The 144,179-nt window shown below is 46.9% G+C and overlaps 1 protein-coding gene across 2 annotated transcripts; it reads right to left on the reverse strand.

The window, feature by feature from the left end:
- Positions 1–10,945: 10,945 nt before the first annotated feature.
- On the reverse strand, positions 10,946–112,725 carry GLRA2 (glycine receptor alpha 2). 2 transcript variants are annotated; one of them, XM_054390967.1, is made up of 9 exons: positions 112,658–112,725; positions 110,499–110,632; positions 97,245–97,312; positions 90,304–90,527; positions 70,352–70,434; positions 69,019–69,156; positions 66,826–67,040; positions 33,398–33,547; positions 10,946–11,224 (listed from the first exon to the last, which is right to left on the reverse strand). In XM_054390967.1, exons 1-9 carry the CDS (start codon positions 112,723–112,725, stop codon positions 10,946–10,948), a joined length of 1,359 nt encoding a protein of 452 aa, XP_054246942.1. The 2 variants fall into 2 exon arrangements, with proteins under 2 accessions (XP_054246942.1, XP_054246952.1); XM_054390977.1 differs by lacking the exon at positions 97,245–97,312 and adding an exon at positions 97,409–97,476.
- Between the last annotated feature and the right edge of the window lie 31,454 nt (positions 112,726–144,179).

The following is a 144,179-nucleotide window of genomic DNA, read 5'->3' on the forward strand; positions in this document are numbered from 1 at the left end:
CACAGCTTTGCTGGGGCTTTGCTGAGCTGCTTCCAGCTTAGAGATGAGGGAGGGAAAATGTGTAGGGGGAAAAAAAGTTTCTTTCCCTCAAGCATTTTATTTGCCCATTTTTTTTCCTTCTCTGCTTCATGATGATGTTATTATAAATGATGTTTCTTTGTTCCCACTGAGAAACATTCCATACAGAGAGCAGTGCCTGGCCTGGAAGGTGTAAGCTCCTGAGACAAACAGCACAGCTTTTAACAGAGCAACCAGTGCAGGACCCCTGCACACTGCTCTTTATATTAATATCATTACAGTCACAAGAAAAAGAGAGGGGGGAAAAATTGGGATAATTTGGCCAAACTCTTCTTTGTGCAGCTTCTCTGATGTTTGTGGAGGCACAGGAGGAGAAGGTCTGACCTCCCCTGCTGGTAGTCTGAATGCACTGGAGCAGAAGCAGAGGATTTACCCCAGCTGAGCAGTGCTATGCAGAGACTGCTCTGGGGCTTGGCAACTTCTTTTGCCCTTATTTGTTAGTAAATTTCTCTGTACAGAAGACTGAAGGACACCTGTGGCTGAATTTCTGAAATGCTGGGTTGCTGCTGAATGGTGCAGGGAAAAGGCCAAGAGAAAGGAAATAAATCCTTTTACAGGACTGATAGCCACTCCTGAGGGAGCTGACCTCAGCCAGCAGACTGTGAAGCTGATAGTTAACCAGGAACAGGAAGGTCCATCATTTGATAATGAGCTGCCTGCAAACCCATCTGATGAATACAGGCTGGCAGACAAAATCTCCTGGCATGGCACATCCACCTGCAGGGCACACTGCAGATGGCACGACAGAGCCTGACCATCTGACTCAGCCAGGAGATGGTGATGGCAGAGGGAGGTGCTCCAGACGGTTCCTCACTCTTCAGGTGCTGCAGGAGCAGAGAATTCCTCCCTCCTGAACAGAAAGCTGCCTGGCAGGAGCCCCACAGTGCCATGAGGTGCCCCAGGAAGCCACGAGGTTGACTCTCCACCTGGTCTTGTGATTCCTGCCTCCTCATCCTCACTCTGAAATGCATGGTCTGCTGATTTATTTCTGCTGCTTTCCCCTCCAGGTGTCACTGCAGGGCAGACTGAGGGCCATGCACAAGGCCAGCTGTGGGGTTGATTCCTTAGGGTACTTATTTGCCTTTCTCCGAAATGCAGGCAGAGCTGCAGACCTCTGGGGACTCAGTGCCTGGTGTGAAGGCAGTGAGACATCTCCAGGGCATGGGAGGCTCCTCGGAGGCACTCCTCTTCACTTTGCCAGCTTTTTTCTGTGCAGTTCACCTGGGAAGAGTTGTGAGTGGCTGAGGCACTGCAGTCAGCTCACTGCAAAGCAGCTCTCCTGCTAGAGAGATGCTGATCTGAGGCACCCCATGGCCTTCCTGTCCCCTGCACTATGGCTGCTCCCTGCACTGCTGCCCTACTCGTGTCCCACTGGCAATCCTTTCTGGGACCCTTCAGCTCTGTGTGCAAGCCTGGAAGCCATGAGGGTGTCAGCACTGCCTGAGCCTAGCTCAGGTGGTCAATGACTTCAGGACAAGGCAGGCTTACTGGAAGTCCTTGCTGCTTTGTTGAACAGGAGTTGGACTCGTTCTGCTGGTGGTGCCTTTGGTAGAAGCCTTCAGTAGACTGTGGGAGTTCAAATCAGTCATTCCACTGGCAGTAGGGGAGTAAAGCTTTCTACTGCTAAGCCTTCTACACTTTCCATCACCTCAGCCACCTTGCCTAGCCTGTGATGCCTCGGGCTGAGGGCAGGATACAGCTCAGCTTCCAGCCAGCAGACACGGACAGTACCACAGCTGAAAGCTGCCTGTCTTTCCACCAGGGAGACGAAGGGATTCATGTTGGGTGGTTTGGTGGTTTCTTCCCTCAGAACCTGGTTTCCATGTCTCTTGTTGGGCATTTGAAGCCATCACACTTGGGTACAGCTGGGCAGTAGACTCAGGAGTGGTGGTTCATAAGCTCTGCTTTCAGGACACCCAGGTGACCAGAAAGGATACATCCAGGGTATGAGCTGGGCAGTTTCTTGTGCTGTGACTCAGATCCTGCAAGATCACTTCTCCTGCTGAAGTGCAAATTGCAGGGTGGCTGAGGGGGGTGACTGCTTGGTTAAAGCATCCTCTGTAGAGTTTTTAGTGTTGCCTACAGGCATGGAAGTGAATGGGGACTCTGCTAGCACCAAGCTGGCACCTGCTCAGCTCCCTGTCCTGAGTGTAATGCACCAAGCCGTCAGTTACAGGTAGGTGTCTGTGGCGCAGTGCTTGCAGAAATGAGCTCCTCAGGCTTAGCAGATACTCTGGAGGAGCTGAGGGCCTTTCTTAGCCAGGAGTGCTTCATGCATGTGAAGCTCAAACGTGTCTCGATGGAGGGAGGCAGCTCCCACTGGTGGTTCTCATTCCATTCTTGCCTTCTTGAGAGGCTGTCTCCAGGCTTTGGTGATTTTTTTGCCCTGTACCATTTGCTTAGCCATGTATTTGGTCAAACATCCCCAAGAAGGGAAGTAAGGACACAGTGAGGGTCAGTAAGAGGAATCTGGCTTCTGCCTCTCCCTTTCCCTAGCTACATTTTGCCTTGTGCCCTTCATCTGTCTCTCGTGCCACTTCCCTGTAGCTGGCAATGACAGCTTGTTAAGGTTGCTGCTTCTGTTGACATCGGCAGCAGAACATCAGAGCTGCCTCCCAGAAAACAGCTGGGGGCAGTGTGGGCAGAATGTGAATGAAGGCAGACCTGGCTGCCAGGGGGGATGTGCAGTTAGGGGCCATAAGCTGAGCATCAGACCTTGTGATGCAGCCCTGCTTGGTCTTTGAGGCCAGCTCTGCAACCTAACTCCAGTCACTGGCTGCACTAGCAGGGCACACCAGATTTTGCAGCCACCATGGTCTCCCGAGGTGCAAGCCTTAAGGCAGAGCCTTTCTGCACACCAGTCCTTTGTACTGATGCAAACACAGAGCATTGTCATGACTGGAAGCAGACCCCCAGTGCAGAAACGTGCCACGAGCTGCAGAGAGTGCAGGGGCTCAGGAGAGTTTGCATCACAGGGCCAAGAACAGCCTGACGCAAGAGTGGCAAACACCATTTACCTGTCCCTGACTGTGACTGGGACACATCAGCTGTGGACACTTGACTTTCTCCAGGCACAGCTAAGTGTCATACTTCAGCAAGGTACAAACCCAAAGCATCCTAGCTCCTCAGAACTCAGACTTCCCCTGGAGAGAAGGTGTAGCTAAAGGCAGAGCAGTGAGTTCCCAGTCCCATTCAGCTCCCCAGCGTTCCTGAGGCTGCACAGGCTCCGAGCACACAGCAGTGCCCTTGGCTGGGCTGTGCAATCACAGAATCATATAATCATGGAATCATAGAATCAGTCAGGGTTGGAAGGGATCACAAGGATCATCTAGTTCCAACCCCCCCTGCCATGGGCAGGGACACCTTATACTACATCAGGCTGGCCTCAAACACCTCCAGAGATGGGGCCCCAACCACCTCCCTGGGCAACCCATTCCAGGCTCTCACCACTCTCATGGTGAAGAACTTCTTCCTCACATCCAGCCTGAATCTCCCCACTTCCAGCTTTATTCTGTTCCCCCTAGTCCTATCACTACCTGATAGCCTAAAAAGTCCCTCCCCAGCTTTCTTGTAGGCCCCCTTCAGATACTTCAGATGCCTCTGCCCAGTCTGCCCTGCCTGCTGAGGGCAGGCTCCCAGCTCATGGCACAGTGCAGAGCAGAAGGCTTTTGCCCAAGTCCATTCCCATTACAGTTCAGGCTGCAGTGATGTTTGTAGCTGATGGCAGCTCTCAGTAAGTCACCACTCACACATTCTATGTACATCACATTAGTGCTACCTAATTGTGTTTAGTTATTGATTGAAGCCTGCTCTGCCTCTGCAAAATGGACTCACCCACACTGAGTCTGGCCAGATCCACGGAGGTTTATGTGGATCCAAGTGGTAGAGGAGAGAATTCAGCCTCCTAGATCAGTGATGGAAATGTATTCTGTCACAGTGGCTCCAAAGAAGAAGCCCACAGTGTCTGTTTGTCCTTCTAGCCATTCCCCACAGGACAGAAGTGCCAAAGAGTTTCTGGATCCTTCCTGATATGGCTTCTTATCAAAATCCTACCCAGAATGATGCTGTTTGAATGAAGAGGAGGGGAGATTAGGTACTGAGCTGAAATGAATGCGGATATCCACAAACCACACTCTCCTGACTGCGTAGTTACTCCCCCAGAGGCTGCTTTACTCTTTCTGCACCCTCTGATAAGAACTCCAGCGGAAGGAGAGGAGGAGGCTTCTCAGGAGTCTTTCAGGGGAGGACCACTCCTGGAAGCACCTCCAGCAGCCTCAAAGCTGTGAAGTAGAGGACAGAGTCCCAGGCCCTGGCACAAGAAGAGGATTGCGTTCTAAACTATGATGACTCAAATTATTCCTGCATGTTGCCCAAGAAGGAGGCATCACCCTGAGACTTTATACACCTGGGAACCAAAGAGGCCCCTGGGAGGTGAGTCCTGACTCAGCTGTTCCCCTCCATCGAGTTTCCCATGAGATAATTTTGCCAGACCAGCAGGTTAAAATGTTTTAAATCAGAGGTTTTTCCTGTTCCCTGTTTGGACTACCAAAACATGAATTGGTTTCTCTCGCATCGATGCCAGAGTACTCTTGAAGGCACTAATCAAACAAAACCCTTTTGCTGATACATTCCTGAAGGGTAGCACTGGGGTTTTAGGGGGATTTGAAAGATTCTGTGAGGAACTGAGAAACAACCTCAGGCTAGCCTCTGGTCTGTGTTTTCCAATAGTGGAGCCTCAGTGCAGAAGCCACCCTGGGATGCTTTCCTTCCATGACAGATCTTCAGCTCACTTTCTGTCAGGAAAATTGGATTCTGAAGGCTTCTCTTTCCCAAACAGCTTTGGTATTCTCACAGTCTTCCCTCCAGCAGAAGCTGTTTGCTTTCCACTTGTTTGCACTGCTGAGCAATTAATGGGTTGAGAAGTAATGGGGAGCCAGCGAGGAGTCCATCTGCAGTGCCTGCTCAGCTTGCCCAACCTTTGCCAGGCTCAGCACAGGCAGGAGATTGGGAGTCTGAAGGTCAGTCAGGAGCATTAGATTGGGAGAAAGGCTCAGGCTGTGGAGGCAAGTTGCTGCCAAAGAGAGGATGGTGTCTAGGGCTGTGTTTGGGGCTGTGCAGCCCTGTGCAGAGCAGGAAGCTGAGGTCTAGCTGGGGCTTTTCAGGGCTGTGCATCCGAGAGCCTTTCCCTCTTCAGACTCTCACTTCACTCCCGGTCTGCAGGAAGGAGATTCCTGTGAGGAGAAACCTGTGGCATCTCTGCTGGGACTGCCCTGCAAACAGAAAGGCAGCAGATGCCATTGTCCCACTTGGTTGGTGATGGGGCAGATGTCCCTGCTCAGCAGGCAGCTGGGGCTACCTCCCCTGGAGCTGTCAGCCAGGAGGAAACAGCTTGCAGCCCATGTGACACTTCAGCAGAAGCAGCAAACATTACATTAATGTTTGTAGGGACCCAGTGACCTGGCACTGTGGTGTTGGCAGCCCTGCATGAGCTGCCCCAGCATCTGCCAGCTCTGTGGCCAAGGCAGCTGGGAGCCCTTGGGGACACCTGGCCCTTGCCTCTGGTGACTGCATGGCAGGGGACAAAGGGAGGGGTGTCCTGTGGCTGAGCCACCTCTGTGCCCACCTTGAGGGGGAAAACCAGAACTGACATAACAAGCAGCATCCACAAGATCAGGCCTGCCCTGGCCCAGGGAAGCATGGAGCAAAAGAGGAAGATGTTGGTGCTACTCATTGTGCACTCATGGCATAGACTGGGGCGGAGAGGAGCAAAAGAGGAGGATGTTGATGCTACTCATTGTGCACTCATGGCATGGACTGGGGCAGAGAGGAGCAAAAGAGGAGGATGTTGATGCTACTCATTGTGCACTCATGGCATGGACTGGGGCAGAGAGGAGCAAAAGAGCCAGGGGAAGGCTATGGGCAAGGAAGGGCTGCCTGGGGCAGCCCCTGTTGCATTGCTCCACAGGTGGCTGCTGAGGAGACCTCATCCATGCTCAGCCATTCCACAGCTGTGCTCATGCTGCCAGGAGCTTTGTCTCTGCCTGGAAGCAAGCTCTCACTCACCCTGTGCACAGAACCCAGGTCTTCCCCAGGCTAACACTCGTTGGTGCTGGTGGGGAAAGGAGAGCCCCAAAGCACTTGGAACATGCCAGATGTGAGGAGCATGAAGAATCCTGGCTGCAGAACCCATGAGCTTCTGCTAGGGAACAAGGGTGCTGAGACTGGAACAGGCTGCCCAGGGAGGCTGTGGATGCCTCCTCCCTGCAGGTGTTCAAGGCCAGGCTGGATGAGGAGCAGCTGAGTCTAATTGAGAGGTGTCCCTGGGCATGGTGGGGAGGTTGGAGATGAGCTCTGAGGTCCTTCCCAGCCTGAGCCATTCTGTGGTTCTACAACTGGGAAAAACTCCAGGTAAAAGAAGTAATATTCAAGGCTGAGATTTCCATAGCACTTAGTGGTTTTGAATGCCTCACTTCCTGGGTATTCCACCAGAGAAGGCTTTGGAGGCCTTATGCTCAGAGAATAATTGCTTGGCATTTCCTGCAATGATGTCTCCTTTAACATATTCCAAGTGGTGCATGAAGAGAGACAGCAACTGAAAAATCACAAGGCCAGGATGTTCTTTCCTGACTTAAAACAGTCAGACAAAACATATTGCTGTGCTGAGACACAGCTCCTCAAGGACTCTGAGCACTCTTCTCCTTCCTCTGAAAGAGATATTAATCATAGCATGTCTGGAATCTCAGGGTGCACTTCAGCTGTGTCACCAAAGAGAGGATTCATATCTGATATTGAGGGAGCAGGTGAGACATGAAATGATACTGCTTTAATCTTTAATGAGATTCCTGGGTTTAGCATTTAGCTCATCTGCTCAGTGACACAGAAGAGCTAATAATACACTGGGGTTGAGGGATTCCTTCACCACAGGCAGCCCCATTTTCTGAGGCTGCAGGAGGCTGCTTAGATGCTCCAATGGTGCATGAATATAATAATAATAATAGAGATACCCTGTGTCCTTGGAGCCCAGCGAGCAGAGCTGCAAAGTTATCATTAAAAGACCTTGATTTTCCATGATTTCAACCCTGACGGGTTGTTGGGTTTTTGGCTGGGGTTTGATTTGGTGTGGTTTTGCTGGGGTTTGGTTTTTTTTCTCTCAGGGGGTGGTGATGACCCTCTTAAAAGAGAGGACCATTAGAGCACTGTCCAGCAGATGCAGTCAGACTTCCACAGAGCAGAGCTGCCCTCCAGTACCCATTAGTGCTGGGCAGCACTGGAGCTCAGGCAGAGCTGGGCCCTTTCCCAGCTGCCCTCATCACAGCAATGCCTCTCTGTGAGTGGCTAGTGTTGGGAACCTGCCTGGTGATTTCCATTCAAAGGAGCAGGTGGTGACAGTGTGGGGTCGCCTTGACCCTTTGGGGCTGAATTCCCTCCCTTCCTGTTAGTCTAAGGAGCGTGGGCTCTGCTCTCAGCCCCACCACTGCCCTGTTCTATGGCTGCTCCTAGGACACTTCCCATCCCTGGGGCTCCCCTTTCCCTGGTCCCTTTGACAGATCCTGCTTAGGAGCCCCATGCTGGCCGTGGTGGGCTCTCACCTCAGGCCAGGCTTGCAGGGCAGCCCAAGATGGTGTCCCTGCTGGCCAGCTCATTCCCACACCTCCCCACTTCCAACACCACTGAGCTCCTCTCTTGCTTCAGCCCTTGTGCTCCTCAAATCCCTTACCCTCCCCTTCTGGCACCTGGGTCAGGAAAGAACAGGCAGTGCCCAGGCTGCTGTGGGGACACCACCAGCAGATTGGGGTTGGTTTCTATTGCTTGTATTAGCAAAGCTCTCTTCTCTTTGTGGGATGGGATAGGCTAAAAACCTGAAACCAACTCCAGCACCCACAACACAGTCACCTTCTGGGTGTGCTGTGAGTCCAGCCTCTGAGCCCCAGGGGACCTTCTGCTGAGCGTGTCCCAGGCCTGGTCTCTTGGGGGTGAGGAAGGGCATCCTTGCACAGGTTGTCCTTCTCCCACTCCAGGCTCTGGTGTTGCAGCCTCTGCTTGGGAGCCACGGGGAGCTGTGTAATGACTGAAAGCTGCTTTGCCTTTGCAAAAGGCTTGCTGTGCTCTTTGCTTCTTTGTGGGAAGCAAAGAGGAGTCACAGCAGAGAAAAGGGAATTCTTCAGGAGCCAAGGGATGAAGATGACATTTCCGGACACGTTCAGTCACAGGCCTGACCTCATCATGTCAAAGGCAGAGCTCGGTATCGCCTTAGGGAAAGCAAATGGATGGCACAGCCAAGGGCAGGTGGGAACCTGTCAGTCCTTCGTTTGCTCTGTGCAAATGCATTTTCCCCAGGTGATGCTAAGGAGCGTTTTTTTCCCCCTGTGGACCCCCAGGGGTCTGGCCATGTATTTCCAGGCATTAGGAAGAGATGTGTCCAGCTGCCACCCTCCTGGTGTGGCACACAGCATCAGCCATCCCCAGCAGCAGGCAGTGCTGAAGGTCTTGCAGCGAGCTGGCAAACCTCTTTCTGCATCAGCTAGAGAGCTGTTCAGATGACCAGAGAGAGTTGTTGGTGCTTGGTGCCAGTAAGCTCCTAGCTTTAGCACAAGTGCAATGTACCAACTCCCCAGAATTCTCTGCTTTTTCATTAAGCTTACCTCCCAGGGCTCCTTCCCAGCAAAGCTGTGAGTCTGGTGTGCTTGCTCCTGCCTGTGTGCCTTTCCCAGAGGCAGCTTTCCTCATCACTACCTGAGATGCTTATGTGGACTTGAGCTGCTGTTCTTCCTCAGAGGACACTAAAGAGACCCAATCCACTCTGAGTGTGTGCCCTGCCAGAGTATCTCCAGTGCTTCACACTGGAAACTTACCCTACCCTGGGGCCTGATCTAGGAGCTGCTGGAGTCAGTGAAGCACCTTCCTTTCCCTCCTGGTTTCAGTGAGGACTGCACTGCAGCTGGGAGCAAATCAGTCAGGTGGGTTTGCAGTGCCTGGCAGGCCTTACCTGCTTGCACGCATCATCTGTGCCCAACATTCGGGCAGATCGCTCTGAGGCTCAGCACTCATCGCTGTGCAGCTACAAACTCTGTCTTCAAAAGGAGAGGCACCTCTGAGGACTCTGCTCACAGATTACTCACCTGTTTACACACAGGGCAAGAACAGAGCAATCTTCTCATGGATGCTGCCTTCATACCTCAGATGCAGTCAGCAGAATGTTCTAGCAAACTGTGTGGTCAGTGCTAACAGCCAAGCACTGCAGCTGAACTTGCGGTGCAGCTGCTGGGGGCACCTGAGCCTCACTGCAAGAAGGGAGGTGCTGAAGCCCTAAGGAAATCAGGCTGGGCACAGCCCAGGAGAAACTCAGGAGTGCTGCTGGCCATGCACCATGCTGGAGGTGGGGAGCAGCCTGCCCCTCCCCAGGCCTGGCTCCACAGAGGTCAGTGTTCTGCAGATGCTGCTGCCATGCCCTAGCCACCTTCCCAGCACAGTCCTTGGCACACCCCTGGGGGCTGCAACAGCCCCACTGCTGCAGGACAGCCAGCTGAATGTGCTGTGCCAGGCCTGGGCAGCAGGAGGCTGCTTCTGAACTCCTCTGTGCTGGGGAAGGGCTGGGCCCTGGCAGGAGCAGTCTGGCTGCTGTCAAAGAAGGGAAGAGTGAGGAACTGATAGTACCACATTTAGCTTTATTGAAATTGAACAAATACCTTTTGTTTCTTAATAAACCCTTTTACAGCTAGTTTAAAATGTCAACAGTTGGTTCCTCTTATGGTACAGGTTGTCTTCTTCTGTGTAAGCAAAAATACCATCTGCTGGTTTCTTTTTTTATTTCTTTTGTTGTTTCATTTTCTACTTTAAAACACGTAGCAAGGATCTGAACAACACAGACCTGGCACCAAAAGGTGGCAGGGTCTGGAAATCACAGTACAGTTTAAAACTCTGAGGGTAATGAAGGACATTTCAGATGACAGCCACTTTGAGTCAAGACAGAAACCAGAGGTCTGCCAAGGAGTGATGCTTGCCTACAGGGCTATCGACTGCAGCTACCATGGTGGCGGAACAGAAACTCGACACGAAACGGAGCTACACCTGGAGCGAACAGGTCCTTGCCAAGCAGTGAGGTGTGGGGCAGCATGGCAGGGAAGGTACAGTTTGGCACCTGGAGCTGCATGAAGAACCAGCAGAGACCAAAGGCAGTGAGTGCACTGCCTCCCAACAAAAGGCGAGCAGGAGCCTCACTGCCTGTGGGGTGACAGCTAGCAAAGAAATCACAGAGCACACGAGCCCAGCCCCGGAGGCACAGGGCTGGGCAAGCAGGGCAATAGCCAATGCACAATAGCCACCAGGAGAGCAAAGTAGAAATTGACTTTTTTTTTTTTTCTTTTTCCCCTCTCCCCTGTCAGTAGAAATAATTTACAACCCACAGAAGGACTCCCTGGTGAAACCACTAACTACAGAGATGGTGATGGAATGCAGCTCGGCAGACTTGTTTGAGATAGAAAGGCAACAGTATCCTGAAAGGTTTGGTCCTCTTGCAGCTCACTGCACTGCAGCCACCCCAGTCTCTTGCGGATGCCTCAGGAGCGATGTTTGGATTCTGATTCCCTTCTGCTTTGAGAGGTGAGATCCTGGTGACAAAGCTGGGTACAGTTTGGCCCCACCTGGAGATGCCTGACCGCTGCTGAACCTGGAAGAACAGAACTGAGAGCACAGAGTGGGACCCTCCTTGGCTGGCCTCACGCTTCCCACACAATCTGAACTTCTTTTCCTCTCACTTTCTCCTTGGTGCCCTGGGTGTGGGGGGAAAGAAAGCCTCGGTCCAAAGGACAGACAGACACTTCCCTGGGTGTGTCCCTCGGGCTCAGCAGTCCTGGTGGCCCCCAGCTGCCTATTTCTTGTGGATGTCCTCGTGGCGAATGATTTTGTAGGTGATCCAGTAGAAGATGTTGAAGATGAGGAAGGCGAGGGGGAAGGCGGCACGGGAGATGGTGTCGATCCTTTTGGCACGGTCAACAAACTTCTTCTTGATGGACTCTGCGTCCTTTGGCGCTGCTGGGGGCGGGTTGGGGGCAGCAGCCTTGACTGCTGTGCCGTCTTTCACTTGGAGGCAGTGCCCCATGCCATAGCCACTGAAGTTGAATCGGCTGTCACGAGCAACTTCGTCCTCCTGGGGGTGAGAAACACAAGTCATACCCACAGCCCCCTGGCTATGGAGCAGGCTGTGCACACGAGCAGCTGAGCTGCTCCTCTCCACATCACCTGAGAAAACCGCCTGGTTATGTCAGGAGACCAAGTCCAGGTCTCCAAGGCAAGCAAGTGACTAAAACTCACCGGCAGAAGAGAACCTGACATGGAAATGAGGTGACTGCAGCGTGGGTGAGCCTGAGTTTTAACTTCTCTAGCCATGACTCAGCTTAGTTCCCTAAGCAGCAAGCTGCAGCCCCACAGGGAAGAGACCTGACTCCACACATTTCCCCTTGCTCTCCCTGGGTTGGTGGTTGGGAGGTCATGTTGACAGCAGGGAGTCTGCTCCAGCCAGGCTGAACTGATGACCCAGGGACCCCAGCTCCTGGCCATGGGTATCCACTGCTCAACCTCACCTTAGCCTCACCCCTCTGATCTACAACACACAGGTGGTCAGAGCCCCCTGCTCACAGCAGTGCTCTGACAGCCAACACTCCAAAGAGCAGAGAGGCTTTAGTGGCAGGCAGGAGTTCAGTGCCACAGAGTAAGCTACCACAGCCCCATGCTCAGCCAGACTCTCTGGGCTGAGTGGGCAGTGCTGATCTGTGGGGAGGTGAGTACCACCCCACAACACTGTGTGAGGAGAGGTTTGTGGCTGTGCCAGCACATGTTCCCTGCTGCCTTTGCTCTCTGGTGACACAGTACCACACAAGTTCAGCTGCTGGCAGCCTTCCACCAGGGATTCAAACCCAACAAACAAGCAGCTCTACTCTTTTCCATCCCAGAAGAGGTGAACTGTAGGGACAGTAGCTTTCCCTAGTTACAGACCTTCTCCTCAACCAACAAGTGCTTCACTGCTGACTTGAAATGACAGTTTCTTGGGCTCCCAAGGAGTCCACTCACTCACAGGGAACACTCCCTCCTCTCACTGGAGAACCAGGGGCTGCATGAAACAAAGCCATCAGAGCAGGAGGGTGTTGAGGAAGGAAGCATCAGCTGAGCTGGCGGTGGGGAGGGAGGGACATTTCACAGTACCACAGTACATTAGGGTTTGGAAGGGACCTCCAGACCAAGCCTCCTGCAGAGCAGGAGCACCCAGGGTACTCTGCACAGGAAAGCATCTAGGGGGGTTTGGAAAGTCTCCACAGAAGGAGATTCCACAACCACTCTGGGCAGCCTGCTCCAGGGCTCTGCCACTCTCACTGTAAAGAAGTTTCTCCTCATGTTGAAGTGAAATCTTCTCTGTTCAAGCTTGAACCCATTGTCTACTGCACACCACCCAAAAGAGCTTGGCCCCCTCCACTTAACACCCACCCCTCAGCTATTGATCGACATTGATCAGATCCCTCTCAGCCTTCTCTTCTCCACACTAAACATTCCCAGGGCTCTCAGTCACTCTTCATAGGGAGATGCTCAAGTCCCCAGATCATCCTCGTGGCTCTCCCTTGGAGTCTCTCCAGGAGGTCTCTGTCTCTCTTGAACTGGGGAGCCCCAAACTGGACACAGGATTGCAGGGGTGGTCTCACCATTGACCCTGTTCATGATGTAACTCACTGTGTTCTTCACAGAAGGACCTCTTTCAATAATTGCATTTCTCTCTCTGCCCAGCTCCAGCACTGGGCTTGAAGGTATCACCAGAGCTGCTCTCCTTGCCTTGGAGGTGACACACCAGTGAGCAACCAGCAGTGTGATCTTTGGCTACTGATAGTCACTCTGACTGCTGATGACAGGAGGACAGGCAGGGCACAATGCTTCTGAGCCCCAGCACTCCAGCTGGGAACTGCTTCACAGCAGTCACACACAGACAGTCTCCCCCTGTGCTGTTTGGCAACTCAGTCACTGGTCAAAGAGTCCAAGTGACTCTGCAAACCTCTCTGCCATTATTTTAATCAGATACAGATGAAACTTACTCATTTTAAACAGACAGGATCTGCCCTTCTTCACTCCCAGCCCATTTGCCTTTTTACCAATTTAAAAACCCAACATCAAAGTCTGGAAGATGCAGGAGTGGCAGAATGCACTGCCACTGAGGTCTCTGGCCTGATCCTTCTGCAGTCCTGCAGAGACTGGAGCCATAACTCAGTCTGTCCTTGATAAGCACACAGGGGAAATGGTCACAGAGCAGAAAGAGAAACAGGAAATAAATAAACCGCAAGATGGAAGTGGTCCTCTGCTGGCTGCCTCTCAGCTGTTCACACTCCTGAGTCTTTTAGAGGAATGATCCTTCGAAAACTATGGACAGTCCCTGAGATCTGGGCAAGTGCTTCCTACAGACACTTTTCCTGCAGCTTAATGTGGGTTAGCTTATGGCACCCTAATGAGCACACTCAGGTGTTGGCTTTGAGCAATTTTCATCAAATAGGAATTATTTTTTGTCCTCGATTTTTAATTCCCCTGTCTGAATTCAGGCTGGTTGTGTGCTCTACAGAGCAATGGCTTTCGCTTCTCTTGGCCTGGCTTTGCAGCATGCAAATCAGGGAGGTTATATTTCTGACCTGGTTTTCCTGCTTCATCATCCTCCTTTGTAAAGCTTTTATCTCTGCTCCATCAAGTCTAGGATGTGATTCACAGCACCAACCTCACACCAAAGCAATTAGGGTTGGCCAAAAACGTGCCTTGCCTGCATAGTTTCTGTACAAGGCATTCTGAAGTGCCTGGTCCTGACCACTTCTAAATGCTCACTGCCAGCCTTGACTCAGCCTTCACGATAAGGAACACGAGAGGGAGGCTACAGAGTGTGTTTAATTTACTCTCTGATGTGATTTGTTCATTTGATTTTGCTACTCTTTTCCCAACATATGGTAGGCAAAGGGTTTAAGAGACTATCTGGTTTAATTACATTTCAAGGACAGAGGAGATTAAATTTGGGTGTAAGATGGAGCATGTCAGCATTGGTGAGCATAGAGTTAGAAACCCGTTGCAAGTTCAGACTTCCATTTAAAAAAATGGGATGAGCAGGAATGAGACACCAGACTAGAGCTGGAGACCTAATTGCTGAACTATCTTTATGATGTGGGGACAGCTCCCATCCAACAGCACTCCCCCTAATTCACAGAATCACAGAAAGTTAGGGGCTGAAAGGGACCTTGAAACCCCCCTGCCTGGGCAGCATCACCCAGAGCAAGTCATGATGGAGCTTTGCCAAGACAGTTGTGCTCCTGTGGTTTCAGTTCCCAAGGGTCACTGAACATGTGGGTGAAGGTTGTTCAACTGAGAAGCACATCTGGACTTGCAAATCCCCTTTAGCTCCCCACTAAAGGCTCTGCCAAAGCTCTATGAAGAGCTGACGAGAGGGAAGGTCCTTTCATAGAGGAACTGTTTAAAAGGCAGCACTGAAGGTCAGGAGTCAGAGCTCCACTCAGTAACTGAAGGAGTGGGGGAATCCCCACGAATCTGGGTGAGAATCAGTAGCAAGGGAGAGGTTTATAAGGGAGCTGGGGAAAGGCAGGCAGGTGAAAGGGACAAGCCTAAGCCAGGCTTTCCAGAAGGATTTCTAATCCCTGAGTGAGCAGGTAACAAAATGGCAGCAAATTAAACCCAGGCTTGATAAGTACAAGGTAAAGCACTTTGCAAAAGATAACCCTAATTACACACAGACAGTAATGGCTTCAGAATGAGTTCTTTCCCAGGTGGGAGCCTGGGGAAATTACCATGCAGCTGATTCCGACAGTATTAGTCTCCTGCTCAGCAGCAGGCAGGCAGCTGGCAAATGAAACAGAAAATGTCACTCTGCCCACCTTATCTGCTCCCAGGGGGACCAGACTTGGAGCACAAGGAGCACTCCTGGTCTCTCAGACTCAGTAAAGAGATAGCAGAACTAGATACAGTTCAGAGAGGAGCAGCAAGGGTGATGACAAATTTTTCTGCATGAGGAAAAACAAAGTAGATGAGATGTGCTCATCTCAGAAAAGCTGAGCTCGGAGAGGACATCACAGAGATCATTAAACTGGGACTAAGACTACTAAATGGAAGGAAGAGTGAGTGGTGACCCTTCAGTGCTGGATGATCTTTGAGGTCTCTTCCAACCAGATATATTCTGTGAAAGTTGGTAGGTTCTGTTTTGAGGGAGTTCTGTGGTGGTTTGGGTGTTTCTCAGTGCAGGAAAGGCTAGACCATAATAACACCATGAAGGAGAAAGGAGAATTTCTTTGTTTAAGGGAGTGACATCTTGCTGTGTGTAAGGCATTGTGTGAGAACATTGCAGATTCACAGAGCCATCTGCAAGTGCATCCTTGGTTGCTTGTTTCCAGAAGGCAGCAGAGTCCATCTGGGTTTGTCTCAGAGCTATTGAACATAATTTGTCTCAGGATCCACACCTGGCCACTGCTGGAGAAAAGGCCCTGGAACAGGGGACACTCCTCACTGCATAGGGCATGTCCTATGGAATCACAGAATGGATCTGGCTGGAAGAGAGCTCCAAGCTCATGCAGTCCAACCCTCAACCCAGCACTGAAGGGCCAGCACTAAATCATGTCCCTAAGCACCAGGCCCACACCTCAGGTCTCCCACCTCCTGCTAACACGCTGGGACCTGGAGCCAGTGTTGCAGGTTCCTGCATTTCTCTGGTTTTCAGTACCCTGAGCATCCTGGTGTTCTCTCCACGTGGTCTGCTTGAGGTTGAATCTTGCTAATCCAGAAAGAAAAGACTCTTACACAGCAAACCTCTGTCTTCTGGTTTCTTAGATGGAGATCCAAAGGAAGATCAGAAAAAAAAGGCTCTTACACAGCAAACCTCTGTCTTCTGGTTTCTTAGATGGAGATCCAAAGGAAGATGGAGGAAGCTTTGGTTGCATTGGGCAATAAGTAGGTCACTAACAAACTTCTTTGGTTTGTTCCTCCCGGAAGAGCTCTGGGGCTAAGCTTGCTTCCATCAGGTCCCATTCCCAGTCCTTCTAAATTCAGGCTTCAGGCTTGTCACTTTCTCACCTCAATCCTACCCAAACTATGGATCAAACCCTTCCCAGAATTTGGTCTAAATATCATTTTTCCTAAATATTCACCAAGATGTTTTCCTGAAAAGAGAAGTCGTCTCTCCCCAGATCTACTGCAGATGCTTCTCCACCAGGCCCCCCATCCTGCCTGGCAGGGAGCTGTTCTCCTTTCCTGCCTCTCTTCACACTGATGTTTCTGATTTCCCTCTCACTTGGCCACTCAAGCCTTACCAAGTCTGTGCAAAGCAGACCTTGGATTATAAATAGCAGCCACATCTTAGTTCATGGAAGAGACATCGGTCACTGTTGTCTCTGGAAAGGGCTTCCAACAGACTCATTTCGGTTTGCTTCAGAAAGCTGTGTGTGATAATGTTTCCTGTCTCCACCAAACAGCAGAGGAGTCTCTGGAGCAGGAGCCATTTGCTGCCTCGCTCTGTGAGAACAGCAATGAGCTGCTGTTAATGCCATAATGAAGCGGCAGTTCCTGTGCCTGCACCCTCTCCCTGCAGCCACTGAGCATTAGCCAACTGAAAGAGGAACATAATTTAAACATGGAGTGAAGCAAAAGCATCCTCCTGCCTTGAGAGAGCTTTAAATTGAACCTACACTTCCCAAAGATTCCCTCAAGAGTGAAGAGCATGCAGCCAGTGAAGGTGACCAAGCTGTTACCAAATCCTCTGCTTTTCCTGTTCCTCTCGGTCTTGCAGCCACAGGTAACAGAAATGTCTTCCTAAACCCCATGGCTGATATAGAGCACAATTAATATTGCAGCTGTGGGGAAGGGAGGGAGAAGCAGGGGAGCTGCTGCTTTGCAGAGCATCATAGATGTTACAGCAGAGACTTGCAGCTCCTCAGTAACTGCAGCTCTGCTCCTGACACAGTGTCTCCCCTTCCCCTCGTCTTCCAGTGGTGCCTGGGAGCACCAGACACAGTGATCTGTGCATGGCTTGTGAGCATCGCTTGCCTGCATATGAAACTCTCTCAGGACACTGAAGTCTGGAGACCTGATTGCTCCTGGGGAACTCTCTTGCCAGGCTCTGTGATGAAAGCAGAGGTGTGCCAGTTCAGCAGCAGCAATGGCGCATGAGGCTGCTTTGCACCAGACATGTGCATGGCCTAGGGCTGAAGGGTGAACTGCCCTGACCAGAAATCTCTCAGACACAGGGCAGCTAACTGCTGGCTGTCTACAAGCAGGGCTGAGCAAACTGCAAAGCTGGTGCTCAGCTATGGGATTGTGGCTGCCAGGACATGCAGTGGTGGTTGACTGGCACATCAGAGCACAATAAGGCAAAGCAAGACTCTGCTAGGATCTGAGACCCTCAAACAGATCAAACATATCACACCCTTCCCCCTTCCTCTCACCTCTGCAGAACATCTGCCCCAGGAGAGATGAGACAGAGCATAAGAGACTCTCTCTGCACCTCCTCACAGTACTGTTCAAGCCCCAACCTCAGACCTGAGCACTCCGCTGCCCTGAGATCTGCTGCATGGCCAAGGCTGCCCAGCAGGTCCTGTCCCAGGATAAGGGTGCAGGGTGTCCCTGGATGTGTGGCACAGGGGCACCTCAGCTCAGAGCCTCCTGGTCAGGGATTTGGCTAGCTGAGGATCCATCTCCCCAGGGCTTTTCCCATCAGGTTCTCTGGCACTTCTCTCCAAGAGGGAGAAGAGTTTTTGTTGCACCTTTGGGAAATACCTAACTGGCCTCTGCCTCAGCTGTGACAGAAGACTTTGTGGAGCACCCTCACCCCTGCCTGTGGCACCTCAGAGTGCCTCATTTGCCATTAGGGCAACATCAGAAAATAACCAAAAGGCAAATACTGCACCTGTGCATGCAGGGCCCAGGACGGTCATTCGCTCTTTGATTGGTGCAGATCACCCTCTAGAAAACGTTATTGCTCCTGATTTTTGCAGGCTCAGGTTCTGATTCCCTCAGCTCCTCCAGTGTTTGGGCCACCCTGCAGCAGGCCTGAGACAGCAGACACCACCTGTGCCAGGGCTGGGGATGAAGCACTGGGACCTGTTGTGTCTGTGCCCCCTGCTGAGCACTGGCTGTCTCCCACTTGCTGCTGGCAAGGAGGAGGGGAAGGAAGAAGTTTCTTTTGCTCTCAGGGGGTCTTCTCCTTCAAGCTATTTGCTACAGCAAGCACCCAGAGCAAACCCCACCAAATGCAGATGGATACCACCAGAGCTTTCTCAAACATTAACGCATTTAATTTATGCAAATACTGCACAAAATGAATTAAATATTGCAAATTATATTAATAATTTAACTTCTGCAGCTAAAAATAGCCCAGAATATTTGAATAATCTTAAAGTGCTCCCATGCAAATTTGATGTGTGTTGTGCATGGCTGTAGCTCCCCAGGAGACAGCCCAGCTACTAACTCAATGCTTTCCTCTCCCACTTAGCTGTTCTCAGTACCAGACTTCAAATGAACAATGTTTTGAAGGTGGTTTTCCTTCCTTGTCTTCCATGACACAAATCATCCTTTCTCTGCCTGTCACTTAGTCCTGGGTCTGGCCAAGATCTCAGCCTGGGTTTGCCAGGCTGCTTTTGCAGGGCTCTGAAGCCTGACTGGGCCACACCAAGAATTTACCAGCTACCTGCACTCCAGGCTCGTGTCTGAAATTAAACTGTTGCCCCTTAGAAGCAGCTTGGCTGTTGGAGTGTGTCAGAAATTGTCCAAACAGGCCTCTGCACCTTCCTTTACACTGGCTACTCTGGAGGTTGCTCTATGAGACTGCTAGCACTGATTAGCAGCAAAAGCAGCATTCACCACGGTGTGAGCAGCCACAGCACTGGATGCTAGAGGAGCTTGAGACTGCAACCTGTTCACAGATTTGGGGCAGGGGGGGTCTCATCAGGTAAGGAACAAATCCACAAATCCTACAAGGTCACTGAAAGTGTGGATAGAAAGGATAATGGAGCAGTATTTAATTCCAAACTAAATCTGGTTCCCTTTCCAGAGGGTTTGACACTGCACTGCACACCATAAGCACAGCCCCTGCCTGCACCACCCCTGGAGGGGATGTGTACCTCTGGGCACCTCTTACATTCAGCCATCCAATGCCTCTCCTGTTCCCTAAAGGCATTTGGTAATGGGAAGTGAGAATTCCTGGGTTCCAGAGCCAGGTTAGGGGCTCTCTCCAGAGCATTTATCAAACTCCAGCTGAAGGGACACAGCTCTGAGCAGCAGAGATGCAGAGCATATGGGCAAGGTTCATTAAACCTGCCCAATCCTTTCTGCCCATGAACAGACCCTTTGGTGGGGTGCTGGCACCTCTCCAGAAGGACCATCTGCCCAGGCCAGTAGCTAAGCAACAGATTGCCTGGTGGTGGAGTTTTATTACTCAGCCACAGTGATTAAAGGACAAGCTGAGGCCACAGATTGACCAGCACCTGTAAGACAAGTCAGCCCTGAGAGACAGATGCAGGCAGCTGAACCAGGGAGTGTGGCTGCAGCAGTGAGGAGGTGCTCTTGGAAGAGGAGCTCAGACGCTTCTTGGAACTCTGGTTTTGCTCAAGAGTATCAAGGAGAAGGAGAGCAGAAATGTTTGACCATCCAGAGGAGAGAGTGCCAGAACAGCACCAAGATAAAGGGTTGCTATGCCAGCAGCCTTCCTGGGCTGTGTGTTATGTGTTTCATCCTCTCTGTGCCCTGGAGGAATTCTAAATCAGTGTTTGCAGTGCTGGAGCTCCAGAGAAGTCTGTCCTTGAGTATACTGAAGAGGTCAGAACTCACTTTGAGTGTCTATAACCACTTGACCTTCAGGTCCTTCTTTTGGGGGTGGGGGGCTAACACCTGGGGAGAGATTGTGTGCAGGTAATATGACAATGAGCTGGAGAATGAAGCAGTACAGGAGCTCTCCAAGACACAGGGAGACCTGTCAGGGCAGGTTTCTGCTTTACTGGGCACCCAATAGCCTCATGAGTAGCAGACAGGAGGCCTCTGCCAGGCTCAGACAAGGTGATGGCTTTGGGGGCTGCCCAATAGGATATCCCACACAGTGCATTTGGAGTGAGTGGGAATCACTCTGCTCTGCTTGTCCTCTGTGATGGAAACAGGAATGGGGGCTTGAAGCCACTGTTGTGAAACACTGGCAAAATGATGAAGGAAATGGCATTCAACAACTGCTCCTCAGAGTCACAGAATGGTGAGAGTGGAAGCAACCTCTGGAGATCATCCAGTCCAAGCCCCCTGGTAATGCAGCTGTGCCTAGAGCAAGCTGCACAGGGAGGCTGAGAAGGGCTCCAGAGGAGACTGCACAGCCTCTCCGGGCAGCCTGTTGCTTCCCTGGCTCCTCTTCTCTCTTTTTTTGACTCCTCCTCTGTTGTTCCCCACCACATATTCTTCCTCACTAATTCCCAGCTCAGCTCTTCCCTGCTTGCTCTGTGCTGCTTTCACCCTCACTGATTTTTAAATGCATGACCTCCACCTTCTGCTTGCAAAACTCAGTTCCTTCCTCAACCTCTCTCTGTTCTTTGTGGATGAAAGAGAAGACAAACCACAAAAGCAGAGCCCAGCTCTGAGCAGAGAGGGGTCAGTCAGACTTTTAAGGATCAACAGGAAATAGCTGATTTGATGTATTTGTTTTTGTAAAAATAAAACCCTTCCCCTTTTGGATCTCCACAGAGCTCCTCCTTGCTCAGAGATTCCAGCACCACAAAGCACTCAGAGCTGTCCTGCTGCTCCTCTCCTGCCCTATGAGGAGAGGCTGAGGGAGCTGGGACTGTTTAGCCTGGAGAAGAGGAGGCTCAGGGGTGACCTCGTTGCTGTCTACAACTACCTGAAGGGAGGTTGTAGCCAGGAGGGGGTTGCTCTCTTCTCCCAGGCAACCAGCACCAGAACAAGAGGACACGGTCTCAAGCTGCGCCAGGGGAGGTTTAGGCTGGAGGTGAGGAGAAAGTTCTTCACAGAGAGAGTGGTTGGCCATTGGAATGGGCTGCCCAAGGAGGTGGTGGAATCACCATCCCTGGAGGTGTTCAAGAGGCAATTGGACGTGGCACTTGGTGCCATGGTTTAGATAGTCATGAGGTTTAGGGTGACAGGTTGGACTCGATGATCTTTGAGGTCTCTTCCAGCCTTCTTGATTCTATTCTATTCTATTCCTCTACTCTGCTGCTCCTGACACACAACCAGGCCCCACTGCTGTCACTGACAGCTGCAGAGCCCATGGGCAGTCTGCTAGCCCATCAGCACCATCCTGCTAGCCTATCAGCACCATCCTGCTAGCCCATCAGTACCCTCTGTCATTATTCTGACTGCCCAGAACATGGAACACAAAACATTGGGAGGCTTTGGAGAGCGACCCCAAGGAGCGCTGCAAAGCCAGCAGGAGGCTCTTTGCTTTTGCTCCGAGTTCAAAGCTGGGCAGGAAGAGCTCCTGTCAGCACGTGGTGCTCTGCTCTGCTGCACACCAAGGAGTGCAGGAGGATGTTCAGACAGCAGCAGAGGAAAGCTTTGGCAGGCTCTGGAATGCTCCTCTGGCAGGTCCAGTCACAGCAGGACCATCTGCTTGTTCTTACTTGTGCTAAATTTAAACCACTCTGCCCATTTCTGTGTTAGTTCAGATACCACCTGGAGGAAACTGTGCTGAACAGATAAGCAATGTTTGGGCTTTGTGACTTATCTTTAGCAAACAGTTAGCAAATGCTTCCCCAGCTGCTCTCAGCTCTGTTCTTAGAGCAAGGAGTTCAGAAATCAAGAGCATTGATCATGTTATCTTTGCATCCCTGCAGGAATGGCCCTGGCTTGCAGTTCTAATGCTGTTGCCCTCAGTCTTGGCCCATTCAGACCTGGAATTCTGACAGACTGCAAGGTGACCAGATGCTCACAGAGTCCGGGACATCCTCAACTAGATCAGGTTGCTCAGAGCCCCATCCAGTCCCACCCTGCACGTTTCCAGGGATGAGACCTCTACCACCCCTCTGATCAACCTGTTCCAGTGTTTCACTGCCCTCGTGGTAAAAAATTTCTTCCCAACATCTCCTGTGAATCTATCTGCCCTTGGGTTAAATTCAGAACCTCTTGTCCTATCACCACAGGTCCTACTTAGAAGTTTGTCCTCATCCTTCTTATCAGCCCCCTTTAAGTATTGAAAGGCCACAGTTGGATATGCCTGGAGCAACTCCAACGCCCTTCAGCCTTTCCTCACAGAAGAGGTGTTCCAAGCCTCTCCTGTTCACCTGCTTGCAAAGCTCTCTGGCTTGCCTGGAGCCTGGACCCCAGTACAGCACAAGAAACCTGGTGTTGTTACAGGAGTCCAGACAGGTGATGTCTGTTGGTCTCCCCTTGTCCACTGAGGTAGTTACACCATCACAGAAAGCCAGCAGGCTGGTCAGGCAGGGCTTGCACTTGGTGAAGTCAAGCTGGCTGCCTCCGATCCCCTCCCTGGCCTCTGTGTGTTCCAGTAGAGCTTCCAGGAGGATCTGGTCCATGATCTCCCCAGGCACAGAGGTGATGCTGGCAGGTTCGTTCCCAGGTCCTCTTTTTCACCCTTTCTAACAACAGGGACAATGTTTCCCTTCTTCCAGTCCCCAGGAACTGCACCTGACTGCCAGGACTTGAGTGGCTTGGCAACTCCATCAACCAATTCCCTCAGGACTCTGGCATGCATCTCATCAGGTCTCATAGATTTATGCATGCTGAGGTTCTTCAGGTGGTCCTGAACTTGATCTTCCCTTACAGTGGGAGCGACTTTACCCCCCTGTTCCTCACCTAGTGAGGGGGACAGAGCCAGATTGCCAGTGAAAACTGAAGTAAAAAGGATACTGAGTCCCTCAGCCTCCTCTTGCCTGCTGACACCAGCTCACCATTCTCACTCCTCAGAGGGCTGCACTTCCTTTAACTCTCCTCTGCTGCTGATGTCCCTGCAGAACCCTTCTTCTTACTTTGGACATCCCCTGCCAGGCTCAGCTCCAGCTGTACCTTGGCCTTCCTGAAAAAAGCAGGCAGTGACCCTGTGCCCCTGCCAGGCTACCTGTCCCTGCTTCCACTGCCTCTGCAGTTCCCTCTTGCTCTCTGTTTTCACCAGCAGGTCTCTACTCAGCCATGCTGTGCTCTTCCCTTCCTTGCCTGATTTCCTACACCTGGACAGGGAGAGCTCTTGTGCTCCAAGGAGAATGTCCTTAAAGATCTGCCAGCTCTGCTCTGCTGCCCTGTCCCTGAGGACCCTTTCCCATGGGGTCCTACTGACTGACTCCCTAAGGAGCTGGGAGTTTGCCTTCCTAAAGTGTAGAGCCCTGACTCTGCTCCTTGCCTGTCCCATGTCCCATAGGTCATATGAGCTCCATGGCTGGATGGTTTCCTGAGGATCCTGGAGCTCCTTTGCAGCATTTCTGCCTGGCAGTGTGCTGAAGGCTGAAGGGCTGAGTTCTCCCTTCTCTGGGTCTGAGGGGAGCAGGAATTTCAAAGCACAAGCCCACTGAGCCCTCACCTGAGGGGACAGCTCTGGAGGGGGCACTCTGAACGTGTCTGGCACTGTAAATAGATGGATTCCTGCAAGGAACATCAGTGCAAAGGATTGGGCATTTGGTTTGGGGTGATGAAGAGAACCTGGATCACCTGCCCAAGGTGTGACAATTCCAATGACATCTTCATCCCAGCTCACAGCAAAGAACTAAGCCAGGCTCCGTGACTGCCCATACTGCTGCTCTGCCTATCTGACATGATAATTTATAGCACTAGTCACTAAATTGACTCATGGACTGCTCCATTTTCTACTCAGCAGAGCCCTCTCTAACAGCTATATATAACCAGGGAGGGAAAAAAAAGAGAGACAGATCTCTCAGATCATTAGGAGATGAAGCTGTGTTCATTTTTCCTCCTGCTTCAAAGGTTAGGACTGCTGTGATCTTTGTGCCTTGGCAGATGATAGATGGCTGCTGCCTGTCTGCCTTGTCAGCTCCTCACACACAAGCCCAGCACTCACTCCCCACATGCTCCCCTCAGAGGGGCATCCTGCATGGAAGTCACTGTGCTGCTGCCTGCCAGTTTGTGAGGTCCTTGCTTGCCAAACCACAGCTCGCACTGCAGCCACCCACCTGAGGCCTTGCAGCAAACACACAACTCCTGACTGCAGTTCCAGTCCTGCATGCTTTTCTCTTACAGAAAGGAAATCACTGTGCCTCTTAATCCACAGCTCTGCCCCTCTGCTGCTGGTTCCCAAGTGCCTGATTGCTGAGCTAATGGCTCAGGCACGTTGTCTTTAGACTGCATCATGCATTCATGGGCTTTACATCACTGTCAAAGTAAGGACTGGATTAATCCAGGCTCCTCATCTTCGTGTCCAAAAACAGCCTCCTCAGTCCAGCCCCAAGTTAAAATTAGGAGTAAGCTTTAGAGAGGGCTGTAGGGTGGAGGGCAGCTCTCAGTGCTAAGCAAGGATGGAAGCACAGGCAGCTCAGCAGGAGGTTGGATCAGTTACCACATACAAACCTGTGCAGCTGTGTTTGAGCAGCACATCTGTAGCTGGGAGCTGTGCTGCTGCAGGCAGGAGGAGCATCAAAGAGCCTGAGGACACAAAGGGCCTATCACTGTTCCCTTACAGAAGGGTAAATAACTGTTCAGAGACTTCTTGACTGACCTCTGTGCCAGGAGTGTGTGCAAGTCAAGGAGAACTGCAGGGCATAAATCAGAAATACTCAGCTGCAGGTCAGCATATCCACAAAGAGCTATCCTTCATCTCAGGGTCTCCCAGAAGAACAATCCCTCACAGGTCTTCCTTAACCTCATTCCTGACACACTGGGCACGTTACAGCAGGGACTGTTTGAGAGCACCGATTAATATTGCCAGCAACTGTAAATAGCCCAGAGTACTGCTGCTGCCAGCTCTGTCAGCTGGCTCTCAAGGGCTCTCCCGGTCCTGTTCCTTGCCATCCCATGTTCATAGCCTGAAGTGCTGAGCTGCCATCAGCAGCCATCAGCAGCCATCAGCAGCCATCAGCAGCCATCAGCAGCCATCAGCAGCCATCAGCAGCCATCAGCAGCCATCAGCAGCCATCAGCAGCCATCAGCAGCCATCAGCAGCCATCAGCAGCCATCAGCAGCCATCAGCAGCCATCAGCAGCCATCAGCCCAGACAGCTTTCTGTGTCTTCTGGTGCTTTAACCATGCAAGGAGGCTAAAGACTAAGCCTCTTTGCTATGAAGCTTTGCAAGCTGCCAGCACAGAAGATCCCCAGATTCACATGAATTTGGTGCCACTTCCTAACACATCTTCACTGGGATATGGAAGGCAGGAGGAGAGGCCTTGTGGGAGAAGAAAGGTCAGATTTCATGTTTAATATCCCACCACAGTGTGCTGATTATCCCTCCAGCCCTTCGGGATTGCTGGTACCTGCCCCAGCCTAAGGCAGCTCCCAGCTCGCTCCAGGGGTAAGGTCTGGTACTGTCCCTAAAACAACTTCCATCTCTCCTGGCAAGAATAAAACCTCCCTACAGGGGAACTGGATTCTTGTTTCGTAGCTGAAGGAGGGGAAGGTTTGTGGGATTCGGGAGAGTCAGGCTGGGCAGCAGGGATTGCACAGCAATGACATAGAAAAGGGAGACTTGGAGAACACTCCCTGGGATGCCACATGCAACAAAACTATCTGGTGGCCTCATGTGGGGTACAAAACACTCAGGGAAGAACAGGGTCCCACACAGTGCCTGATGACAAAACCACCTCCTGCCATGGTATCAGCCTTGACATTCAATCCCAGCCACGCAGATGCCCATGAGATGACTTGCCAAAGGGAAGAGCAGCAACAGCACAAAGGAGGGAGACCAAATCAGTCTCTCTGCATCAAAAAAGCACAATTCATGTACAGGATTTTTACAAGAAAATAACACAACAGAAGTCACAAGAGAGAGTGAACAAATATCAAAGAGCAAACAAGAGGCAGACAACAAGCAGACATCTCCAGTACCTAGGAGCAATAGAAGAGGAGCTCTGGAGCATCTTCAAAGCCTTGTCAGCATTTGGGGAAAAAACATCTTTTGTGCCAGCTTGACAAAAAAAGAGTTATTTACAAACAGGGAACATTTTCTGTGCCTGCAAAAACCTTCCCTCTTTGGGCTTTTGATTGCTCTTTCTTCAGACTCCTGTTTGATCCCTATGAGGAGTGCAGTTTCTGCTGGCACCCTGTGAACAGCCAGCACAGGTAGCAGCGAGGGCAGGGTAATGAAAGGCCAAGGCAGCAGCAAAGGCACAGAAGAGACTCCACCCTAGCTCATGACAGACAAATGTGGGACATCTCCAAAATAAGGAACATACCAGCAGTGCTCAGAGCTGCTGTGAAGGTAGAGATGTGAGAGGGCAGCACTGATTTAGTGCTTCACGACTTCGAATGTGTTTGTGTCATGCAGCAAGTTACCTTCTTTTCCCCCATTGTTTTTGCTTCCTTGCTCACATGAGCTGAGGACCACCAGCAGGCTCTCGAGCACCATCTGAGGGATCTGAAGTGGCAAGAGGAAGCTGGGCTGTGCTGAGGCTATTTGTGTCTACTCTTACCTGTGTAACTGTACAAACATGACTAGCTCAGGTCAGGAAAGCAAACAAGCACAACTAACTCTCCTCCTTGCTCTTTCAGCCCTGCTCTCCTAGCAGGCACAGTCACTGAGCTCAGCACTGCTTTGGCCATGACAAATGCTGAGTGAGCACTGTGAGCAGGCACTGCACCTTGCCAAGGCAGTACTCCTCCTGCTGCTGTCACCTAACACAGAGCTGGGCTTGCTTCTGTTTCTTGATTAACCTTGCAAAAGGTCTTTCTAAACTTCTAACACACTTCTCACTCCAGAGTGCGCTCCTGGCAGCGCCAGTTGTCAGATGTGCTCCCGGTCCTTCAAGTGCTAAGGGATTAATCTGAACAACTAGCAGCAAGTGTAAGGGAAGTGCTTCAATATCTCCTAAAGCATCACCTTGTTCTGGCTGCTCTTTCCATGAACAGTAAAGGCTACTCATCACAAGCACACCACCTGTGGAGCTGCCAAGTCCTGGAGCGCAGGAGGATGCATGAAGGATGCATGGCTGTCACCAAGAGCTTCCTGCACCAGGAAGGGCCATGGCCTAGCATGGGACAGCTTTTTCTGGAGCTTTATCCTCTCCAGATGGAGCTTCCCACAGTGAGGAGATGCAGTGGCTGCTGAGCAGCAGCCCCGTGGGTTTCAAAGCTCCATGGCTATTTAACTGCCAAGTTTGGACAACAGCCAGAAGAAATGTTCCTCCCCAGTCCCTTTTTCTTCTGACTGTAATGCAGCAGGGTTAGCTTACACAGGGGGCAAGTCCATTGTGCCAGAGATGTGAACCTGAAGAGCCTAACCCAGTATTTTACTTGCCTTGCAAGAATTTCTTGAGAGCCTGTGATAAAGATCTGTTGTTTCTGACAAGGATCCAACTTCCTGGGGTCTGTGACCAGAAATTTGGCCATAGATAGCTAGGTTAAGATGAAAGCAAATGCTACATGAGGAACACGTTGACTAGGCTGAGAAGTCAAACCCCAACACTCAGAGTATGTGGAGTTTTGAGGTGTTTATTACTTCACTGCAACTATCCCAAAGACCACCTCATGTGGTAGCAAAGAAACTCTCCCTCCCCAGCTATCCATCCACTCCTAGTTGGCCAATTATGTATAAACCAGATTAGTGTTAACACACAAAAAAACCAAACCCAAACTCAAAAAGGCAGAAAATCAGTTTGCAGGAGAAATCCCCAAGTACAGACACCCATGTCACAGGGAACAGCAGCTGGCACCTGCAGTGGGTCAAGTGCCATAAACACATCTAGTCATTGAATCAGACTGAAAGGATCAGACTCTGCCTGATCAGCTTGCCACAAGCCATGGCTGTTGACTTGGGCAGGAATGACTGAACGTTATTTACCCTCTGGAAAAAAAACAGATAGAGGAAGTAATGACTTCAGCAGCACTGCATGAGAGCAGCCCAAGAGCTGGGTGTCACTGGAGCCTTGATGCTGCTCAGAGCTGGGAACAGCACGAGGCTCCCGCAGCCCAGCACAGCCAATTTGCTTTTGCACAATGTCATTTGGACAACATCATTACAGAATGTTTCACAATTAATTACCTGCAAACAGCAGCTTCTATCCCCTGTGGAGAGCAGGATTAATTGGGTCAGCTGTAAATATGCATTTCATGGCTGCTGTTGTTGAACAATTGTCCATCTCACCAATGTGCCAGGTAATGTCATACCACTGGTGTCCCACGCTCTGCAGGGTACACACAGCTGCCAGGCAGGTAGCAATACAGGGACAGAGCAGAGCTGCTGTGCCCAGCCTGTGTTATGCCTGGCTGGAGCTGCTCAGCCCTTTCATTCTCCTGCAGAAACACTAATTTCTATTTACTCAGGTTGAAACACTCTGCACTGGAAAATGAAGCTTGAGACAGAACTCAGAGCTGGTAGCAAGTGTCATGATGACAACCCTGGCAACGTGGAGTCAGAAACTGCTCTCCCAGGCCTCTCCTTGGCACTGCTTTTAACAGTGTCTGAAACAGAGCCCCTTCTTGGTACTGCCTTTAACACTGTCCTAAACTCAGCCCCTCTCCTTGGCACTGCCTTTAACACTGTCCTAAACTCAGCCCCTGTTCTTGGCACTGCCTTTAACACTGTCCTAAACTGAGCCCCTCTCCTTGGTACTGCCTTTAACACTACCTGTCCCAAACTGAGCCCCTGTCCTTGGTCTCAGTGGTACCCATCCCAGATGTCACATAAAAAGCCATCTCTGGGATGATGCTATGCACAGCAGTGTGCTGTGACTCATTTTGACAGCTGATAATCACTGTTTTCAATGAGGGATGATTGAAGCTATGTAAACAGAGTTCTGCTTCCCTGGAAACTCATCATGCTCAACAACAAGCATCTCTTGTTTGATTTCTTGACTATCACATATCATGTTTTCAGAATAAGTTCTTTTCTTCCAGGCGATTTGACACTGTGCAAATTCAGATTTGAACACAATGAAACTCTGCTGCATCCTCAGCACCACCAGACTCATGGCTCCTGCAGACTGTACTCCCTTTCTGCATCAAGCAGCACCATGAGCTACACTAAGCACGTAACTAGTGTGTCCACTAAGTGTTTCCAGCAGATCCAGGAAGGTTCTCCTCCCCCTCTACTCTGCCCTGCTGAGATCCCACCCGGAATACTGCATCCAGTTCTGGGCTCCCCAGTTCAAGAGGGACAGGGATCTGCTGGAGAGAATCCAACAGAGGGCCACAAGGATGCTGAAGGGACTGGAGCATGTGCCTTATGAGAGCCCTGGGGCTGTTTAGTCTGGAGAGGAGAAGGCTGAGAGGGATCTGATCAATGTCTATCAATAGATGAGGGCTGGGGGTCACGAGAGAGGGGACAGGGACAGGCTCTGCTCAGTTGCATTCTGTGACAGGACAAGGGGCAATGGATGGAAACTACAGCACAGGAGGCTCCACCTCAACATGAAGAGGAACTTCTTCACTGTGAGGGTCCTAGAGCACTGGAACAGGCTTCCCAGAGAGGTTGTGGAGTCTCCTTCTCTGGAGCCTTTCCATCCCCATCTGGATGTGTTCCTGTGTGACCTGTGCTGGATTCTATGGTCCTGCTCAGGCAGGGGGTTGGACTGGAAGATCTCCAGAGGTCCTTTCCAACCCCTCACATCCTGTGAGCCTGTGATCCAACCTTTGGCTTTAGAGATCTGTTGGTCTCTGAAAGTGCCTTTGTGCTTCTATGCAATGCTCTGAAGACTGCAGCACTAAGAAGAACAAAAGCCAGCAGAAGCAAAATGAAAGTGTCAGGGGTAAAGGCTCACAGAGCTGGGAACAGGATTTTCCTTGATCTGGGTCTCTAGCTGCTACAGGCAGGCATCCTGCTCAGGTGTGACTTGGTGCCTACTGTTTCTCTCCCCACATTAGCAAGGAGTGATGCAGTGTGTATATATACATATATATCAATAGTCAATCACTCCTCTTTACACTGTCACCTCTTGGGTATGCCATTCACAATAACCTCTTGATTCAGTGAGCAATACCCCAGCAGGTCCAGCTCCTTGCTTGTGAGGCTTTTCATGGCACCACAGGCTGTGCTGCACATACACATTCTTCCCTTAGGCAGAAAGGCACCGAGCTGCAGCTATGGTAACACTGCTCCAGAAACCTCTGACTTCCTATTTCTCTTCTGATGCACTTCTGTGGTGGGAATTGTCCATGGGAAATCAGGACTAGTGCAGCTCCAGCTCTTAGGGGTTCACAGCATGGCCCCAGCTGCATGCTGCCCTGGCTGTGTGTGCAGCATCCAAATGCCTTATAGATGCTAACCAGGCCTTACACAAACCTTGGCTGGGTTACCAGCCCCCTGAGACTGACCAGACACAGCTCTGAGCACTTGCTTGGGCTGGTTTTGTAGTGCTATGGCTTCAGTTTCCCAGTGGCCCTGCAGTAAGCCTGGTCACATCCTCTAGAGAGACTGAGTGTTGTGTTTAATGTTCAATTTGGCACAGCAGAGAGTATCCTGAGTGAAGGTCCTCTTCTACTGCTTGATCTGATAGCTCTGCAAGTGAACAGTTCCTTGCACTGCAAACCCTCTATCTTAGTTTTGCTGTGTAACATGAACTGTGGGGGGTTTGCTTTGCTCTTGGAAGCTGCCAGTTCCCTTACAGTGCACACAGTCCACTGAAATCAATCTGTGCACTCACAGGGTTCTACAGAGCTTGCTCAAAGCCAGGGGCCCATTACAGCTCAGAGGCTGCTCAAGCAATGTTTTGGTTCTGGGAAATCAGATCCTGAAAGATTTAAATCTTGAAGTGAATACATTTCATTTCTTAGCCACCAGTACCAAGCACAGAGAGCACAGTGAGCTAATTCCTCTCTCCATCACTGATTCTATTGCCTCCACAACTCACCCATAATCTGGATTTATCAGCTGCTATCACATTGCCTCTGATCTCCTATACATTACACCATGTAAAAGATTTCAGCCTCTTGGCTCTTCTCCAAGCAAACAGAAGCAAACCAATGAAATACATTTTTCCATTCACAGTTATTCATACACCACTAAGCAGGGCTCAGGGCATCACAAGAGGAACACTACAGGTTGATGGCTCAGGAATCAGTACCAGACCAGGGAAAATGCATTGCGTTGTGCATACCAAATGGTGTTGGAACGCACTGGTCTGAAAGATGGCACAAGGGGGATTTACTGCCTCGAGGCATTTCCCTCTGCTGCTATCCCCCCATCACCCTGTGTTTGTACAGGACCATGCACTTTCCTTGGGAGGTTTGGAACGGAGGTAGCACAGGCCAGCAGGGGCAAAGGCACAGGGAGAGGTGGCAGGAGGGTACAACATGAAACTGCTGCTCATGCTGGGGACAGGGCTGTGTGCTCGGTGAGGAGAGTCAGCAAAGAGAGCACAGGAGGCTGCCGGTGATGCCATCAAAGCAATCCATTTGCTGCTCTCTGGCATCACTGCAGCAAAGGCCTCTGCTGCTTTCTCTCTGACTCAGCGTTACCCTGGGGCCGGGGCAGCCGCTCTGGTTCCCTGTGCCGTACGCCGAGGGCTCCGTGCTCCGCAAGCCGTTCAGGCGCCGCACCGGCTCCGCGCTCCCACTGCCCAGGGGCACAGCCTGTGCCTGTCCCGGAGCGCCAGGCAGGCAGCACACAACACAGAGAGAAGAGTGCCTGGTTAGAGAGGGCCACCACACCAAGCGGCAGGACAGAATCCCCAGACAGCCCCAGGGCAGAGGGGCAGAAAACCCCCTCCCGAGGAGATAGCCTCAGTAGCTTTGTTCCCTGCTTTGGAATCCATGCCCTCAGCCTCACAGGGCACACTGAAGCAATCCTGTGCAAACAGGAGTCACTGACTCCAGCAGAGCATTCCCTCCTGCTTAGGGAAGGCAAAGAACCCATGCAGCAGCTGGCTTAGGACAAATACAGATCTTCTGGTGAGCTGTTTTAAAATAACTTTTTTAATGGCCACCAGAATGAGCAGGTGACTAAAACCACTTCTATGGGCCAAAACCTCATTAATTTTCAGTGATGTTGTTGATGACCAATGGCCCAGTGGGGGCTGTTTGTCTATTTTTTCATCTCTAAAGAAGGTATTGGAATCTAAACTGAAACTGCAGACCCCATACAGCAGCTTCTGCTGCTGCCATGCTGCCCTTGGAAACACAAACTTCCAGCAGCAGCGTGTCTGGAATGTGTTCCTGCAGACAACCAAAAGCATTTCCCTCCCTCTCCTGTAATCTAATCTTAATGGGAATCTTGATTCACCTGACAATGATATCAAAGCAGGGAGCACACTGGATTGCCTCTCAGAGCAGCCATCAAGTATTACATTGGCTACAGAGCACTTACTAGACAAACCTGACAGAGCACAAATGCCCTCTGCTATTGCTGTCATCCCTCTGGCAAAGAGAATCATTATTTGTGGCTAGAGGCACTCGTGCAGCTCAAGCAAATATTTACTTCACCTAAAAAACACAAACCCCTCACTCTTTCTACCACTCCTGAAAGCCAGAGATATAGGGAAAGAAGGAGTAAGACTCTATAGTGGTGGAAATGATCATAACTTCAATGTAATGGCTTTTCCTGTCTATTTCCTATGGGAACATGAACAGGCTTCCCAAAGACATTTCTAGGCAAATATCCACGTTCAAACCAGGTCTCTCCGATAGGCCAGTTGCTGGTACCAAACGCTGTGATAATGATACTTGCCAACAGGCCATTTGTTCCAAAACTGGAGTTGGTATCAGCAACAGCTGTCAAGAATCTAGAGAGGAAATCCTCCCAATCCTTCTCTTTTTCAAAATGCATCTCTCCTGGCTTGAGCTGTGCAGGTGCTCAAAACCCAGGGCAGACCTGCCAAGCACTGCCATGGGCTGCTCTAAGGCACCTCCCCTTTTAGCAGCACCAGTTAGGGCAGCACAAGAAGAGACAGGCATGTGCTGATGCCAGCAAATAGGGCTGATGCCATACTGTTCCTCTCTGTGCCAGTGCTTCCAGCAGTTCCTCACCCACTGGTGGGTGCCACACAGGATTTGTAAAGGTAGAGCTGCCTCAGGCACTGCCAGCAGAGAGCAAAATCAATGACTCATCTATGGACATTTACTGGTGACTGCTTCTCAGCTCTTTATCCAGGAGTGAATCACTCTAAAGGAAACCTTAGACTGAGACTCTTGCAAGAAAGGTACTGCAGCTGCACAGCAGCAGGCTGCCAGGGAAGACTCAGACTTGGACACCCCATCAAAGAGCAGCTGTACCTTGTTCTGTCTTCGCTGCCTCCTCCGAAGCCTCAGGAACTCCTTGTGCTGCCGCGACACGAAGTTGACTGCTGCATACTCCAGCAATGCAGCAAAGACAAAGAGAAGGCACACAGCCATCCAGATGTCAATAGCTTTCACATAGGAGACCTGGGTAGAAACAGGGCACAGCTTCAGAAGCTGAAGAGGATGACGTGAAACAAGAAACAGATTTCTGCACAGCGGGAGTCACATCTGGTCCCTGGGGTGGGAGTCTCCTGGGGATTATTTGGTCACTGGCCTATAGCAAATAAACCAGCCAGCTCTGAGGGGAATGGGGGAACAAAGAGTGCACAAAGCGTGAACCTGCAGGAAAAGAATCAGCATTGGTTTAACAAAGCACAAGAGCCCTGAAGATCACAATTACAGCTCATCAGGCAGGATACAGATACAGGCTGTAGTGCAATACCTGATGGAAAGTTTGGAGTTATCACCTCTTCCACCTTTGGGGAGCCAGTTACCATGGTGATTAGCTATCTGTGACTGGAATAAACTCAAGGTACTCTATCCCATGGCTGGATATGACTTCACTAAATGTTTGAGCCTAGCTGCTCAGCCTTTGTCCAACAACTCTGTAAGAAAAGTCAATCTTCATAGATACTGTTTATTACAAATAGCCAAACACCATCTGCCTCTGTTCTAGCAGAGCCTGTTCTGGTTTGAACTGACTGCTCCACAATCAAATCAGATCTATTACAGCACTACAATGTCACAGGGGTTTATCACATCACCCACAGTGGGCTAGGCAGTAGCAAACGAATGAGCTCCACACTATGCACATCAAAGGTGCATTGTCCTTCATAGCTGCATTTGGGCTCTGCCTTTCTTTGTAGTCTTGCAGTTATTAAGCAGAGATCTTATGATTAGGCAACAGGAGGTTGTCTCTTGGTTATCAGCTCCTACATCCAGGGTGGAATTAGAATGATCTGACTTTTACTGCCTACACCATACATGGGAGCCAGCTGCCTAAGCTGTGATATAAATATTTGTGCTTACTTTGATATAAATCTTTCCATTTCAAGCTGAAAGAGGAGAGATTTAGACTAGATATGAGGAAGAAATTAATTACTGTGAGCATGGTGAGACACTGGAACAGGTTGCCCAGAGAAGGTGTGTATGGCTCCTTCCTGGACATGTCCAAGGCCAAGTTGGGTGGGGGTTGAGCAATGTAGCTTTAGTTGAAGGTGTTCCTGTCCATGGCAGGATGTTGAAACTAAAGGATCTTTGAGGTCCCTTCCAACCCAAACCATTCTTTGAGTCTATGAAATCAAGGAATGAAGAAAACCAGGCATTTCTAGGATGCAATGCATTTGGACTGTTCTAGAGGTCTTCTCCAGGATGAGATTGGTAAGAACCAAGCAGTGCTGCTTCAGCTGCATGTCTGTAAAGAGCTCGGAGTCACTGCCAAAGCACAGACACCGATGCCTACAGGAAAGCATCACACACCACCACATCAGGTACCTAGCCTCCTCTTGCTGATCCAGCAGAGCACAAGGCTCCAGCACCAGCCCAACCAGTTCTCTGGAGAGGTCTCAGGTACCCAGGGTCACCTCAGCTGGAACCACCATAGCACTGATTCCAGATAAACCAAATGGATGACAACGCACAGGCTGAGGTGGAAGAGGATTGGGCAGGCTGCAGTGGCACTGTGGATCTGTGCTTTTCAATCAGACACCAAGCAGGTGTCCCACACCTTAAACACTGTACAAGTTACATCTCTGCTGAGCAGCTGTGAGCCCCCAACAGCGCTCCAGAAACCCTGTGCCACAGGCTGAGCCGCAGCAGGACCCAGCTCACAGCAATCTGTGCAAAGTTCAGCTGAGCTCACATTTTTTGTCACCTTCCCTGAAGGGACAACTTCTTTTCCTTTACAAATGCCTTTAGGAGATGTGTTAGACACACACAAACAGCTGTGCTGCACTGCCAGAGACAGCACAATGCAGAGAGCTAAAGCCACCAGCATCAGCACTTCTGACTGTGCCAGTCCTGTCCTAGTGAGGTTATAGCAGGGAGGACACAAATTACCAAAGGAAGCCCTGAGTTGGCCTTGCTGCTTCTTGCACAGTGCTGCCATGAATGGTATCCACACAAGTGCTGAGCCAGCTGGGTTATTTTAACTGCAGCCTGCTGGCCTGGGCTCAGAGGATGCCAATGCCATTGGCAGTAGCTAGCTTGGCTTATTGTTCAGCCACTGACATAGTGTGGCACAGCTTTCAATGAGGAAACAGAGAGCAACTGCTTCCAACAACACACAGACAACTAGAGAGGTCCTGCCATGAGTCAAGCTGTCCCCTTGGTTTTCAAATCACTCCACAGAATTCCATCTGTGTACTCCCAGCATGTACAGAGTGATGGCTCCTAAACCCCAATCCACCTTCTGAAGCCAGACCTATTTTCCAGCCACCCCTGTGCATGGAAAATGACCTGGATCTGTTACACCAAGCTTAGGAGGGCCTCACGTTTCTAAAGGAGCCCTGAAGGGAGTGCCCAGGTCGCATACCTGCTCTTTGGTTTCTCATGCATGTACCAGGCACAGGTGCAAGTCTTCAGCAGCAGAATAGGAAGTGGCTCTCTGTGGCGTGCCCTGAGCACAGGCAGGGGCAAGAGGCCTCACCCCGGAGCAGTCCCTGGGGCTGGATCTCACAGGGAAGCAGCAAGCATTAGGTCTGCACGTGCCAGACACCTGCTCTCCCGATGCTGTAGCTCCACTGCAGTGACTCCCCTGCCAAGGAAATGCCTTTTTCTAGGAGCTTCTCAGCCATTCCTCACTTATCTCCACAGGCAGCTCTCTGCTCAGCAAGCTCCAGTGTGCATCTCATTCCTAGGACCTTATTTTCCCTTTGCACTATACAAGAAGCCTTTCCTATCTGATTTTCAGCTAATACTGCTGAGTGACACACCCATGGTAGCTGGGGTCTGCCAAAATAAGCAACTCATGATACCACAGGACACCCACTGCTTGGGACCTGGGTGGATCTCCCACCAAACTCAAGCCCACACCTTCATTGGCAGGGCAGAAGGCAAGTTCTGCAGTAGTGCCACTAATTCAGAGCTGGCACTGTCAAGCCATCAAGCACAAAAGGAAAAAATAGTGATGATTGTTTTTGTCAAAGGTATTTGAGAGGAAGCCTGCAGCCCTGGCAGCATGCTGGCTCCACTCCCCTTGCAGTACTTCCAGAAGTGGGTATCTGGAAGTTGTTTAACCTTACCCTGTTCAGAAAGCATGAGAAGATTTTCTTATCCTTTTCTTCTTCAAACAACTGCTCCATTTTTTACCTCACATTGCAGAGCTTCCTCCCTGGTGTTGTTTGGAGGAAGGGGATTTAATGGCTCCCACCCATGAAAAGATGACTGATAATAATTATCCAGAGAGGTTGTAAATGCCTTAGGGACAGCTAATGAGGGAACTTTTTCGGAGTGAGAGCTCTCTGCACCAAGCCCCAAGTATGATAACGCTAAGCATAGCAAACATGACAGAGCAACTTTTTTCCCTGCAAAATGCTCCTGATTTGTGATTTGGCCCATCCCCATTATGTAGATTAAAGACCATTCTGCTCTGTACAGCACTGCTGCAGCATCAGTGACCCCCAGGGAAGCTCCTGGCAAAGCTAGTCCAAAGAGGATTCCACTGTCCATGAAGCCTGGCAGTTCTTTCCCAGTTCTTTTTCTTTCAGCACTGTGTCTCTCTCACAGCTTCTCAGCCAGGTGTCACCAGCAGAACCAGAGAGGCTCTTGTGGCAAGAAGCTGCGGGAAAACGCGGCCATGGGTCCTGCAGCTGAGCAGTTGTCCTGTGAGCTCTACTTCTACTGCAGCACCAGCCTTAAGAGGCTGTGCAACTGCCTCAACTCTGATCCTGCCAAGGAGGTGTGAAGTGGAAGTGAAGGCACCTCCATTCTCTCTTGGAATTCTGCAGTGCAAAAATAACTTCAATATGCAGAGCAGGGTGCTCAGTCCCTGTTACAAACCATGCACTCACTTATTTTGGTTGCTAGCCCTCATAGAAAATAACTTTGACTTGTGATGTGAAGCCCAAATACTCTGCCCTTTGCACAGTGCACACATCTGAGACTTCCTCAAATAGGAACGCTTTAAGCTGGTGGGAAGTGCAACAGCTGGACATTAAATCCTCCTGTGCATTAAAAGAATCTTTTGGGGAAGAAAGTCTCAGGGAATTTTTCGGATTGGATACATGGAAATAGATAATTTAAGGTCAGAACTGAAACAGGAGTTATGCAAAACTGCCTCCCAGTAGAAGCCATTTCTGTTGCATTGAATTTCAGTATTCAAAGAAAAAAAAACCAAAAACAAACATTTCCATGGAATTCTGTTATCACAAAAATGACTGGATTTTGTGTCTTCAAATTTTGGATTCACAAATGAATGGATAGCTCTTTCCTGTTTATCCAGCTGATGCTGCAAGCACCACTCCTGCTTTCATCACATTTTCCAGGCAGAGAGGTTTCTGGATGAAGAACTTGCTGCCAGCTGCTATGACAAAGTTTAAAGTATTTTCCTTTTGTCTCACTCTGGATCTTTGTTTTCCTTCAAGTGTTTCACTCCCATCAAATGCTGTAATTCTAAAACAAATTCACATCAGAAAATTACTTTCCCAGTCCTAACCCTGTCTTTTGATATTACTCTCTTGTTGCAGCACTTCACAGTTGATTATCCTTCACACCATGCAATTTTAGAGGGTCACAGCCACCTGTCTGGGTAAGGTCAGCAGGACTTTGCATCTTAGAGGACACGACGGCACAAACCAGAAACTGTTTAAGATTCCATCATGTGCAAAATTAATGCCTGGTAAAGGACTCTTCATGGAGTGTTCAGGAGAGGGCAAGCAAAGAACAGCTCTGGGACCATCTGTGCAGAGGGGACTGCTTCTGCAGGGGAGGAAATTAGAATGAAGGGTTTGTGTGTGGTAAAGGTTTGCCCCTCCAAGGCTTTAGTGTCCTGTTCTTTCCATACTGCTCTTTGCAATGGAAAAGGCTAAGGTCAGAGCTACTCTAACAGTGTGGGGCAGAGTTTGGCAGGAGCAGGTTCATCAGACAAGCCCTGTGGAAGCTGCAGGTGTCCTTCACCAGCTCACTCACTGCACTGCTAGACAAACTGGGAAGGCAACCATCCTGGCTGGTAACCTTTCCTCTCCAGGTGTCATGGGGTGAAAATCAAGTCCTAGATGTCACACTTGGGAACAAAGCTACTACCCTTAGAGTGAAACTCCTGTCCTGAAATCACAGAATCCTAGAATGGCTCAGGTTGGAAGGGATCTCAGAGCTCAGCTCCTCCAACCTCCCCACCATGCCCACGGACACCTCTCAACTAGACTCAGCTGCTCAGGGCCTCATCCAGCCTGGCCTTGAATACCCTTAGGGAGGAGGCAGCCACAGCCTCCCTGGGCAGCCTGTGCCAGAGATAACTGATTTGATTTGATTTGATTGTTGGATGAATAAAAAATGTCAGCATTTGGTGACAGTGAAACAGTTTTGTCCCAGTTATTTTAATAAAACAACTCTATTTTTTTTTAATTGGCAGAATACATTGTTAAAGTCTTTTTCCTTTTTCAGGAACATCTCCTTCAGCTTCCCTTTTTAAATGGGATGTGAGCCACTTTCAAGAACAAAACAAGAAATAGTGAATTTAAAAACACCAAAACAAACTCTCCCACCCTCCCTCCATTACTTAGACTCCATCTGAAAGTCTCCACCTCACTCAGCAGGGACTCAGAAGTTGCTCCAGTCACTTGGAATTGCTTTTTTCAGTGAATAAAGTATTCAGCCCAAGTCTGTGCTCTATTTCTCTCCCTGGTTCTGCCAAGCCAAGCCAGGAGACATTAAAGCTCCCACCCACTGCTAAGGCAGAACTGACCACTGCCTGCACTCCAGCCAGGCAAAATGTGGATGTCATTTATGAGTTGGTGTTATTTTTTCCTTCAAAGATGAAGAAAACCTTTCTGCAAGTCCTTGAAGATGATCCTGTAAGTTAATGCAGTTACAAAGATACTCTGAGATGGACCACTGGGCCAGGAGCAGAGAATGTGCTCACAGCTGGGCAGCAACAGTCACTAACAAAACTGAGAGCTGGGTTTGGTGTGGCTGCCAGTCCCAGGTGCTGCAGATACAGCAGAGGCTGCTGAGTGCTGACTGCCAGTTCAGTGCTACCCCCAGTGAAGAGTGTCAGCAAGATGCTCCCCACCTTCAGAGTGGGCCTGGCCCCCAAGAGAAAGCAGGTATCATCCCATACCTCTGCAGGACATGGCTAGCACATGAGCCAGACAATGCAGGACTGAGCTGTGGTGCCTCCTGCAGGTGTGACTGAAGGAGCACAGAGCACTTTGCCAACCTGCTGCCTGGCTCATTACACACAAAGCAGCTTGTGCCCAGCCCAAGGAAGGCCAGAGTGGCAAACAGTCCCCTTCAACAGGGGCTGTGTCTGCCCTTGCTTTGTGATCCTTCCTCTCAAGCAGAACATTTCCACCTTTGGCAGCAGGAGGACTGGCTATTGGGTAGCTGAAGCCTTGGCTTCCCTTCCCAAGGGCATCTGGAGCACTGTCACGTTCCTCACGTGTCCCTTTGTGCAGTCACTTGGTGTGGCTGCCTCACAGCTCCCATTCCTGAGAGTTCATTCTTTCTGTGCAGGAAAGTTTAGCAGGATCTACATTTCCACTTCAGGAGCCCCGACCTCCTTGCAAACAGTGTGGTGGTTTTGTCAGATACGTTCCTTACCCAAGGGAGCAGTAGCTTAAGGCAGCTCTCCTGACAAGCAGGCTGCAGTTGGGGAAACAAAGGCTTGGGCTTTGGACACAAAGATGATGGTGCTGGTGCCCACCTTGGGCTTAGTTGTGCACTGAGCATGCAGGGACAGGCGGAGCCTTGCTGCTGGGCATGAAGTAGAACCACCTGGAAGGGTAACAAGAGTCAGCAGCCCACCCCTGCGTCAGACAGGCTGAGTGCTGTGCCACTTCTCACCAAGGTGACAATGAAGTGGAAATGTCTCCAGGCCAGGAGTTCAAGTCTAACTCAGGCCACTGCAGAGACAGCTAACAAGGCAGCACAGATGGGAAATGATGAATTGTCTGGAAAAATGAGATTCTGCTGACCCTCCCCAAGAATGCTGCATTCATGCCTCATAGAAAAGGGCAAAGTAGAGCAAGGAATGAGCAGATTGGCATCAGAGTGTGTAAAATCTGGGCACAGAGGTGGACCAAATAATAAAGGGAGCAGTTATTTCTGTCTGCTGCTTTTCAGGGCCTTGTGGAAATGGATTTTGGAGAGAATCTAAACTACCAAAAAGAGAGAGGGACAACAATGCAAATTCCTTTGCTCATCATTAGTTAGCATCCACCAGGGCACTGCTGGCTTTTCCCATTACCCTGATCCTGCAAAACACACTGGGCAAGAATTGGTCGGAGGACACCAGCTCTCCCAGCAGCTCAGCCACATGCTTAGCACCACGTGGGTTTCTTCATTCTCCAGCCTGAGTACCTCTCTCTGCCTGTTTGACCTAACTGGCCCACAAAACCAGGCTCTGCCATAGTGTTGCAGGCAGCTAACCCCAGCTCAGCGTGACAGCCAAGGGTGGTACAGCTTGGTCAGATCTCAGACAAGACAGTAAGACACAGTCTGCACTTGAGCTGTCTCAGAGAGAGACCTGCATCATCAAGCATCAGCTTCTCCCCATTAGTATTCTGCACAGCCCTGGTCTTTCCCTTGGTCCCACTTTGCTTTGTCTTCTCTCTTCAAGAAATTTGTCTTGAATAACAACTCACAACCACTGGACTAAGTCTTCTTCTTTTTCCCTTCAAACCCAGCCAGGTCACTGATTAAAATGTCTACAGGCAAAGGTAAAAAGATCTTCTGCCCCCACAAAAAATTAGGGCTCTCTGTGTGCATGGACTCCCCACAGGCAACTCCAGTACCAGCCCCCCCCTCCCAATTAATCCTTTGGGTCTGGCTTGTGAATAAAGGCAGGCAGGAAAGCAAGCTCATGTTGCAGAATAAAACAAATACATTTCCTGGGTATGGACCAGAAAAAGCAATCAACGGATTGGTGGAGTCATGGCTCTCAGTTCATGAAGGTGACAAACAAGGATCAATGTCCCTGCTGCAAGGGAGCAGCTTCCCATTGTTAAGTAATTGAAAGGCATTTATCCCACGGAAACACCTCCAGGAGAAGCTGAGAGCAGTGCAAATGGAGAGCTACCTGTGGCTGCCTTAGGACTCAGGCAACACACAGCCAGGTAGCCTTTGTAGCTGGACAGCAGTGCAAGGCTCAGGTCTGACTTACAAGGGAAGTTTCTGGCTCTTCCTTCCAGATTTCACTTCCAGGTGATATCAACAGGCATTCCCTCAACAGTAAATCAAATTAGATGCCCACTTGACTGCTAGAACTGAAGGGGCAAATTCTTCAGGGGATGAGAGCCTGGATAGAAAACAGTCACCAAGGAAAAAAAACTGAGGAAGAACAAAGACGAGCCACAAAGCTGTGATTGCTAGGAAGAACTGCTGGCAGGGTTTTGAAGCAGTGTCATTAAACCCATATAGAGAGGGAAATGCTGGTGCTTACCAAAGGGACACCTGGAGTTAAGATTCCTTGGAGAGAAGAAGCCAGTGTGGTATCCACCTGAATGCAGCCTGTGCCCTCTGCCAAATGCCAGCTGCTCTGCTCTGACTACGAGCTTTGGAAGTGTTTGTTCCTCCAGACAAAGCATTAACTCAGCTTCAGAAAAACCTTTCCATTTCCTCAGCCACCTCAGGAGCAGTGGAACCTGCATCCAGCTCAGCCACAGCCCTGCCAGGAGCACTTATTGCCTCTGCCACCTGATTAGGAACAGCTGCACCAAATTGCATTCTTTGACCTTCGAGGAGCCACCTGACTCAGTGTCTGGCTGGTAACAAGTCAGGGGCTGGTTTCTGCAGCAGTGGGAACAGCTCTCTCATGCAAGCAGGGAAGGATCACAGAGCTGGCAAAGAGCAGTGCAGTTCCTGTGATCAATACCAAGATGGTTTGCACCTCTTTGCACATTTCCAGGTATCATTTTCCCATTGGGTAGCATGAAAGATGTGATACAGCTCAGGTGACTGCAGAAGATTCTACAACATCCTCTCTGTGCTGTATCTCCTACTCTAGTTACAGCTAAGTGAACCATTAGGAGTGATCCAACTCACTGAACCAAACAACAAACACTCAGACTAGAGAAAGGATGCCCAGGGCTATTTGCCTTTCTCCTCTCACTCTTGGTCTCTGCTGTTTGTGGAGAGAGTTGGGTTTCTAACCTTCCCTAGGGTTATACTCCTGAATTCCAGATTCCTTGGCATTTCTAGCTGTGTAATTTGGTGGGAAAAGGCATCTGCTTATTTTTGTGACTGCCAGTCTCTCTGGATTAGAGATGGCTAATACAAACTAATCCTCTGGCCAGGGAAAGTTGCCCTACCAATACCAAATATAACATGAGCCTAAACAACTGAGATTGGGCTGGTTCCTTACATTGCTCAGTACCTCCACATGCTCCTTTCTTCACTAGGACTTGAGCAGTTGCTATTCCTAAGCCATTTCATATTCTTAAAGATTTTTTTGGATCTGTATTCTGAATTGCTACTCTCCCTGATTAAATTGTAAGGGAAAAGAAAAAAAACCCACAACCTACCTTTATTTGAGGATAATTGGAGCAGTACGTAACTTACAACAATGGTGAAACAAATAATCCCTACGTGCAGGCCAGCAAATCCTTTGCTTTCTGTCTTTGGTGGAAAAAAATAAAAGGGATTTTAAAAAAAAACAAACAAAAAATATTGAAATGTCTCTAAAAAAAAACCCCTGAAGCTGACATCAAAGAAAACATAGGCTCAGGAGGGATAAGATGGTCCACTCCCAGTTGTAAGTGTGAATGAGTCATGTTTGATGTACAGTAAGGCACTTAAGGAAAGGCAGAATTGAAAGGGGATGCACAATGGGAATAATGGAACATGGCAAAGGTGAAAATGTACATAGCAGGAAACTGCTGGTCTGAATAGTAATGAGCAGAAGAAAGAAAAAGGGATAAAGAAGGCAGGTTGAAGGAAAGAAAAGGAATTCAAGTAAAGGGGAAGGAACAGCAGCATTTAGCAGGATTCATGCAATGTCTATTATTTGTATTTAAATTTCACTGACTCATTCCCATATTCTAAGGCCTCAGAGCTGCCACGGTGACACCAAGGTACCTGTCACACCCCCAGCATCGCTCAGGCCCTTGGGCTCAGGATCTGCAGTCAATGCAGCATGTGGTGAACCACAGCCTGCATGCCCAGACCACTGCTGTGGGGAAGGTCACCTGGCTTAGGATGCTACAGAAGGCCAGGGGCTTCCTTGTTCCCAGGGACTCTTCCAACCAAGGACCCACCTGAGCCACTCTGCAGGTCCCACTAACCAGCTCCAGACCATCAGCCTGCACCTCCTCCTTGGAAAGAAATGGCTGGGACCAGCGGCTCAGATTCTGCTGTGGGAGCAGACCCACACAGGAGGTTTGCAGCTCGTGGCAAGCTCCTCCTTGCCTGCATTTCCTCTTCATATTCTTCCCTTACCTCTCTTTTCTAAGCTCAGGTAGCACTTCCTCTTCAAGATCTGCCTGTCCTTTCCAGCCAGAGGTGTCTGACTATTTAACAGTTGTTAATTAGTTGTTAATTAACTGAACGATGTTTTCATTCCACTTGTGGAAGACCAGCCATGGGACAAGCAGGAGAAGGCAGCACAGGAACACAGCACTGTGAGCTCCCTTTTGTGTTCCTCTGGAATTTCCAGGGAGGACTCACCAGGCTACTCCAGCACAGCAGGCACAATGTCCCCTCATGCTCATTTCCTGCTGCAGACTCTGATCATTTGCAGTAGCTTACTGGTAGTCTGCTGCTGGCACAGGACACTACTCTCAGCAATTCAAAAGAAAAAATAATCTGTTGATTTATAGTAAAATTTGGCCTCCCAAATTCTGGGACTTTGCTTCCAAGCAGAGTCTTGTGATGAGGTTTTGTTTGCAGCTATTGTGTGTTTCACAGAATTTCATTTCCACCTGGGCTGTAAATCCAAGCACTTTCTACATGACTGCAACATTAAATTGTCTTCAAGATTCTCCTGTGAAGAGTTTTTCTCAGAACAATGCCACCACACAAAAGTGTGGAATCCAGCATAAATACATAGAAAAGCAACAGCTAAGCACATCACCATTCTCCCTGAAGAGTGCTTGTGCAGAAGCTTCTGGCCATGCAGTCTTGTGTTTGGGGCACATCCACATTCCCTGTGCAGCTTAGTGCTGGACTTTCACAACAGAAACCCTTCCTGAGGGTTGCTTGAATGCTTTGCCCAAAGCCCAATACCTGCTTGTATAAACTGCTCTTTCTTCTTCACCCATGGCCTGGTGCCAGAGGGGGAGCATTCGTCCTGTACTGGCTGCAGCTGCAGGTAAACCACCCAGAGACTGCTCAAGGAAGAGGAATAGAGCTGCCCACAATTTTGCCAGCAGCCTTTCCTGTGCAGGGTGGTCTCCACAGAGGACCTGCTGAGCTCTTGGGCAGCTCATTGCGTTCACATCTGAGGGCTGTTGTTTCTGAGGTACTCCTCACCATGTCTCCAGGGAGGCTGCAGGTCAGTGTTCCTGGGGCACTGCTGGGGCAATGCAGTGGGTGCACCAACACTGACTTTGCAGTGCTACAATAAAGCCTCACAAACCCATCCCTCAGGACAAGGTCCTCCTTTTCCAAGGCAGGCAAGTTCTCATGTCTGCAGTGGTGGCCTCTGAAGTCACTTGCTGCATTACACCATGTTCTTTCTTCCACCTCAACTGATGCAGTGCTCCCCTCTTGGCCTTTCTTAACAACCCAGTTCTCCTAAGCATTTACTCTTTTCTTTTCCATCCTGTGGCTGTAGAAAGGAACAAGGCAGTGTTTAATTCCTATCTTTGATCACAGATACACAGAAGATCCGAGTGCTTCAGACACTTTGCCCCTGTTCAGCTGCTGCTTTACTCTGGAGATAACAAGTTCACCAGGTCCTTCGTTGTTTAACTTCAATATTTTCTGGGCAGCTGCATTCTGCTCATGCCCAGAACATCTTCTTCCATGTAGTGGGAAGCCAGCCTGGGTCCAAATGTGACTCAGGAGAACACGCAGGGACTGTGCACAGGAGTTTACGCAGAGTCCTCCAAGCACACACTGACAGCCTCAGGTGCTTAACAAGGACACCTTGGTAGCTGCAGGGTAATTAAAACAACCTCCCTTTGGAAGCTTTGTGCTACTGGCAATTGCCAAGGAAGGGGGAAATGCACCTTAAATCATTTCCTAAGCCTGAGAGCAAGTCTTCTACCTCCCACAGTATTTACACCAGGTGATGAGCAGGGATGGAAAGGGAAAGGGCTTCAAGGCTGAAAAGTGAGCTGTTGTGCTGCACAGAAAGGCAAGCAAGAGTCATGCACTTTGTAGCAAGGAAAAGGAGACAAGGAGCTGTGCCTTAAGTGCTTCTGGTGTACTGTCAGGGAGCAGCTGGAGCCTTACCTGGCAGGTAAGTTGTTCACTCTCTGTCCAGTTCAAAGTAACAGTGCTGCTGCTGTCAGAGGAACAGTCCTCAGCCATGAGAAGATTAGGGGAAGGATTCAGATCATCAGAACAGAGAGGCAGCTCCAAGGTAGGCCATCCCATCTGCTCTGATTGGTGACAGGGATGGACTCTCTAAGCATCAAACTCCATCCACTGAGGAGGGAATGAAGGTAAAGGACACCTGCTACCCAAATCAGCCTGGAAACAGAGTTTGGCATGAAGGGAGGAAGAAAGGGAAGCTGGAAACACAGAGAGGAAGAATCCAATGAAATTAATTTGGTTCTGACACTACAGAGCCCTAGGGCTCCTTGGCTCCTGTCCTCTTGCTTGCTGTGATTTTGTCTCCTAACTGGTAGAGGAGGTCTGCGTTTTCTATTGGTTTGTCTATTTATCTTCAAGGCTTAACAGATTAAAACAGTTTGGAAAAGCCTTTCACTGTTGCCATTTGTTTCCAATACTGTCTAAGCACCAATTTCCCTCTGGCAGCTACACAGAGTTTAGGCTTTCGGGGAGTTTGGTTGGTGTTTTCCTGTGCCGTGGATGTGACTCCTGCAGAAGCCTTGTCACAGCCAAAGAGCCAGGACAGCCTCCTCTAATGATCTGTGCATGCTTATGATGTGCAGGGGTTATTAAAGGTGTTTTCTCAATCAGGTGTTACCAGCTTAGCAAGCCAAAGTGTCCCAGTGGCTCTTAGTGCCAGGATGCTGAACAGAGCAGGGGCACCTGCTGATCTCAGTGATTCCATTGACTTTGTCTCTGGCATGGAACCTCCCTGCTCTCTAATCCTGGCTTTACATAGCCTAACAATCAAAATGACATTGTTCAAATGGCAAATGTTTGCTGAAACAGAAAGCTGGAGCACTGGTCTGCGCTTGAGGGAGTGGCCAGGCTTTAGTTTGGTGCCAGTCCAGAACCTAAGGCCTTGAGAATGCTCTCCTGCTTTAGAAGCATTGCACTGCAGGCCCCCAGCACAACCAGTTACAGTGATTTCAAGGGTAGAACCTAATCAATTTTGCACAAGATGGAAGTCAGTCCCTTATTGCTAATTTCCCTGCAATGTACAAATAGTGATAATAAATCAGTAAAAAAAAAAATTAAAAGAAAGAAGAAATAACACAAAAACAAACAGCATTACTCAGACTTCTTTGTTCTGCTGGAGTAGTCTACATTTCAAAGCCACCTCCCCCACACGCACTCATATGTAACATTTGGAAATACAATACTTCCTCAGCTGCTGTGCTCATTGTCACATCATTTATTCCTACATATGGAGCATTCTGCTACAGAAAGCAAAACTGCATCAGTAGTTTTCTGCTCAAATGACTCATCCTGGGTACCCAAACAAAGACCTGAAAGACAATAAAACAGAGGCACAAGCAAAGGGAAAGGGATAAAGACAGAGGCAGACAAATGTCAAATATTATTCCATTGCTTGAGCCTCATGCAGTGTGTCAAGAACTGGCCTCATATTTCTCCTTGGTGTGATGGTAGCAGACACAGCACACTGCAATCAGCATCCCACCCATCACCCTTGCAGTCAGCTACATTAGGTTTGGTTTTGTTTGTTTCAGAACCCACTCTAGGAAGGCTTTGCTTAATCAGCTACAGAGGTCATAGCCCCTGTGACAGCCTTTGCTGGAGACTCTGGAGAGGCAGAGGCTTGCCCTGCTGGTTGCACACCGTGACTGCTGCAGAGATCAGGTTCACTTCAGAAAGCTCCAATGGAGCATTGGCTTCTGAAGTGCAGTGGCAGCTGAACACTGGCTCAGTTTTTCAGGAGTGATATGCAAAGGCTCCTTTGAAACAAGAACACTGGCAGATGTGGTAGGGAAAATGGAAATACTGCCAGGTCCCTGGGGGCCTCAGCCAGGCCTAGTTGCCCTTACCAGTCTCATCTGAGCCTCCAGTCAAGCTTCCTCTGTCCATGGGACCAGGAGTATCCTAGTTTGGGCTGTGCCCAGGCAGGTCTCCTGCATGGACCTTGGCCCAGTGTTTCAGTAAGCCCTACCAGCACCCTAGTGTCCCCAGCATGAGAAGGACAAAGAGCTGCTGGAGAGAGTCCGGAGAAGGCCACTAAGATGATCCAAGGGCTGGAGCAGCTCTGCTGTGAGCACAGGCTGAGGGAGCTGGGGGTGTGCAGCCTGGAGAGGAGAAGGCTCCAGGGGGACCTCAGAGCTGCCTGCCAGGACCTGAAGGGATCCTGTGAGCCTAAGAGAAAACACTCATGTGAAAAAATACCTTGACTGCAACTTTGAAGGATGTAATGTAGCTTCTGTACTTGACCTGTCATTTCCTGTCCAACAGCTGGCTGCAGTTCACTTCTGGTCCATGTCACTGCCATTTCTGGGCTTACCTTCATTCACAAATGATGGCAGAACCTCCACTCTTCATTCCTGCCCTTAGGTAAAGGCATGATCCCCACAATGTGTGGGCAGGGACTGTAATCAGCTGATTACATTGCAAAGTGCAAGCTAACCCTCACATCCCTCCTTTGGTCCCTCCCAGACAAGCAAACCCACACAATGCTCCGTTGGCATCTGAGGAAGCTGGGTGCTATGGTAACCTGCCATGTGAAGCACCCTTAGGAAGCCTCCTTATCTGCAGCAGATGGGAACCAACTGAAGTCTCCCTCAAAACATGAACTGAAACCTTGAGCCAGTGTCCAGCTGCACTGCATGACCTCAGCTCCACAGCTCACATGCTCCAGAAGGAAGCGTGTGGCTAAACTGAGACAGAAGTGGAATAGTCAGCACCTGACAGGACAGGCTCTGTGCAGAGCCAGGAAGGTGACTTCCAGTAAGTGGAAGCAGCTGCAGCTTTCCCTACCTCATTGCTTTAACTGTTTTCAAGAGCATTGCCCTTCTGAGCATTTTAATTCACAGCTGAATGTGTCTATACCACCTCAAACCACTGTATTTTCCTGCCAAAAGGAGATATGAGGAGCTTGAAGCCCTTCTGGTCTGTATTTGTCTCTCAGCAGCAGATGGTGATACCCCAAACCACATCTTGCGTTCTACCAGAACCATAGAGGGGAAGAGATGTTCTCTAACTTCTCCCAGCCCCCTAGCCAGTCCCTTCCCGTTCAGATGCTACCTCACACAGAACCACAGAATCACAGAATTAACCAGGTTGGAAAAGACCTCTGAGATCATCCAGTCCAACCTATCACTCAACACCATTTAATAACTAACCCTAATAACACCGAGTGCCTCATCCAGGCTCTTTTTAAACACTTCCAGGGATGCTGACTTCATCACCTCCCCAGGCAGCTCATCCCAAAGCCCAGTCACTCTTTCTGGGAAGAATTTCTTCCTCACATCTAGCCCAAACCTCCCCTGGTGCAGCTTGAGACTGTGTCCTCTGCTTCTGTCACTGTTGCCTGAGAGAAGAGACCAACCTCCGCATCTATGGATAACGACTTCCAGGACTACAAGAAAGCTTTGGTCCTTCACAGTCCTTGTACTGAGATGCAGAGCATGGAGACAGCAGCCTCCCAGCCTTGCTGAAGCAGGAGCTGACCCTGTGTGCCTGCACAGTTTAGCTATTCCCAGCCCTGCCCAAGCACAGCAAAATCCCTGTGCCCCATCCTCTTCTGCTCTCTTCCCAGATGAAGTCCAGTTCTTAGCTCCAGTGCACTGGTAGCACTGCCCAGCACTGCAGCCTGGGGTGCTGGCATCTAGGTGGTGTCTAAAGGAGCGGTCAGGGGCCATGGTCTGAGCAGCCCCATCTCCGCCACTGACCATCACAATCAAGCATGCTGACAAACAGGATTCACCTTTCACAAGCAGCTGCCGGCAGCCAGCACAGTTCACCCTTGGCTCTTACTCAGAGCAAAGGGCCAGGTGCTTACAAACCCTGATCCTCTAAAGCCCACAGCCCCTGGAGATGCAGCAGGCACAGCAATGTGCTCAGCTGCCTGTAAAATCCCCTCCTAACCTGGACCTGCCTGGCACAGCAAGCAGTGCAAGCACTCACACCACGTTACCATTTCACACCAGCACCTTTCAGGACCCTGCCTTGTCCCTTGCAATGACAAACTACTCATAGTCTATCCACATTGTGTCCTCTTCTCTGGTCTCATGTCAGGGGAACTTGTCTTCAATTTGCTCTGGGGCCAGGTAGAACCAAAGCAGGGGAGTGCACTGGAAATGCTAGGGAATTGCCTGCCATCTTCACCAGCCTGCTGCACAGCAACAGAGCAAGTCAAGAGCAGCTCAGTGCTGCTCGCTCTCCTGACAAGGCAAAGCTTTCATGTAAGTACCTACAGAGAGGTGAATGCAGAGACAGCAGTGGCTGCAACACCTCAGCTTTCAGCTTTTCCCTTTCAGGCAGTGTCAGGGAAGGCAATTCACAGAGCAATTTTGTCACACAGGAATGGGCAAACTGGCCTCTGAGTGCCACAGAACTGACAGAGGAGTTCTGAGGGCCTGTTCCTTGCAGCTGGCAGTGCTTGCAAACAGAGCCACACCTTCTGGTGGGATAGTAATGGAAGACCAGAAAATTATTCTTCTTTGCCCTGCTCTCCTGAGGCATAAAAGGGGAGGAATTCCTCATGAAGGGAAGTATCTGCACCTACTCTCTTTTCAGAGCAGCTGACACTGAAGAGATGCCCCTAATCAGTGGCAGAGTCCAAGCAAGATGTCAGCCTGAGCCCTGGCCAACAGTCAGCAGGAAGAGATGAGCTGTGCTAGGGATGCTCTGTAAGCACTGCTCCCTGCCCAGCTCACGGGCTGCTGGCTTCAGAACCCTCCCTTAGGAAGCTCCTCTCTCTCTGCCCTCTGCTGAAGCAACTCTGAGCCTTTCTCCTCTCCCCATCAACTAATTAATTCCCACAATGGGGAGCAAATTGATTCAATCTGGGGCCCATCTTGCCTCCCCCATCTGATCCCTGCCCATGTAATTACCACCCTCTGCTGCCTGTTCCTCTGCTCCTCACAGCCAGGCCCCTTCCCCAGTCTTTGCAGCCTGCCCACCTGTTCCCTGCTGAGCATGGGCTCAGTTCCAGATCCAAGGAGAGCAGCACAAAAGCTTTCCAAGGTGAAACAGAGAGTGACCAGGAATTCCTGCAAGGGGCATGAGAGGCTCTCCCCACCCAGCTCCTGCAAATTACAGAACTCATTTGCCATTCTCATCAGGCTTCTCCATCTATGATAAGCTGAAGCAGCTGTTTGATGTTTCAGCTCAGTTGTAATTAGAGATGGACGTTGGTTTAGTTTCCATTAGTGAGTCCCTGACACTTTCAAAGTGTTTTTTTTTTTCTTTTTTTCTTGTAATACCCAACTGATATTCAACACAACAGAGGCTGTTCAAAATATGGATTTTCTCTTTCTGAGGGCAAGTGCCTGGCCTGGCCATGTGCCTGCAGAAGGGTTGCCTTCCTTGCATTTCTACTCCCCACCCCCACCACCCCCTTTTTTTCTACACAAAACCTGCAGAAGATAATGATGGCAAAGCTTTGGTCAGAGCCACTCCAGGATATTATTCCAGGAACATTCCAGCATGATTCCAGTCAGCACTGAGTAAGGACATAGCCAAACACTGTGTTTCCTAGTGTTGCTTTTAACATCTGGCCTTTGAAGTCTAGTGCAATTCAGGAGGGTGCACATAAATAGCAGAGTTGTTGCTGCAGCCATGATGGGCTACAGACTGTAAAGAACTGGGTTTGGGGAGCTAAGCTCTCTCTTGGAGGAGATGATGCTCCTGAGAAGAGTAGATTTGTTTGGGACCAAGAGACCCTTTATGAGCATAATGCTGGCAGGAGGCAACACAGCCTCATGAACCACTAGCAGCACAATAAAGGAGCTTGTGCAGCACTTCTCTCTTTCCTTGAGGAGGTTCTCTGCTCTCACCCCTGGCATCCTGCAGATATGACCTAGAAGGGCTCTGGTCCCTGTCTCAGAGGCTGTCTCACGATCTCAGCTCTCAGCTGATCTGAGCTCATCAAGGTGAAGGCAGGGAGGTGGCCCTGAGGACGTGCAAGGAGCAGATGGAAAGATGAAGTACAGGGGCCTGTGTCTTTTCTCAGCCTTGGTTTTCACAGTCCCACCCTCTGAATGCAAGAGAGGCAATAATCCTGCACCCTCCCTTCCCTGGCTGTGGAGAGAGACTGCTGTAAAGGGATGACCACAGGGTGGTAAGGCACAGGGGCAAGGTGCCCCAGAGAAGATTCTCAGGTGAAATTGCAAAGTGTCAAGAGGGAGCTGGAAGGCAGCCTCACCTTAGGCTGCAGGCTTCTATCTGACTCTTCCTCTTCCCCTGATTCTCAGCTGGGGTTAGGATGGATAGGAGAAAAGTGTTATGGCTGGACACAGTGGATGGCCTGGCAAGGACAAGCGGAAGAGGGCAGCTGTGTGCGTGCCAGACTGGTGTCTGTTCATGATGTGAGTCAGGAAAAGCTGCCTTTTGCTTCCAACTGCAAGTGTATAACCACCTCTAAAGGAAAAAATTCTCTCTGCCTCTGCTTCTCTGCCCTCACATCAGAAAATTTGTTTTTGTCCTTCAAAGTGCTGAGCTTGGTGGCTCAAAGCACACTGATTTTGGTCAGAACTGACTTTCTGCTGATCTGCCATGAATAAAGATCATTTTACTCCATTTAATAGTAACAAAAAAGTAAATAGTATATTCCAAGACATGAACAGCTGCCAGCTCACTCCAGTGAGGTGAGTTAGATTTCCTTACTGATACCCTTTGCTTACAAAAGCCCCAGTTCCACCCTGGTATTTGCCTGACTTCTACCCCAAGGACAGAACATGTTGGGGGAATCACATTGTCACTGAGAGGTGTGTCTGCCCTGAGTAAGGGAATTGTCATACAAGGCTTCAGAAGCAGTCCTGCACAGCACAAAGGGTTACACCATGGCAGTCAGGTGAGTTTCCAAACATTCTTCCTCCAGCAGTCTGGGCACAGTAACCCTCACAACTGGGTGCTGCCCTGGCCATGTGCAGGGCTCTCACTCCCAGCTTCCACCCCAGCAAGTGCTTCCCCTGGGCTCCACGTGCAGCAATGGAGGTTGCTGCCCCAGGGAGTGGGAGCTGGCTGAATTGTAGGAAGCAAAATAGGAATTTCAGAGTGAGAATTTCCTTTGGTTATAAATGAGTGTGAGAGAAAAGCCGTGAAATATTCCTGAAAGCATGCCTTGCAGTCAGGAGTGCTCAGGTGTCCTCACCCAGCTCCCTAGCACAGGGGCAAACCAGCAGCAGACACTGGGTTTGCCATTGCTCTGGGAGGGGGCAAAGGGCAGCTCACTTCCCCACTTCTTTCTGCTTTTTAATAGGGCTGCACATTTATAAAAGAAATTGTGTCTGCTATTGCTCAAATAGTTCTGAGGAGGCACAACTCTGCTTAGCAGAGGTGAGTGATGCTGTTCATAATCCTTATGTAACATCCTACCCCCAGTGCTTTCTTCCTCAGGGCTTGTGATGGGCTCCCACCAGCCTCAGCCAAGGGAACTCAGCAGCTCCTGTGGTTTGTTTGCACAACTTCATGAAAGTCACAATCAAAGCCGGTAAGACCTCTGCCCCGAGGGCAGGGAGGGCACTTGTTCTTTTTCTCTGATAGGCAAGATCACCGGTTGTTCTTGTCCTCTCAAACAGGCTGTCCTCTGCTCAGCAAGTTTTAATTACTATCATCTCAGCCTGTTTTGGGTTTTGTTTTTTCCTCATCCCAGCTACCTGCAGTAGCCTCCTAAAGCATTTTATGCAAGTGGGCAGGACTGATGCCTCATGCAGGCTAAAAATATTTGCTCTCTAAATGCCACCCTAGCTGGCATTACTGTATCTGTAAGAGGATTAATTAAAGCATGGCTGTGAATATACAGACATGGAGATCACCAGCCACAGAGTACACAGAGGGAAATGAATCGATGCCTCCAGGCAGCTGTGCCACTGAGCTACCAGCAAACTGCTCCAGCCAGGCCCCGGCCGGCTGGCTCTGAAGTAGCTGCAGGGATCTCATCCCAGTTTGGGTCCTTTCAGGCAGGATTGAGTTCTAGCACACTGGAGACAGCAAGGAGTACTTCAGAACTCTTCTGCCTCAATAGACCCAGAGGATGCCACCAGATGTGTCAAGGACTCCCCAAACCCAGCAGGCAGGAGGCTGCTGATGGTTTTACCAAGCAGGGGCTGCAGAACCCAGGGTGCCACCAGCTGCCCCATGGAGGACAGAGTGTCTGTGACCTCATGATGCCACATGCTCGGTTGCTTGCTTGGTTTTGCCCTGAGATGCTCCTGCAGCAGCAGGCTACCCAGAGCAGAGGACAGAGCTGGCTCACCTCTGTGTCAGCTGGAGACTGTTACCGTACTTGAGGGGGTTTAAAGCTCACAAGTAACCTTCTGTGATGCAGAGCCTAGTGTGGGTCTAAGCTGCAACCAGAGCTGGTCAATTACCTCCCCAGTGAAGTTCAGGCTCCTCATACCAGGGCAAGCCAAGGCCATCAGGTCCTAACAGTATTGATGATAAATTGTTTCAGTAATTGGAGATTCCCTTCCCTTAAAAAGATGAAGTGAGAGCAAAAGTGGGTCACAAACAGGCTGTTAGAAAAAACAGTAAGAGCTAAGTTGATCTGGTGCTTCCACTAAAAGAAGACACTGAAAAAAATTAAATTCTTCCATTAAAAAATAAATGTACTCAAAAGAGGTCTTCAGCTGGCAAATCAGCCAGAGGCTTTGTGCCAGTTTAAAGGAACTGGAGACTCAGCCTCCTCTCTGAAAAGCAAATTTCAGTTGTATGGTGTGGTCTTGCTCCATGCACACGAGAGCGCCACGGAGCTGAGAATGCTGCAGAGTTTATCCAGGAAAGCTCAGCTTTTAATTTTCTGTAAGATTTTAGGCTCTCCCCAGGCAGTCTGATGGGCACAGTAAAGAAAAGGGCTCAGTTAAACACTTTGTATTAGACTCTGAGACACACTCGTAGCCTTGGTCACTCACTGAACTTGAAACATATTTACACCAAAAAAAGGCAGTAGAACATGAGTCTAGTGAGTAAGAAGCTCTGAGTTTATGTACCAGACTCAAGCACAGAGGGAGGGACACCTCCTGAGCCAGACTAACATGTGCCTTGCATTTGCCTCTCCCTCCTTCAGATATGCAGAAGCACAGCAGCAGCCACAGCTGCCTGAAAATCCACTATGTGAATAAATGCAATCCAGAGCTCCCTCAAAGAAAGGAACATCAGACTAGTGCTCTGTGCACAAATGGGAAAATACCTCTGGTATGTGACCCAAAACAATGTGACAAAGCAATATTGGCCCCAGGCAGCGTGCAAGGTAGGATGAAATTAGCTGAAGACAATCCAGTCTTGTAGTGCTGCAATCATTTTGCATGCACTTAGCTGAAGACAATCCAGTCTTGTAGTGCTGCAATCATTTTGGATGCACTTAGCTGAAGACAATCCAGTCTTGCAGTGCTGCAATCATTTTGGATGCCACTAGCTGATGACAACTCAGTCCTGCAGTGCTGCAATAATTTTGGATGCAACCAGCTGATGACAACTCAGTCTTGCACTGAACAAATGACTAACATCAGCCCTGCTCTCTGATCTGCTCCTAGAATACACACAACTGTGCCAGTTCATGCTGAGAACTGATTGTTTTAATCCATGTGAATTACACATCTACTGCTTCAGTTATTTCCACTTTGTATGTATTCAATTTTCTAATTTACAGCTCCAAGAGTCAAACTGAGTCCCTGTGAGTGTGCAGTCCTTTGCCTGTCAAACTGGCACCGGCGACTGAATTATGCCCTGTGGGCAGCACTGCTGGCTCTGTAGAAGCCTGAGATCACCTCCTGTAACCTATTTGTCTTAAAGCTTAACACAAGACTGCAATGAAACAAGGCTTTGGATGCCACCTCATCCACAATTCATTCTCTCTAATCCTGCATGAGGAAAGGGATGTGAATGAAAAAATTAATCTCTTTTCCTAAACACAACAGGTTTGACCTTAATCACACACAAAGAGTAGCTGTAGGTAAGAAGATTCTTATATAGCCACTTGTCTGGAACAATAGAATGGAGCTTACTGGTTTGGATAGTCCTGTGTCAGGCTGCAGAGGTTATTGTTTGTCAGGTTGTGTGTTTGGAACTGGATTTATGTCACACCACTTCAGATACCTGACTGCCAGCTGACCACCCTGGCTTCCCTTGCTAGCACTTAAAAGAAGTTCACACGATCTACCTTTAAATACCTTTTGAATGCCCTTTAAATAGCTTTCAAATGCCTTTTAAATACCTTTTCTGGCATTACAGGAGTAGTAGAAGTAGACATCACTATTGAAAGAAAGCTCAGAAGGAAATACTTCAAAACCAGGCAAAACCACAGAAAAGTTAGCACCAAGCAAGAGGAACAAAAAGTCCTGGGAAAAGGTAGAGAAATATCAGGATAAACAAAGAGCAGCAGAATTCAGCCCCAGAGGAGTAGTAGAATCACAGCCCAGGAGAGAGCAGCAGGATGAGGGTCTCTGGGCGCTGCCAAAGCAAGGGGCTGTGAAACCAGCCTGGTGCCAGCCCACGCAGCTGGGCACCACATCCGAGGCAGGGAGGCTGTGCAGGGTGCCATGGGTGGTGCTGAAAGGGACTGGGGATAGAGCAGCAGCTGCCCAGAGCTGTGGGGAAAAGGTGACTGTGACTGCTGAGTCTATAAACAGAGCAGAGGAGGAAGAGGACGAGGAGGAAGAAGAAAGCTATATTAAGAATTTCCAGAGCAGCATAGCTGTGCCTGCTACATTTAAAAACATTGTATTGGCACAGTGAGGAAGATGATTGAAGGCTGCACAAAACATATGAGAGAGACAAAAGGAGCTCAATCTGCTCAGTTTAAGAAATTGGAAGGTTGCTCAGTTTCCTCACAGGATTTCTTGAATGAGAGCAGCACCAGAGTGTGGAAGGCATCAGCAGGCTGGGTGAGTGGTGCACAGGGAGGAGCACCAGCTGGAGGGTAAAGCTTTGGCTTCTCTGGAATCCCCAGGCTCTCCAAACCATCTTCCTGTAGGGTCTGTGTGGGTAGCTGTTGAAATAAACTTCAAACATTCATTTTCAAAGAAAGTCTGCACACTAACCTGGGAGGCCACACTGTCCCTCCTGCATCTGGAGAGAGCAGACCTGTGGTTTCTAGGAGTCACTGAGCCACAGGAGCATAGAAACAGCTAAGGAAACTGTGCTCTGATGGCTTGAAGCTTCATTTGCTGTCTCCAGTGAGCATCTCTGGAGTTCCCTGTGGGGCAGTTGGATTCTACCGTCTTCCCCTCAGAGTGTTTCAGTGCCTGAGCTTGCTCTTGTGGCTGCAGTGTGGGTTTAGTTAGTGCCATTTTCCTCTGAACTCTTAATATTATTTAAAGCTGAGCAGTGCCTTCCAGGAGCTCAGTAAATGTTAGATCTGGGTGGGATGTAGGTTTTTCCCTGCTGCAGAGATTTTTTGACATTTCGGAACTGTCTTCTAAATTAGAATAAAATAGAAAATGTAAAACAAAAAAACCCCTCAAAAATCACAAATTCAGGTTTTTTAAAGTCCTGTTGCTTGAACCATTTCCATCATTTCTATTTCCATTACAAACTTTGCTGATACTTTTAGGTTGATTAGGAAGAAATTCTGTACAGTGAGGCTGGTGAGACTCTGCCACAGGTTGCCCAGGGAGGCTGTGGATGCCTCCTCCCTGGAGGTGTTCAAGGCCAGGCTGGATGAGACCTTGAGCAGCCTGGGCTGGTGGGAGGTGTCCCTGCCCATGGCAGGGGGTTGACATTGGATGAGCTTTGAGGTCCCTTCCAATTCAAACCATTCTGTGAATCTATGAATCTGAGTGAGCCTAACGTCAGAAATCATGGATGGAACTGGCCAGAGCAGCTTTCCATCAAGTGCAGCTCCTACACTCAGGTAATCCACAGCCTTTTAATTAGATATGCCTTCAATTGAGGAAAAGCTTCTGTGAAAACCTCATTAATGTAAGAAGCCTAATCAACTCTTACAGCTGCACTCACTGAGGGAACTTTACCTTTAAATAATTCCCCCTGGTGCAAGCCTTGCCTGTAAGGATGTGCTGTACACTCTCTTGATTTGCTGCAAAGCACCTGTCTGCCTCCTGGCCCAGGCAGAGCAGAGGGCAAGGAGGTGCCCTCTGAGCACAGTGTGGCTGGCACAGTGCACTTCTAGCACCAGCAGCTCACACAATTCTCATTTCTTGTTTCCTGGACAGCCAGCACCACCCAGTTACACTCAGCACCACACCAGGCTAGAGTGACAAATGCACCCCTTGCAGAGAGGATAACTAACCAGGTAAGTGAATCATTATGTCTTACTCTTTCCTCTCACATGACATTAGCAAAGACCACAGTGCCTCCCAGACTGGTTTTTTTTCACCTTCAGCACAACTGAGGTATTTCAGCTGTTCTTGCAGTGGGACAGCCCTGTCCCCCTTGGCTTTGGGGAGCCCTGGTAACAGGTAACAGCAGCAGTAAAGCCCCTGAACACTTGAATCCACATCCTTCCCAAGGACAGGATCTTGTTTTCATCCCAGGTGGTTTCTATGTCTCCTAGAAGGTTCAGAAGACAAAGAAATGCAGACAACAAACCCACAAAATAGATCCTGTCAGGCAGCTACAACTTCCCTAGAGCAGCAAGTGAGCAGTTTCTTTTACTAAGAGCAAGCAGCAGAACACTGCCTGGCTCTGAGGGGTTTTGTAATGCTGATGTTTGGGCTGCTGCACTTTCTGAACTTTTCCTTTTTTCTTTGTCATTTACATGCCAATTCAAACTGTGTTGAAGTCAGGTTTTGTTAAGCAGAGCTTGCTCAAGCATGGAGTGGTGCAGTGCTGGAAGGTGGCAGCCTCACTGCCGTCTGTGAACATCTACAAGGTTCCTTGGGAAGTTGAAAGCTGCTTCTAAGCTGATCCTGGCCTACAAAGGGATGAGCCACAGATGACCTTTACAAGCAGCAGTCTTCAGCACACTTTACCCAAACCAACCAAGTGTTTCCAGAGCCTTTACACACATCAGGAAAACAACCTCCTGCAGAGACACAGATGCCAAGTACCACCATTTCTACTGAGGGCGTGCTTGAAGTTTTAGTGTCCCAGGAGATCACCTGGCAGCAGAAGTCATTTTCCCTGTATGAGACAGCTGGAGGTGTGTTAGCTCTTTGATAGTATCACCACTGGTGATTACTTATCACACAACCCTCTACCTTCCCTGTGAGTACCTGCCCTGAGGAACACTATGTGTTCTTCCTCACTAGCACCACCTTCCCTGCTGGGATTTAGTCACTTGTGTTTGTCTCCAGATGTTCTGAGGGTTCCAGCTCCATTCCCCAGAGGCTTAACCTTTGGTAGCACAAGGACAGGCAGCACACTGTGTCTGTCTCTCACAGGCAGGGCTGCCTCACACCAGATACAAGCCACTGAGGATCAAAGCTCTTTATCATTCTCCCCTCTGTTTGAGATGAGATATCTCAACTGACTCTAACCTTCTAGAAAGAAGAAATGAGGAAGAAAAAAAAGAAAGATTGCTTCATCAGGATTTGCAGCTTTACTGCCAGGATCTGTGAATAATGATGCATTTGGTAGCCTGTGATGTAGTTCCATGCCTTAAAAGCAATTGACAAGGTTTGCTTGCCACTGTCTGGTTTAGAATTGTTTCACTGCCAAAGCTTTTACTACACCAAGGAGCAGTGTGCCCTGCTACTGGCAAATTAAAGTCATAGCACAGATACTGTATGTGAAAAGCAGGCTCTGAGCCATTAACTCCTCCTCCTGCAGAAGTTTGTTTGATGCATCCATGAAAAAAAAAAAGTAAACTGCCTCTCTCTCTTTTCCTTGGGTGGGGGGGAAGGGGAAAGGGAGAGGAGCAGAAGGAGTTAATACTTCTAGGTATCAGTATTGGGTTTTCCCACTGATATCAGTATTGGGGTTTCCCCACAGAAAACAAAAAGGCTTTCACTGAAGCAACAGAATTCAATGGTGGCACTGACTCAAAGACAGCTTTGGGGCGTGAGATGTCCATGGCAGCCATGCGCAGCATGCACAGAAGGCCAGGCTGAAGGAGGTAGCCTGAAGGCACCCTGCAAATGGAAGAGTTTTTCCCAGCTCCAGGGGGGCCATCAACATTATTGCAAATGAAATTTTAACTGAGGAGATTAATAAGTCATACCCCTGGATGATCTGATAGAAGCAGGGCTTGCAAGTATTTGAGCTGAATGAGCCACAAGAGCCTGCAGCACTGCTGCAGAGTGGCTTTGCAGTGCTTATCTGTGTGAAAGAGCAGCACAGCGCACTCCTGGGAGAGCTGCTAAAAGGCAACAGAAGGTCCAGGAGGGTGCGACAGCCAGGCCAGAGAGCCCCAGAGCCCTGCCAGGGTTATGAAACAGCCAGCAGCCTGGTGTGCACAGGAACCTCAGCTCCTCTCTGATGCTCGAAATAGGCAGCCCTCCCAGATGACTGCATTACAAACCCTGCTGAGGAAGTGCCAGGAGTACCCAACCCAGGTCCCAGAGGTATTCAGACACATTTGATTGTGTATTTTTAGCTGTCACGCACGGCAGCAGCTCCTCTGCCTGTGCTACAGCAAACACCACTGTCTGCACTGCACAGCAAAGCAGGCTCCCAAGTTTTGCTCAGTGCAGTGGGGAGGTGACTGAGCCACTCAGCCCTTTTTCTCTGCTGCTCTAGATCCTAATGCACCTCTCTGTACCAGCATTAGTCTCTGTCAGGCAACAAACCAGTCAGTGTCCTGTCATCCAGCTTGGCACAGAATGAAGGGCAGCTAAAAATTCTCTGCAATCCATACACAACCCCTGTGAGACCTAGAGACTGGCTGGGACACCTCTTGCCTCCAGCCAAGCTAAACAGAACAAGCTTCTAGTGACAGAATTAGGAGCTCTATTTAATTCCTACACACTTCCCCCTCTTGCTCCTGTCACAGGAACCATGCCTGGAGCCCAAGGGTGCCAGCTCTGCACTAGGGAAAGGACCTTTCACAGAGCAGGTGGAAGCAGCAGGTGGAATATGCAGGTGGAAGCAGCAGGTAGGTTTCTGGGCTCTTTTCATCACTCTTTTCATCAGAGCCATGCATATATTTTCAAGCTGGTATTAACATGGCCACAGTGCCCCTGGAAGTGGCTAGGAAGTTATCTTTGCTACATCTGATCTCATCCTATCCTGCAGGTCACTGCCTTGCACCTCAAGCACAGACACTTTTGTATCTTGTCTCTAAACCACTGTGGAGAAGTCAGAAGGGGGAAGAAGTGAGAATAAAGGAATGGATTCTGAAAAAGCTGTAGGGCAGCATCAGAAACATCTGGTTTGAGCTGCAAGTGCTGAGCAGATGTTTGTAAACAACTTGACAGGCAGCTGTTTGACAGCATTTTGTAGCACTGCTTATTTTACACACAGAACTCCGTGCTGAGTTACAATCAATTTGTAATTGTCTCAGGAAGTCATAGCAAGCAAACATAAGCTCACTTATGAGCTTGGTTTATTCTGGATGTTGCTTTTGTGTTTTTTGGGGCTTTTTTGTTGCTGAAAATAGTTTCATTCAATCTATGTAATTTCCTCTGTTCTACAGTGCAGGACAGATCTCTGCACCCAGATTCCAATCCTGTATGAAATACAACAATGGATATTGAAAGTATTGTCTGAATACAGGGTTTAGTAGTGCCCAGATTTGCCAAGCTCAGAGAAAAAGAAGAGCTAATATGGGCTTCACAAGCTTTTAAGAAAAGTGAAAGTGAATATATCTTGTATGTTATATGCAAAAAATATATTGGTGAAGGAGAGGAAAGTTCTGTCAGAGCAACCCTGAAGAAAAGGCCTCGGGGGTGCTGGTGGAGGAGAAGCTGAACAGGAGCCAGCAGTGAGCACTTGCAGCCCAGAGAGCCAAGCAGAGCCTGGGCTGCAGCAAGAGAAGTGTGGCCAGCAGGGCCAGGGAGGAGATTCTCCCCCTCTGCTCCACTCTGCTGAGACCACACCTGGAGCTCTGTGAACAGTTCTGGAGCCTCTGTTCCAGGAAGGATCTGGAGGTGCCGGAAGGGGTCCAGAGGAGGGCCACGAGGATGAGCAGAGGGCTGGAGCTGCTCTGCTCTGAGGACCTGCTGAGAGAGTTGGGGTTGTGCAGTGTGGAGAGGAGAAGGCTCCCAGGAGACCTTCTGGTGGCCTTCCAGGATCTGAAGGGGGAGCTCCAAGAAAGATGGGGAGGGGCTTTTGAGGGTGTCAGGGAGTGATAGGACTGGAGGGGATGGAGCATACCTAGAAGTGGGGAGATTCAGATTGGATGTTAGGAAGAAATTCTTCCCCATGAGGGTGGTGAGAGACTGGCACAGGTTGCCCAGGGAGGTGATGGAAGCCTCATCCCTGGAGGTTTTTGCAGCCAGGCTGGATGTGGCTGTGAGCAACCTGCTCTGGTGTGAGGTGTCCCTGCCAATGGCAGGGGGGTTGGGACTGGCTGAGCCTTGAGGTCCCTTCCAACCCTGAAAATTCTATGGTTCTATGATTGGAAATGAACAAAACAAAGGAGAGCAAAAACATTTCAGTGCAGGCACAGGACAGGAGAGCAGATCCTCAGGACTACCTGCCAGCACAGCCTGGCCTCCCAAGAGCTTGCACAGCATCCCCCCTTGTACCAGGGCCAAGACAACTGACACCCACTCTGCTATTTCTTTTTAAAGCTGCTCAAGGGTTCTGAGCAGATTCTCTAGAAATGGAGACTTATTTGCAGTTCTCCTGTCAAATGCAGTGGTGTGACAGAGAGCAGGCAGAGTAAGTATCAAGATGAGGCTTGAGGACCTTCAGGCCTCCAGCAGGAATTTGTACACATCTAATAACAGCAATTATTTCAGGGTTAATTATTTCAGGAGTCTGTGGAGAGCTCAGACACCCATACAAGCCCAGTGCCAGTTAAGAGATCTCACAACTGCTGAGCTACTCCTGCATTTCCTCTGCAGATCCTGAGCCCACAGTAAAAGTAATTTGCCCCAAACCTGCTTCCAGTCTAAGTCACTCCATGATTGCCTTTTTACCACAGTGGTGCACCAAAATGGATCATTTCAGGGCTTTGTTACATGAAAGATGAGCTACCATCACCTCAGTTGCTCTGTTTCCTATGAAAACACACAGAGCAGACCAGCCCAGGGAATAGCATTGAGGCCTTTTGCTTTATTCTTATTTCTCCTTATTTCTTCTTAAAAAAAAATTACTATGGCATCGTTTCAACCTTAATTTTTTTTTTATGTGTTATATTCTTGGAGCTTCTTTGCTTGATAACTTCTGGCATTCAGAAAATGAGAGGTTACTTTCTCAGACTGGTCTGCCAGAAGCCCAAGGCTCTTGAGAAGTCTCCAAACATGCCAGGGAGAGTGGATGACAGAAAAGAAGTCACTGACTGCCAAAGGGGGTAGAGACTTGACTCACTTTGGGTTTGCCAGGCCCTGTACCTGTTAGAGTATGATGCTTGCCTTGTATTTAGTAAGGCATTTGGGATCCAAAGCAGAAGGACTCCCAGGGGTTTCAGAGAGCTGTCAATGAGACTTTTTCCTGCAGAGTGCTCCCTGGGGCAGGAAGAGGCATTCATGAAGCACTGTGCATTAAAGTCACACAGTATGAATGCTACACAGCTGGGAAAGAATTGTTTACTTGATTTAAAGTCTCCCCAAATGCTTTTCTTTATGGCATTAGAGGTAATTCCTTTTCTTGGGCTGCTGTTGCTAAGGTTTAGCTTACGTCAGTGTTTTACCAGGAAAGCAATCTGAAAAGCAGCCAACTACTGGCACAGCAGAGAGCCCTTTCTTACAGATGGCTCTTGGCAAAGTGCTGTAAAACTTTTGATTCTGTTGATTCAACAACAGGCAAGCTGTTTAAAATGAAATAGGATGACAAGAGAGCAGCCATTCAATATCCTAAAGAAAAATTAACTGCCTGCTGACCTCTAGAGCACTGCCTGCTGACCCCTAAGGCACTGCCTGCTGACCCCTAAGGCACTGCCTGCTGATCCCTAGAGCACTGCCTGCTGACCCCTAGAGCACTGCCTGCTGACCCCTAAAGCACTGCCTGCTGACCCCTAGAGCACTGCCTGCTGACCCCTAAGGCATTGCCTGCTGACCCCTAAGGCATTGCCTGCTGGCCCCCTAGAGCACTGCCTGCTGACCCCTAGAGCACTGCCTGCTGACCCCTAAGGCACTGCATGCTGATCCCTAGAGCACTGCCTGCTGACCCCTAGAGCACTGCCTGCTGACCCCTAAAGCACCGCCTGCTGACCCCTAGAGCACTGCCTGCTGACCCCTAAGGCATTGCCTGCTGACCCCCTAGAGCACTGCCTGCTGACCCCTAGAGCACTGCCTGCTGACCCCTAGAGCACTGCCTGCTGACCCCTAAAGCACTGTCTGCTGATCTCTAGAGCACTGCCTGCTGACCCCCTAGAGCACTGCCTGCTGACCTCTAGAGCACTCTGATCCCTAGAGCACTGCCTGCTGACCCCTAGAGCACTGTCTGCTGACCTCTAGAGCACTCTGATCCCTAGAGCACTGCCTGCTGACCCCTAAAGCACTGCCTGCTGACCTCTAGAGCACTGTCTGCTGACCCCTAAGACATTGCCTGCTGACCCCTAGAGCACTGCCTGCTGACCCCTAAGGCATTGCCTGCTGATCCCTAAAGCACTGCCTGCCGATCCCTAAAGCACTGGCTGCTGACCCCTGAAGCACTGGCTGCTGACCCCTGAAGCACTGGCTGCTGACCTCTTTCTCTGGAGGCATTCCAAACCCACCTGGATGCACTCCTGTGCAGACTACCCTGAGTGCCCCTGCTCTGGCAGGAGGGTTGGACTGGATGATCCCTGGAGGTCCCTTCCAGCCTCTGCTGTACTGTGATTCTGTGATACTGTGATGTGAGGCAGGACTCAGCTGGCAGGTATCAACCATTACACAGAACCCATCTGTAAATGAACTGTAACAGCCCCCAGAAGGATTAGCTCACTCAGACAGAGACCAAGGCTGCAAGGTACAGCTGAGCAGAGGGACACAGTGAGATTGCAACACCCAGGGAAAGCCTGACTGAACTCAGTGTGCTGGGCTTTCTGGTGCAGCACTTGCTCCCCACTGCCAATCTTCTGGCAAAAGAACACAGTAGAAAGGAGAAGAGGGAGTAGGGCCCAAACATCACTGCTCCCTGTTGGTGGCTGAGATAAATGCTGAGTCTAAAGAAGAACCTCTGATAATCAAATAGCCACAGCCTACCTAATCTGGACCCTCCCATTTCTTCCACTCAGCAGAAACCCAGGCAATTACCCAGCAAATGGTTTTCTACTCAAAGAAGACAGAGTTAAAAGGGAGAAACATTTCCACTGGATCAAAGGCTATGACACAAAGTCCTTCTCCAGGGTTAGCATCAGGGGCACACTTACAGAGCTTCCTGGCAGGGTGCAGTTGTCCAGCTGTAAATATGGGTGGAAGGCTCCACTGCAGTGCCTGCACCATCACTAATTCCCCAGCCAGCTGATTTGTAAGAGGCTTGGACTACACCACAGGGAGTCAGGTTGTGCCATCTAGGCACAGCACTTGCTGCCTACAGAGCTTGCATGCTCCTTGCCAGGATTCTCTCTTTGTTGACTCCCTTTTCAGAGTTTTCACTTGGTAATATTGACTGAGTTTTCCAAACAAATGCTGATTACATTATCCATTTGAAATTCTGAGCTAGGCTATGGAAGGCTTTCAGACTGCATGGCAAGTTACACACATCCCCAAGTGAACCAGTGAAGCTGAACCAAGCGTCCTAGTCACCAGGCTTTGCAGAGCCACTTTCTCATCACCAACAGAAGAGTAGCAGTCTGTGCATCCTCTGAAGGCACCACACATACGCTGCACTTGAACAAATCACAGCCTTTGGAAGGAGACTCAATGTGTTACTGAGAGCAAAGCAGAACAGAGTACACCACCACACTCGTGGAACAGATCAGGAGCTGTACAGACACTTGAAAGTTGTGCTTTTCCTGGCTGCTGTGCTGCTAAGCCCTGTGATGCTGGACTGCTGGAGAAAGAACTCTTCTGGGAGTGCATCTCATGATTCCTTAAGCTATTGTAAACTGATCTCTCAGCTCTCTTCCACAAAATTGTACACAGAATTCTGCTGGAAACGCTACCAGTAAAAGCACTCAGGCTGTGCCCATGGCCAGGAGAACTCTAAGCCTGACTACATAAAGCACTCAGTCTGTGACCTGCAAACCCATCTGGCCCAGATTTAAAAGAACACAACATTTTTTGTGGAGGAATATTTCTACAGATTTAGACAGAACAAAGGTCTGCAGGCAACACCTGGATGAGAATATGGACAGACTCTGCCCTGACACAAAGGTATCAGCAGCTCCTCCCTGAAAAGATTCTACAGAGAAATCTTCTGGGTGTAGACATGTTCTATATGTGTATTCTATATATATTCATGCCTATTTATATGTCCAACAGACTAAGTGTCACCTCTAGAAGCATCAAGTATTTGAGAGCCTAACAATCCAGAAAATCTAAGAGAGTTTCTAAAGCCTCCAGTCAGAGGGAATGTCCAGCTTTCATGAAAGTGCTGTCAGAAATCCAGACACCACCCAAACACTTTGTAAGATCTGGCTTCTGAGTGCTGAAATGTAAGTGTCAACATCAGTAGAAGCTCATGTCACGTTCATCCCATCCAGCCACCCCACAGCCCACCAGGAGCCCGCCTCCCTCCCTCCAAACGCAGGCTACTGCAGCAGCTCAGCCACAGTCACCACCTTCTGCCCTGTCACCCCCAGGTGCACATCTCCCAGACCTTCCAGAAACCTCCACCAGAAGCACCAATGGTAACACCAATTGGATAGGACCAAGCAAGTTCCTTACTTTTGGGAGGGAAGCTCTGGATCCCGAGCTTTGTGTGGTCATTGTCAGAACTGTGGTGATGCCCAGAGCGACTCTAGCTGGAGCAGCATCCATGTTGATCCAGAAAGAAACCCAGGACAAAATGACAATCAGCAGGCTAGGAATGTACATCTGGATTAAATAGTAGCCCATCTGACGCTCCAAATGAAACTTGACTTCAATGCATGTAAACTTCCCTAGAACACGAAATTACTTTGATAAATGCTCTTTGCACAGTTTGCTCTTGTGTTCTGCACATCAGTTAGAGGCACTGCCTGCTTCCTGCTTCCTCACCACTGGGACACCAATGTCACTCAGCCACTTGGGGCATGCTAGCTGGGGGGACACACAGGACCACTGAAGCAGGCTGTGCCCAGTTCTTCATATTCATTGAGAAAACAAAAGTTAGCATAGCTTTTTCACCTCCAGAGACAGAATGTAATGTTCCCTTTCTCAAAACTTGACGAGATTTTACTTTATTTAATGTTTAGTATTAAAAGGGGACCGCATTTTGCTCTTTTAATGACATGAGACTAAGCAAATGCACTTGGGCACATCACAAACTGCTCCTCTTACAGTCCTGTGGTAGATCACAACCTTTTTCACTCTGGTCCTGTCCTTTGCCTGTGTCTGTAGATTACATCTTACAGCAGAATCCTCTCCAGGCCTATTCTGAATGTTGCCAGAAGTCTCACTCCAGAAAAGCCACAAGAAGCTCTCATGGGAGGAGAGTGGTTTTTCGGGCAGCAGAGAGCTGAACTTCCACAGGAAGTTTAGGATTGCCTGGCAGTGGAGCTAATCACACAGCAGGGGATGAGGAGTCTTGAACAGCAGCAGTTCATCAGCCATCAATCTACCCTGTGCTGCTCTCCAGGCTGCTGTGGCTTAGGCACTGCAAAGGCTCTTGCTGGAGGCACTTTAATTCCAGCACAAGGGAGACTTGCTCCTGAAGTGCCCTGCTAATGGTTTCAAAGGTTCCTTCTGTGTCGCTTGGCCAAGTGCACGAAGCTGCATTGTTCCTTGTTTATCCTTTCAGGAGAAATTAGGGGGGCAGGGGTGCTCCTTTTTGTTCTCCCTCCTCTCTTTTCTTGTTGTCTGACATAATTAGAAAAGCAAATGAGCTCATGAACTCAGAGTCCCAGCCACATGGTGGGAAAAGGCTGAACTCTCTACCAGGTAGACATGAGCTGGTAAACCCTGCCTGTTGGAATTCACTTTGGCTTGTCCCCTTCAGGTGTGAGAGAGGATGGGGAGTCACAGCAGTCCCCTTCTCGACAGGTCACAAGATTCTCCTTCCTGGGCCCCAAAATGGGTTGACAAAAAATAAACCCAATTGATTTTCCTTCCATAAGAGACAAAAGTGACTGTTTTTGGCAGAGGCAGACCCTCCCATGTTCTGTGGTTTCAGAGTGAAACAAATGCATTTGGTGCAACCAGATTGGCTCTTCTGCTGCAATGATGGAAAAGCTCTTTTAGAGGAGAGGGATTATGTCTAATCCCAGCAAGCACCTAGCAAACCCTTCTCTAAATGCTGTCCCTATTAAGTGAACTCCCAGCAACTGAATCAATATTTTAGCAGACTTCTTTCCAATCTGTAACGCTAAAATAGCAAACAGAAGAAGATAAATTAGAGTATGAAACAAAACTTTCATCTCCCAACATTTCATCCCTGCAGACTATTACTCAGATCAGCAATAAAAGCAGTGTCCTTTTAAAGGCTACAGTGCATAGATTAGACCACACAGAAGAGTTGGTAACAGATGGATATTTATCCTCTGGCAACTGGATATGCTGGAGAAATAATTCAAGTTCAAGAAGAAAAAAAACCAAATAACAAACAGTAATTTAAAAGTGATAAATTAATATTTAAGAAAAAAATGTTTGCTAAAAAAATTCATTTTAAGGGAATTTAAACAACTAGATTTTTTTTTTAAGTTTTAAATTCCTTAATGACTTTAAGGATATTATAATATCTTTAGTGCCTTTAATGAAATTAAAGAAAATTTAGGGGGGGCAATCTTTCACATAGGAATTTTTGGATTTAAAACTGTGTGCCTGAATCAAATTCTCATTTAAAAAGTGGATTTTATTTCCATTTTCCCCATCTTTTCCCTTTCTAAGCTGTCAATAGGTACCATTTGAGCAGCTAACAGACAAAAGTAGAGCCATGCTCACCAGTGTTGTAATGCTTGGTGCAGTAACCAAGTTCTTTATCTTCTTTCAGAATAAACTGTGGCAAGGTCAAACCCTCTGCAACTTGCACAGGTCCATCACTAAGCCACTCAAATATCAAATCATTCATAGTGTAGCCAACTGCAACACAGGAAACAGAGTTGGTTAGCTGACTGGGAAAGATCAAAAGCAAACATCATTATGTTAAGCAAACATTGATTACAATAGTTCTTACCTCAGCTATGGCTTTATCTGATCAGCATCAGCACTATGCTGTTTGTAACCGTTGCTGACCAATTACTCTTTTAGGAGCAACAAGTGACATATTATGCTCTGAAATACTCTTCCCTTTTGCCAATGAAAAATGATTTTGCTGGCCCCTCACAGATGCTGTTTACAACTGAAATGACTTTTCTTTGTGTCCATGCATCACCCTGCATTTCCCTTTATTTCATCATTCCTTGACACTGGAGTTGGTATGCCCCAACAAAACAAGATTTCTAGGCTGCAGAATGTTTGCTGTCACTGGAAAAAGACATGGCAGCTTTGGTCAGCCTGGGAACCTACCTCTGAGAGCTGTGGAGGGGAAAGAAAGGCCTCAGCTCACTGAAATGTCCTTTAGACTGCAATGGCTGCATCCTTGTGGGTAAATTGCATCCCCTGTGGCCATTCTCTGGGCACAAAGGCAGGGCCCACAGCTCACCTCCACACAGCTGAACCCCTTCTCCCCACCCAAATAAACCCAAGATGTTCTGGTGCCTACTGACTAGGGGATGGTCACTGTGCCCTGAGCCACTCCTGGCTTTGCCTGGTTGCCACCTGGCACAGGTCCAAGCGGTGCCATGGTGTGTTGCTGGCAGCCAGGTGGTATGGGTGTGTGTGTGCTGGGGTCAGAGCCATGCCTTGGCCCTGTTTGCTGGCAGCATAAGTACCTTGATGGGATCCCTGCTTCATCAGATACCTTCCTTCCACTTTCCAAAACTCCACAGCCTGTCTTGACCATTCACAGCTAAACCCTGGCTGTGCACTGACTGCTCCTGAGATTTAATGGTTTCTCATGCACAGCATCACTGTGGCTACCCCTGGCAGGGACACAGCTTTGGTGGGCAGGGTGATTGCACCCCAGGAGAGAGAGAGGGAGGGAGGGAAAGGAGCAGGAACAGCAGACAGGCTCCACACAGTAGAGTGATGGGCAGTCAAAGAACTGTTCCTACAGGGGTTTGCCTTACCAAATAGGAATGCTGAGTCTCACCCCCCAGGCACAGCAATGCAGGCACTACCTAACCACCCAGTGCTATGGTAAAGATTTTGATGGATAAAGCAGCTGGACACTCACAGCTCTCTAGCTGCATTGTACATGTCTGCACATCCATAGGGAAATTCTTCAAGTCCATGGGACAGGATAAGGTTAAAGTAAGCCTAAAATAGGAGGGGAGGGAAGACAGGAAAAAAGAGGGGGAGAAAAAAAGGAAAAAGAAAAAAGAAGGTGTTGTTAGAAATCTGCAGGTTTTATCCAAAGGCTCACTCTTGAAAGCATCAAGACCTTAACACCTCAGAGGCTGGACTCCCTCTGCCCTTCAAAGCACATAGGATGTGTGGGGACAGAGCAGGCTCTTGCTGACTGCTGGCTGAGCAGAGGAGAGGCAGTGAAGACATCAGGACAGCAAGAAATGCTCTCCAATGATGTACCTGCCAATGTTTTATGTATGACTCTGAACCCAAATATTGCACAGGCTGCAAGCACTGATCATGAGATGCTTTTTTAGGCTTTGTTTTGAAAAAAGCAAAGGAAGAAAACAACAACCAGGAGGCCTTTCAATAGAAAGTGCTTTTGTTGTGCAAAAGACCCATTTCCAACCCTTCATTTTTACTCCTTAGCCATAAAAAGCAAGAAAAAACATCATACAGAAAAAGTTAGAACCACACAGCATTAAAAGATAAAGAGTTCAGATAGAAGAAAGGAAGCCTCAAGGAACATTATCATACAAAGTACATTTCTTTTTTAATTTTTCAGTTGTTATTGTCCCAGCAAAAGCACTTTTGGACTTGGATGTGAACACTCTTAATGTTTGGGGTTTTTTTTTGGTGGTAGTGGTTTTGTTTGTCTGTTTGGGGTATTTTAGTTCATGTTACTTTTTTCACATTAAATCTGTTTCAAGATTTCTCCTCTGCTTTATTTTTTTTCTTTTTAGCATGGGGAGATCAGGCTGATGCAATTGCAAGCAGCTAGCTACTGTTATAAAAAGAAGAATTGTTAAGACTTTAGTTTAAATAATATAAAAAGAGTACATTTTTATTTCAGATTACCTTCAGCACCAAACCCACTCTGGCATAAGTTAATAAAGCCAATAAATAAAGCTAATAATAAGCTAATAAATAAAACCCTCTGCACCCATTTGCCATCAAGGGTGAGAAGCAGATTGTCTGATGTGAAGGTGCATTGAAACAATGCAATGAGAACGATGTGTGAGTCATGGCAGTGAGCCCAGGGCCAGCTGGTCACCTGGAAGGTGTTGCTGCACACACAGACAGGACTTCTGTGGAGAAAAACTTCCCCAAGCTCTGTCTCTTGTGGAGATTTTATGCTTCTCACCACACACAACTAATTCAAGCCCTACCATTCTGGTTTTCACTCTCTGAATTTCTGGGGATGTCCTGACTGCCCCTTCCAGCCATACTCTTCTGCCATCAACTCACCACAACAAAAAGATGGTATGTGGGGGACTGAGATCAAGCTGGTCTCAGCCTGATCCAACCCCAGCATCACTGCTTTTGCCTCCCCATGGACTGCCCAAAGAAACTCAGTTCTTCTCCTCTTGTCAAAGTCTCCAGTGTACAAGGTGATAAAGCCAGGAAACCTGAGATCAGTTGTGTGTGGCAGTGAAGTGCACTGAGGTGGAGCAAAGCCCCCAGCAGTCCTCTCAACACCACCACAGTAAATAAACTCCTGGCTAACCTCTGGGAGCAAATAGCATTGGTGTTAACAAAAATAACTCAGCACCTGGAGAGAAAGTCATGGATAGTACAAACATCACTGCAAACCTGCCCTCTGCTCAGCTGAATGGTTTCAGGGCCTCACAAGTGTTACCTGGCCTCACTTGCACTCCATTAAGGACTGAGATAATTCAGTTGCTAATCCCTGGTGTTCCAACTTTTCCTTCTGTTCTACCAAACTCTATGCCTTCTTCACAACCACCCTCTAAACATGGCTTAGATCTTTCCTGTTCATTTCAAATATGGCTTTACACAGCTGCAGCCTCTCCAAATACATTGTTGGTTTGTGTTTAGTTTTGTACTCATTTTGAACTCATAGTCTAGCCAGCAGTCAGAGTTTTCTGACTGTCAGGCTGTGGGCTGTGCACTGACTTTGTTTCCTTCCCCTTTCACCCCTTTCTACTTCCCCAAAACATTAAAGGGTTTGGGAGTTTGACCTCATGCATGGGGACGTGTGTCTGGCGTTAGTCTAATACCAACCTGAGGAGCAAGCAAAGAGATTCAGATAGGGAAAAGCTTGCTCTACCTGAACTGCTATCATGTAGGTACTGATTGAAGAAAAGAAGGAAAAGCCCAACAAACAGGAACCAGGACTTCCATCCCCTGTATAGATAACCTTTGACATTCTGTGAAATATGGCCATCCCCTGTCATCTTTAGATAGATAACCTTTGTATAGACAGGAGGAAACAGGGTTGCCTGTGTAAACCTCAAATAACCTTTGACATTCTGTGAAATATGGCCATCCCCTGTCATCTTTAGATAGATAACCTTTTGTATAGACAGGAGGGAACAGGGTTGCCTGTGTAAACCTCAACATCCCTCTGTTATTTTAACATTGATATATTTCCGAATAAGATAAGAAACATGGACTATATAAGTTTGTACTGAAATCTCTTTCAACACACAGGTCTTTTGGAGAGATCCTACCTGTGTCCAGCGCTGTAATAAAAGCATAATACAAGAAACTTACTGAGTTTCATGTCCTTCTCTAAATCATTTTGGCGACCGCGGCAGGACAACTCTGTTTGGCTGCGGGACATGTTGAGGAACAGGACCTCTCAGGGCGCCCCCGAGAGATTCTCGAGTAGAGCTCCTCTACTCACCAGATCACCGCAGGAACAGACAAGACTGCTGACGGAGAGAAGGTATGCTTTTATTAAAAGAGGAGGGGTCGTATCCGTAAGTCGCAGAGGGACGCCCTGCGCGGGAGAGGAGCATTTATTGCCACCCCTAGGGAAAAGAGCTCTTAGGTTGGACCAGGGGGGTCCAAAGGGACTTAAAATATTGTTTATATTTTAAGTATACAGGTTGGAACCAGGGGGGTTCCTAAAGGGACTTAAAATATCGTTTATATTTTAAGTGTACCAGTTGGAACCAGGGGGGTTCCTAAAGGACTTAAAGTATTATGAACACTGTTTATAATTTGAGTGTGTGGTTGAGTGTGTGTAACTGAGACGTAGAAAATCTACGAAGCGAGAGGGAGTCCCAATCTGCGGTTCCGTTTCTCCGCGAGGAGGACGGCCAGAGAGGGACAAAGCGAATGAGCGAATGGAAGTGTGGCCAATAATTGTATGTTTGGGACCGGTCATTTTGTCATAATTGTATTTGTTGTGTGTTGTAAAAAGCCAGTACTGTGCTGTATTGTGTAGAATGGGGGGCAGACAAAGCAGTGAGATCCCAAAACATACCCCACTTGGTTGTATACTTGCCCACTGGGATGAAATTGGAGGCACTCCAGGAGGGTCGACAAAACAACAGACCCTAATTAAATTTTGTACCCGGTGGTGGCCATTATATAAGTTAGATGATGGAGAAAAATGGCCTGTAAATGGGAGCCTAGAGTATAACACTTTATTGCAATTGATGTTGTTTTTAAGAGGAAAACAAAAATGGGAAGAGTCAATATATGCTGACATGTTTTTCTATCTCCGAGAACATCCTGATCTTCAAAGGGACTGTGGTATAAGAGCTCCCTCAGATCCACTAGTTTTGGCCCTTGAGAAGGAAAATAAGGCTAAGAACAAGAGGCAGGCACATTTGAAAAGGTGTTGTTCTGCATGTAGCATAGGGCAGAGATGCCTTAAACTTGAGGACCCGAAAGACCTGCCTGAGTTTTATCACCCCCCAGGAAAACTGCAAGGGGTAGTGACAGCAGGTCCAGGAGATAACACAGAGGGTCCTGGTAACAGCAGTGATTCCGATAGTGACACTGGAGTTAGCTCCACAACCCAGGCTCTGGGAAGCCCAGTGGCAAGAAGGACCCGAAGACAACAAGTAACTGCCCTGGCTTCCCAGCTACCCATTCAGGCCCCTCTGCGACAAGCAGTAGGGCCAGAGGGTGACCCAGTCTGGATTAAGGTACCTTTTACAAGCCAGGATTTGGATAGCTGGAGGAAAAAGGCTAAAAATTATCGTAATGACCCTACTGGGACAGCTACTCATTTTCGATTTATGATCAGGCAGCATAACCCAGACTGGGATGATATCCAGTTATTACTGGAACAAATGACTGAAACAGAAAAACAATTAATTGAAAGACACGGATTAGAAATAGCAACAGAAAGAATACAAACTCGGGGAGGGGGAGCGAATATAGGGGATGTATTTCCACTCCAAAATCCGGGATGGAATACAAATGATGCCCTGCAAAGAACTAGACTGGAAGAGTACAGGGAATTTATAGCCAGGGGAATGGAAAAAGCCATCCCGAAAACAATTAACTGGTCTGTATTATACTCAGTCAGACAAGGGCCTGGTGAATCACCCTCAGAATTCTTAGATAAGCTGAGGGAGGTCATGAGGAAAAAAACCTCTCTTGACCCTGGGTCAGAAGTAGGTACACAACAACTGGTATCATTATTTATTGGGCAATCTGCTGGTGATATCAGAAAGAAGTTGCAAAAATTGCCAGCTCCACAGGGAAGGGATTTGGAGGCACTTTTGGATGTAGCATGGAGGGTATTCTCTAACAGGGAAGAAGAGAATAGAAGAAAAGAAAAAAGGATGTTGGTGGCAGCGTTGCAGGAAAATAGGGAAACTAAAGGGCCTACCAGGGCACGGTTGGAAAAGGATCAATGTGCAATCTGTAGGAAGAAGGGACATTGGAAAAGAGAATGTCCAGAAAGGAAAAAGAAAAATAGGGTACAGGCACAGCTGGAAGAGGTTGATTAGGGGGGACCGGAGGGAATTACCCTGGCAGACCCTCTGGTTGTAATAAGGCTAGGGGAAAAGGAAAAGAAATTGGAGTTTCTGGTTGATACAGGAGCAACCTTTTCAGTCTTAAATGAAGCTTTGCTACCTTTGGATGAGAGCCATGTTTCTGTGGTAGGGGCTACAGGTCAAACTGAGAAGGCATATTTTTTTAAACCTCTTAAATATAAATATGGTAAAATCTGGGGCTTACATAAGTTTTTATATATGCCAAATGCCCCAAAGTCATTACTAGGAAGGGACTTGTTAGAAGCATTGGGAGCTGAAATTAAATTTAATAAGGGGAAGGTAGAATTTAGGGTAAGGGAGGAACAGTTAATTGAGGTTTTAAGTCTTGCACTAATGAGCCCTCAACGAGATGAAAACAAAATAATAGAAAGTATAAAAGATCAGGTATATCCTGGAGTTTGGGACACTGAGCATCCTGGAAGGGCCAAAAATGCTTTACCGATAACAATAGATCTTAAACCTGGAGCCCAACCAATCAGGATAAAGCAATATCCTTTAAGGAGAAAAGATAGGGAAGGAATTTTGCCCATTATAGAAAAATTTATAAAATATGGGCTGTTAACAGAATGTGAATCATCATACAACACCCCAATTTTGCCCGTGAAGAAACCCACAGGAGGGTATCGGCTAGTGCAGGATCTAAGGGCCATAAATAAAATTACGAGGGACATTCATCCGGTAGTAGCAAACCCATACACTCTCTTAACTCGATTAAGGACAGAGTTAGAATGGTTTACCGTCCTGGACTTAAAAGATGCTTTTTTCTGCCTACCTCTGGCCCCTGAAAGTCAGTCACTGTTTGCTTTTGAATGGGAGAATCCAGAAACTAACAGAAAATGCCAACTGACCTGGACAGTGTTGCCCCAAGGATTTAAAAACAGCCCCACTATTTTTGGAAATCAACTGGCAAAAGAATTGGAGAAGTGGGATCAGCCAGAAGGAGATGGAGTCCTACTACAGTATGTAGATGATATCTTGATAGCAACTCGAACCACAGAAGAATGTGAAAAGTGGACTGTGAGTATGTTAAATTTTCTGGGACTTAATGGGTATCGAGTCTCCCCACAAAAGGCCCAAATAGTACAGCAGCAAGTAACTTACTTGGGATATGAACTGACTGCGGGACAACGAGTACTGGGCCCTGAAAGGAAGGAAGCCATATGCTCCATTCCACTTCCCAACACAGTAAAAGAACTCCGAACCTTCTTGGGAATGACAGGCTGGTGTAGGCTGTGGATTTATAATTACGGCCTGTTTGTCAAACCTCTTTATGAATTATTGAGGAAGGCTGACAGGGCTCTGCAATGGAACGGAGAAGCTAAACAAGCCTTCCACACTTTAAAAAGGGAACTGATGAGGGCACCAGCACTAGGCCTACCTGATGTCACTAAACCCTTTTTGTTATATTCCCATGAAAGTCAGGGAATAGCACTTGGGGTCCTCGCACAAACTTTAGGACCCTATCGAAGAGCAGTGGCATACCTCTCTAAACAACTGGATGAGGTAAGCAAAGGATGGCCAGGATGCCTGAGGGCTGTGGCTGCAGTTGCAGTCAACATTCAGGAGTCCCGCAAGTTCACAATGGGACAGAAGATCACAGTCCTGGTATCACATACAGTCTCTGCTGTGCTGGAAGCCAAAGGGGGACACTGGTTGTCTCCACAACGATTCCTTAAATACCAGGCTATATTAGTGGAGCAGGATGATGTGGAGATCAAAGTCACTAATGTTGTCAATCCAGCCTCTTTCCTCCAGGGAAGTAATGGAGAATCAGTAATCCATGACTGTTTGGAAACAATCGAGGCCACTTACTCCAGCAGACTTGACCTGAAGGAAGAACCCCTGGAGATGGCAGATCATAACTGGTATACTGATGGAAGCAGTTTTGTGATCCAGGGAGAAAGAAAGGCTGGGTATGCTATAACTACAGAAGAAGAGGTGATTGAGGCAGAAGCACTACCAGGTAACACTTCTGCCCAAAAGGCGGAAATAATTGCTCTGACTAGAGCCTTGGAGCTCTCTCAAGGAAAAAGGGCAAACATATGGACAGACTCCAAGTATGCCTTTGGAGTAGTGCATGCCCATGGAGCCATCTGGAAGGAGAGAGGACTATTGTCAACCCAAGGAAAAGGCATTAAGCATGCAGAAGAAATATTGAGGTTATTGGAAGCAGTACAGAAACCAAGCAAAGTGGCTATAATGCACTGCAGAGCACACCAAAAGGGAAACAGTGGTCAAGAAAGAGGTAACCGGTTGGCAGACAAAACGGCTAAAACAGTAGCCAGGGAGGGGAAAGAGGTGGCAGAATTTGTTTTGGTCCCAGATGGTAAACTGACAATTGAGCAAAAGGAACCAGAGCCTGTGTATAACACAGAAGATCAGAAATTAATTAAGGATCTTTTAGGGACTAGGATAGAGAAAGGATGGGCTAGGACACCGGATGGGAAATTAGTCATACCTAGTAACCTCCTTTGGGCATTTGTTCAGATGGAACATGGAAAAACTCACTGGGGAGCTGAAGCTCTGTATCGAAAATTGGTTCAGGAGTGCATAGCACGAAAATTGTACACAACTGTAGAGCAGGTAACTCGACAATGTGAAGTATGTCTTAGGGCCAACCCCAAGGTGGCGAAAGAAGTCAAGCTTGGACAAATTAGTAGAGGAAATTATCCAGGACAACAGTGGCAAATTGATTTCACTGAACTTCCAAGAAAGGGGGGATATAGATATCTTTTGGTACTTACTGACACCTTCTCTGGTTGGCCAGAAGCATTTCCCTGTCGCACAAACAAAGCTCGGGAGGTTACCAAAATAATGTTACAAGAAATAATACCCCGGTTTGGGGTGCCTGCTACTATTTCCTCAGACAGAGGATCACATTTTGTGGCCAAGGTAGTACAACAAATAAGTAAAATCTTAGGAATTGATTGGCAACTCCACACTCCTTACAATCCACGCTCAAGTGGACAGGTGGAGAAAATGAACCATTTAATTAAGAATCAGATAATAAAAATTGGACAGGAGGCAAAACTCCCTTGGCCGCAAGCATTACCAATTGCCCTGCTGCGAATTCGAACTAAGCAAAGGACTAAGGAGAGGTTAAGTCCATTTGAAATTCTATTTGGAAGACCCTATGTGGTGGGAACAATGAATCCTTCTGAACCAGGGCAGTTCAGAGAAGAAATGTTGAATAGGTATGTTCAACAGATTTATAAGAATTTAAACATGATTAACAAACAAGTGATTGGAACCAATGTGAGGGGACTAGACAAACCAGTTCATGATGTAGAACCTGGAGATTATGTCTATGTTAGATCTCTTTCAGAAAATCCCCTGGAACCCAAGTGGACAGGACCATATCAAGTGTTGCTGATATCCTTCACAGCTATCAAAATCAGAGAGCAAGCTGCTTGGATACATCACACGCGAGTAAAGAAGGCAAAAGGCAGCCCTTGGAAAGCAGAAGAGCTGGGAGATTTGAAGTTGAGAATAACTCGTCAATAATGTTTACTTATCTGCTGTTACTTAAAATAGTAATAGTGGTAGCGTGGGATAATAATTTGTATGTACAAGTAATGAGAAATATAACTTTAGGGTTTAAGCTAGAGTCATGTTGGTTATGTACTACTCTCCCAACTGATCAATTAGAAGTGCCACTTTATGGAATACCTCATAAGAATTGGACATTTGAAGTTAAAGTAGGGAAAGATTTTTCAGATCTTACATGCCAATACGGAATGGGGAACGGAGAAAAGGGACCTAAATATGAACTTTTACCTTGGGATGAGAAACAAGAAATTAAAGCATATGCAAGATGTACTGACAGAAATATTACCAGATTCCCATTTGGGAATAGGCATTTTTTAAAAATCTTTGAGTTACCAAGTTGCATAAATACTACTAAAATAGGAAAATTTAGAGAACTCAAGAGGAGGCTAAAACAGTATTATGATTTTAAAAAGCAATCATATTTGAATCAGTGTAAGATGGCTCCAGGTTGGTGGTGGCTGTGTGGAGATGGATATGCACGAAAGAGCTTGCCAGAGAACTGGGAAGGACATTGTGTAGGGGGACAATTGATCCCACAGTATACAATACATAATGAAATAACTACAGGGATTGTAAGAAGTCCCTGGAGAAGGGTAAAAAGAGTACTGAACCCACTAATAGAGAGACCGACGGGATTCCATAGTTTTGTCAGATGGCTGATTCCTATGATAGGAGTGAGTGAATTAGAAAGGGCTATATTGAATATCTCAGCCAGTATGGAGATTGCCCTTGCAGCAACTGAGGATGCCATTCGTGCAGAGCAGAAGGAAATAGAGAGTCTGCATAAAATTACAGGACAGTTTAAATACGCTCTGGATATTTTATTTGCCAAAGAAGGAGGACTATGCACAATAGTGAATGATAGTTGTTGCACATATGTAAATGAGGAAAAGAAGATAGAAATGGACTTGCATAAAATATGGGAACAAAGTAAGGTATTCCATGAAGTGAGCAGGGATGATATATCATACGGATTTTCAAACCTCTGGGAGAAGTTAACCTCGTGGATGCCCAACATTTTCTGGCTTAAACAATTATTAGTAGGAATTGTAATGATTATCATATTAATAGTATTAATAGTAGTCTTGATTAAGGTAATTATGTGTATTGGAAAGAGTGATGTGAAATCATATGAGAGGTATAAAAATGATAAACTTAGGCATGAGTTGGAAACTGGAAATTATTTTAAGAAAATATAGTATAGGAATATACTATTGGATGGTAGAAAGGGGGGAAATGATTGAAGAAAAGAAGGAAAAGCCCAACAAACAGGAACCAGGACTTCCATCCCCTGTATAGATAACCTTTGACATTCTGTGAAATATGGCCATCCCCTGTCATCTTTAGATAGATAACCTTTGTATAGACAGGAGGAAACAGGGTTGCCTGTGTAAACCTCAAATAACCTTTGACATTCTGTGAAATATGGCCATCCCCTGTCATCTTTAGATAGATAACCTTTTGTATAGACAGGAGGGAACAGGGTTGCCTGTGTAAACCTCAACATCCCTCTGTTATTTTAACATTGATATATTTCCGAATAAGATAAGAAACATGGACTATATAAGTTTGTACTGAAATCTCTTTCAACACACAGGTCTTTTGGAGAGATCCTACCTGTGTCCAGCGCTGTAATAAAAGCATAATACAAGAAACTTACTGAGTTTCATGTCCTTCTCTAAATCAGTACATCCAGCTTTAAATTCATTTTCCAGGAGGTTAGCTCAGAAAATGCTCATGGTGTAGGTTCACACAAAAGCTCAAATCTCTTCTTTCTCATCCTTACCCCTGGTGTCTTTCAGGAAGAGTGGGCAGCCTGCTCCAGGACTCTGTCAACCCTCCCTGAAAGATGTTCACCCTGACAAATTGAAAATCATTTCTATTGACTCTATTGATAAGGTGAGCTGGAGAGATCATGTCCTCATAGTCTGACCTGTACTTCTTGTTCCTGTTAGCTCCCCCACCCATTCTGCAGAGAAGAAAGAATGAAGCCCTGGAATGGTACAGACAGAGTACGGACAGAGCAAAACACAGTCAGAGTCAGAAAGCAGAGAAAGCACCACTGGTAGCACTGTGTCAGAAGGAATGAGAACAGTGCTGTCACTGCACAAGGCTGTTACGCAGGCAGGGCTACCATCCAAGCACTCCAGGGCAGCACTGCCTGTCTCAAACTTTGCACCCTCTTCCTGGGGATTCCCTCATACACTTCCCAGGTCCTTCTGAGCAGCATCTTTAACTGCATTCAAAGTGCAGCAGGCACTGAGAGGATTTCTTCACACTGCTTCTCATTCAGATCCCCCCCTTTTATCTCCTGGTATCACCAGAGTGTCCTGAGCAATCACTCAGACTTGGCTTCTGGGACTATCTCTGTTCCTACCCCAGCTCAACATCACACAGGCCAAAGTCCTACCAGCTATGGCCTCCTTCACAGACACAAGAATAAGGCTTCCTGCAGGAAAAAAATGAGTAGCCTGACAGTATGTTGTGAATCAGAAGTGCTCCTGTGGGTGATCTGTGACATCAGAGCATGCTGTTTTGCAAGGTCAGTGCTGTCTCCAGGCTGGAGCAGACATATCCTGAGATGGGCCAGAAGCAGAGCTCAGCACAGGCACTACTGCTGGCCTAAGCTAGCTGCTGTGGCCAACCATCCCCCTCTGAGCAAGGGCAGTGACTCCTGTTTGCAGCTGAGGGGGTTCAGAGCTGCTCACAGGCAATGCAGTTATGTCCTGAGCTCTCAGTGGGGCCGAGCTACCCTCCTTTCCTTTCATGCTTCACCCATTCCTGCTCTTCCCTGTCCTTCCTCTTGCCCTGCACATCCTTTCCCTCCTCCTCCTGTGTCTGCCTATTTACCCTGTGTCTCTCCTTTGCACCCTAGACTGCCCCCAAATCCCACCCCAGCTCTCTCTGGGGGACTCAGCCTTGATGCCAGTTGACTCCTGGACACATGCTCCTCAAAGCAGCTCAGTGCAGGGGGACGGTCCTTCAACAAAACCCAGAGTTCAGTAGGAGTTAGATGTTTGTAAAGAGTTTATCCTCCAGATGAACTCCACTCTCACTCTCACTCAGGGGCTTTGCATGCTGGTTCTCATGCCCATCATACCTCTTCTGACAACCTGATCAAGTGCCTCAGAGTACTGCCCATGCAGACTGTTTATGGATGGTCTGCAACAAAGAACTAAGCAAAGAACTGCTAGTATCATACCAAATCCTTAGGAACTGGGTTCACACATTACTTAGCCCAAAGTTTGTGTTCAGTTTAACAGAAGATCTGTGTTTAACTGGGAGTTGATGCCCTGCCTAATCTGCAGCCACAATTCACTATGTTCTAGCACACTGCTTTACAAGCAGCTATCACTCCTTACCCTGATGTGTTGCCACTCACCCAAAACTTCCCTTGATCTCTCACCCTGAAGGAGGACAGATTCCACAAGGGAAGGGTCCTGTGTTTCACAAAAGGAGGTATCTGACACCAGGGAATATAATTTTCATTAATTATCCTGCAAGGGTGGCAGTTTGCGAGTGGGCTACAGAACAACCACCTCCTCACAGGGTTTTTTCTAATGATAAATAAACAACTAGGGTCGGTCTTATTAAATATAAAAGCACTGCTGTGAACTTAAATGGTCCTGGAGATAAGGGTGGAAGTCCAAACAACTCCATGACTATCTGCTCCCAAGCATGAAAAGCAACAAATGCTTCACCATCAGTAGGCATGCTATCAAAAATAACATCTTGTTTCTGTTCTAATCCTTCCATTCCTTCCCAGTACACTCAGCTGCACCTCAGCTGCTAGGACAAGGTAGGATTTCATGCTGCAGATGCCAGAAAACACCTAGGACATGCATGGTCACTGCTGCCATTGGCTAAGTGCCATTTTTAGGCAAAGTCTGCAGCTGTGCAAAGCCCACAGTGCTGGCTTTGGTGAGACAAGTGCTGGGTTTCATTTTGTCCTCTGTTCTAGAGATTCTACCACACAGCCCAAGGTTTCTGATGTTTTCCTTAAAGCTCAAAGCTGACAATAAAGGTAAAAATGTTTCTAATGGTACCTTTTTCTTCATAAGATTAAAGCCCTGATCCTTATGCCTGCTGCAATAGCATTACAGTGTTAGCCAGGCACAAGCAAAGTCCCCATTAAACTGGCAGGGGAGATGGAGTTGCACAGCAACCACGGCAGCATGGCATGACACAGGAGCGAATGCCATCTGGGCTGGTGGCACTGAAAAGGGGGGGGAAGCTAAGAGCTCCTTACATTGCTCCCAACCCCCTTCTCTGGGGTAATTTGTGCCTGAAAGAAGGGCACACACACTGCTCATATATCAAAAGGCCAAAAAAATCCCAGTGACACTCTTGTTTTCAAGGGCTATTCATTTTGTAGTCCATCTCATTATTTTCTCAGGGCCCTGACTCATCATTTTGAATGTCAGTTCCAGGAACTTTCACAGTCTGCAGGCTTTGTCCTGTTAAGAGCAAGTCAAACTGTCTGCTTTTTCCCTTGTTCTTGAGAAGTCCTGGAATCCCTCTCTCACATTTATCTTGCTCTGCAGCTTCTCCTCTGTCAGATGGCGATGGGCTGAAGCTGAGCTCAGATGCTGATGCTGAGATGCTGAGCCTTCTTTGCTGTGGCAAATTGCAAGCTGTAGGCTGGAGTTTCACGTCCTGCTGTTTATGAGCATGGTCCCACTCCCTCCAGTGCTTTGCTTTGCTCCCTGTACTGCTCCCCAGCACGGGAACTGGCACAGAGCGGGGTGGTAGATTTCCCATTACAGGCATCCCACTTCTCATTGCCTGTAGATACACATCGCCAGCACATGAGCTGCCAGCAAATGATTTCCCAATTATTACTCAAGCAAATCTGTGAAATTAAATTAAAGTGTGGTTTCATGCAGCAGTTAAAGTCTGCAACCACCTGTTTGGTTATTTCCTCTCTTCTTTCTCCTCTGCCACTTTCTATCTTAGTTCTGCAGCAGGTTGTGTTTGGTATGGTGCTGCTGCTCGCCTGGCACGATGACATTTCTGTTCCAAGCCATCTATTGCAATGCAGCTGGCAAAGGACCACCATCACTGGCAGGATCTATCACCTCCCAGGGAAACATCCTCTTTTGTACCACTAGAAAGAGCTCCTGCACCTACATCATTTCACATCTAACCTTTAACTACTCCAGAGCAGGTTCAAAGGGTAAATGCAGTGGCAATCAAAGACAGGCATTGCCACTACCCACGAGGAGAGCAGGCACATAGAGATGTGTCTGGGCTATGCAGCTGCCCCCTTGGCACAGCCAGCCAGGAGTAACCACCTGCCAGCATTTCTGACCAGCCAAGAACAAATGCATGTGTACAGATTGCTCTCCAGCAGCATTTTGCTTTTCAGCTTAGAACAAAGTCTTTTTATTTGAGACAGAAATGTAGGGCTGCTTGAGCCACCTAATCTGGGTCTCTGCTGTCACACAGGGTCACATCACCTAATCCTTTTCGAAGGCTCATTTAGTGATATCTAGTCCCTGCCCATTTCTGCTGGAATACTGATCTAGGAATCCAAGGTGCATATGGCCAGAAAGAGAATCACCTCCACCTCAAGCCTACTTAAGACAGGTTCAGAGCCATTTGCTGTCCTGGCAGCATCCTGCTTCAGTCTGGAAAACTCTTCCGTGTTGTTTGTATTTACCTCACCTCCAGTGCTCGTGTCAGCTGGAGATGTGCACAACACCAGAGGAAGAAATGAGGCAGGATATGTTCAGGTATAATGTCCATATCCCTACTTTGCTTTAAATGCCTCAGGAAGTACTTGAGTTACAACAGAAGAGGAGAGCCTGAGGGAGCTGAGGGCTCTAGAGCTTGGAGCAGAGGAGCCTGAGAGGTGACCTCATTCATGTTGATAAAGATGTGCAGGGTGAGTGCCCAGAGGATGGAGCCAGGCTCTGCTGGGTGATGCCCAATGACAGCACAAGGGGCAATGGTGGAAGCTGAGGCTTAGGAATTTCCATGGAAGCATGAGAAAAAAAGTTTTTCCCTGTGAGGGTGACAGAGCTCTGGAACAGGCTGCCCGGGGGGTTGTGGAGTCTCCCTCTCTGGAGATATTCAAGACCTGCCTGGATGTGTTCCTGTGTGAGGTGCCCTGGGTGCTGCTGCTCTGGCAGGGGGCTTGGACTGGATGCTCTCTGGAGGTCCCTTCCAGCCCCTCACAGTCTGTGATTCTGAGTATTGGAAACCCAGGGCTAGATCCTCAGTCTGAAGTCGTAGCTTGGGAAGGAATGAGAAAGGAGTAAGTGATGGGAGGGCACAGTCAAGAGAGTGTTAGGAAGCCAATGCCAAGGATGAGAAGACTCTCAGGCCACCTCGTTAAAAGACCTACAAGGAAGGGAAGGGGGGATGGAAGGAGAAGCAGGAGGAAGAGAAGAAGGAAAGAAAAAATGATGGGTGAAAAGCGGGCAGCTAATGATGAGCCCAGGGCACTGGGTTCAGCCATAGTGAGGATGGCTTCATCCCTCAACAGGCTGCCACTTTTTAGCCTATGAAACCATTGTTATTAATATAATCATGTCCCTGGGAAGAGAAATTTGCCAAATTCACTGGGTTCACCTAGCATGCAGCCACAATTTGGGAAGCCCCTGTGCTCAGGTAACGCCATACAGCTCAATAAAGTTCAGAGGTTCAGGTGCTATGTCCAGAATGTCTATAAGGCTTATTCCTACCAGATACAGCAGCTGCCAGCACCAACCCTCTTCAGCCAGGGTCTTACTTCAGCTGGCACTTTGGCATTGCTTTTTCTTCAAAGCTTTGACCTGGTTGAAGTTTATTTTGTGGTATATGCAGGTGGTTTATGCTTTTAGAAAGCCAGGGCAGTGAACATGGGGCAGGGCAGTTTTGGTGTGCAGTGAACATGGGAGAGTTCTGATCAGAGGGAGGGATTCCTGCACAGCAAACAGCCATGTCAGTCACCCTCTGCTAATCTGTGACATGGAAAGACAATGCTGTTAAAAAAAAGTCCAAATCCTCTTAAATCCCAACATTAGACTGTAAAATAAAATTGAAGTCATGAAATTAAAGCACAGGATGCAGAGAGAGCCTCAGAACAGAACCTTTCTTACCCCCTGGACTGTGCTGTGCCATGGATGCTTTACACACAGCAACCTGAACAGGAGTGCACAGAGCTCCATTGCCCTATAGCTGTACTCACAACTCGTCACTGTACTCCTAGCTCATAATGTGACCCCAAATCCTGTGTGGGGTGCAGTGGGTACAGAGGGCAACCAAGTCAGTGCTCTGCCACTTGGCACTAGGGCCACACTGTGAAGAGCTGCTTTTGGAAACTCCTGAGTAAGGGAGCTTGGCATGGGAGCTGCTGCTGCAAAGCACTGTGCTGCTTTCACTGGGACTGCTCTTTGGGGGTCTTGGATGTGTCAGCTCATCCTGTCAGCTGCTCTGTGCCCAGAAGAGCTGCACAGAGAGCAATCAAAGGCTTGAACCTTCTCTGTTTCGTGATGCCCTCACAACACAGCACTGCTCTCCAGGAGACACTCTCCCCTCATCCAGAATAAAACTAACAAATCTAGGTCAAGAGTTGAAACCATGAAGAATTACTTGTGTACAGAACTGTAACATTTCTTGCACTGTGGAGATGAACAGAAACAGAAAAAAAGAAGACATTTTGAAAGGCTTGTGGAAATTCTTCCTGGGTATGTCATTGCTCTTTGAACAGGAAGAGCAACAACGGGGAGAGAAATATAACTTGTGAATTGGCACAAATCTCCTCCCTGGAATTCCAAAGGGTTCTCTTCTCAAATTATGCAACACCTTCTAAAATTTTTGCATAGTTAAAACACATGAAGTAATCTGCTTGGTAACTCCTGGCTAAATGCACTGGCACTATTCTTCACAGCGTAGTTCTTCTGCCTTGTCAGGCAACCGAGAGTGCTCTCTGGAGCAGCAGGTAAAAACCCAGAGGTTACAGCCCCTCTACCTTCCTGATAAGTAAATTCTAAGTTCAGTGTCATGGATCAATGCTACAGGTGAGTTACACCACCTCCTGCATCAAGCTCGTATGTCTGAGCTGCACTGAGAATATTAAACAGAGAGGGAGTCAATTAATGTAGGAAAAAGTCCCACCCAAATCTTAGACAAAATCACTCACTTGCCATCACTGCTAAAATAATCTTTTTCTGGCAGGAGGCAATATTCTGAGCTGGCTGGCAGCCTGGAATGAGTTTGTGGGAATCAGGTGGCACAAAGGGATGGCTCAGAGAGAGCATGGAGCCTCCTGTGAGGTGATTTGATGTGTTCCTGGTGGTTCAGGTGTTCACAGTGGGCCAGAGGAGATACAGTCCTTGTGCCCAGGACACCAAGTCAGTGCAGCAGTGCAGAATCCTGAAGTCACACAGGGTGTCAGTGTCAGGAGCGGGATGCTCGGTATTGCCATTCTCACTCCACCAATCCATGAGGAGATCGTTCAGGGGCCGGGAGCCAGGGGGTGACAGCATTTTGGTTCTGCTTTTAACTCTCGGTTTTTCAGCATACAAAATGCATACAACTTCAGCTAATTTATTGACTGCTGTTCTCTCTGCAGAGAGCTTGAAAAATAAAAGTTATAGCTATGTAACTGTTTTGCAGATCCAGGTGTGCAATTGAGACTGACCTTCAGCTCAGCTGTTTGCTGAGGCTGTTTTTGCTGTGATTGCTGACTTCTCGAAATACTGGCACCTCTAAGAGCTGTTGTTACATCTCTAGTGGCAATAGCATCTATTTGCTTTACTGAGTAGTGCTGGGATCCCTCTGAGAGATTCCAGTTCTCTGTGCAGCACTCAAAAGCGTAGAGCAGTTACACAAAGGCAGAGCCTCAGGCTCTATATAGCAGGTGCAACACGAGAGCAAAACAGATACCAAGGTAGTCGTGTGAGTAGGCAGCCAATACCTAAAAATAGGTCTGGACTTCCAAACACACATGATTCAGAGGTGGGCACATCAATCATCCCAGCTCTGGCTTTGTTTCCTGCAACAGCTCCCAGAGAATTGAATATAGATCCAGGAGTCTGCAAGCAGGAGCATCACAGCTAATTACTGTAAGGTAATCTCTGAAGGACCTCTGTCATGCCTGCCAGCAGCAATAAAGTCAGGATGGCTTCTGATGTACTGAGAGAAGGACAAAGAGCCTCATCCTCATCACCAGGTGAGATAATTCCAAGGCCAAACTCTGCAGTGGAGGTAACACATGGGCCAGCTTCAGGCTGGAACTCAGGAAAGATTTCTTCACAGAGAGGGTTCTCAGACTCTGGAATGGTCTGCCCAGGGCAGTGGTGGAGTCACCACCCCTGGGGGTGTTCACACAGCCTGTGGAGCTGGAGCTCAGGGTCATGGTTTAGTGTTGACCCTGCAGTGCTGGGTTGAAGGTTGGACTGGATGAGCTTGGAGGTCTCTTCCAACCAGATAGATGCTGGGATTCTGTGATAACTTATCTAGGCACCCATGCCCTGCACCAAGCATCTTCTATGGACCATGAGATGTAGTTCCAGCTGACCTACCAAATGCTTTTCAGAATAGGTTTTTCTATCGGCCTGTGAGAGCACTGAGCAGCGTAAGACAGTTGTGCTTCCTGCGTAGCACTTACACCTTGCTGCTTAAAGACTAACTGCTGGGATCTTCTCTGACCTCATTTTGTGCAGAGTGAAATTAACTTGGCCATGGGTTTATTACACTTGGAAATAAGACAAAGCCTACAGCACTGCTTCCTAGACGTGTTTGTGAAGTGCTTTAGGCATTTACCACTCTCTAAATGCTAAATGTTAAGCACCACAGCGTCAGGTGAAGCTCTGCTGCTTGGTGGTGAAAATAGCAGCACTGTAACAGCCTCAGTGTGCTGAAACCAACCACTAAACCATTCTGCTTTCTTCCTGCATAGCACAACTGAAAGCATCTGGCAACACACAGATGCATCTAGCCCAGGACCTAGAGAATAAAGATGACTTTTTCTAATTACTTCTGCCTTCAGCTTCCCCTGCTCCAGAAGGTTTTCCTCGCTGTGAGGCACTAAACAATTACACACTGTGTTAGAGGCAACAGGTAAGCCTCTGCTCCTGCTGTGCAACACAAGTGAGATGCAGTGAGTTATGCTCACTGCATGGGGATACTGATTGCTTTGCTCCAAAGGAATCTGTGTTTAGGTGTGGGGATGTTACAATTGTGGCATGGCAGCTCGAAATATTGTTTTTCACACATGGGCAAACGTCAGGAAAATGATCCATCCACATTCAGAGCAGCACCCAACTGCACTGTCACCTCCAGCCAGACCGTATCTGATGCCATGCAGACAAAAAGAAGCATTCATGCCTTTCCCAGAGTGAAACAGCACAGTTATCACCTTGCTGTTTTCATCCTTCCATTCTAGTACTTTTCTCAATCAGTTCAGGTACGCCAGGCTGAAACCTTGCTCAATAAATATTTACTTTCTGCCCTGCAGCCTTATCAACAAATTTCCACCTGAATTAAGTGAATGAAGGAAGTGGCATATCAGTGGTTACTTATTTCGTGTCCCAAAGAACACAGCTACTCTGAGCCTGAATCAACAACTCCTTGATGAAAACTTGGGTCACAAACAATGCCCAGTGACAAACAACTGCCTGCTCAACTAATCTGCTTTAATTCATTAAACAATCCCTTAGACAAATATTATCATGGTTACTTTCCACCATGTAAGAAAGGCAAAAGCTGAGAAGAATTCCCAGGAATAAATAATAAAGAGTAATTACTAATTTGGAAACACAATTGTCAGAGCAATAATGCAGTGCTTTGTATCTTTGACTACTGATAGTAAGCAATTAGCAGTGCACATTGAGCTGAATGTCAAATAAATGCTGCAGATTATTTGCTGCTATTGAAGTCTGTGCAGTGCAGTTCTGATTCTCTGCATCCCTCCTGTTTCATCAGGTCATGTCAGACCTTCTTTTGTCAGTTTTTGTCAGTGTTTATCAGCTCAGCCTAAGCCTAGCCACAGGACACACCCTTGGGTGCACTTGGTGTTAAAAACCCCCTTCTGTAATTCCAGCTATTTTGAAATGTGAATAAACACATCCAGCTGCCCAGGGCCTTGCCTGGCAAGTTGATTGCCTCTTAAGCATGTTTTTACTTAGGGTGTTGAGCAGACATTTTAAATACTGCTCCCCTTTACTTTTAAACTGCAAGCCACAAACTATGGAGGGGCTGATTTCCTTTCTTTTAAGAGGAGTGATCTGAGCTACCACTAATGGGAAGCATTGAGGTGCACCATTAAATCTGAGCCAGCCCCAAGTTTCCAACAAGACTAAGAAGTGCTGCTGTGACACAGGCTGGTGAAAAGCAACAGCTTAGCAAAGTAACACAGGCAAATTTTCCTTCTACTTTCCTATGCTTAAGCCTCATTCCAGTTGTACAAATGGGACAATGAAAATTAAATGTATGCAATCATGTTCTGCAAGCACATCTACAGCCAGATAAGAAACAACAACCAGGGAGTGAGGGGAAGAAGGGGTGAAGTGGAAAAGAAAAGGTAACTCTTTACCTGATGCTGTACAACACTTTCCCAGTTTTAGAAATCCTCAGCAACTTGTTGTCTGTAGTGACATCATGGAAATTCGCTCCCTTCTCATTGGCAAAGAATAAATCTGGCTTCCATATAGAGTCCAGCATGGAGGGGTCCAAATCCAAGGAATCATCAGGGTATTCACTGTAAGCCAGCCGCGAGTCGTTCCACTGCTGTCGCAAAAAAATGTTCACTCTGTAGTCCTACAGAAATGCCAGGTGAAAAGGTTACTAAGCCACTTCCCCCAGAGGGAGCCCACTTGAGCTTGCCTTGTGCTGTCAGACTGGCTACAGTGCTGGTGTTACAGCAAGCACTCGTGCCATCCTTTACCATGAGTTGTCCCTTGGAGATAAAGCAGCCCAAACACTGCATAAACCAAACACAATTGGTACCATTTTCCAAATCAAAATGACTGCAGCCTCCAGGATTAAACACAACCTGATCTCAAATGCTATGGATTAAATCAGAGCTCCTTAGACACTCAAGTGGCACTGCAGCTAGATAGACACAGCTTCAAAAAGAGATTCTGTGAAAATGCTAATTTCAATAAATTGCTTCCAATATGTAAATCAATTATTCCTAATGTCCTCATGAAGGTTGCTAGTTCCAGTGAAGCCAGAGTTGTACAGAAGAAATGAAAGCAGGATTTTATTCTCTGTCTCCTGTTTTGATCTACCTCATGCTTTTCTTTGCATGTTCCCTCATTCCCTCCTCCTTCTCTGCATCCCATTAAAAACATTCTAATTGCATTCTCCTGCTCAGTGGTCTGCTAGTCACAACTGCAAAAGGCAGCAATTACTTAGAGGTTCATTTAGAACCAACATTAAGGCTGTGTCAAGAACTGGCTATTAGAGGGGAGTGTGAAAAGAGCTTTCAGGGTTTAAACTCTCCGGAGGGAATGGAAAGATGCTGCTGCTGCTTGTTCTCCTCATACTTCTTCTGCCCCAGCTTTCCCTGCTGTTATATTTACTTGAATGACTCCATTAACTTGCTTGTGAACACTCTCTTAGAAATGCATCTACTTCTCCTCTGAAAGGGAAATACTTCATTATTGGTTGTGCTAGATGAAGGAATATTTGATAAAATATTTGTATTTTATCAGCCAGCTGAACCAATACCTTGCATTTAGAATTTGCTTTGTGGTAGCCACAGCACTTGAAAATGGTAGCACTGTCCTTTTGACTTGGAAAATGTATGAACTGCTCTGGTTTGGTTAGACAACTGAGCTGCATCATCTAAAGAACTTTTCATCCTGGAAACATCAATGATTATTCCCACTCTGATGAGAGCTGAGGAAAGCAGCTTGTCCAGCACCCAGGCCCTGTGAAAGAGCCCCACCAAGCTTCAGCATTTCCCACCCTTTACTCAGGAGGTTGGTGCTGAGGTCTGCTGCTGCCCTCACAGAGTATTTCTGACATCCAAACTGATGCAGTTTTTGACTCCACTGGGATGAAGCCTTGCAGTCTCACTAGCAAAGAGACTTTCCTTGCCCTCTGTATAGTTTTCATGTTGCTGTTGGGTAGGTTTCAATCGGTGCAGGAACGCCTACTGATCAGAGCAAGACAGACCTGTGAGCAGCCTCAGGAGTAACTCGTTTATTGAAGGTTCTTGAAAAGCCTGCAGCTGGTTTGCACAAGCCACTGCACTCTTCATGGAGGTGGTGTTTCACCCAGTTAAAGATCAAAGAGCTCCTTGCAGCTCTGAGCTTATAAAACATCATCACATCTTGTGAGGATACATTAGCCCTAAGCACATTTCTCTTTGTTTCTTGGTCTCAGGAACTAAGAGTGTCTTTGGAGTTGATATGGGACAGTTTCAGTTGTAAATTCAGGGAAGCACTGAATTTTCATTCTGCAGAGAGGAAGACAGGAGCTGCTGTCAGCTTCTGCTGGTAGAATACAATTGCAACAACTATTTGTGCAACTGCCTTCAATTTTCCTTTGAAATGAGGAATGTAAGTCCACAGAAAGCAAAGGAATTTTTTTCCCTATGGCACAGAAATAAAAAATAAGTCACATCAGTAAATATTGTGTAGAAACAAATGTTGCTTTCATGAACTTCAGCAGCTGGTGATTTTGATATGAAAAACCAGCCTGAAAAATCCTTATTGATAGAAGAACTTGCATATGATGATATATATTATACCAAACCCTGGAAGGAAACCAATAGTACTGTACAATCTTTTGCAATATGTACCTTCCTGAATACATCAGAGCCACCACACTTAGAAATGCTTTCTCTCCCTGCAAGCTTTTTTTGCTAGAAGCAAAATGGCACTGGAAGCTTTGTTTATGCCAGATAAGCTTTCCTACATATATACACAGAGATATTTTAGTAACAAATAAAGCCAGAAATACACCATGCACATGACAAACTCCTGGTTACTTTCCCCTCCTATTCTGCCTGTGTAAGAGCAGCTGAGAGGGCTGTGTGTTTACACAGCCAGAGCTGCTCGCTTGCAGAACTCTCAATGTACTTTGCCTGTACTAACATTAGAGCTGTCTCCTAAAAAAGCCTCTCCCAAGGACTCTATCACAACATGGAGCTCAGGCACACTACAGTGTGTGTTTTGCAAGTTCCTGAGGGGAGAAGTGGGTAGGCTGTAGTAATGCACTCCTACACAGCCACAAGTACACCTGCTCCACAAATGCCTTCTGACAGCACCACTGCTCTGAGCAAGGAGTGTGGACCTGAGGAGTCAGTCTCAGCTGCAGCATCAATGCCAGCCATAGCTCAAGGCAACTCAGATAACCAATTTCCCTCTCCTCTCAAGCCATAACTCCAGGATAATACCAGCTTGCTAAAGGAATATTCATCTGATCAGATTCAGGAGATTTATCTGATGACTTAGGGGCTCAACCCACAGATACCCTCAGTTTCTGCTTCAGGCAGAAACGATCTTTTGGCAAATCCCTGGCCACCAGATTCACTGCCCAGGGCTTCAGCAAGGTCCCTTTGGTCTCAGGCATTGTTGTGGCAGGGGGAGCCTCACTCCCTCTTCAGTGCTGCCTTCTGTTCCTGAACTGACACTCATCTTAGAACTTAGCCTTGATCCCATCTTCCCCTCCAACAGCACTGATTGTTCAGGCTGAGTTAGATGCCCGAGACAAACAGCAGCCTTACCTGGCCTCCCTTGTGTAAGAAGGGATTGCCAAGGAGACTGCCCTCTCCTCTGCACCTTAAATATGAATGCTGACAGAAGGGACAGTTCATGGGCTTGAGACAGAAAAGCACTTGGTGACCTGTGTGCCTAAGCACAGAAGGTGCTCCCAAGAGCTCCAGTGGGAAGCCCTTATGCAGTTAAAAGCAGAGAGGTGAGCCAGTCAGGATCTAACAAGCTCCTCTGTAAGGATGCCTTCTTTTCCTAATGGGAAGATAATATCCTAGAAACATCCACTGCTAAGCTTTGCAAAGAAGACCATTGTGCTTTTTCCTGCTAACAGGAGCACTCATAGCTGGAACTGGAAGCAGAGAACCTGCTGCATGGTGTCTGTCATTGATTAGAGGTCCCAACAACAGTAACAATGTCCTCACAGTTAGTCTTTTCTGTAATTAACAATTAGCTCAGTGCACAAACCACTCTTAGCTTTCCCTACAGCTGATAGCTAGAAAATCCTGGTCATTAGCAACTGAACATCTGAATTCTTTGGGACTTTGCCCAGCCTGATGTAGATTACTCATCTGTGATACTCGCGGCAGTCATGCTGTACAGTGGATTTTCTGCTGAGTATTGCATGTGTGAATGCTTCCAAAAATAGACACAGAGCCCCCTGGCAGAACTGCTTACTTCAGGGAACTTAGGAACATTTTTTTTCTCTTTCTTTGACAGTTAGGGCTTAAATGAAAGCCAAATGAATCAAGGAAGAAAATTCCCAACAATTCCACCTCCCCTCTGGCCTTTCTCTTTTACCTGTTTTTATTTTGGTATAATACATATCAATGCAAGAGGGAAGAAAATCTTTTCATCTGGATTAAAAACAAAGCCAGCTGTGATGCTGTCCCATGTGTGCAGTGCAGTGAGACTAACACATCTGCATTCTGCTTCCCCTGAGCTTTGGGACTAAAGCTCACAAAGACTCTTTGGAATTCATTTTGGAGAGAACCAGCATCAAATCCTGGTTTATTTCTGAATGAAAGGATCCAGCTTTCAGGAAAGCATGCCAGGCATAAGAGTGCTGCTGGCCTGCCACACAGGGATGAACTTCATTCTGGTGTCTGTACTAACCAGAGAACAGAAGCTGCTCCTGCTAACGTTATTGAGACACTGGCTTACTGAATCTGGAGGGTCTGTGACTGTAATCCTGTTTGCCATGCTCATTTCTGCTACTGAGAGCTGCTTTAAGCAAGTTGTCATCTCCCAGGGTGCCAATGAGCTGCTGCAGGTCACCCAAGTCACGTTCAGCACATACACATGGCTTCACTAAACATTCCTGTCCCCTGAGACAGCTGTGTCTCCACTGAATTTACAACCCAGGGCTTTAAATGAATCCTTTAGTTTTATATCAAAGCCATCAAGAGCATTTCACAGGGAAAAACGAATCCTAGGAGTCAAACCAAGCTCATTATTTAACACAAGGGTTGCCAACACTTTTACCACATGATTGCATCTATTCAGCAAGGCAACGTAGATGGAACAATAATTGATGTCTGCCTCTCAGAGCAGCTTTAAACCATCCTAAAACTAGTCACAATAGTCATTAAAGAAGTGACAGCATTAAGAAAATCAATGTAAAACCAGTTAACAGCATCTAAGAGGAATCTTCCCACACCTAGAGCAGACACTACCAACAAAGCAAGAGGAGAACACCAACAGCCTTTGTTTTCATCTGCTTGGATGTTTGGCTGGTTTCAGCAGAATGTGTTAATGAACATTGGAAAGGTGTACATTAACATATCTGATAGAAGGCAAAATGCAATGAGGGGATTTAATCAAAGCAATGAAGGAGTCTAATTAATGCAATCAGCATTAGGTCGTGCAAATATTTTCATTGAATGCCATCTTGTAAAGCCAGTGACCTGCAGGGAGCTTGCTGCTTAACTATGTGCTGATGCCTCTGCACCCTAGGATCGACAGACAGGGCTGGGACAAAGGGGCTGCACTCAGCTATGCTCTCAGAATTCTTCAAAGTTAGGAGAACAAAGGAAGATTTCCAAAATCCTGGAAATCAAGCCTGATGATAATTATATTACAGCAAGACATTTTCCCCTGTTATTTTAACACATTTTTTGTTTTCTTTTAAGATGATTTTAAATACTATAGCTACATTCTCTGAAGTATTACATTCTCTGGGGGGTTTATATCTCTGTATTTTACAGCTTGTCGTTTATAGAAGAGTCTTTTCCACACTACTTAAGAAAGCAACCTGCCCTGTCACTAACTTGTCCTTTATCTCTGTAAAGCATTAAGTATCAGGGTGAGTTTTAAATAGAAATATTTAGGAGCAGAAGATTTGTGCTCCTACATTCCTGAGGCACCACTTTGTAAAGTGATGTCATGAATCAAAACTGAATTTAAATGAAGTATTTGAGTCAAATCATTAAGTTGGGGAAAATATCTGCTCTTCCTTCACGATGCAAGGGCTGCAAGGCAGGATCTGTTCCACTGGACTAAAAAGCAGACCCTTGGGATCCCTTTAAGTCCTTTTGTGGGTAGCAAGTTCATTTTTAGTTACCAAGAAGTCACTCCTAGAGGATGCTAAGCACCCTTATTTCACCTGGCTTCAACAAATACAGAAAGACCTGGACACTGCAGGAACCTCTGGACACCAGAGGTATGCAGCCACATTGCAATTGCTGCAGCAGTGTCCATAGCTGTCCACAGTGTCCTGGGACAGTGAGAGTGACTCCTGCAGAACCTCAGGGAAGCTGGCAGCACTCATGCACCCGTTTGCTTTGTGGTTGTAGTGACTTGAGGAGTTTGGAGTCAAGCTGGAATATGTCACTAGACCCTTTCTAGAATGGGGGTGTAGAAGGTGTTGATAATTACTGAGTGTTTAGCACATTGTGCTAAGGAAATCAAAACAAATCTCTCTCTGGACTAACCCAAGCAGTCAGATGTAAGCATGCTTCCATAAATAATGGATCTGCTTCGTTCATTGTTGGAAGAAGATGACTAAAAAACTCAGCACCTTTTAAAATGGACTCGGGAAAAGTATTTTTTATATTTTTTAGCAAACATTGAAAGAAAAGGAAATTAACTTCTAGACTAGAAAAGAAAAAAGTTGGACTAAAATTTGCACTTCCATTTTTTTTCTTCTTCACTTCATAAATCCCAGATTTTGGGAATTTTTAAAAGCAAAGTCTCACTTTGAAATGAAACCCTGAACTATTTCTATATATATCAGAATCAAAGCTCTGACATTTTCATTCTGGTCTGGTTTTGTGTCTGAGAGTGTTCTTTGAATTCAGCCAACCTGCACATTGCAGTCAGCTGGAATCCCATAGTTTTTTCACAGCTATGTGTTTTAGTCACTGGACCCAAGTTGTGCCTTCCATTCAGTTACTGACGTGGCTGCAGTTCACAGAGAGTTTAAGTGGATCAGGACCATTCTGGCAGCCCTGTCAGCATCACCTCCAGCAGCAGGGAATTCAGCATGTGGTGTGAAACCCACTCAAAGCATGGAGCACTTGGCAGGGAGCCCCACAGCCTGTGCCTCTTCAGCCTGACAAAGCTGTTTTGCGGCCACCCCTGCTGCCATCACAGCTACTGCAGCCTGCAGTGGGGTCACCACACAGGTATGGTTAGACTGAGCAGTGATTTATATGCATCTTTATATGGTTTTATCTTTATTTGATTTTAATGCAGCTGCTAAGTTCTTAGAAATTGAATAACTTAGTAATTGTCCCTACATGGTGAGCACCTTATCCGACAGCACATCCCACTCCTTCACAAGATGGCTTCAATGACCAGTCCCACTCACCATTGTAGTTTCTGCTATTGAACCAAAGCTGTTGATAAATATGTTGCAGGTAACATTTACAGGAGGACCTGCAAGTTGAACAATAAATAGAAAAATTGACAGGTTGTGTTCATGACAGATATTAAGTATTGTTGTTGTCTTGCCAGTGGCATCATAGCACTTACCATGGTGGTTTCTGTGACTGATCCAAAACTGTTGATAAAAATATTGCAAGTAACGTTTACTGGAGGACCTGTGGAATGCAATAAGAATGTTGCAATACAGATTGGAACAGAAGCACAGACCCCTCAGCCTCTGCATCTGACACTGGCTGAGAACAAGCAGCAGGTGAGCTCTCCTGGGCAGGGCAGTCAGCAGCATAAAAGCATCGTTAACACTAACTCAATTCACCTGGTGGAGGGAAGCTGTGACACAGACCTGCAGCCTGCACTCAGTGAGCTCTGTAAGAGCTGAGCCAGGGCAGCAGCCCAGCAGCTTTAGCCACTGCACCAGTGCAGAACAGCTTCAGCACTGCAAACCCTTCTCTCTCCCTTCCACATCGGGCTTAAAATTCAAAGGTTCTCTCCCCACACCTATTCCACTCTGCATACAAAGCCTTGCCTCTGAAATTCCCAGCAAGGTCCACGTTTCACATTGACTTCAGCTTACTGGATATGAGCTTGGACCAGCAGCTCCTCATGCACGTGACCTGCAGATGTCTGCTTGCCACAAGCAAATTTGTACCAGTATCTGCTCTGCTTTGACATAGCTTTCACTGAACAGCTGTTTGCAAACCTCTCCCCTCCCACCTCCTTTCCTGCTATTCAGCAGTCACTGATGTGTAGCAAAATGAATGAGGACTTAATATTTAATTAGTTGTCAATTAGCCTCCTGGCTCTCAAGACATGATGAAATAAGTAAGGGGTTCTCAGCTGGGTTCATGCTCAGTGCCTGAACTGGAGTGACAAAGAGTGGATGCAAGCCTCAAGTATCAACTATTTGTTGTACTCTTTCTCATTGCTATTTTTAATCATATTATTTTCCTCACATTAAAAACCAGCAGTGCATAGATTATCAATACCTGCAGCTAGTTTCACATTTAGATTTGAAATTGCTTTACAACTGATGCAAACGTCATTACTTTCTCTTTTAAAAACAGCAAGATCAGGAATGTGCCCAGTGAAACCCAGTAGCACATCAGCTTCCAGAGTGCAGCCTGCCCACCTTCAAGGAAACAAACATGTTGGGTTTTGGAAGAGCAAATACAACAGCTCTGAGGTGCTAAATTCCAGCACAGTCTGTTTTTCCATTTGGGTTTGGCACCAGCTGTTTTAAAAACCCTCTTCCCTTTTGCTCTGTAAACATTTTCCCTTCCATGCCAAGCTAGCACAGGCACCACGGTCTGCTCTTCTCCCTCCACTCCAACTTCTGTTCTCCTTTTCACTTGTTGATATTTCTGCTAGCTGGGCAGCTTGATCAACACATCTCTCTGCATCTACGCAAACAGAATCACTGAACCACCGAAGCTGGAAGGACCCTCTGGAGATCACCCAGTTCCACTAGTCCATCCAGTCCCAGAGCAGGATCAGGCTTCTCTGAGCAGCCTATGCCAGTGCTCAGTCACACTGCCAGTGAAAGGTTTTCCTTGTGTCTGAGTGGCATGTCCTCTGAATCAGTCTGTGCCCACTGCTTCCTGTCCCATATCTGGGCACCACTGAGAAGAAGCTGGCTCCATCGCCTTTGCACCCCCCACCAGGTATTTCTGCAGATGGAAATGCACTCTCCAGTGCTCTCTTCAGCTGTGTGAGGTCCTTCTACTTGTCCTCTGCTGGCAAATGTGGAATAGTTTAAGTGGCAGTCAGACAAAGTCCCTGGGGTTGAAAGGAGGACCCTGGAAACTACCAACCTGTCAGCCTCACCTCTGTGCCTGGGAAGATCCTGGAACAGATCCTCCTAGAATCTCTGATAAGGCACTTGGAGGACAGAGAGGTGATTCAAGACAGCCAAGAATAAGTCTTGTCTAACAGACCCAGTGGTTTTCTATGATGGAGTGCCTACATCAGAGGACACCTTCTGTCTGGACTTCAGTAAGGTCTCGTGCCCTGAAGGTCACCTTCACCACAACTAATCACATCTCTGGTGGTTTGTTTTGTTCCACACCCAGGGAAGAAAGGTGAGCTGAAATGCCCTTACCACAGAGAGTACAATAAGCATCAGGACTGCTAGGTAAGACTAAAATCAATCCTACCTGAGTGTGGGAGTAGTGCAGGGATGCAGGAACAGCACCAAGGAGCAAAGTGAGGAGGAAATGATCACACCAGAAACTGAGCATCCCTTCACCTGTGGAGCAGGGATTTCATGTTCAAGCTCAAACAAGGGAGGTGATCAAAACGTGGATGAGGGCAGGACTAAGACCCACATTGCTGACCTGAGCACTGGTAACACAGACCCCAGGACAGCAGGAGAGGGTAACAGAGCTTTAGGAATGGTTTATGAATTGCCAGTTCTGGAGGTAGCTGGTGTTTTAGCAACCAGCTCTCCTCAACCAGACTGAACAGCCCTCAACATCCAGCACTGCTCTTACAGGACCTGAAGCAGAGCTAAGCCCAGTGGAGGGGTCTGCTTCTGCACTCAAAGTTCCAAAGGTCCCTGAATTACCACCTCCAGAGTCTGCCACTGTACCTCTTCATGGGCCTACAGCACCTCACTGTAAGTCTCACTGCAAGGCTGGACTGCATCTGGGCCATCTCAGCTGGCCATGGCTATTAGACAGGAGCAAGTTGTCTATCATCCCAGCTTCCTCCTGCTCAGAGGGCAGCAGGCAGAGTGAGGAATGTAGAAGTGCTACCAGAGGCAGTGCAGCCAGGGACTATGGATATGGGCAAGGGAGAGAAAGGCAGCTTAGATGCACTGGTGCCCTGAGCCATGGGGATCCTACAGCTGCTCAAGGAGCAGGGCAGCTTGCATACTTATTTTTGAGGACCTGTACACTGCATGGCCCAGCCCCTGATGAGAAAGCCCACATGATTTAAGAAGATCACTTAAAGTTCTGATAAGAGAGCAGGAGGTAGACCACAGGTAGTCTTTCCTGCAAGTACCTAAGCAAAAGTTCTTTCTTTCCCTATCATTCTGCCTTTGGGCAAAATCAATGTTTTCCTCCATTTAAACACCATCATCTCATTAGAGGGTGAACAGCAAGGGGAGTTGCAGGAGGCAAAATGAATGACACCAGGACAACATAGTCACCCTAAGGCTCACAGATCAAAGTGCCATTGCTTGCTGGAGAGTGATGCCTTTCATTTAGGAGGATGTCTTGCTGTGAAATTTCTGTGGACTGCATGGCCCTGGCTCCCCGAGTAGAATCATGCCCAGTACACAAGGAATTCCTTCTTTTGATCCCACTATCCGCCACAATCCCATGCAGCACAGAAATTACTAGGCCTGTGGTGCTTTTACTATTAATTGATGACAACCCTAGCTACAAAACAAACCTGTAAATAAAACTCCAAACATGATAACCAGAAGGTAAGGACAGGGATCTGGGGGACCTCTGGAATGCATGCACTGCACTCTGCACTGATGCCATTTGCTGGAAAAATCAAATAAAGGCAGAATTATTGTTCTGCTCCATCAAGCTAAAACAAACACCCTCTGAAAGTTCATCTGTCACATACAATAACTTAGCTTCCTGAGAATGTGGCCACAGTTTGGGGTGCTTACTGTTGCATCTGAGACTCAGAATCACATCCTGTGATATCAAAATGTGTTTGTGATCTCCAGAATAAGGCTGAGCAGCAAAGGCACCTGCAGAGCCAGAACAAGGCATGCAGAGATATTGAAGTCTCTAAATCCTTTTCAGGGCTTTCATTCCCACTGGTATCATAGATTCCAAATACTACCAAGCCTCTGAGGAACAGGCATGAGCAACATCACTTATGGCAAGGATATTTACAGCCTGAAGGAGACACAGCATGCCCTACCCAAAGCAGGGCAGAGACTGAGCCCACGCTGAATGGAGTCAGCAGGAAAGCATCACAGACAGAGCAAAGCACAGCGGTCCTCTACCTCCAGCTGCCTGCTTCCATAAGCATGCATGCAGACAGACACACAAAGATAAAGCCTAAAATCATGGCATGAAAAGAACTTACATCTCTTACACCAAGATTCAGACTGCTTCCCTTCACTTGGTTAACTTGAAAAACTACCTGAGCAAGAATCTGGCCTTATGGCATGAGCAGGAAATGAAAAACACATTTGACATTCCAGAATCGAAGCCCTTCCTCAGCAGAGCACTATTGAGGTCTCACAAGGCAAAAGCTGCAGTGATTGTCAGATCCAGGTGATTAGAGAATGAGTCACAGAAAGAAAATGCCTCTGGAGCAAGTACAGCTAAAGCCATCTCTATACACTGACAAGGCTGGAGGTCATCCACTGAGTAACCAGTTCCTGAAGAGGGTTGTGAGTGTTCGGCTGTGGGCCCATTGCTGACTGCAGCAGCAGTCGTGCCAGCAATCCCCTCGGGGCTGCAGGGAAGGAGAAGCCCTGCTAAGGTGTTCTTGTTTGTGCCCTAAAGCCCTTGTGCAGATTGCTGACTGGCTTGCTCCACAGGCACCAAATAGCCTGTCCACAGACCCAGCTCTTCAAGAGGAAGGGAAGCCTCACACCACACATTCTCTCAGTCCTGCTCTTGGCAATACAGGATGGTCCCTGGGCTGTGCTCATTCTTCCTGCCTCTCCCTGCTGGGGCTGATAACAGAACAGCTCTTTCTGTCAGCCCGGGGGGGCAGTGGGGTATTTCCACACAGGTAATCTAACGGACTCTGCACAAGAATCATTTCCAGGCACTCTTTTATTTCACTCCACAAACCAGGAGCTCAGAAAGGAAAAGTCTTCGAAGAGCTGCCCTGCTCCTGATTCACCCCAGCTGCCCTGAGCTGGCCTGCAAAGAGCACACAGCCACAGCAGTCACAGCTGCATGGGTGTGCTGGAGCTGCACCTGGCTGCTCTGAGGGCTGCTGCCAGCATGGTCCTGGCAGGCTGGAATTCACTGGAGGTCACCAAGCTGAGGCACCACAGCTGGTGCTGAGCTATGCAGCACCTCGGTATGGCACAGAGCACCTCTGAGCACATTCCTTGAAGGCTACCTCAACTACTTCTGCACTTCTGTGACTGAGTGCAGCCAGGCCCACAGCTAAAGCTTTCAGAGTGCAAATGAGTCTGTGGAAATAAACCTGAAAAGCAGTGAGCTGGAAACCTCACATTGGGAATCTCCCCACTGGAGCTACAGCCTGCAGTGTGAAGGTACTGAGTGCTTTGTCCCCTCTGAAAACATCCAAATAAATGCTTTCATTTTTCACATTTCCCTCCAACTGCATTTTTTTTCTCTGAGTTCCCCACTCCTCTTTCAAACCTCCCCATTCCAAGACACGAGAAGCACCTCACTGCAAGGCATCTCTTTCCGAAGCCTTCCTCCCTCCAGTGTAATAGAGGGAGGGGCAGCATCTGGGGAATAGAACTGTCTGCTCTGCTTAGGGTATTAATGGACCCAGGCAGGAGCTTCTTTCATCACCAAACAGTGTTCAGTGAGGAGAACAAATGGAAGGGCAGAGGCTCTCAGCCTGGCTGGAGGCAGGCAGCAGAGATGCTCCTTGCACCCAATGCTGAGAAACTGCTGAGGTGCTTTGCATTAATGAAGAGAGAGCTGTTGAGTGCTGACCAGCCTGTGAGCAGCACCCTGTGTGCAGACACAACTGGGACACTGCTGACCTGGCTAAATAAAAGATGGCACTGGAGCCCCAGGCATGAACCTGCACTCCAGCACAGTGCCAGCCCAGGTCCCCAGGGGCAACCTTATTTTTGAGGATGTTGTAGGAAGCCAGTGTAGCAAATTCACCTGTGAGGCTGCATGGAGCCACAGGAGAAAAGATATTCACTGAGAGGCAAAATCAACTTAATGAAAAAAAAAAAGGCATTATGAATACTATTGAAATGCTGTCAGTCAGTCGAGGTTTCTGTTCCCAGTCAGAATGAGCTGCTTCATTCTGCTCTGCACACTCCTCTCAAAGCATTTAGTTGGACAAAAAACCCTCATTTTGTTCCTTTCTCTCCAGATGTTTCTTACTTTGCTCTTTCTGTGCTGCAGAAATGACTGGAAGGTCAGTTATGAACATCAATAGGTGCAGCCTCACCACCAGCATTTGGTCAGTCTCTGACCACAGAGAGGTCTCAGAACGGATTGGAACTGCTGGGGGTTTTCAGCTCTGGGACTGGAGCATTCACTTCATGTCACAGTTCTGCCAGCTTTCCCTTTCCTGCCTCCACTATGTTTCTTGCTTTGCTGACAGAAGGTGCATGCAGAAACCGAAGAAAAAGAGCAGTTTGGGTGAAAACACTGCTGAGCAAACGTTGGTTTGTGGCTGCTACACCAAATGATACATGGGACAAAGATGGCCAAGGGGCTCCAGACAAAGGGACAACCAACCACAGACATGTTCAGGAGCTGGTAGAGATGGCAATGTGGCACCAGTCAAGAGACACACAGACCCTTACGCTCACCACATCTGGCACTAATAAAACAAAACTTCTTTTTATTTTCAAAATTTAAGTCCTGTTTTAAAGGCTTCCTTCTTTCATTGGCTCACAAAGCCTTTACACTTCCACCCTTCCCTGCTGCTGACATGGAACTGAGGCATAATGATTTATCAATGTGTCCTCGTGCCCTTGCAGTACTTGGGGGTTACTAGTGGCTGGCCCAGTCTGAATAAGATGCTGTGCTGCTCTGAGTTATCCCTTACCTGATAAAAGGCACTTCTCTCTCATGAGCTGTGCTGCTCAGATCTCACATGGTTCCCATGATCAGAGTCTTTCTGTGGCTGTAAGTGCTGAGTTTCACCCATGGAGCTGGTGTTTGTGACACTGACAGGCCACTTCTGATGTCAGACCTTGTGCACCCCTCGTCTTACAGCTGTGTCAGACCCTGTCCCACCCTGTCTGCATCATCTCGGGGGCTCTTCCCTTCAGACTGTTAAACTCACTCATTCCTGTGAAAAACTGTGAACTGCACATTCGGGTGCTGAACCATCAAACACACATTTTCTGTTGACTTAACCAGAGGTTTATATGCATATTTCCAGGATTATCTGTCTAACAGAACTGCAAGTTTTGCATATCCCTAGCTGCTACATCAAGGCAGTGCATTCAGTGCATTTCATACATTCTGTATTTAATTTGTGTGTTTTGTAAGACAGCCAAAACACAGGATGCTTAATGAGTGACACCAAGGCACTGACTGAACTCTGTAGAAAACAGAATCCTAAATATGACATCGGATGTGACAAGAACAACACACGTGAGCTGGAACATGATCAAAACAATAGTGTCTGCTGCTTCCATGTCAAAGTTTTTTGGCTCTGCTTCCACCTTTGTTTCTCATAAATTCTCTTGGCAATTCATGCAGCAGCACACCAGTACTCCATGACAACAGGCAAATCCATCCAAATCTCTTAATGAAATCCTTGGTTCTGAATAAAGGCAGCACTCTGATGTGATATGGACCTCTGTGGCTAACATTCTAAATGTAAGAGATCAGGGATAGACCAGAGCAGCACTGGTGAGCTTGTGCTTTGCATTGCTGCATCCTCACAGACCTCCTGACTTGCTTTGCAAAAAGCTGGCTGCAGAAAGAGGTGCAGGGACTCAGGAAACAGCTGAGCAGCACAGATGATCAAGGGAATTACTCGAGCTTGCTGCCTGGCCCCATTTGTCTAGAAGCCTAGACAAAAGCTAACCAGCCATGCAACTCCCCCAGCCTACTAATTTTCTGGGAAAGAAACAGAAATTAAAGAAAGAGAGGAGGAAGTAGTAGTTCCACAGCCCTCCTTAGAAGCTGTTGTTAAAGATGCACAATTAAAAGGATTATTTGTAACTGAAGTAAAATATTTCTGCATGGAAACCTGCCTACCTGGGGCAGAGACTCAACATCATTTCCTTACCTGCACTTTTGTGGTCGAAGAAAAATAAACCAAACCCTGTGGGTAAGGATCCTCATGTAGCATCCAACTGTGCAGTGAGGTGGGTGTACACAGCTTCCTCTGAAAACAGCCTGAAGTTGTAGATGTGCTTCAAGGCAGAAAATCAACCAGAAGCAGGCCTCCCTTATAATGAATGCTGGCAAAGCTCAAGCAACCTATCTTGATGGAGTGCAATGGCCTGGCCTCATCCAAAACCTCATCCAACCCCCCCCCTTCTACAATGATCTTTCAGCCCAAGCCCCACCATGTGAGTGCACCAATTGCAAGTACTCCCTTCCTAGATACTGTCCTGCCTGAAAGGAATTCGAGCCTCCACCAGGCATGGCCCTTTGAGTCTTCTAACTGTGTGAAAAACAGCCCAGTGCAGCATACTCCCTGCACCTGCCTTCATGGCCAGTAACTGTTAGCAGCTGCAGCGTGGCTTGGGGAAGATCCCTAGCCACTGGAGAAGAAATCACTGCACTCCCACAGCCTGCCTTTCACAGCTTTTCAACTTCTATATCAATCTACAGATTGCTGTAAATACCTGTTGGAAAAAGCCAAGTGTCATCTCTAGATGAAGGCTGATTTCTGCAGACAGTTCCTCTCCTTGGCATGTACATAGAAGCCGCTTTGATTTATTAAGCCTGATGCCATTAGTTTCACCCTTACATGTCATTCAGTGGTTTCCTTTCCATTCCTGTGTTTTCATCACTGGTCAACTCAGGAGCCAATTAAGTAAGCAATGGACTTGAACATAGTTGGGGGAATGACCCTTGCTGCCAAGGAGTTAAGGTATTAGGGTGCATTAGCCACTTCCTGCAACAGTTGTCAAGCTGATTTGCAGTAAATTACTTAGTCCATGTATTTATTATTCAGCCATACACCCACTGACTCAGCATGAAAATGACATCACACTGCTGTAATCACAGACTGAGCTTCACTGCTACAGTCAATGCCCCCAAACATATCCCTCCTTAGCAAGGCTTCCCTGTTGTCCAGAAACAGCAGCATTGGAGCACCTGAACTCACACCTCACTGCACCATCCTATGGCCAGAAGGACCTTGGGCTCTATGCCTCATGCAACTCCAGGAAAATCAGAATATTCATTGCAAATAATGGCTTAGTGGAAAGAATGCTCTGGAAACAGAAGGAAATTCAACAGAAGAGAGAATCACTCTCATCTGCATTGCAAACGTTTTGCATGCCAAAAGGTGAGATGATTCTGGAGGTCTTGCTGGCAGCTCCCCTTCTCCTCAGCCACTGCCTGACAGCCAGTCTACAGAAGCCTTGGTGTAAAGCCTGTGGTAATGCCTACAGGGAAACACTTCGCACTACCCTTTCACACTTAGACTATGAGTGGGTTCAGAGATTAAGGTGTTAAAAAGAGGAAACAATTTAGTAACCTCTGAAGGTCAACACCTACTAGGACATTGTAACTTCAGTCTGACCATCCACTGGCCCCACATCTCATGCTGTGATCAAGTTGTAGATCCCTTGTATCGTGGCATTGCTCACAGAGCTCTCGAGGGAGCCTGAGCTGAATACAAACTGACCTAAGACATCCCTTCACTAGCCCTGGGCTCTCCCAGTCAGAAAGCACATTCCTGGCTAGTTTTCTAAAGCAGGTGCCCTGCACTGCTATTTCTGGCTTTGCTGAGGAAAGCAAAGAGAGCAGGGGAAAAAGCAAAAGAGATCACTCTCATTGCTGGTGGGGGTTTTACCTTTGAAAAATCTAACATCATTATTAATCAGGTACAAAGTACATCATGTAGGTTTTAGTCCTTATTATGTTACAACAACATTGATGTTATCATTGAAGAAGAAAAAGCAAATCAGTTTACAGGACCACAGGCATATGTTTACTGCCAACAGAAAGACTCTCAGGGACTTCAATTACTATTAGATAGCAGTCTTCACATTTGCATTTTAAAACATTCCCCCCTGTGTCCTTACACAAATTAGAGTCTATTCAAACTCAATAAAAGGTAAGTGTAAGATGGAAAAGTATACATTAAAGTATCTGAGAGCCAGTGATTAAAGGAAGGACATTTGGAGAGCTGTCACTCTGGCACTTCTTCCCACCAGGGGTACACTCCCTCTCAGTGCCTGCTGATTTTGTATCTGACCACTTGGTGTGTCGGGAACCACAGCTCTGCTCCTTTGCTTTCAGTGACTGTATAAGGTAGAAGGACATGAAGAAGGAAACTGTCTCTCTGTATACACTACTGCTGTAAAGAAAAGATTTGAAAAACAGAAAACAACAACCAAAAAAAAAAAAAAAAAGGCAACTGCTGGTGGTGTCTAAACGTTTATCTATTCAGATGTAGCTCTCCCACTAGCTTCCTGAATTTTCTGCTTTGCAAAAGCAAGTTAGGGAAAGGCAGTTAAATGATTAAATGTCTGATCTGGACAAACACCTTGTTCCACTAAGTAGCATTTTTCTCTCTCTTTAGAATGTGCAGCTTTGATTCCACCAATTACTCAAAAAGCTGCTGTTCCCCAGTAATTCAGATTGGTCATAAAAGTGCATTCAATTATTGTATGATCAGTGACATAAGAAAAATGGGTTCCATTCAGCTGCCTTTCCACAAAACCAGACTTTTCTGACACTTTAAAATGCCTCCAGTGGAGCTGCAGAAAGCTGTGTAATTGGTTTGGAGCAGCAAAAGGCAGACAAATGCAGGAGCAGTGGCACAAGTGCCCTTATCCACAGTGTCTGTTGTGAAGCACAGGAAACTCATGTTAACCCCAGACTATGGGCAGAAACAGAGAGTAGAGCCCTAGCTTAAACCATTGCTCCTGCACACCTCTCATGGTTAAAAGGTCTTGCCTTAAACTACACAAAGTGTTATAAATTAGGTAATCATCCAACATCTCCTACATCCATTCACCTGGAGATGTAGAATATCAGGCCAGACCCCCAAAAGGATCTCAAACACACCTAGGAATGTCAGAAACCATTTGTATTATGATCACAGTAAAGAACTGGTACAAAAGAAAATCCCTCAGCTTTAAAACACTTAACTACATGCATGATAAGTCTATTTTTACTTTTTCTTATTCTTTAAAAGATAAAACTATGCAACATGCAACAATAAGGAGGTTTTAAAAAGTATTAACAGGACTTGGGTGACTAGAACAGGGATGTGCATCATATTGACTAACAAAAATGGTTATTAGCTGACAAGGCTTTGACTGGTGATGTAAAACACAAACCTGCATGACTTAACTCTCCAGTTCTGGACTCTGAGGTAGGAAATACAAAAGGCATACAACATACAAAAAAAGCAGAGCAAAGAACAAGAGAATCGTTCAGAGCCCTCACCAGAAGAAGAGCTACAGGAGAGCTCAGGGATGTGAAGTTACAAGAAAACACTGGAAATCTCTTTTTCAGTTCAAACTGCTGCAGAGTGCCATCCCGCTGTGGAAAGTGCCTATAAACAATCAGAGCTGGGAAAGGGCAGACTCCTTGCCATTAAGGGTTCACAGCTGTCACCAGGCAGCAGCTTCCCTTTGGGAGCACAAAACCCATGGGATGTGGAGGAGAGCAGTGTCTGTCAAACAGCTCAGCATGCACCATATGATGTGGCACACACCATACCTGCTCTACCTACTTGAACATCAGAGGAGCAAAGCTCTCTGAGGAGGTCTCTGAGGGTCTCTCATAAGGAGACCCTGCCTGCTCCTGTGCTTTTCATGGAACAGTTCTAGACAAACACCAGGGAGCAATAAGGAGCTGCCTCCAAGTCCTCCTATGTACAGGGACTGCTACTATTCCTGGGTTTACCTGAGCTGCAAGAGATGAAGACAAGAAGTCTTCTTTTAGGGTCCATAAAGAACAGGAAAAAGTTCTAATGATTGCTACCTTGCTCAGTTCAGGTACTTTCTGTCCTCGTTTGCATCCTCTAAAACTTCAGTGACACTCATGCAAATGCACAAAATGAGTTTAAAATGGTATTCCTTTCTCCAGGTTGCTGTGAACTCCAGTTCAGGAACTCAAGAAGCACTTTGAAAACTACTCTGAAATCAAAACTAGGTAGAGATTTTTTTCTTAATTAGTCAGCTTTCAAACCTTGGGGTCTGAAAGCCAGAGGACTGAGGGTTCCTCTCCAGCCAGGCATGGGAAGCAGTCAAAAAAGGTATTTTCTTGTTTCAAATATGGTAATTGGCACATGTGTTAACTGAGAGAAGAAACCAATCTTTGATCTCAAATTAATTAAACACTTTTCTCATTGACATATGACATTCTCCTTTCCTGACAGTTTTTCATTAGCTGAGAAACATCTGGGCTTTTCCAGCTGTTATTAATTTCCACAGCTAATAAAATTCAGTCCAGGAAAATGTGCAGTTTGGTAATCAAAGCCAATAGGCAGGAGTGCAAATGTATATTGCCAGCAGGCAGGAAACATTTTATCAATTTTCCAAGTAAAATCACATTCAGAGCTTTAAATCAGCACAGGAAAGTCAGTTTTGGTGGAATTCTAGGGCCTTCCAGAAACACTACATATCTGCAAGAAAAACTTCTCTCCCAGCTCCTCTCATTCAAAGCCACAAAACATTCTGTTCTCACTTCCACAGGGATTTACAAGGCTACAGAAAGGAAAACTTGCTGTGAATGGTAATGGCTGAAAAGGAAGCCTCCAGCTTTCCAACTGCACTGGAAGGGTGGTGATGACTCCCACAATTCAGTCAAGGTTTTGGGAGGAAAGAGAGGAAGCCATGGAAGTGAGGAACGGAATGTGCTTTTGATCTTTGGAAGGGATCCTGAGAAATTGCTTCTTCTCATTCAGTCAACATTTGCATGTGTGTATCTTGAGTCCTGCCTCCCTACTCTGGGGAAGAAGGTTTTACCTTCAGCTGAATGAAGCATAGACCTCTTCCTCAGACACTGCTAAAAAGAAGACAACATCTCAGCATGGGAAGTGTTACAGTTATTGCCTCCATGGCTTTAAGGAACAAGTAATCTCCACTGCTTTTACTGTGATATCTGGGATCCTATGTGCTACATGGAATTAATGAAGGCTTCAGAAGCATCCTTTGACAACATTACTGTCATGGCAAAAGAGGCTTTTACACTCTGGACCCTTGTTACGTGCACTGCTTTCCTAGTCTTCCCCATGGAGCAACCAATCTCCCTGACACTACCACACCAGAGAACTGAAGTTAGTGAGAAGAGAATCACAGCCTAGAGCTAAATCCCTCAAACCTGTCATTTGTCCCAAACATAATCAATAAATTAATCAGAAGTCTTAAAACACTTACCTTTAAAATTTGGTCTGATTCTAGCATCATACCCCGATGTCCTTCCCATTAATTTGTCCAAAAAATCTGAAGGAGACAGGGTCTGTGAGGGGGATTTTCCAGATCTTGAATCATGTTCTTTACAGAAAGTAGTCCTAAATAAATTATTAGCCACCATTAACTAATATGTAGTTTGTGTGATATTCAAGTCATGGAGAAATTACAGCACTAAATAAAATCATCTTGAATCGGTGCATGTAGCAATTAATACTTTTATAGAATAGTATAGTTTATTTTTCATCTGCAGACTTCATTCCAGAGATAAAAATGAGATTCAGGTAGTACGCATGGATGTGACTTGCTATTCATAAACTACCACTGGCTTTAAAAAGAAATGCATTACAGCTTTAAGACTTGAGAAGGTTGAGTTTACTCTTCATCTTATGTGTAGAGCAAGAGGATTTTGCTCTACAAATTTCAACATCATTGCTTTAATTCCAGGTATGCTGTGACAACTATCAGTTAACACTGGTTTAAGGTGGTCTGAAACTTCCAGACAATAGCTGGCAGCACTCAGCAAGCAATACTGAATGGGGTTTGTTAATATTGGGAAGTGTGCAGATGCAAAAAGAAAGGTTTAAAAGATGCTACCCAGCAAAGCTTTAAACCAAGCTACTGGATGCCTGCATTCCTCTTCCGCATGGCAGAAACGGTCCATGAGATCTTAGGGAGGGTTACCACGGAGCATTGAGTAAAACATTTTTTTCTGTTAGCACCAGCTAGTAGTTATATGGAAGTTCTGGGAACACAGCCCTGCTTTCAGGAGCAAAGAGTAAACTTCTGCTGCCATACAACGCAGCAAACATATTGCAAGCACATTGCATACTGCAGAGGGAGAGAATTTAGGAGTTCCCCGGGGTTGTTCCTCAGGGAAACAGAAACCAGGATGAAATGGTCATGCGAGGTGTGCAGGGTCATGGATTTCATCATCATGCATTATCCTGATTCCTAAGTAACCAATTTCATCTGAGTTCTGTCTCAACATTATCTTTGAGCCTCATTAAAAGTAATTATGTGAGCGTGTTTGCTTAACTGCTCTTGCTTTAGATATTTGCCCACAGGGAACCACTCCATTTCAGGAGTGCTTCATGGTTTTTCTTTTTCATTTCTACACAAGTGTGAACAAATGAGGTATACACGTGAGCATCTGAAATGAGAAACCAATGTCAGATCCTGTATTCCTTCACAAGAGCCCCAGGACAGTAAACAGGCAAGGTGATCACAAATTCCTCTGGGGTGCTCCCCTGCGTTGTTTCAGGTTCCATAGCCGGGGGTGGCTTCTTTGTGCCTTGTCAGTGACATGGTACCATTACAAAATAGCTTTAGTTTGTAATACATGTAGACAATATTCCCCATTTAAATACCAAAATCATTCAGTTAAGACAATAAAAGATGGAAAAATAATCCAGTGCACTTATCTTGACTGTTCCCACCCAAATTACTTCTGTTTTCATTCAGAGCCCTGTAGCTATGAGTTGTGTTGTGATCCCAGCACCAGGAAGAGGAACACTATTCCTGTCACTGTAGAGAGGCACTCCATGCCTGTAATTACACAGCAGCCTACAGCATAACCATCAGTCTCACAAAAATGAGTGACCTGTTTGCTCTGTGCTGCAAAAAGCCAACAGCTGAAGCACAAGCTCACAAGCACTGAAAAGCTTTAGCAGCAATCACCTCCACTCCACTTCCACTTTTGCCCTGATCCAGGCTCCAGAACTGGTGCTCTAATTGCAAATAACCACAGCCCTGCCAAAACCAACCCAAGCACTTCCAGAGCCTGGAGACAACCAAAATGACTTCCTACACATCTTCAGCTGAGAGCAGAGAATTTGCCTTTCAGAATAAACAGATGAAGGAAATCTTTTCAGCTCTAGTGATGCTGAGTGAGAAAGCACAGCTCTGAACCCAGGCAATGCCAAACGGATCACCAAACTTGAGATGTGTGTGTGTGTTTGTTACCCAGCAACCAGGCTCTGGGTGTGAGAGTGATAGCCTGCATGGAATGAAGATGAAACGCTCCCAAACCTAACAAACGAGACAGGTTAATGTGACGTAGCATCCTTATAGTTACGATTTCCACAGCCTTTTGACAAAAACCATCACATAGTTGTATCACCTACCTGAAGTGGTTTGTCTCTAAGAAAAATGCAAACAAGGTTGTCAAAATTTTCACTAGCTGCCGGTTCATTCCTCTTGCTTTCTGTGATGATTTGGAAAATATCCCAGAAACGATTCCAGAGAGATGCAGGGGAAAAGTAAGCTGATGCTGCCTAGATTCCCAGATTCAGCAATAATTTAATTTTCTTGACAATCAGGAAGAGAAGGTCTGGATCTCTACAAACTAGGCGTAAAAAGAAAGTGCCAGTCCTTGGAATCATGGTCAGGTCAAGCCTAGGCTCATCTCCAGCAGCCAGCACAGAAGAGACAAAGCGTCAGACCTGGCCTTTCTTTTGGTGATGGAGCTTGGAGGGAGAAAACAAAAAGAAAATAAAAAAAAAAGAAGGGGGGGGGGGGAAGGGGAGGGGGCAAAAAATATAAAAAGAAAGGGGGGGGAAAAACAGGCGAGGAAAATAAGAGGAGAGCCAACTAGGCGATGAGCATCACGCAAGAGGGGATAGCGCTGGGAGCAGCTCTGGTGCTGCTGTGTTTTAATCCCCTTTGGCTTTGGAATTTGTACGGGGGAAGGGCCGGCTGCTCGTCCCCTCTGCGAGCAGGGAGGCGGCGGCGCTACCACGGAAGGAAGGAGGGAGGGACCGAGGGATAGAGGGGGGCTGCGGGCGGCGGCCGCCGGGAACCCCGGCGCTTGTGCTGGAATGATCGGGCGGCAGCGCACCGTCCGCAGCCGGCGCTCGGACAGCTCCGCGGAGCGCCTGCGCACGACGGCGGGACGCACTGGGGGTGTCCGCAGGAGGAGGGCCGAAGGTGGAGGGCCGTGGGGGGGTCCCTGCGGGCTGTGCTTGCGGGCGGCGCGGCTCTGCGTTCAGGCTGTGCTCCCGCCAGCAGGGATCCGCGGCAGTGCGGCGCGGGGGTGTTTGTGCGTGGCGTGGGAGCTGCACCTGTGGGTGTGATGCGGCGTGGTACTGCGCGGGGCTGTGCTGTGAGCGGGCGTCTGGGCTGCTGAGTGTGCGGGGAGGGGGCTGCTAGTGGCTCTGCCAGTGGTGTGCTGTGAGCGGGTGTCTGGGCTGCTGGGTGTGCGGGGAGCGGGCTGTGAGAGGGGTGTCAGCGGCCGTGCCAGGGGCAGGCGGCGGCGGATGCCGGGGGTATGGGCGCACACTCGTCGCTGGGAGGCGCTGCCTCCGTCCCGCGCCGGGTTGCGCCGCTCCGCGCCCCAGGGAGCTGCTCTCCTGCCAGACCCGGAGCCCGAGATGGAAGGAGATGCTTCGGGACGAGACACTTCAAGAGGAGACGCTTCGGGAGGATATACTTTGCAGGGAGATACTTTAGGAGGAGACACTTTGGGAGGAGGTGCCTCTCGTTTTGTACAAGGGGAGTTGAAACAGGGGCTGCAGTTACCAGACACCCCACAGGTGGCCAGTGCTGGGATAGAGGCCAGACCCAGCTTTGGCATTCTCCAGATACCAGTTTTGCGTCCTTCCCACAATGCCGCCCACAACTTTAATTGCTCAGTTACAGGCCCTGAGGTCAAACGAAGGCTGTTTCTGAGGAGTCAGTCGTTGACGAGGAGGACCTTGCCCCTCTGAAGCACAGATGGTGACTGGTGGAAAGTGGTGGTAACATCATTTTAGGTGGGCACCCGAGGAATCTCATCTCACATGGTTCAGGGAATGTAAAACATTTTTTCTCCTGCTACCGCCATAGTTGTATCTCCCTTCTGCCACTGGTATCTCTCTGGTTCTGTGTTCTCTCCAGCACTCTGAGAAGCTGTATGCCTCCCCAACAATTTGGCTGGGTTCCATTGGAAAATCCTACATTTTGTGTAAATCAGAATCAAATCTGTTTCAGTATCCTGGAAATCAATTCCTGAAAAGGAGTGGTATTTTTTTACCCATCCTGCATTCCCAAAACAAATCACTGTTCTTTCTTCAGTTTTAGGTCCTGCTGTACTCTCCCTCCACAGAACACTGTCCCCTGAGCTCTATGTCACTTCCACAGCAAGCATTTGTGCACACACACACACACACACACACACACACACACACACACACACACACACTCATCTCTCCCCATAAAAACCCTTTCACTTCGTAATAGACTCCTACCATGGTTGTGGCATTCTGCAAAAATTGGTTTGGGAAAGGAGTTTGTTCTGTTCCCAGGTTAGCAAGAGATCAAGGCACTCCCTGTTCATTAAATGAAACCCAGTTGCTGCATTTTGTTTATTTATTTTAGATTAGCACTGCAGGACATCTCTGACAGAGTCTGCCCTACTAGCTGTTCACAGGTGGGGCTGCTGGATCAGGGAAGGTAGCATTCACAAGAGGTTAAACAGCTGGGGAGAGCAGCCCAAAGATGCAGACACCAGTTAAAGCCCTGACTGCCTTGCCTGCTGAGCATGTGCCAGTAGCATAAAGGGAGTTTCAGCAGAAGAAAGGCCACAGATTTTGTTTTGATCCAAACCATCAATGTTAGCAGTAGACATTGTGGGTTGATGCTGCATCACTGCACTGTGACATCCTGTGACCTCTTCAGGAGACAGGTCCTTATGATAACATATTCAAGAAGAGAGGTTGTGTTGTGTCTCATACTGCAGTGTCTCATTCTGAGAAACAAAGCTCAAGGAGCTGCCTCTGGAAAGAATGGAATAGCTCTGAGTCCACAAAGCCTTTCTGTTCAGCATGTGTGCTGTTCTCATCTGGACAGGAGCCCCGTAACTGTTGCATGTTGTTTCCTTGGGTTAAGATAAATGGAGATATTGGAAAGCAACAATTTCTATCAGCTGCAGAAAAAAAAAAAATCTGTCTCTTTAACCTACAGTGCCACCTGCTTCAAAGCATGGGAAGTCTCAGACTGCTGGCAGTCCCCAGGCAGAAATCAGTGAACAGAGCAGATGACTGCAGTGAGGCTGTTGCCATGCTCCTGGACATGCTTTTAAACGCCTGGAAACATGCATTACCTTTTTCGTGGAAGAAAGTCATGAAACATTCCTGTAACTTTTCTGACTAGAGAAAGCCTTGAAAGGCTGCTGCTTCCCAAGTCTCAGCTGATAGTGGCAATTTGCTGTGCTTCATGGCTGTTTGAAATGCTAAACAACTCTATCCCTCAGCTAAGTAATAGCCACAGGAAGTTCTTCAGAACAAGCTGCCCTTAATTGGGGTAGGGATTGCTAGAACACGGTGAGAAATACCATAACAGAAATGTTGAGTACCTACTACAGCATTCCTTGGGCTTCTGAATGCCTAGGGGCATTCAGTGCTGTTACTCAGCATGGTAGTTGCATAAAACATGCCAAACAAATTTAATTATTAAGGTGTGTTACTGATACTGACTTGAGTAACAGCAACAGCAGATATCAGGGTTCAAAGCAACTCTTCTCTCTCATCAGAGGGTTCCCATCTGTATCTGAGGAGGGGCAGTTTCAGCACATCCTTCACCACTTCTCCATGAGTGAATGCAGACAGGAAAAAGTTCTTGCTTTCAGTCATTCTTGCAGCACAGTCTCCCCTCATCCTCCTCCCATTAAAAGAAATGGAATAGGTTTGCAGTGGTTTGGAGCACTGTAAGTCTCTTAAGTCGTCATTCACCCACTAGTGTCCATACAATGCATGCCTGATGGTGTGGGATGATTCACAGCTCTGCAGACCAGGGGGAGCCACTTGAAAGCACTGTGCCTGACTGTGCTCAGCTCTTCCCAGTGTGTCCTCCCTGTGCAGGAGCCAGAGCTATGGAGAGCACAGCCACTGCTGGGGAGCATTCTTTGTGTAGAGTTGCACAGATGTGATTCTCGACAGTGTCACTCATTTGGTGTCTCTCACAACACATTTCTGCAGATGAAGTGTAGCAAATTAATGGGAATCAAGGCTTCCAACCTGGGGTGACGTGGGGAGGCACAGGGATGGGAAGGAGGATGAGATAGGGAAGCACAGGGATGGGAAGGAGGATGAGATGGGGAGGCACAGGGATGGGGAGGATGAGAGGGAAATGCTGCTCTGTTGGTGAAGAGGCTAAACAGCACATCCCTGCATTCCCCAGGCCTATGCCAAAGCTCAACGAGCACATTCCACAGGGGCTGTTATTTCAAGTATGAACTAATTCAGTCATTTCTTCTTTCCACCTGAGTTTCTTAAGCACTAACTTCTGGGTAGAAAGTAGGCCAGAGTAATTCTGTTTCCACGTAAAGATTTGATAGCAGTTAGCTGATGGCACTTGATTTATGTTTGCTTGCACTTTGTGTGAATTTTTGGGAACCTAAGAAATGGGAGAAATCAGGTCATATCACTTTGTCAAATTATGATAAATAAGTGATCCAGAAGCAGGCTTCTGAGGAAACAAAATCCATCACTTGAAATCTGCAATTAGTGTCTGTAAGAAGGGAAAATCCAATACAGCTTTCAGAATGGTATGTCAGATTACCATAATTGTTGCACATTTGTTAACAATGCCAAGTGTATTTCAATACACTGCCAAAGAGAAATGACTAAAGAGCACAATCTGTGGAAAATGTTCAATTACAGTGAAGGTAAAAGAGTCAAAACAAAACCCTGAAGGTAATCAAACATGACTGCATGATGAGCTAAGGATAAGGCATCAGCTGGCCTGCTCTTTCCAACTGTAGCATAATGAAAAGGACCAAAGATGTAAACAAACCCTGTTTGTTTTTAATTTTGAGACCTGTGTGAGCAAGAATTCTCTTCCAGTATCAGCATTTGTCAGCTTAGGAAAAGGCAATAACTAATTTTCCATCTATTCAATATGAAAACAAATAAAGTGTTTCAAACATTTTAATGCTTATTATATAACTATCATAACAGACAGAGCATCTCTGATTTGTCAATACAGCTCCAGCTGGCACCTATTCAAAATATTGGCACATCCTTTTTTATTTGCTGCCTGAGTAGCTCTAAACTTTCTTTAAAAAAAAAAAAAAAAGGCTAGAAATCTCTTATTGGTCTCTATTACTTAATTTTTCTAATAAGCACAACTGGAAGGAGAACACAGTAAATTTAGCTTGAATGGCATTGTGTGATAAATATATCTTTTTCATACCCAGCAAATAACCCTGCTTACATCTGCACACTTACACCCAAACCATAGTGAGTGAGCTGGGAGATAACCTTTCTCTCCCTGTAGGTCTCTGGGCATTGAACCACCACCACCTCTGGGTCATCGTTGCTACACGAAAACAGTTTAAAGCTCATGTTTTAATCCCACTTGAATGGAAACATCACAGAATCAGAGAATGGCAGGGGCTGGAAGAGACCTCCAGAGAGCATCCAGTCCAAGCCCCCTGCCAGAGCAGGAGCACCCAGGGCAGCTCACACAGGAACACATCCGGGGGGGGGGTTTGGAATGCCTGCAGAGAACATCATCAGTTACAGTTTCTAAAGAACACCTCACATGCAAATGACTCCTAAGTGGGCCCACGCACCAGAAAAAACAGTGAGGTGAAATAAATTAGGTAATTAGGTTTGTGTTTGCTATGTATCAACCTGTACCCAACAAATCTTTTGGCATACCTGCTCCTGCCCACTTCCTGTGTTTACTTCACTTGAGCTAACCACAGCTCTGAAAGACATATTTTTGGTAGGAAACCGAGGGGTCCTTCATTTCTCAGAATCTGGTAGCCAAACTCCGTGTCTGGGATGTCTGAGCAGCATTCATTCACCTTTTTGCTTTAAGGTCTGACAGAAACAGCAGAAAGAAGAAACTACACAAGAGCCTTATCTAATGTGTGTCTGATGAGAAAGGAAAAGTTCTGCTGTGTTAGGACAATTTAACTCGTGAGCATCTAATGTACACAGACACACATGTGGAGATTCTGCCACGCTTCCCACTCCCTTTTGCAGTAACTGTGCTGTTCCAGATGTTCTGAATCAACCCAGTGAACAAAGTGCCTCACTCCTGCTGTATATGGGAGCCTTCAGTAGGCAGCAGAGCTGTGCAGTAATGATGACTAATGCCATGCATCCTAATCTCTTTAATCGTGGCTTCCCTTCATGCCTGTAAGCTGCACTTGCCTCTGTTCTGATGGCATTTTTGTGTAAATGTTGGGCTTGGATATTTAATCAAGTGTGCATTCTGCCTGCCTTGCAACAAAGCAATTTTTTACTCCATTTAATGCTTATCCAGTTTATTCAGAATAACATTTTAAAACAGACTTTACATTGTGGCATCTGATATAGCAATAAAGATGCTGAGCTCTACAGCAGTGTAATCCTGTATGCAGACAGAGAGAAAAGCCATAAAGCTTAATTTATTTGTAAACAGATTAGGAGAGTTTCTTTGAATTGATCTTTTAATTTCATATGCCTCATAAAGAGTGTGATGAAAACAATCACAGTACAAAATATAGATGGTTTAGATAATTGTGTGGGTCCTGCTTCTGCCAGTTCTACCTTACCAGGATTAACCATCCCCTAGAAAATCCAAAATGTACTCTTATCAGTACTGTTTTCAGTACTGCTCAATACTGCTATGAAACACAACAAATACCAAACTAAACCAAACAAAACCAAAAATGCCCCCAAACAAAACAAAGCAAAGCAAAACAAAGCAAGGCAAAGCAAAACAAAGCAAAACAAAACAAAACCCCAAGCAGAACAGAAAGAGGAAAATACGTCCCCTTAGGTAGTATTTGGGCACTTGCTTGTGGGGTTTGCGCTACAAAGTTCTTTAGTCCCAGAACATGCTGTCACTATGGTGTGCATCATGCAAGAGGGTATCAATATAACAAAACAAGTACTTATGTGTGCTCTGAAAAGTTTGTTTTGTGGTTTTCCACACAACAAAAGTGTCTCAATTCTACGTTTTTCTCTAGCACTTACTAGGGAGGAGTATCCACAGGAATGTGGGAATGTGGGGGTGCATAAATGCTTTCCCCCTCTCTTTTCCATGGTTCTAGCTCCTGGAAGGGAAAATGCTTTTTTCTACCTCATCTGACAACCACTGGATTCTGTGATGCAGCATAGAGAGGGAGGGATCTGAGTTTCTGCATCCCTGTGACTCACTGCTGGCTCCACAGCTGCCTGGCAGCAGGCAGCATGTGGACATTGCATATTCACCTTGAAAGACAAGAGGACAGATCTGAAGATGTGTTGACTCCAGGCTCACAGGCTACACATTCTGGGTGTGCACATCCAAAATCAGCTTTCTCCATGAACAGAGATATCTGCAAGATATGCCCTAAGTCATCAGCATTGTTAGAGCTGATGACTCCTTAGCTTTAAAGCACCTCTTTGCCTAGGGCAGTAATGCATGTGGGCAGGTTCTTGGGGAGGAACTAAAATGCTGCTGAGTTTTGTCTCAGTCAGCTATAAGGCTGCCTGAGATCCAAACACCGACGTTATTGCAGAAAGTTGATTTATTTGTGAGTTTATTGAGTGAACTTTAACACATTTTGTGATTTTATATAAAAGACTGACTGGTTCTTCCTAGCAGGCACTGAATAATAGATAGCACTAGAAAAATGGCATAAACCAGTATTTAGAACTTGTTTAAAGAAATTGTATTATTCAAGAAGTAGTGTATGGTCATGTAATTAAAGGCTGTAACAGAATGCATTATTCATGGTGAGGTAAAATGAAGATTGCCACACATCTCCTGACTGGAATGCTTAAACACGCAGGTTTGTGTTCCCTGCCTTGCTTCTTGCCTGAAAGCTTTAATAATGCATTGTTTAAATGATCTCCTCACATCTGGTGCTTTCACTGACAAAATCAGCACTGAGTGATAGACAGATAGCACAAAGAGAAATTTATTGCAAAACATCTCTTTCAGCTAAACTCTCTTCTCTTTGGAAAGTAATGAAGCAACAAGTTTCTATTCAATATTTCACCTGTGTTGCTGGTGCTGCCCCGACAGGAATTTGACTAATGCTTATTAACTCACTGCATTGAACAGTGGCTCACAGAACAGCTGTAATAAGATTTTCTGAAGAGTTAGCAATTTAAAATCCCATTCCCCCCCAGGGTGTGTGTGTAATTGCTATCGACACCACTGTGGGCTACAGGTACCTCAGGCAGTACACACTGAGAGGACAAAAAGGCTCCCGTGGAGAGCATGGATCTCTTCATGTCTATCTCTCAATTTTTTATGCTCTAGGGAATAAGTAAAGGTCATTCTCCCAGGCTTTTCTCCCTTCCTGCCACTGTAAGTATTCACTTTGGTTTCTGGTTTGCTTCAAAGGTCTTACAAACCAACCAACCAAAGCCTGCTCTGGTTTCAGGTGAATTCTGCAGAGGCTGCTTATGCTGAACTTCCCATCATCTCCACAGCTACCTTTTATAGTTCAGTAGTTCCTGCTTCTTCTAAACTCATCTAGGTGGTTCTGTATCCTAACAACAACATTCCAGAATCTGCTAATCATAAAGGAATATATATTGGCAAAATTAAACTGTGCAGTTTTTGACGCTTCACCAATCACTAGTGTGCAACAGAGAACAAAAAGGGAAGAAAATCAGCAACTCCAAAGGCTTCCTTTAACACAGGCCCTTAAAGTGGTAAGATTGGCTTCAGCTCTTGATATCTATATTAAAAAAGATAAAAATAGTACTGGCTTTTTGAAAGCAAGCTATTAACCACTAAAGTTGTGGTGTTGTTGAATTAATCCTGCTAGCAAGCTACAGACTGACAGCCAGGTAAAGACAGCCTTGCACTTTGATTAAGCAAATGTAGATCCAGAAGTGATCAGCACCCAAAGCAAAGTACAGACCATTAGTGATAGGCTCAAACTCTTTCCACAGTCCAATTACAGGCAAAGGGACTCCGGGGTGCCAGTATCCTCAGATTTTGTCCATTTCTCTCAAAACTGAGGCCTTCCAAGCTAAAAGATGACATTTTCTGTCTAATGTTCAGTACATCAGACACAATCATGGGAAAACATTCTTAGAACACAACAAAGAAACCCCATAAATTAGTGTTGTTAATGACATTGAGAAGAAGGCATCATTAAAAGAATTACCCAGTCTGGACCCTTTTTTTCTTTGTTTTGTTTTGTTCTGTTTTGAAACTCCTGCCCATAGCATGAATTAAAGTTCCAGTACAGTGCAGGATGCTGTCCAAATTTGAGCTGGCAAAATTGAATGCAGAAGAACCTTGAAGCCGGTGAAGCTTTCACTGAGACTCAGAATACAGCAAATTATCATCCAGGTAGCGACTAACTAACATCCTCTAACCTTTCTCTGATGGTACAAGCCAGGGCAGCTCTCATCCCCTTCTCCAGATCTGACATTTCAACAGTTTGTTGGCACTTCTAACTCTGCTCCTTTGGATACCAACCAAAAATCACTCAGAAGCAGAGTCAAGAGAAAAATAATGGCTTGACTGGAAATGAAGAGGAAACACCACCCCAGCAAATGGGTGATTGCTACATAGCTTCTCCTTAAACAGATCTTGGAGGAGATGATGATGGATGTGTCAATATCCTCACTATTTAAGCTCAGAACTGCAGTTAACTCTATATTTCTTCATTCCCTTTTAAGACAGATTTGCTAGGATGCTGAGGATGGCTGCTTGGAATCTTTTAATGTGAGGATAGTAGCAGGTGTGGGGTAACACAAAGTAACTGGAACATGAGGAAAAAAATCACAAACTCACAGAATTGTTAGGTTTGGAAGACCTCAAGGATCACCCAGTTCCAACCCCTCCTGCCATGGGCAGGGACACCTCACACTAGATCAGGTTGTTCAGAACCACATCCAGCCTGGCCTTAAAAACCTCCAGGGATGAGTTTTCCACCACCTCCCTGGGCAACCTGTTCCAGTGTCTCACCACCCACACGGTGAAGAACTTCTTCCTAACATCCAATCTAAATCTCCCCTCCTCTAGCTTGGATCCATTCCCCCCAGTCCTATCACTACCCAACATCCTAAAAGTTCCTTCACCAACTTTCCTGTAGGCCCCTTTCAGATATTGGAAGGCCACAATAAGGTTTCACCAGGTTAAGGCAAATGCTAATCAGTGTGCTGCTAATTAATTGTCTTCCCCATTGTGCTTAACTCAGAAAGATAATCAAAAGTGCTTCAGGCCAAGTAAAACCTGATGTGCTGCACCAAGTGCTGCTAGCAAGCAGGTGAGTTGCTTGCAGACTTTTAAAAGCTTTGATTTGTTTATCTAGAGGACCTAACTGATCCCTTTAGAGTACTACAGAAGATACTTCTACGAATTATTAATACAAGCTGGGGCTAGTATTTGAAGGCTTCCAGTGGATCACTGGCAGTGCTTTTTGCAAATAAACAGTGCAGACTATTTCAAAGATTTATTTCATGTATACTCTGACCACCTCCTTTTGTTCCATTGCCACTTAATTTCAGTGCTGGAAATGCAAACTGCTCTAGGCTTCTTTCTCTTTGTACAGGAAGAGTGCAAGGAATATATCATCTGTTTACTTATTTTGGGGTTAAAAACTCAATAGTCTTCCCTGATCTGCATGGCTGATTTCCACATTTCTTCATACAGAACTCAGGTTGATATCAAGAGGAATTGTAACTGTTTAGGACTTGATTTATCTCCTGATGCAATCAAACCAAGTCTGTGTCCTGACTTCAATTAGAACTCCTGTTCTTTGGGTAAGGCTGAATAAATATGCAGAGACAGGTAAGGGAGAGTTCAGAGCTCTGCTTCCTTTTGTAGGACAATTGCTTTGGAGCAAGCTTTAAAAAAGTGACCAGTGCTATCTGTGAATGAAAATGTTGTTCTTTGCCACTTAGCAGATACACATCTCTTTGTCCCATATTTGCTTCAGAGCAATCTACCTTAATTTAGTTTCCTTCCTTGAGACAGAACATCGTTCACGATGCCTCTGATCTTTCACAACAAACTCAAGGAGCAGTGCAGTCTCTTCCACATTATTTATTTGCTTTCATATTTTAGCATATGTCCTCAAAATAACTTCCCACTTAGTCATGTGCCAAAGACTGCTTTGGTCCCACAAAAAGCACCACCCAGGTTCTGTGTGGCCATGAAATTCATCTAAGGCTTTGTGTCACATTACAGAATTCAGGACATTACTAAACCCCTGTTTCTGTCACTCCATGATCCCAATGAGTGGCAAATATCCGCCATAAGACATGCCCTGGACCAGACACTCTCTGTAGGGTGAATCAGGGAGTGAAATTACGAGGGGGAAGATCACCTTGCTGAGATGTTTCAGACCATTCCCTGCCTGCAGACTGGTACCCTCTTGGGTCTTCCTTGTGCCAGGTGAGCAGCCTCACTGCCTGCCTCCTGGTCCTCCCCTGCCTCCCCAGCTGCAGCTCTCAGACTCTCCCCCGCACCAACCTCTGCCCATTCTACCCATGTGTGTATCTCAGTCAGGTTTTCCTTTTGTATGAACTGAAGTCATCTGGTGACTGGATGCTTTATATTGCAGGACAAACTCATTTCTGCAGCTGATCACATGAAAGGGTTGAAAAAGCCAACAATCAACAGGCAAAAATATAGAGACTGAAAAAGCAGTCTGCACCAGACTTCGGGTCAAACAGCTGTAATTGCTCAGCAAAGTTATTTCTGTATGCAAAGAACAAAAACCTCTGTAAGAGAAGCTGAACTGTGGCTGTGATTGCTAAGACTTACTTGGTGTAAAGTCCTCAAATTATCTTTTCCACATTACTGGTAGAAGTGTTTGAAAATGTTAACTTTGTGGTACACTTGGCCAAACCAAAATTTTAGTTTGCCTTTCATACTCATAGAAAAGAGCAACATCTTTATAATCCATGTCTTCTTGTATTAATGACTCCACAGCTATAGTCCACAGGCCACTGGTGTCTGTGAAATGGTCAAAAAACGTGGTTTCCAGTAAAAGTCTGAGACAAAGAATGCCCAGTGGTCCATGTGTGAGACAGAAAATGCCCAGTGGTCCATGTGTGAGACAAAGGCTGCCCAGTGGTCCATGTGTGAGACAGAAAATGCCCAATGGTCCATGTGTGAGACAAAGAATGCCCGATGGTCCATGCAAACTTGGGGAAATTGGCAGCAATACAGTCAAGGACTCTGAGGGTCACTACTGGACAACTGCTGAGATGAGGAAAAGGGTTTGCTTTCACCTCACAGGTCAGTGGGGCATGCACAGCATCAGCACTTCTGCCATTTGATGGCTCTCGCACTCTCCTTAACACAGCTCCCTTCATCTGTGTACCTCAGAAATGGCATGCACCTAAATGTGATACTGCCTGGCATGTCTCATTTAGCTTAATAGCCACTTTTTGTCCTTCAGCTCTTTAAATGGGCAATAGCTCTGCATCTTTCAGACCAGGACTCATTAGATGTACCCCACTCTGACATAGATCTCTTGCAGACTGGCCTCGCAATTCCCCCTGGTCTCAGTTTTCCTCCTGGAGGAAAGCATCCAATGACTTACTAATAGACTTAAAAGCAAATATTTCATTGTTTTTTTACCATAGTTTCAGGCAGAAAGAGCTAAAAAAGGTTTCTATGAGGCACCATTATTTTACCTAATCTGAAGTGATCCATCCTGTGCACAGCACTCCTCAGGCGTTCCTAGCAGCATCCATTTAAGTGGTAGAGTTCTGTTGATAGGGAAGGCAACATTTCAAGGCTTCCTCATTATTTTTAGATGTCTCTCAGAATATGACTATTAACAATTGTATTTGGCTGCAAAGAACACAGAATAAAAATTACATTGTGAAAAGAACTGTAGCTAATCAGGAAATCCAATCAAGCACAGGAACTGTGCACTTTGGGTTTTTATTACTTCGACATGAGGAGATTTAATGCAGCCTGCTCCTCTTTCTGAAAACAGCTGATAAAACAGCAGCCAGCATCTACAGTAACTAGCTGGAAAGGGATGCTCATACATTCTTACTTGGCTGTAAGTATCCACTGCTTCCTTTTCAGAAAAGGTCATATATTTCTGTAGGACAGGGAGGCAAATGGGAGAGCTCAAGTTCACCTCTTCCTTTGAAAAACAGCCCTCCTGAGTACCAAAACATCCCAGCCAATGTTCTCCTATAACTCCTATAATCTGTCAGAGTGAGGATCATGCTATCCTGCCTTAAAATGCTTACAGATGAAGCTGACCAGCTCCAGGGACCAGTGAATTTCTTTCTCAGAAACATCAGTTGCTTTATCAACAGAAACGGCTGAGGAGAGACACATCCTGCCAAGTTTCAGACCCTGCTCAGCTCTACAAACACAAGAGGGAAACTCCTTGTTTCCCCTGTTGAAAGTGCTGGATGACCTTGCAGCCAAGAGATAAGACAGGAGTCATCCCAGCTGTATGACTTTCTGCCACAAAGGCAAAACCTGTGACTAATCATTTCAGCAGCCTAAGTGTTCTGGAGCCTGCAACTTCAGAGCACAACAGTCTTCACAGCTGCCACCCAGCAAGCAGAAACTTTCCTCTGAGCCTCCTATTCTTTTCCAGTAATCTCTGCAATGCAAATATTAAGAACAGCACAGAAAGGAAATGTTCAGCCATGGGGATTTCCAAATGTGCAATGAAAGCATGATGTGTGTGAGCGTTATTGCTCCCTGGATATCATCTCTGTGTGTGTGTGTGTGTTTTAAAGGTTGGTGTGGTTAGGACCCAACTTGCCTCTCGCCCTCACAAACACCACATTCTGATTTTCAGTGTAAAAGCAAAACTCACCGTTGCCTTCATTGCCATTTCCAGGCACTCAGTGCTTTCGGAACACTTTCACCAATTTCAGATTGGCTTGAAATCATCATTAGGTTTGGTGCAGGCAAGACAAATGTCAGTTAGGAATAATGAAAGGTGAAAGCTTTCTCCCTGTTCTTTGGGAGAGGGATCTGGACTTCCTTCCCTTTGAGTCTTTGGTGACATTCTCAATGCATACAGATTTAAGTAAACTGATGTTTGCTTCCTTTGTCTCATAGAAATAATCTATAGGTTTATTAGGGGTTTATGGAATTTTCAGCTTCTTAACTAGGTGTGCATTCTTGGAGCTGCTCTTCAGAGTAGTCTCGCACTAATATTGTACCTTTTGCAGAATTATAATCCAGTCCCAAAGAGACAGAATCAATTTGAATGTATTTAACTTTAACTGGCAGAACACTTTATTGATGAAGAACAGTTGTGCCATGTTAAGGACCTGGAGGCATGCCAGCACTACTGCTCCTAAGATATTTTTTTTTCCTAATTACAATGTTGAACATGGTTAATTTCATGCTAGTCCTGAGATTCTACAATGGGTTGTAATATGCAGTGAACCCACCCTTCCACATTGTATCAGAATCAGAAGTGATAATTACCTTGTATAATCCTACAATAACAGTGCAATTAACCTATCACACCCTGTTCTAGTAGATCCCATTTGGATGCTGTAACTTTTTCTAGTTAAAAAGCAGAGATTAGATTTACTCTGTGTTAAATAAGCAGGTAACTCCCCACTTCCTATGCAGGAGTCAGTATTAAGCCCTAAATGAAATTACTGTTTTACCCTACAATCTGGGTTGTCCAAGGCAGGGTGCTCTGGGGTATTCTGAATGTCACCAGCAAAGGTCTGTCTGGCATGAGGTAATGAAACAGATGAGTCTTGCCAGCAGCCTGCCTCTATTAGCCTAAGGTTCATACTTGAAAAAACTTGCTGGGTTCTTACAGCTGCTACAGACACCTTGATTTGGGGACCCAGTTCCTACTACTGAAAGTTGATTTCCATAGAGCAATTTCTTGGCATATTCCCATTTTTTCACCTTTTTTTCCTTCTGGGATTTCTGAAGTGCACTTGCATTTCAGATGAGCTTACACCAACATGAAGTCCCTCACATCTGCCAGAAGCTCACAGCAAATCATCTGCAAGGTGGCTAGCGTGAAGGCACATTTGTCAGTGCTCCCCCAGGCATTTATGGCTACTTCTAACTGGCTGCTTGCGAAGCACCTTCCTTACATAACATTGTCTTCACTTTTCCCTTGGGAGTATGGTCCTTTGCCCATGTTAGAGCTCCCTGAGGTAAAGTGGAAAGACTTTGGAGCACCTTTTCTGAAGGCTAGACACAGAGCAAGAGAAGCAGAAAATTCAGAAGGAAAATTGGATCTGGATCTCTATAAAACCATTTCACAGGGAGGAGGTTGTGACAAGCAAACGTCAGCAGTGTGGCACCGGAGCAGTGAGGAGAGGGAGAGGTGATGTTAGTGTCCCTTCTGTGATTTGTCCTCCTCAGCTCAATTCAAGGTTAAACCTGAAGCTACCCTGCTGGCTTGCACTGTGGCAGCTATGAGTCGCTGTATCACAACCCACCCCTGTGTCTGTGAGCAGGGAGGCAGAGCTCAAGGAAAGGCTTCAAAAGCTTTGACTTTCCAAAAGGGAGCTGGAGAAAGGAATTCATCCTTCTGCTGGTGGGACACCGTGGATGGCTTTCACTGAAAACAGCTTTTTAAATGGTTCTTGACACAAATATGGATCTTCTGGACTGCAGGAACTGAAACTTAGAAATAATTGCCACAAAAAGACTGAGAAATCACTAGGAGAAGATGAGAACTTCCACAGAGGGGGGATAATGAACAATGAATTGGGTGTGCACTCTTTTGGCAAAGAGTTCAGATAAGACAGAAATGAAATAGGATATATTTAGGAACTAAGCATGACTCAGAAGTAGGGAAATTAAACTGTTGTACTAAAAAAGAGAAGTAAAAGACAGAAATGGTAGCAATTTTATGTTACAAATGCATACTCGTCTGAAATGTGGAAAAATGCTTTCTACAAAGTGGAAATGATAAACTTGTTTGCCTTATGGCTGTCACTAAACAATAGTCAGACTCTGCTTTGAGGAGTATAATTGGCAGATTTCCATTTATGCCAGCTTCTTGTTTCCTTCACATTTCTGTTTCCAGCATCAGCAAATCAGAAGTGTTAATTACCTCAGAAACAAGGCAATGTAAGACCACACTCTGAATTCATAATGGGTTCTGACAGCAGCCTGCAGCCTGCAGTGCATGCTAAGTAGTGCTGGCCTGTCAGTTACACAGGACAAGACACGGAGAGAGGGCAGAAGGGGTTCTGTATTGGCTCTTGAGCTGCAAAGATCAACAACTCAACCAGTCAGAAATAATTGTCTGCATTACTGCCTTCAATTACTTTTAATGGGGCTGTGGCCATGTCTGCTGCTGTGTCTGAGACAGAGAGATGGAACTGTTTATTTGGCTTTCTGAAAGATGAAGAAGGAAAGGTGTTTCCCTGCAAACTGTAAGTGTGTTTCAGAAAGAAAGACAGAGCAGTGGTCTTCTGCATGGTGTCTGGAGACAAGCACAGCAAACTTCTGAGAGGGGCCAGAATTAGTCCAGACAAATGCATTAGCCTTGAGTAACAGCAGCAGTGCTGTGCACGGGCTGGCCACTAAAACTGGAGGTGCTTCTGCACAACTGGGGGCTTGAGTTTTGCAGTCACAAATGTTCCTTTGCTCTCCAGCAGCTCCCCAGGCTCTAGGAAAGGAGGTGTCAGGTGTGAGCTGCACCGCTGTGCCACGAGGGCACATTTCAGCTCCAGGGAAAGGCTGATGAGAACCTGGATGAAAGCTGGCAAAGACCTCTCTGCTCCTTTGCTGCTGTCTGCTTAGCAGGAATGGTTTGCACCTGGGGGTTTGGGTTTTTTTTTAGGAAAACAGACTTGTCTTGGCCTGCTTACAATTTGTCACCTCTTTTAATGTATCTCATTAGATTGTTCTGTCTCTCTCATAGGGGGTCAGCGTGTGCCTGCTTGCCACCTGCTCTTGCAAAGTTTGCACCTATCAGAAGATGGAAAAACAACAATTCTAGACCTACGGTTCCAAAATGTCAATGGCATTTCAGTGTGTGGAGTCAGGAATGACTGGAGCAGGAATGTGAGGGGGATTGTTTTGTTTGTCTGTCAACCTTTAATCATATGTTTGTTAACTTATCAAATCAAATACACAATAATTAAACTCTAACAGCAAGGTAGAAAAGATTATGAAGCCTCCTTGGTTTTATAATGACAAAAGTTTCCCAGCACAAACAAAAGTTTGTTAAAAAGCACCTCCAGAGCAGGGTACATTTCCCTGTGAATTAAATTCAAACGTCATCAGCCATTGTCTTATTTTCTTTTTTAATGTACTGAGGTCTTCTTGCAGCAACTGCTTCTTGTCCAAATCACATCATGATTTTGCTAATTAGTAAAAACAATGTTGTGTTGTGTCAGCAGTGGGAAGAATTTCAGTTCAGAAGCTGAAAGTGGTTTCTCCCAGGTCTATAGAGAGGTGTTGCTCCAAGCTCTTTAACAAAATCTGTTACTGCCCAGTGATTGCTCTCTTGTCTCAGGGGTTTTCTCCAGGAAAATACATAAATAAACAAGAATCTCCTGTCAGAGCCAAATTCTTCCACCTTCAGCTGCTCTTTAAGGAGCAAATTCAGTTGCTGTGGGAAGCATGTTCAGTGTAACACAGCCTGCATAACATCCACGCACTGAGTTTAGGATTTCTATCAAGAAAAAGGACCCAAGACCCCTTGCACTGTTTGACTACTGCCCAAACCAAACTGCTTTTTGTTACCAATACCCTACCTGCAGGTTCAGAGCAGAGGCATTCTGTGCCATACATCAACTGCAAGTAAATCCCTTCTGGCATTTTTGTGGCCACTGCAATATCTTATCCGTCAGAAACCATTTGCTCACACATTTTGCAGGAGCAAGGAGGCATGAAATGACTTGTCCCTAGCACCAGAGCAATGCCAGTAGAGTGCCCAGCTCATGCTAGATCTATTGTTTGTATTTCTGAGCAGCCTGAATTCCAACTCTTCCCCAGAAATCATTTACAGCTGCCTGCAAACACTCATGGCTTTTCCTCACTCTTAACACCCAGGTGGGCATTCTGATAATGCTGTTTCCAAGCTGCAGGTGCTGCTGTCTCTACAGCCCCTAGGATGCCATCCAAACAGTGTTGCACAGCAGCTGCTCCAGAGTGCTTTGGAAAACTGCAGGGCTGCAGTCCTGACCATCAGGGCAGCAAGCTGCCCTTGTGAGTCAGCCCAGCAGCCTCCTCTTCTCTGCAGCAGCTCTGCCAGCCAGAATGGCACAGTCAAGCAGCCCTCTGCTCTGCTGCCCAGCTGTGTGCTCTTCAAGAACATACATGGTAAATACTAACAGCCAACAAATACAGCCCTCTTGCATACCCCCAGGTCCCATCTGAAAGACTGCTCCAGGACCTTGCTGTTTGCCTGATTAATCAGCTCCTATGCATCCATGCCAGTGGTACATACCAGCTGGTTGGTAAGAGCCAACCACAAAACCGCTGCACAAAACCACTGCACAAAACTCATTTCCTGGTATCTCACACTGCCCTGAAAACCTCTGAATGCTGAGGAGCAGTTGTGATGGCTCCTGGCCGTTTTTCAACCCATCTCTGGATTGAAGTGGATCACTTTCTAGGGAAGGTTCTCCAAATTTGCCATTGGCATGGCAGGTGCAGGGGCCATAAGCAGTAGCCAGCTGCTAGGTATCAGCCTGCAAGCTATGGCAAGCCCACTGCAGAGAGGCCTTTATGGAGGAAAGAACAATAGCCTGCTCTGGGAACAAGGTGTTGTGGACCCAATTGGAATTGTCTTTGTGGAATTCAGTACCCCGTTAATGCACCCTTCCAGGACTAAACTGTTTCCACGCTGCACATCCCACTGACTCTGCTATGTCCCAGATGGCTGCAAGAAGCAACCAGGACCACCTTATCTCTTCTCTGAGGCCAAGCAAGAACAGGAGACCAGCCCAGAAAATTCACCCCTCCCTTTCTTCAGAGGTTTTCTGGCTCTTCCCCAGCTAACACAGAAAGAGTTGGTGCCGTTTAGCCAAGGTAGTGAAAGCTCAGGGGGATGAATTTAAGAATTTCAGCATGAAATAGAAAAAGATCTGTCTGTAATGATGTGCTGGAAGAAGAAACTACATTGAAATCTCTTTCTTATGCCTCTGCATGCTGCCAAAAACCAGTGCACAATGAAAGGCATTCAGAGTCAGTTTTAAAATGATTGTAAGCTTTCTTGCGTATTGCCCTAAAGATATCCTGGTCTGACATGGCATAAGTTTGCCACCTACAACATTCGTTTTAATTCCTACAACTGCCTTGGTGTCTGCAGTGCAATTCAAGAGTGGAACAAAGTGCAAACAAATGTTAATGTGCCATATGCAAACAACATTTGGATCTGCTGCTGGCAGCAGTATTCAGAGCGTTGTTCAGGAACTTTCCAGCCATGACCCTTATTAAAAATGTCAGTCTGCAGTGAAGCACTTGCCTGTGTATGAACAGAATGAATCTGCACCTTTGACTGGGATATGCTTAAGCTTCTTCCCTTGTTGCTACTGGCACCAGCACACACCACCTCCTTTTGACAAAACCCACCTTAATTAATAAAGGATTGAGTCATCTAATTGATACTGTGAACAAGACAGGCCTCGTTCATTAGAACAGTGTAAGGACTAGAATGCCAATTTTGCTTTTAAATTTCAGCATTTTACATCAAAACCGAGAAAAGTTAGCTCAAGAAGAGGAAGATCTGCAGCAAGTTTAGCTGCAACCCAGGTCATCACTTTGCATTAAAAGTTTTTGTCCAGGGAATATCACCCAAAGCAACAGGCTGCTGTGAGGCATCTGACTCTGGATGGAAGCCCTCTCCAGGAGAAAACTTATTGCAACTGCAAACTACATCTCGAAATAGGAGAAGGACATAGCCAGCAGGATGTATGCTCTTAAACGTTTCCTAACGAGGGTGAAGCTGTTTATCCTGATAACCTCAAATGAAAACAGAAATCAAAACCCCCAGTGTCCAACCTCCCAGGTGCAAAGCTGGTAAGACAGGCTCCTGGAGAAATGGTCAGGGAGGGTAACCCAGCAGCTGCAGCCCTCTTTTCATGTCAAGCATGAACAGAGATCTCTCCAAAGTGTTCAGTCCTGTCTCTTGGGACAGTGAGGGAATCACTGCAACCCTAATGAATACTCTGCTGACCGCCACTGTTGCAAAGGGGTGCGATGCTGACCATTTGATGTCATCAAACCAAGGGATTTCAGGCTTGTCAAGAGAGGACGCAGATGTTAGGTTTTTCCCAGTGGCTTTTGATGGCACCATAGCTATGTATAGTGCCAGCACTATCTGTGTTTGTGTCCAGTAAGCTTGTGTGTGTGTGTGTGTGTGTGTGTGTGTGTGTGTGTGTGTATGTGTGTGTGTGTGTTCGGCCAGCAAAGCCTTCAGCCAAGGTGTTTCAGTTAGCAATGACAGGACATCAGCATCTCTTTTTGGTCAGGGCCTCCTCACATTGTCGTGTTCTACCCAAAAGCAAATGCAGCCAGCACACTTCATCCCATAAATATTCATCACAGGTGGCTGTAAATGTTTACTCCTAAGTGGCTCTGCTTATGTTGTTTGTCTTCACCACTGCTGTGGCATTGGAAATTAGTCCTTAAAATCTGGCAAGTTTTGTATAGCTCAGGTGGGGTTTGTGTCTCTAGGTGGAACTCTAGTTAGATTTGAAGGTTTTTCACTATACTGGGCTGGAAGAGAAGTGACCTGGATCCCATTCTCACTGTCCATACTCATCTTTTGCTCACATCTTGTACTTCTAGCAAGTTCTGCAATTTGTTTTTAGCACAGTCCAGTGATTTTTTGTGAGGTTTCCTTTGAATTTCACATTGGCCCAAGTTTTTGTGCACACAATTTTTTCTTTAGTTCCTTCCCACAGGATGTCTGACCTGGTGGATTGATTAATGATCAAGGTGGCAGTTGATTTTTCAGACTGATAACAGGAAGAGACCCTTGCAAGTCTCAACTTCTTACCACAAAAAAGTCAGGAAACATGAAGATGTGCATAAGATTAATAGAATTGATGGAAGCAGTGGAAAACTTGTTCCATGGGCAACTGTATCCTTGCACCACTTCTCATGAAATATTTCAGTACAGTTATTTTTGTGGCCATGAAAGACAAGGTAAATTTCCAAAGCTTTCTGATCCCATCAGAGGATATCTTGCAGAAAAGAAGAAAAATATCTCTGACTCTCACTTGCTTAGTTCAAGTCAACTGTTTTGAAAAGCCTGTTTTGCATTTTTGATTAAAGCCTCCCTAAAGTTCTTAATTAATCTGAATGCTTCTTTCTTCTTGAGTTGCAATTACTGCTCACCATGTTTAAAGACGTCTATTTAAAAATCACTTCATCATTTCAGAAAAAAAAATAGATAAATAAAAATCTGAGGGTTTAGAAATTAAATACCTGAAGTGAGATCCTGACTCTCTTCAAGTCAGTGGGAATTCTCCTGAGGTACAACAAGTTATCGTAAACAGGGGAATGAACAAGGTTTGTTTGAAACTCATCCCTCAGAGAGATCCAGAGAAGTCCTCTTCTGAGTTTGCTTTTCAGCCTTCAACTCCAGGAGCAGACACTGGCACCCTTGGGCAGAGACTATCTCAAGTCTCTTTAAGTGAACCTGATGAGAAGAGAGATTCCCTTCCGAATGCTGTGTCTGAATGTCTGCACCTTCTCTTACTCCTGTTCCAGGTAGTTGGGGATTACAGACTGCAGACCTTAGTCTTTCTTAGTTCAACTTCTATTATTTAAACCAAAGTTGTTGCCAAAAGAACTGACCATAAAAATGCCTTCACCCTAATTCTGTGTCTCATGATCTCTTTTGTTTACCTCCCTGCTGGCTTCTGAGGAAGATGATGCATTTTAGCCCTGTTAAATCTGAGCAGTGACTCAACCTGCAATGCCAATACAAAGAGACTTTTTCTGAATCCCACCCTGGAGAACACACTCAATGGAGAGGTCTCTGGTAGCTGTAAGAGAATAGCACAGAGAAGCTGATTCACCTGGCAGCCAGAGGACTGGGCTGCCACTGTTTCCAAGCTGATTCCTCTTTAATTACAAACTGCCTTCTAAAGAAGAAGTTCTGCCAAAATTAATGAATAAACACTTCAACACAAAGCTCAAAGTGGTCCACTTATGGCATTGCTTCCATTTCTTTTCCAGCATTCCTTAGGGTTTTGGTCCTTGGTTTCATAATCTTACCAGACTGCATTAATTCCTTTTCACTCTCAAAGGGAAAAGTTTGTCATCGGTGTCAGTCCAACGATAATGTGAGCTGTTGCATTTGTCTTTAAAATATATTCAATCAAATATACAAATCCAGCACCTTTTTGTCTTATAATTTTCCTGAATTCCATCTACCATCCATTAACATCTTTAAACATCTCAAATGATCTTATCTCTGGTAATGACTAAAATTTTCCCCTTTTAGAAACACTCCAACAACAGGATCCTAAACCTGAGTTTCTTGCCTCATCCAAGAATATTGTAAATAAGCAATTCCTTCTCATGGGAAATCAGCTTAAAAGGAACACCTGCAGAGATATTCCTTTTGGCTGTGTAGGAAGGTGTTTTGCAGAAAGTCAAAACTAACCTCACTTTTCTCTTAGCTGGAAGGTCGTGGAGTTTGCAGTGCATGAATAAAGTGCTTGTGAAGGCTCAGCCAACTGAACTCCTGTTCTCTCCTTTTCAGTTACAGCTGTGTCGAAGGGAAACCAGGTCAGCTCCCTCAGTTCCTCTGGCAGGTGAACAACTTGTTCCATCCTTTTTCAGTTGTTTCTTTGGAAGTCAAAAGGAATGATTTTTGGAGAGGAAGCTGGTGGTGTATGCATTAACCATAGCTATTTGTGTGGGGAATCTCCTCTGAGGCTGTACAAGGAACGGAACACAAGCACCTGTTTCAGGAAGCAAGCCCTTGGGGAGGTACTGCAAAGACAAGTCAGGGCTGGAGCCTTACTGGTGAGGGTAGGCTGAAGAAGACTGCTGCAACATGCCCCAGCAGTGGGATATGGAGGAAGCTATGTAGGGCATGATTTTTCAGAATATTTCAGCCCATGAAGATGCAATCAATGGCCACTGGGATTTTCCAAAACACTGGAGCACCTCAGGTGCTTTACATCTGCTTACTGGAAATCCTTACCTGGTTCTTCTGGTGCTTCAGAGCTTGCAAGTCTGGCTGGTTATCTGAGCAGTACATGCTCACAGATGCCCAGAGCCAAGAGGAAAAGAGATGGTCCTAGGAACCCTTCTTATCTACAGAGCCAAGTTAACAAGCTAACCACCGGAGCAGTAAGGCAGCTCTCTTGGTTGGGTGCCTCCTCTGAGCTCACTGCCACCAGCTGGCTATGTTGTGGCAGGTGAGGCGACAGGTAGAGATGATTTGGAGAAGTACTATCAGTACCTGCAGGGGGTGAGGAGCACCAGAAGAAATGTAGGTCTTGAGTAAGTATTAGCAGGCCACAAGTTAAAAACCTAAAGGAAAATGGAGCCTCTCCATGCTCAAGAGGTCTGGGTATCCTACCCTTCCAAAGGCCACAGGCAAGTGTAGTCACCTTCTAACAGCATCAGAGTGTACCTGAGTGGTGATAGCCTCATTTTTATCACCTGCACATATTTTTTTTCATTCTTTTTTCCCCCCATACTTTTATGATCTCGCTCTTATGCACCTTCATCTTACCCTTTGGCTTCCAACCATGGATTTTGTTAGTACCATAAAACAGCCAGAAGACTCCAAGCTTACAATGATGCAGTGAATAGTATTGTTGTTAGGGACTGCTAAAATCTTAGCTCACAGTAGGTGCTGTGGGACAAGAGGAGCTGTACTGTCTGCCATCATCATAAGTGGCAGCTCCACTGACCTCAAAACTCCTGGCTGCTGAGAGCAATGCTGCAATCCCCACATAATGCCACCACATTATGCCCTGTGGAGACCCCTTCCTGCCTCCCTGCACCCACTACAAGAGAGCATTCTACAGCCCTTCTGGGAAAGCACAGACTACAAAGTTTGATGTTGTCTGACCTTACTGAACTGTTTGAGCCCACAAAGTGCTCCTGCTTGCCTTGGGCTGTGGCAGAATGAGGTGAACAATTTCAAGGGAAATTCTCATGCTGAATATTTAGTGACCTTTTCAGGCTTTGGCAACAAATTCCCAGGCTACAGGTGGGATGAAGAACAACATTGTACTGAAAAAACTGTTACTTGAGAGGCACCCACACACAGAGGTCAGATCATGGCATACTGCTTCTGCCCTGCTACTTGCCCCAAAATGTCTACTCCAGAAGGTTGTCTCCATAGCAGCATTTTCCTCTTCAACATGTTTAAGCTCAGTAGTAGGTTTTTGTCCTAGATTTTGCATCTTAGCCCATACCCAGGCTGACCAGGAAAGCACTGAGCATCCAAAGCCACTGTAACAGGTTGTCCCAAAGAAAAGTCTCCAAGCAAACGATAGAAAATCACGAGTATAGTTTACATTTCTATCTGCGTCTTGCTAATTACTGCAGCAAACTGAAGCTGTATGGCTGGTGAAACAAAGGAAAGAGGTTTAAGAGCTGTTCACTATGAAGAGTGCTTGGAGAGAGGCTTCTTACAATGAGAAAGCAGAAGCTGCTGGTTTGCCAGGCATTGCTTTCAGCCAGCTGCTTGCTAAGTCCTTTTGTCCTCACAGTGTTTGCCAAGGAGGTTTTACACCATGGTGCTTCTAGCACTGGTAACTCATCTCCTCACTCACAGGTGGGCACTTGGTGTCTGGGTATGTAATGTTCCTCCAGGGTGACAGATTATCTGTGCAGTATGTGTGGATCTCAAACGTCTCCTATACCTTCCTCTGGTGTATGCAGCAGGAAAAAAGGGAAGTGTCCACACAGTGTTTACCACTTATCTGTTAGGCTAATTCTTTGTCTCTGCAGACAGACACCTCAAAAACACAGCAGACTTGCTGCTTCCCAGAGCTATTTATGCAGCAGTCTGGCCCTCAGCTTGCACCAGGGTGGCAGAGCAAATGTCTGTACCTTTTTTCCCTTGTGCAGAAAAACAGTCAACCTTCTGTCACCATACAGCAGACACTCAAGCTCCCTTGAAAACTAAAAAAGCACCAATTTTACATGGTACAGAGCTACTTGCAGGTTCATGAAAATCCAAGAGATAGAATTCAGCTGCTGTACATTGATATTTCAGCCTTCAAAGAGCTCTTCTGCCTTCTGTACTGAACCACTGGTTCCATGAAATCCCATGCTGGGAAGCTTTAGATGGATTACTTATGCCTTTCCAATGTGCCTTTGTTTTCCACGCCCCTGTGTTCTACAGGAAGGAAAAACAGTGCCAGTTTTGGAGTTTGCTTAGTTGTTTTGTTAAGGATTGAAAAATAACCTTCTCCAAGAGCTGCATTTCCTCACAGACTGAGGCATTTGTGCTGCAAAGGTGACTAATCAGGCTTCACACTTTACAAGTTGTTACCTCTCCACTAGCTACTCAGGTACCATTGAAGGCAAAAGGCAGCAGCAGTTCCTGCCTTCTGGAACCCAGACTTGATCCCATCTTTCTGGCCATGGTTCAGCCAAGAGCAAGGAATACTTTAGTCTCTCTCCACTCCAGTGGAAGTGCCAGCTTTCACCCCAATGAACATTGCCAACCCCCAAGCAAGTCATTTTCATGCAGATAATTTTATCAACTGTTCCTCAAAATGGAAAACAAACCATGAAAGCAGAGCCTAGAACTCAGAAATGAGGGTTACAGAAAGACCTGTTAGACTAGAAGTGAATTCAGAAATCCAGAACAGTTTCTAAAGCCAAATGTCCTTTATCTGACCCCAACCTAACTCCCTTCCCCTGTCACTTCTGTTGCCTGCTCAGAGGGTTGCTATCATAAAGCACACAGGAGTAAAACATGTGTACTGCCAGCACACAGCTCTTGGAATTCTGGGAAAACAGAGAATGAGGCCAGAGCAGATATCCACCCCAGGAAGAACTGGTCTTTCTGCTGTTAATTTCTGAGGCTGACACCACCATAAACATTCTCTGAGGACTAAGCGGGTCTGACTGGAGCACTGTGCCTCTCACCACTATAGAACCTTTTTGGCTGGAAAAGACCCAAGTCCAAACATTCATAGTCTAACTGCCAAGTCTGGTGCTAAACCATGTCCCTTATCACTACACCTTGCTGATCCTAGGCAGGGTGATCACATTCCTAGCCAGATTTACTGACCACACATGGAACACCAGAGAGGAGCAATGAGCTGCATGAAAAACCAGACAGGATCAATGAGCTGCAGTGCTGCCACCAGCAGCTGAGGAGAAGAGAGCCATAAGGAGGACAGAGATATTTTCTAAGAGGCATTTTATGTCTGGGTGAGATAAACGTGAATGCAGACTGCCTCTGCCTGAAAGTGACACAGCAGCCTGGCACAGTGTGTGAGGACAGGTACAGCCCCTTCATCATCATCATCATCATCATCAGCAGCAGCAGCAGCAGCCAGCTGCACTCTTCTGCAGCCCTACACGCACCTGTGGCACACCAGGTGAGAGCACAGGCAGCTCACCCTGGAAGCTGTGATGCAGAAGCCACAACTGAACCTGCAGAGTGCACCCAGCAAAGATGTTTGGTGTATAGCAATAGGCTCTGCTGGGTGACAGCTGGAAGGCCAAGCCTGCTGACAGAGCAACGCACCCCAAGCTTGCTAACGCTTTGGAGCATGCCTCTTTGGGATTCTTTCCCTCACTGGGGAAAAATCATTATCCCACAAAACAATATTTTAAGTGTAGTGTGATTTTTCTTGTGTGTGTGGAGGGTACATCTTTGCCCCTGAGCCTGAGTTTAAATGCCTAGAGAAAAGTTAAACCCAATGTAAAGTGTCTGAAAGCGTTTGGCCAAATGATAGAGGAGTTCTCGTGGGTCAAAGAAACATTGCTTACTCAAAATTTGCTCACACAATTACTTCAGTTATCTCACCAGGTACTTCTGGTAAGTGAAGAGGTTCTTCTAATATGTATTCCAAATTTTCTTTAAAATCTCAAAGTCAGAGAATTAATTTCAAGCATTCCAGGCATCTCTTCCCACTGAGCATTCAAGAAATCTGTATTTCTTCTGAGTGTTGTACTGCAGATACACCCCTCAAAGGAAGAAAAGACTCCTGAGGGGTCTGCAGCACTTCTGGTATTGTCAGTTCTACAGGTTAAGTGCTGAATTCTGAACACAAGCAATAGCAGGAAGAAAAGGTAAAAACTGTACTGTTCTCCTTGCTTCTTTCTTTGCTGGGACCCCTACAATCCTCACAGCCCCTCATAAATGATTCCTTTGGGGTCTGCACATTGCTTTGATAACTATGCTACAATTACTACAACTATAGCTACTTCTACATCTCATCAAAGAGCAATGCAAGCACAAATTAAGACAAAAGTTTCCAGTGAAAGGCAGCATCAAGAAGTTCTGTTGCAGACTACTGCGAAAGTAAATCCGAAGGCTCTTTCATCAGTATATGCTTCACAGCATAACGAAATCAAATTCTTTCAGGCAGGCAGTCACAGGCTGTAAAGGATCTCACAGTCAAAGCAGTGGCATTTAAAGAAGCCTCAGAAGTTCTTGCAGTACACCCTGTCTCTGGGCCCAGGCACTGTGTCTCAGACTTGCAGCTGTACGTTTGGATGCTGTGCCTCGATGTGACACTGACTCCCTTTGGCGTCTTTTGAAATCACAAATCCATACAAATCAAAAGTTCTAGTATTGTCAGGATAAATGAAAATGTAGCGATGTGCCTGCAGAGACTCTTAAGGTCTTTGATTCCTTTCAGAGAGGCTGCCACCAAGCTGAGAAGAGGTTGGCAGGTGTTCTCCTGCTCCTGATGGAGACAGCTCAGTGCTGAGTACTGCCAGACCTGAAGCCAGAGGAACAGGAAATGTGCTGCTGAGCTCACTCCCTGCTTGGCATGGGGGATGGCTTTCTTCCACCCTACTCCTCTCAGCTTCTTTAGCTTATTTGAGCAAGAGCAGTTCTGCACAGAACAACAGGAGGAGGAATGAAGACTCTAAGTAGGCTATCTCCACATTGTTCCCCCTGTACCAAGTACCTACTTTGTAACACTCATCAAGCTCAGGCTTTCCTACCCTGTTACTGCTGAGCAGCAAGGTGAGGGAGCCCGCTGCAGAAGCCTGCAGGCTTCCCCTGTCAGTGGATCAGAAACCCAGGCTGAGAGTGGGAACTGTTCCCTCACTGAAATACCAAGAGTTTTGTTTGTTTCTTTCCATCTATTTCTGTGAAAGACTGAGGCACCTGAGCCAAAACATCTTCATAAAGAGAAAGAAACAAAGGGGGCAGGAACTGCTGATCAACTCCAAAGTCAGGCTCTTGCTCTAAGTCTGATATGCTGTGGGGAAAATGTTGCCTGCTCATTATTATGCAAAATACTTCATAAACTTTCCCTGCTATATTGACACTTCATTAACACAATTAATAATGACACACTGACAGATCTATTGTTTTTAATGCCTTCAAGAGTTTGCAGCTGCATTCCCATGCCACAGTACTCAAGAGATACCAAACAAATGTGTAGCAGGCCATTAAATATTGTTTGTTTTAAATATAGATCAAATAGAACTGAGTCCTGCTGTGAGATAAAAAGTTCCAGGGTTCTGGAGTAGATGCAGAGTTTTCTGTCTTGTAGGGACCCTCTCACACTACTAAAAGGATGGCAAAGCACACAGATGTGTACACACTCACACATGTCCATACACAGCTGCATGTGGATTGTCTTCTGAATGTAGGAACTGAGTTAGGTGAGAGTGAGAGCAAGAGAGAGTCTCCGTCCCTGGAGGCATTCAGAAGTCATCCAGACATGGTCCTGGACAACTGACTGTAGGTTCCCTGCTAGAAAAGGGGGGGTTGGACCACATGAGCTACAGACGTCCTTTCCTACCTCAGCCGTCCTGTGACTCTCTGATTGGGTGGATTCTACAACTAGGAATAATAACAGTAAAAATTAAACAATGACAAAACAAACAAAAACCCCAAAACAAAACCCCCACAAACAAAAAACCCAACTTCAAACCAACCACAAACAACAAAAAAAAAACCCCACTAAACTCTGCAGAAATATGAGATAGAAGTCAACTTGTGTTCCCTCCTTAGCAGTATTATTAGTTCAAGAGCATTAAAAAGAATGAAGAAGCGTTAAGAAGAGTGTGACAGACAAGAAGTCCATTTCTCCTTCCACCCATCCATGAAATGTCAGCCTTCCTGTAGCTGCTGTGCACAGGAGGAGTCTGCCGACTGCCAGTCACTGCCTTCAGCTGTGCCTTATTTTGATGCTATAATTGCTCACAAAACAATAAGGTCTGCAGTGCAGAAGTTAAACTGTTATTTTTCAAGAGCATCTACATTCCTTTAAGTGAGTTCAAAATGTATCTGCCCACACCTTCAATAACCAAAAGTTCAGTTGGCAACTTACCAACTCCAAGAAGAAAAGGATCTAAAACTGAAATAGGAAGATCCTCTCAGAGTGTCCTTGCATAATATCATGAAGTTTGTGGCACACAGCCATTAGAGCTCAAGGTTTATGCAAACTTTAAGTGAACTGATCTGTAAGCTACGACTTTGTTAGCATGTCTCTTGGGCTCCAGTACTAAATATCTATCTTTTACTACCCTACCAAAGTAAAAACCAACAAAACTCTAAAGGAAAATCAGGCCAGCAAAAATAAGCAAGGGGCTGAATAATGGTGCAGGAATGCTGGAGACTGCTGATGTTAAAGCATCACAGAGAAGGCCATGAGTGAGAACAAGGTGCCCTGGCCCCATCACCACACCTGGCCTTTCAGAAATAAGATGTTTGCTTCATCTTATAGTCCCTAAAGGTTAGAGGCTAACCCAGGCTGTGACACAGAAGCAGCTGGGTGAGCACAGTGTGTAGGGATGTCCAAGCCACCATAGCTGTGATTCCTCAACTTCAGCACCCTGTTTCTAAGACCAGTGACTGTCACATGTTTCAGAGAACATTACAGAAATAGTCTCTCATGGACAATTAAGGAAATTACTTCTTCTTGGAGGGAATCATCTTTCAGGCCCTGGGTCTTAATCAGCAGAACCAAGGACTGCTAAGTGAGTCCAGCCTCTTGCTATTTTAAGCAGCCACATCTTGTAATGACCTTCAGGAAGTAATTAAAAAGAACTGGTTATGCCCTGAAGTGTAGAAGTTTATCTCATTACTTTAAGTGGCTCTGTCTCCAGTGTAGCTATGATACAGCTACACATCTCTTTTTCAGCCTTAATTTCCTCTCATCATCAAACTGTAGCACAGGCTAGTATCTTGTACTGTGGGCAGGCTTTAATTCTACAGCCTCTCAAAGCACCAGAACTGGAGTTCAGCTCAGGCTCCGTCACCAAATGCAGATGCCTTAAATCTGAGGGCTGAGCTCCCACTGACCCCAGTAGAGTAGTTAAAGACGAGCAGAATGCAATGCAAAGCAACGGGAAGGACAGAAGCTGTATTTCAAGAGTGCTTTTGAACCTGTACGAAGCTAAGATATTTGTGTTCAGAGCACAGAAAGACCAAGCTCCCCCACAGAGCTCAGACACCTCAGTTAGGCTGAGCAGAGCCACTGCAACCTGTCCACTTCTGATTGTTCTCAAACGTTACCAAGTTGCCTCAAAGCCCTCTTAGTGTGCCTCCCTCGGGTTGGTATTTTAGAGCAAAGCATTTCTGGGGTTATTCTGGCGTTTGTTTGAATTTCACAGCATTTCCCATGCATTCCTAGGGACGCAGACGTGTTGGCGGTGTGCCTGAGCCCAACACCCAGTGGACCTGGACTATAAGCTGTGAGTGGTTCCTTACTGAGGGGCTGCCACTCATGCAAATGTCTGTTAGCAGCCAGAGGCCACAGCTTTAGCTTCCAGTGCAAGCTCTGCTTGCTGGAAACAGGAGTTTAAAATGAGGAAATCATTGCTGATTTCTAACAGGTGCTTAAAGTGGCCTATTTTGTATTAAATGGTTGACATCTTTAAGACTAAAAACTATGTTTGCTGAACTAGATTTACAAAACTCAGAGTTATGAAAAATAATTATTACTGGGGCCTGAAACGCTTATTTTTAATATTTTTCTGTTTATCCAAATGGAAATTCTAGAGAGAGAATCTTGCCAACACTCAAAGCACTCATTTGATTACTGTTTATTTTACAAATCTTTGCCCTGAGTAGACTAAAAGTAATACATTTTTTGGGGAAAAATCCTTTAAAGAAGAAGCTAGAATATATATTTAAACCTCTGAGTGTAAATTCCTATCTTCCATAGTGTGTGTGTGGGCTCTGTACAACCCAGCTGGCTTCTTCGCTGGCTCAACTTCACCTCCAGGCCATTAACCTCTGTGCTGAAAGAGGCCCTTCTCACCTCAGAAAGGGGTTCCATGTAGTGTGGCCAGAAGAGTCATCTACAGAGGAATGGAAATTTAAGGTAACCAAACTACAGCCTCCCTGAGACATCACAGAATTACTTTCAATTTCAGCAGGAATAATTGTAGCTGTAGTGTTATGGTGTTGCCAGGTGACGCCAAGACAAGAAGACTCTTACCATGAAAGGCAAAAGCATTTAGTGCCTATGTAACTAAGCAAAGCACTCAGCACAAGCAAAAGCAAAGCAAGAGCTTAAGCATAAGCCAAAGCCAAAAGCCTACTACTCTGTTACACAGTCAACTTGCATACTTTACTAGTACAGAGCTGTCACATCCCCAATGGCTATCCTTTCACTGACTTGGGTCCAAGCAAAGCATACAATAGGTTAA

The sequence above is a fragment of the Indicator indicator genome, chromosome 1, assembly GCF_027791375.1.
Source record: "Indicator indicator isolate 239-I01 chromosome 1, UM_Iind_1.1, whole genome shotgun sequence".
In the NCBI taxonomy this organism is placed as follows: Eukaryota; Metazoa; Chordata; class Aves; order Piciformes; family Indicatoridae; genus Indicator; species Indicator indicator.

Coding starts and splice junctions, on each gene's coding strand:
- GLRA2 (XM_054390967.1), bottom strand. CDS start 112,725: ATGAACCGGCAGCTAGTGAAAATTTTGACAACCTTGTTTGCATTTTTC. Junction 70,435..90,303: donor AAAGTGTTGTACAGCATCAG/GTAAAGAGTTAC, acceptor CTCCTATTTTAG/GCTTACTTTAACCTTATCCT. Junction 69,157..70,351: donor TACAATGCAGCTAGAGAGCT/GTGAGTGTCCAG, acceptor CCTGTGTTGCAG/TTGGCTACACTATGAATGAT.